Source organism: Melanerpes formicivorus, unplaced genomic scaffold (assembly GCF_026170545.1).
Source record: "Melanerpes formicivorus ecotype bairdi unplaced genomic scaffold, bMelFor1.0.p_v2 SCAF_12, whole genome shotgun sequence".
NCBI lineage: Eukaryota > Metazoa > Chordata > Aves > Piciformes > Picidae > Melanerpes > Melanerpes formicivorus.
Window position 1 is genome coordinate 5,463,752 of NW_027142364.1, and position 113,475 is coordinate 5,577,226.

Consider the following 113,475-nt stretch of genomic DNA (forward strand, 5'->3'; position numbering starts at 1 on the left):
ACTGGCCAGCAGCATACATTCTGGGCAGTCCCATCATGGGCTGGCAAACTTAGGACACAAAAATTGAAGGTTCAGTGACACTGAGCACCAAGCACATGTAGGACAACTGGAACAAACATACTTAGTGATCCCTGCCTGGCTGACAGCGCCCACATTGATGAATAATGCTCATCTGTTACTTCTTAGAAATCATCCAACTATAAAACTGAAAACATGAGGATTCTCAGAGGCATTAAATTTGCAGTAGCATGAGAGGAAATGTGGACAGCCTGAAATCTTGAAGGAATATACATGCATATAAACACAGGCACATATATATGTGTGAGAGAGAGCACAGCAGCCTACACTACTAACCATGTTCTATTTCCAAGCCTAACCATGCATCAAGAAAGAAAGAAATTCTGTGGTCTACTTTTTAATGTTTTTAAGCATTAAAAATCAGGAGGTGGAAAATAACCATAAGCCGGTTCTTTGCACAATATAAGTGAGGTCTGCAGGACTGACCTCCCCCTTTCCCTTGAGACTGTATTTTCAGTAGCTGTGCTTAAAATATTTTCCTTTAAGAAAAGGAGGAGTCAATATGGGGAGACAAGGATCAAACAATATTTTAAAGGTTTAATGAAACATAGATCGTTGCTGACTGCCCATCTTCTTATGCCACATTTTTGAGAACTGGGAGTTTACTATTAAGCACTTCATATTTTCTTCAGCGTATGTGGATGGGAAGACAAAGATTCAAGCCTTTACACTGGAAAAAAAAGAACAAGAAAAAAAAAAGAAGACATTTTAATGCAGTCTTTAGGACAGATAAGTTAGAGGTACTTTCAAGAAATGCAGAAAAATGTGTCTTCATAGAATTGGCTGTACTATCTAACGAGACCTATATAGCAGGATTATACTCTATGGCTTACAAGAGTATTGATCTGTGTGTACTCTACAGTGGTGTTACATTCATTTTAACATTGATCTCTGTTTCATTATGCCACTGAATCATGTACTCTCAGTGACATCTCAGTGCCCCTCAAAAACACTGAATGTCTTCTGTTACTGGCAAGATGTACAAATGCATTGTGCAGCTTCCAATTCAAAACATCAATTTGAAAGCCTACTTATTCAGACATATATCCCTCCCCCCCTCTTGTAAAGTAACACTAAGGACCTACCATGCCTTATCCTTCCAAAGCAAGGCAAATATAGAGTGAAGGCATTGGTAAGTGCTTTTTCTTTAGAGATTGCTTTTTTTACTCTGCACATTGTTTGTGTTACCTTGCAAAGAGGCTTGAAAATACCATTTCTTTTCCTCATGTCTTCTTTCTCTTCCATTTGGAAAACATTGATTTTGCTTCCCCCAGTGGTTCTTACGCAGCTCAAGTAGATGTGGCTCTGTTTAATAGATGTCCAGGTCTGTGCAATGCCATCAAATTCACCGTAGCCCTGAGAGAGAAACCAGTCCTGTTGGCTTCTAGCATTGCTACAACACAATGTACAGTATCAGGGTTCTTGCATGTCCAGAGAGGTTACTGGTTTGGTTAATTTGCTTATGCATACATTATTCTTCAAAGCATAATAGTAGGCACCAAGGCCTCATAAATTCCAATGTTAGCTTTAACAGCATACTGTTGCTCAGTTGGAATACAGTTAGAGAAATACAAGGATACATGGATCAAAAGCTGAACACACAAAATGTTGTGCATATATATGAGCAAAAGGCACATAATCTTGGGCTTATCACCTATAACTCTGCTCCTTGTTTTGCTTACTCTTCTACTGGTGTAAATTAGAGGTGTTGTCTTCAAGTTGGTAATCATGAGACCAAAAACTCTTGAAAACCTACTACAGCAGTCTGCAGGGATTATCTCCTTCTCTGCTGTTTTGCTAGGTCACACCATATTCTGTAATTCTGGGCAAAAGGTATCTGCTCTTTGAAGCCATCTAATTATGTCAGCTTGGGCAGATTGTGCAGTACATATCAACATTTGTGCCTTGGGTATTGAACAAAATTACCCTCAGCTTCACTGTATGATGCACTTCTCTGTCCTATCCTTCACATCTCTGAAATAGGTATAGTATTTATCCACCTGAGAGGAGAAAAATGCTTTGGTTTTCCCTTGATTGTATGTTGTTACAAGTGTGAATAAACTGGAAAGAACACCCATTATTTTAATCTTCGTGATTCCCTGATTTTTTCACTGTAAAATCCCTTTTTCTACCTTCACACAGCTCTTTTTTTGTTTGTTTTCTTTTCTTTTTGTCACTATTTCACTGTCAACCTATATTTTTAATAGCTTTTTCCCTACTTTAAAAGAGTAATTGCCATATTTTATCACTGCAAATCCAAGCCTCATCACTTCAGCTACTGCACCATGGACCTGGAGAAGAGGAGGCTCAGGGGTGACCTCATTGCCCTCTACAACTACCTGAAAGTGTTCAAGGCCATGGGACCTGACGGGATACACCCACGGGTGCTGAGAGAACTGGCAGATGAGGTTGCTAAACCCCTCTCTATTATATTTCAAAAGTCATGGCAGTCTGGTGAAGTCCCCACAGACTGGAAAAGGGGAAACATTGTCCCCATCTTCAAAAAGTGTAAGAAGGAGGAACCAGGGAACTACAGGCCAGTCAGTCTCACCTCTGTGCCTGGAAAGATCATGGAGCAGATCCTCCTGGAGTCACTACTCGCTCAAAAGAATAGTGAAGAGGTGATTGGGAACAGTCAGCATGGCTTTGCCAAGGGCAAATCCTGCCTGACCAACCTGGTGGCCTTCTATGAGCAGGTGACAAAATTAATAGATGAGGGGCGAGCAACTGATGTCGTTTACCTGGACCTGAGCAAAGCCTTCGACACTGTCCCACACCACATCCTGGTCTCCAAACTGGGGACACATGGGTTTGATGGGTGGACCACTAGATGGATAAGGAACTGGCTTGATGGCCGCACCCAAAGAGTGGCTGTCAATGGCTCCATGTCCCAGTGGAGGCCAGTGACAAGCGGAGTCCCTCAGGGATCAGTCCTGGGACCTGTCTTATTCAACATCTTTGTCAGTGACATGGACAGTGGCATTGAGTGCACCCTCAGCAAGTTTGCTGATGACACCAAGCTGTGTGGTGCAGCAGACACGCTGGAGGGAAGGGAGGCCATCCAGAGGGACCTTGACAGGCTGGAGAGGTGGGCACAAGCCAACCTCATGAAGTTCAAGAAGAGCAAGTGCAGGGTCCTGCATCTGGGTCGAGGCAATCCCAGGCACAAATACAGGCTGGGCAGTGACTGGCTGGAAAGCAGCCCTGAGGAGAGAGACTTGGGGGTGCTGGTAGACAAAAAGCTCAACATGAGCTCTCAATGTGCTCTTGCAGCCCGCAAAGCCAATCAGATCCTGGGCTGCATCAGGAGAAGTGTGGCTAGCAGGTCGAGGGAGGTGATCCTCCCCCTCTACTCAGCCCTGGTGAGACCCCACCTGGAGTACTGTGTCCAGTTCTGGAGCCCCTATTACAAGAGGGATGTAGAGGTGCTGGAGCATGTCCAGAGAAGGGCCACAAGGATGATCAGAGGGCTGGAGCACCTCTCCTATGAGGACAGACTGAAGGAGTTGGGGCTGTTCAGTCTGGAGAAGAGAAGGCTCCGAGGTGACCTAATTGTGGCCTTGCAGTATCTGAAGGGGGCCTACAGGAAGGCTGGGGAAGGACTTCTCAGGATCTCAGGTAGTGATAGGACTAGGGGGAATGGAATGAAGCTGGAGGTGGGGAGATTCAGGCTAGATGTGAGGAGGAGGTTCTTCACCATGAGAGTGGTGAAACCCTGGAATGTGTTGTCCAGGGAGGTGGTCGAGGCCCCGTCCCTGGAGGTGTTTAAGAGCAGGCTGGATGAGGCTCTGTCTAGCCTGATCTAGTGTGGGGTGTCCCTGCCCATGGCAGGGGGGTTGGAACTAGATGATCCGTGTGGTCCCTTCCAACCCTGAATGAAACTATGAAACTATGAAAGGTGGTTGTAGCCAGGAAGGGGTTGGCCTCTTCTCCCAGGCAACCAGCACCAGAACAAGGGGACACAGTCTGCACCAGGGGAGATTTAGACTTGAGGTGAGGAGGAAGTTCTTCACCGAGCGAGTCATTTGTCATTGGAACGGGTTGCCCAGGGATGTGGTTGAGTCACCGTCCCTGGAGGTGTTCAAGAGGAGATTGGACGTGGCACTTGGTGCCATGGTCTAGTCATGCGGTCTGTGTTGATAGGTTGGACTCGATGATCCTCAAGGTAATTTCCAACCTTAGTTATACTGTGATACTGAGATACTGTGATCCTGACCCAGTGTTTAAAGATGGGAATCTTTCCAAGGACATCCTTAGGCACTGGCACTGGATCAGACATGGTATGCAAGGACAGTTTTCTCATATCTGTAGGTTAAGTTTGAAGGAAAAAGGTTCTATCCAGCGAGAGAGTTACTTACCAAGCTAATATTTTATGCATTGAGCTCTAGTGTGTTGCAAGATGATTTTAAGTATTACAGTAGACAGTCATTCCACATAATGAGTTGGTTCTTTAAGCTGTTACCTCACTTAACACTGAAGCAACTAATCAGCGCAAGAACAAGAAAAGAAAAAAGTTAAAACTAAATAAAACAACCACAAAACTGCTTATGCACTGCTGTACCACAATGCATTACTGCTCACATCTTTTCTTACAAAGATTAGATCTCAAAACACAGAGTGCTTTTTACTTGCTTACGTTGTCCTTTTTTTAATTGCATACAATAGGAGCTGACAGGCTACCAGTCAGTGAGACATCACTTTCACACAAATTGCATGTAAAAGATTCAGTAGCTGTGTAAATGTAAATATGTAATTTGTGGAGAAAGGTTTATCTTTTAAAAGGGAGGACATGGAACACTGGTCTTAAATTATAACATCAACAGTAACACACACACAAAAAAAGTCATCTCAGCTTCACCAGTTACTGCTGTGAGCATGGACAGCAGAACCATGATCATAGAATCATAGAATCAACAAGGTTGGAAAAGACCTCAAAGATCATCAAGTCCAACTTGTCACCACAGACCTCATGCCTACTAGACCATGGCACCAAGAGCCACATCAAATCCCCTCTTGAACACCTCCAGGGACGGTGACTCCACTATCTCCCTGGGCAGCCCATTCCAATGGCTATCAACTCTCTCAGTGAAGAACTTTCTCCTAACCATGAGTCTAAACTTCCCCTCGTGCAGCTTGAGACTGTGTCCTCTCATTCTGGTGCTGGTTGCCTGTGAGAAGAGACCAACCTCCTCCTTGCTACAACCTCCCTTCAGGTAGTTGTAGATGGCAATAAGGTCTCGCCTGAGCCTCCTCTTCTCCAGACTAAACAATCCCAGCTCCCTCAGCCTTTCCTCACAGGGCTTGTGCTTGAGGCCTCTCCCCAGCCTCGTTGCCCTTCTATGGACATGTTCAAGAGCCAAGATCCTGAGCAAAAGAAAACATACTGGTCGGGTCCCAAACTCCTTCTTGTTGATACATGTTCAAAGGATACATTCAATATTTTCTTATTTATTTTGAAACTACTTGCAAGACCATCCCACACAGGGACTGGGGCTTGCTCTAGCTAGCATGCTCAGCGTTCAGGTACTGAAGCTGTGAACACTCACCTTATGCCAATCAACTAGCTTGTTGCTCCTGAGTAGGAGAGCATCCTCTTGTCTGTATTGTGTCATAAAGATGGTATAATTGAGGAGGAGGAGGAGAGAGGTAATGTCATTTCACCAATGATTCAGTTACAGTAATTCTTCCTACTTCTTTCACTGTATAACTGACAGTCAAGAAAGGTGCAATTATCCAAACTGAAGAAACTGCAATATTAACAGAAATACAATTTTACCACAGAGATGAAACATGGAATTTCAAGAGCTCATTCATCAATGTGTTGCTTCCATGTTACACGTAACTTCTGAAAATCAGTAGGAAAAAAATCAAGGAAAGACAATGATTAATGAGATCCTGCCTCTGAAGGACATATATCAGGTGAAAAGAAAGAGAAGCAGAACAGACGTGTGGCAAAGGTCAATGAAAGATACTCTTGCTTCTAACCATCATGAACTAATTCACAGATGGGTCATAGGGCTACACATGACACAGAGAAATGTTCTGGGATTTTCCGCTCTTTTATTTTGTGAGTAAAGAAATGGCCAGCCTGCATGGTTGCCATAGTAATGTAAACTGGTATGTAAATTACATTTCTAATGCTGGGAGAAACTGCAGAGGCAAGGCTCTAAGCAGCAGCACAGTGTGCAAACAGATCCTTCCACTCCTGCCACGCTTTTAAAGTTTCAGGAAGTTTTGCTGAAGAAATGTCTAATTCCTTCCCTTTCCTCGACATACAGTTTGCCTGCCTTTTTGCATGAAGTTTTCAGCTCTCCTTTCAGTTCCTTCGTTTTATTACTACCACTTCCCTTCCAGCTTAAGCCAGGGGTATTTAATTTCCCCTGACTCCACTTTTCCAGGTTTATTATGGTAAACTTGGCCTTTGCTTTCATAGCCCCCAGCACTGTGTCACTAGAATGACCATCAGAAAGTAATTCATTAGCAGCTATCATAAAAATACATTTCAGTCAAGAATGACTAATTGTAGAGGATTGCCTTGATGAATGTAGTGATATGCTGCACCTTCAGAATCAATGGTTAGTTCAATGAAATCTCACTTCTGTGGCTGGAGTTGTGACACTCAATTATAACAGATATTCCAATCATAGATTCATAGAATCAATAAGGTTGGAAGAGACCTCAAAGATCATCAAGTCCAACCTGTTACCCAACACCTCATGACTATTAAACCATGGCACCAAGTGCCATGTCCAATCCCTTCTTGAACACCTCCAGGGATGGCGACTCCACCACCTCCTTGGGCAGAACATTCCAGTGGCTAACAACTCTCTCTGTGAAGAACTTTCTCCTTACCTCAAGCCTAAACTTCCCCTGGCACAGCTTGAGACTGTGTCCTCTTGTTCTGGTGCTGGTTTCCTAATCCTCCACTCCAGCATTCAGTCAGATAAGCTCCTGAAAGAAGGAAGGGATATGTAGATGAAAGGAAGAGAGAAATGGGAAGTGCAAAGGGAGAGGCAGAATAAATTAGGAAGCTGGCATTTCCAAAGTGCCTTTCCTCAAAGGCACTGTTACTAGCAGCTGCTTTGTCCTTCATGCTCTCCCAGCTTGTTAAGCTTCAGCTAGATGCCACTGTTGTAAGTCCAAACATTTTAGCTGATTGGAAGCATTACAAGTTGTGGGAGACTATAGTATGTTGACTGTGTTTGAAAAGGTTCTCCAACAGATGGAAGCTGAGACATACTCAGATTACCTCAAGGAGCAAACAGGGCTACAGAAGACTATAGAATAAACCCAGGACTGCTGGCACAAGATAAAGGAAGAGCTCTTTCTCCTTTCAGAGAAAACAGAACCCTGACCTTCCTTTTCTTGGGTGGATATATGGGTGAAAACAAGAAGTCAAGTCAAATTGTTGGAATTTCCTAAGATCAATTACAGAAAGCAAGCATTTAATCCTGTGATAACTGTATCACATCCCTTTGTTTATTGTCTCTACCTCCCTCTTTGAATGGTGCACCGCTGCTGAAGATTCAGCTCTGTGCTGAGGCACCACATCTTGAAGCCTGCACACCCACACATGATGCACTTAGAGTATCAGGTGCTGAGAATATATCTTAATTCCAGCGCTGCAGGAAGCAGAGCTTGTTTGGAGAAGGGATTAAAACCAAAAGAGCATCATTAGAACAGTGCCCACTACTCTGGCTATTTTTAATGTGGTGCTGGCATTTTCATTATAAGCTCATATTTCCAGGTTTTATAGCTCAATCACAAAAATTGCTGAGGGCTAACTAAATATTGGCAAGCAGATCTGCATGCCAAAAAATTAAGGATTTCCAGAGACCAGGGAGAGGGAGTGAGTCTCAGACTCTGCTTATTCCAGCAAGAAACATTCCAACATAAACAGGGCTATACTAACAAGCAGCCTCTGCCAGAAACTTTGCATAATACGCCAAAAGAACCATAGCTGCACACTAAAGCCACAGGCAGAGCACATAACTCCTCAGTCCAGAGGCACTTCACAGGAGTCCATGAGACAAAACCACCACCCCAGACTTCTCCCCAGATTTCATATATAATAGCTGCTTTTTGCCTTAGACCTATTCTGAACCACAAAAATAATTTTATTATCCACTGATGTCACCCAATATAGACCTCCAGCTGTTTGAGACTGCTGTATAAGCAGGCATGAATATTCAGCTCCAACATTCTGGTGCTGTTTAACAGCTCTGGTAGGAATTGGAGCCCAAAGCAGCAAACAGGCAACCCAAAAATGGCTCTGCCTGGAAGGTTTCCTGTGTCAGGACTCTGCAATGCAGCCTATCTCTGTGGATCACAGTTCAGCTCCAAGATCTGGGGTGCTGTGTGTGAACTGAAAGATGAAAAATGAGAAGCATTATTAAAGAGCTACATGCTCTCATAGATGAATATATGGAGCTTCAGTACAAAAAAAAAGAGACAAATGAAAGGGCTTTGACCTTTCTTTTTTTCTTTTTTTTTCCTCCCTTGCACAGAATAATACCTGTAAAAATCAGTTTAAAAATGTAACCACACAGATAAGGTAGCTATATTAACATATATATCTATACACATGTATATATGTGTGTATATATGTATGTATGTGAGTGTCCATATATATGTATGTCCATATATATGTATGTATGTATGAATTTGTCCAGAGAAGGGCAACGAAGCTGGGGAGGGGTTTGGAGCACAAGCCCTATGAGAAGAAGCTGAGAGAGCTGGGGTTGCCTAGCCTGGAGAAGAGGAGTCTCAGGGACGACCTTATTGTCATCTACAACTACCTGAAGGGAGGTTGCAGCCAGGTGGGGGTTGGTCTCTTCTCCCAGGCAACCAGCACCAGAACAAGAGGACACAGTCTCAAGCTGCACCAGGGGGGTTTAGACAGGATGTTAGGAAGAAATTCTTCACAGAAAGAGAGGCTGGCCATTGGAATGGGCTGCCCAGGGAGGTGGTGGAGTCACCATCACTGGAGGTGTTTAAGAAGAGACTGGATGGGGTGGTTGGTGCCATTATTTATTTGATTAGATAGTATTGAATGATAGGTTGGATTTGATGATCTCAGGTCTTTTCCAACCTGGTTAATTCAATTCTGTTCTATTCTATTCTATTCTATTCTATTCTATATCTATATCTATATCTATATGTAAAAACAGAGATATATGTGACCATGTGTCCTGTTTTGAGGCTGGACAGATCCTCTCTTGCTCCTCGAAGGGGCAAAAGAATGACACTCCGTGTGGTGGAAAGTTTAAATGGAAAAGCAATTAGTGTTTTACCCAAACTACAAAGCATAGTGGTAAAGAATCCCAAAGCACAGAGTCCCTTACAGGACACCCAAAGGCCTCCCATCACCTCCCTTCTCCCCACCTGAGGTTATACCCAAAATCCCCAGGGCTCGTTCTTCCCACACACACACTGCCAGGTTAGTCTCAGGCTGGCCAGGTCTGAGACTGACCCTCCCCCTTTTTCTCCTGGCATTGGGGCTAGCCAGGCCTAAGAGGCTTTGAGATACTGCCCCACTGTTACCTGATAGGGAGCATCTCCCATGGGAGCAGAGAGGGAAGAAAGAGGAAGAGAATGACTTTGCAGATGGGTTTATAGGGTGCAGGATTTATGGGTAGAAATAGGCTGTTTCCTCTGTCCACCTCCTGGGTTGGACACTCAGGACACAGGAGGTGTAACTTATGTGGCAGTAACAGGAGGCACCCAGCCTGAACTGCCACACCACTGTGACCTTATCATTGTACTGTGACAAAAACTGAAAAAAAACAGAAAAAGAATGCCCAGAAAAAAATAACAGAAAAAGAGAACTCAAGAACACCACCATCTCACAGCCATTCCCTCTCTCTTCCCTTAGAGTCCAGTGATCTCATCTGCAGGAATAGCTCTCCTGAAGTTAGCAGCTTTATGACACAGCCATGCACCATTTTATATGCTGCTTTTAAAATGTTATATTAGAATTTATTGGAAAAATAACAAAACATGTTGTTTGGGATTTTTAATATATTAATATATATTAATATGTAAAATATATTAATGCATAATATCATTTTGCAAGCTATAATTTCATTTCAGATTCTGCCTCTTTAAAGATCCAAGTGGTGCATATATGTCTTTGTTGTATGATGCAATGGTTACCATGGAAATTATTTTTTTTTTTTTGCCTTTTTGTAAGTTTAGTGAAGACGATGCAGTAAAAAAAAACATAAATAGCCTCAGCCCCTGGCAGGGTAAATTTTGCAATGGCATTCTAGAATAAATTTACATGCTTTCTTAATTTTTTTTTCCCCCTTTTCTGTAAGTAGATATTAGACAATAAAAATTCTTTGTGAACAAAAGACTTCGCTTTTCTTAAAATGGCAGTTGCAAATTTTAACTGCACTTGCTCCTGGATGATATTAAATTATATAGCCCTTCATGTGCCCATAATCTGTGGTTCCTCAAAGAGAGTGATCCAAGCTAACAGGGGTGGGAAAATTTCCTGTAGTACTGGCCAGTTAAAAGCAGAGGGTTTAAGTTTTGCAGGAATAGAATAGAATAGAATAGAATAGAATAGAATAGAATAGAATAGAATAGAATAGAATAGAATAGAATAGAATAGAATAGAATAGAATAGAATAGAATAGAATAGAATAGAATAGAATAGATCAGACCTGACCTGACCTGACCTGACCTGACCTGACCTGGTTGGAAGAGACAGAATTAACCAGGTTGGAAGAGACCTTTGAGATCTCTGAGTCCAATCGATCATCCAACACTATCTAATCAACTAACCATGGTACCAAGCACCCCATCAAGTCTCTTCCTAAACACCTCCAGGGATGGTGACTCCACCACCTCCCTGGACAGCACATTCCAATGGCCAATTACTCTTTTTATGAAGAATTTCTTCCTAACATCCAGCCTAAACATCCCCTGGCACAGCTTGAGACTGTGTCCATTACCAAAGAGATTTATACCATGAAGTTTCTAAACAGCTTAGCTAAAACCATCAGAAATGTAACCTGAGATAACTAACCATGTTAGAGACCTGTAGAGATCTCACACATATATGCTGTCCTGGAAGCTAGGAAATTCATTGGTATCTTGATTAGAAAAAGAAAGACAATATTTTGTTTGCCAGAATTCTTTGGCAACACGAGTGATGTACAGCACCTGACCTCCAGGTAATATAATGTCCTGTCTCAACAGGCAAAACAAAATACCAGGAAAGAGCCTTAAAAAAGGGAAAACTTTGATGAAATACCTTAGCTCTGTGCTCCCCCATCCTTCATCCATTTGCAGTTCACAGACATCATGAGCTGGGCAGAGGTTCAGCAACCTCAGTAGATTTATTTCCATGAACTTGTCCTTGAAGCCCAGTAACCTTTCAGTTTCCACAGCTTCCTGGGCAAGATGTCACAGTTAAGCTATCAGACTGAGTTGTAACAACAGTGGTGGTGGCAATATTGCAGTAACTGTTGCTTTGATAAAAGGTTAAATGTATAATTTTACTAATAGTTTTGTGCACAGAAGTACTGTGCAATATATGGGCAAACATATGTGTTGTTTTTCACAATGATTCTAAACTCATCAGGATGACTCCGGCAAAGCTACAAATGTTTAACCAACAAATATGATAAAAAGCTCATTCCTACATATCTTTTCACTAGGTGCAAACCTGTGTAGCACTGTTGGTAAAAGGAAATGATGCCAGTTATTACCACTTGAAGATCTGACCCCTTCCAAAATCACAATATTTATGAATGAATTTGAACATTCATCTTTCAATATTAAATAGCTGAAGTTTTATGTAAGCCACATGAAATATTGGAATATAGACACTTTTTTTGTTGTTGTTTTGGTCTTCCTAATGCCTTTTCCCCTGATGGATATGTGAGAACCTTTGGAGGAAACAGACCAGCAAAGAAAATCTTTACTACCATGTGTTTTAGGAGCAGAATAACACATTCCTTCCAACTGTTCTTATCAATTTATAAACAGCTATGGTCCTAGGTTTTTCTGGTCATTCAAATTTATGATCAGAATAAAATTACTCTCAATTTTGGAACAAAAAAAAAAAAAACAACAAACATCTCTTCCCCAAAGCCTCTTGATGAGTGACAAGTATTCACAGACCATAATTAAGTCTATTTTTCCTATGATGTTTCAGGGCTTTTGTTTTGTTTTGTTTTAAATATCAACATTTTAATTAAGCATTAATTTTCATAGCACTAAACTAAATTAAAAGGATCTCTATAGTGTTGCTTTGGTAACCAGCAAAAGGGGTAAAATTACCTTATCTGGTTGCTCATGATGTTGCAACAGTACACATCTCAGTTATGGTCTTTAATGTGATCATTTTCACTTAAAAGAAAAGGGGGGGGGGGGGGGGAAGGGGAGGGGGAGGAGAAGAAATAAAACCAACATGTGGCACCAAAACCAGTTATCACTGTTGGAACTGCAAAGTACTCACAGTCTTGTAGAGGGATCTCACTGTGCTAGTCATGGACAAATATGTAATAGAGAAGCCTTTGCTCCAAGAGATTAAATACAAACTAATTAGGCAAAGATACAAAGCAGGCAGAGTCAGCTAAAGCCGCAGGAACCATCACAGAAAGTTTCCAATTTCTCACACTTCTGCCTAGTCCCCTCTAATTCCTTCAGCAATCTGCAACAAAGTAAAAAATAAACTTCATATGAGGTTCCCAAAACTTCTTGCAGATACTTAGCAACCAATATTCAAAATTGTCTTATTTTATATCTAGGTAAAATACTAAGCAATGGATTAAGTTGTCCATGATTACCATCTAAACACAATCAGAATAGAATACAGAATACAGAGTAAACCAGGTTGGAAAAGACCTTTGAGATCATCAAGTCTAACCTATCACCCAATACCATCTAATCAACTAAACCATGGCACCAAGTGCCTCATCCAGTCTCTTTTTAAACACGTCCAGTGACGGTGACTCCACCACCTCCCTGGGCAGCACATTCCAGTGGCAAGTCACCATGGACCAGTACATAAATGATGGCTACTGTGAGAATAGAATAGAATAGAATAGAGTAGAATAGAATAGAATAGAATAGACCAGACCAGACCAGACCAGGTTGGAAGAGACCTTCGAGATCATCGCATCCAACCTATCATCCAACAACATCTAATCCTACATTTTAATGTCAACAGAAACTTACTGAGGAACCTGAAAGCACCCTGGACACTGTACAACTTCAACCACGATTTGTGGAGTAGGTGAGAGGAAGAGGGGCACAGGGTTTTTTTAATGGTGATCAAAACAACAGTAAGTTCTCATCACCTTCAAACAGAAAAAAAAAAAAAAAAAAAGGTACTCCATAGATCAATTTGAAAAAATAAAAAAGTATACTTTTATATGATTCCAGAAATCTACATGCCTCTCTTTCTTGAACCTCTCTCTGATTGATGGAGTTCACCCTCACCAAGTAACTGACACTTTCATTAAAGAGCTAGCCCACAGATAAAAGCTACAGTAGCCTGAAAGTGTGGTTTAACCTAAGCTTCTACTAGCTCTTTAGGAACTGCCCTATAGACTGAGAGTAACTGCAGAGCCATGATATTCCACTGAAAGGCAGAAGTGATGTGTCTATCAGCATCACCCAAAGACACAGTAGGAATGTTCACATCTGTACAGATAAGCTTTTCTAGCTGTAGGACATAAACAAGAACACAGCCCTTCTCCCTCTCTCTGCTGCTGGTGCAAAATCTTGCTAGGTAAAATCCTTACCTGCAGCATTGATTGCTGTGAGTCAGCCTTCTTGAACACAAGAGTGTTTCAGAAGGAATGGATTCTACACCAAGAGATACGGAAAACCATTACACCTGCACAGCTGATTTCCAGTAGCTTCTGCTGCCAGCCTCTGGCTCAGTGGCACAGCTCACCTCATTGCCTTACTTCTCAGAGAGGTAACCCCCGTGCAAAGAACAGGACTGGGAAGATATCTTTGAGCACAGTCAGATACTCACATTCCACAGCAAAATCCCATAGACAGGATGATTTCAGACCCAAATTGCCATTCATTTTGACTCTCCATGTGTTTCTTACCCAGTGTTCTCAGGGAAGGATTCATATCCATCACTGTAATTATCCACAAGGTCAAATGTTCAAAGCTATTTTCTTTAAAACAAAAAATAAAAAATTAAAAAGAAAGGTTAATTTAGCAAAAAGGTTTTAAAATGTGCAGCAGCCCACAACAAAGCTGTCCTACAACTCTGATTGCAACTTGTTTCAGGAATTTCAACTTATTTTCAATTTTGAGCCAAATAACAAGGAAACATCAGAACTCATAAAACTAAGGCATATAATAAAGTGCTGTCAAGCTGTGACAAAGTCAGTCTTCAACAAAGATTCATCTTCTCCCACTGAGGGATCCTAAATTTGAAGCTGAGCTAAGAATGACAGAACAGGCAGCACTGAAAATCAAAAGTTTTCAAACGGTGGAATCTCTCTGTTTTCTGATTTTGATGGACAACAAAATAGCTGAAAGTTACAACTCATTTAGAGACATGAGAAAAATGACGGAAAATAGATACAGAATAAGAAACCTAGGAACTGCCAGCCACTGAATATAAAAGGAGGCGGGGGGGGAAACAGACGCTTCATTTTGTATCACCATATTTATTATGTAGTGGAAAAGCCTTTTTGCTCAAGTCAGGTGCACTTAATGCTTTTAGTCTTTCCTCAGTAATCCAGCACAAAATAAATTCTGAAGATTAAATGTAGACCTCATGACAGAGTAGTTAAATGTGAACTAATTATGAAAAAGAATTCTTATCATTTGATAGCCTAGCCGCTAAGAGAACTAAAGTATTTTACCCAACATATCCTACTTAGAATCATGTAAACAGATGAGCTGCATTGATTTCACTAAGAACAGACTGAGTCTTTTTCTTAGAGAATGATTTTTTTTTTTCCCTCCCCCTGTAGAAATATTTGAATGTAGGGAATGTTTAAAGAGCACTTAAGAAAAATAAAATTACCCTGTGCTACAGAGAAAACACCTTTTTTTAAAACTGCCTCTGCCTGTAATCATGCCACAGGCTTTTTGCTGATTGCTACCATAATTTTTTGTCACATAGAGAAAAGATATACCCCTGTAAATATCCTGTAGGCACTCTGACAACGATCACAGCGCATCAAGGTAAAGCAACTTCCAGGAGTCAGTCAGATCAGTGGCGAAGGTGCAGTCAAGCTTGTTGTGTATCCTTCACAAATATCATTATTTAGAACCTAAGGATGCTCCCTCATTTCCTTGTTATTCTTCCACTGTGTAAACAGAAAATGAACCCCTCACCAAGCAAGGACGCAGGTTACAGACTGAGGGCACTGCATTAACCTACAACTAAAGTGCTTTTCACAGGGAATTTAAGGAGCATCTTGTGGGATTTAGTATAATCCATGAAGTGCAAGAGCAAATGTGGTCACAGCTGGATTCCACCTGTTCGCCCCCTGCCAGATGTTCAGGGCCCTTGAGCCCCTCGGTAAAATACTGTACCTTAGTAAGTGAACAGAGCACATTACCACAGAAGTGCTTTCCTGAGGATATTGCCAGGTTGCTGGAATTGCAAACCTGTCAGCCTGCTTGTAGGAATAATCTAACCCAGAGAACCACCTTGACGTCTCAACCACTTCCCATGAAGGTCTCCTGTCAGTGCAATTGTGTATCTATTGGTCTCACACAGAGATTTCCTTCACAGAGACCAGTTCTCCCCAAGTCCTGAGAAGGGAAATAGATTTGTTCATGCCAGCCATATCTTGATGTTCATTTACTCCGTCACAGAACTAGATTACAGTCTGTGCTCATTAGGACTTACTACAACCCCATGCAGCAGCAGCCTCTTCATCAGATCCATGCAATGGATCAGGAAGCTAATTTAGCTGAAAAATGACCAGAAGACTAAGTCTGCAGCATACTGATTTTAAGCAGGATCCTCTCCCCACCATATTCACCAGATGAACAGAAGGGACAGCAGAGGCTGGAACAGCTGAAAAGCCAAAGGCACAGCAACTAAATGTTTAAGCACTGCCTCAGCTAAAGCAGCTCCCCAAATAGTTCTTCTGTAGCAGAGAATTCTAATCTCAGTGATTAGAACAGCCTGCAAAAGACAGAAAACTGACTTTTGAGATCGGTCTTATATGCAGGAGAGTCTCTTTTCTGTAATACATCCTAGTGTCCTGGAGAATTTCCTTAGGTTTTTACTTTAAAAAATAAAAATAAAAAATCAGATTTCACACTACTTTTTGACAGTCTGTGCAGGAGAAAGTCTTCTTCTTAGTGAATGCCACTTATCCACTTTTTTATATTACTCTTAAAACTTGCAAAACAGTATTTCAATAATTGAAGAAAATTACCTTGTCTGTTATGTTGCTTTTCCTGTGCTGAAATATTATACAACTAAAAGGCAAATTCAGGAGAATCCCATTCCAAAAATGCAGTGGATACTGGATTCTAGCAAGCACTCCTAGACCATGACCCTTAAAAAACACTCTCTAAAAGAAAATGGGTAGCAGCCTGGACAGGTTTTGGCTATTGGAAATTTGAAATCTCTTCTGCTTTTGCTGCATATTTCTAATCACTTCATTTGTGCTTCTCTGCGCTTAGTTCCCATTTTCTTCTTCTCTGATTTATTTTTAGCTTCAGTAAAAAAAAAAAAAAAAAAAAGTCTCTGAACATCATATTTTCATAATCTCTCTCTTACCAGCTGCTGTATTGCTGGGGAAGTCCTATTAGAAACTCATGCATAACAGTTTAGGCTCCTCTCAACCTCAGACAACTGTTCCATGGATGCAATACTTTGTTTAGTAAATTATAATGTGATTTCCTTTAGAAATATCTTTCTTCCTTGAGGTAATTGTCAGGAATGTAAGATGGTCATTGAGCTCTCCCTTGTATTTAAAGAATTTCCAAGCAGGATCACAGATTATTTTGTTGTTGCTGCAGTTATTGTTTTTGCAGTAAAGAGGGAACCATCTGTTCCTTTGAAGATGTGCCAAATCAGTTGAAAATAATTCATTCAGGTAGTCACTGAACCACAAAAACTAATGGTTTGGGGATTCTCGGAGGTGCACGAAGTGCACTTTGCCCAGTTTGGAGTAGATTTTATTTAAACAGTGGACTCCAAGGAGTCCAGGGAAGTCACAGTTGGACAAAAGAGATCTCTCTCTACCTCATTCCCATGTAAACCTACCGTTGTAAAAGTCAACAGTTACACATCATGTGAGCATGACTAGCTCACACTATTCAATGAATAATCATAAATTACAGCAATGAGTTTGGTGTAGTCCTGCACGTCAGAAATACACCACCAAATCATAGAATCATAGAACTGGTTAGGCTAGAAAAAACTTTTAAGATCATTGAGTACAAACATTAATCCAACACTGCCAGGTCCACTACTCAACCATGACCTTCAGCATCACATCTATACAGCTTTTAAACCCCTCCAGGGGCAGTGACTTCACCACTACTCTGGGCAGCCTGTTTCAGGCTTTGACAACCCTTTCAGGGAAGAAATTTCTCCTGGTGTCCAGCCTAAACTTCCCCCAAGGATGTTTCCTTTTGTCCTATCACTTGTTACCTAGGAGAAGTATGCCAAGTTACCTCTTTTGCCCAAGATCTACACAGACGACCATACCTAATCTGAGTATCAATAGCAATTATCTCACTGATGGGGACATTTGAGCAGAATAAGTGCAAGGCATCATGTGCAGAATGAGAAAAGAAGGGTAAGGAAGGGTTTGTAGTAGAGATGAGACTTGAGCACTAATATCCATCTAGAACTAATCTATAAGTTTGGACAACTTGCTTGATAACACAGACCAGCAGCAAATGAACATAAGAAAACTTCAAAGGCTATGTGATCCCTTAGCCATCTCTATTAGCAACGGTTTTATGATTAAGCAATTGGTAAATTAATATTAGCTAGTGTCTGAGAAAGGAAATTTTCTGAGGCATTTTCTACTGTGGGTTTTATTATGATTTAAAAAAAAAAAGTCTACATGAATTTATAACTGAGTGGGTTAATTAAATATTACCCCTGGGCATCTGCACATTGCAGAATGTGTCTCTATTCTGAAAAGAGCACAGTCTAATGCATATACTTTATTATTTACTAGCAAACTTTAGTTTATTTATTGCAAGAATTATTTATTATAAGTATTGAGAGGGAGGGAGAAGGGGAGAAGAAAAAACCCCAGTGGCTTAATAAGGTTTATTTTATTCACTTTTTAAACTGATAAGAATGGTAAATTTTACCTAATGAAAACCTACCTACATTTCTTTTTTTTTGCTGCAAAAGATTGGAAGCAACTGAACCTAAATATGACTAATATTAAGGAGCGTTTAAAAACAAAAAGATGAGAAAAGCAATAACACATTAAAATCATGGGATAGCAGCTTCCAAAGCTCTGACAAGTGAGCATTCATTACAGTGTAGTTAATAGCTGTTCTATCAATAGTGCTGGCATTGCAACACAGTAGCGTAATTAGATGAAGTTTCTTTCATCTTTTATTTATTAGCAGTTTAAGCCACAATAATAATAATCAAAAACCTTAAAAAAAAAAAAAATTGTGGCTCCAATAAAGTACCACAAGTGTCATATTTCTTTCATAAATTAGTAACCTGTTAGTTAACATGCATTTGCATTTTCTACATTTGGGGCATGATACATTGGTACATCATTACCAAACACAAAACCAGAGAGCAAATCAAAATATTTATGGCATACTGTAATTTCCTTTGCAACTCAATGTCATAATTAAGTAAAAACTGAGCTTATGAATTAATTCTGCAGGTCATGGTGATGTGTGGATTACATAAACTATAGTCTTCATTAAGAGCTATTATCAGTCGTGCTGGTACAAATCCTATGCCCTTAAAAATGAGTTCAAATAATTTTGTTATCTACCAGAGTGAATCTGACGGTTTCCTTGTTTCCTGCCTTTAAGTAAAATGATATTTTGTCCTCGACAGAAAACACCTTAGGTCTGCATCAAAAAATCAAATTCTCACTTCAGACACTGTGATTCACCAGATATTGGAGCTAAGGCTGGTCACTGGTAAGGACGACACTGTTATCCTCTTTGCATTATCTCCTCTGCACTTTAAACAGGTCTTTTTAATGTATATATATACATAGAGAGAGCTCTCTCTATATATACTTTTACTTTATCTGGTTCTTTTTTAAATAGAAACTTTTGGATTAGTGTTGTGTGAAGTAATCCTGCCTGATATAGATTAGAAGAAGGCATCAGAAAGGCAAGATTAATTCAGCTGATCTCAGTGTACTGTAGGAGGGCATGGCCATGTGCTATGCGCTCCCCATGGAGGCCGGTTCTAGCAATGCTTTCCCGGGGCCAGGGTGTCTTGCACCTCTTTCCTTTATACTAAAGCTCTCTCTACACCAGATCTCCTGTCCATCCAAGAAGATACTCATCACCCAACAATGGATGCTTATCGTGCTAATCTTGAAAGGACTGAAGACGCCCAGCCATTAGTAGCAAGGGCACTGCACACATATTGTCCTGTAGTTATACAACAAAGAGAGCTATTCTAAGATTGGCTAGCAGAAAAGTTTAGGACATTCTGAACAGGACTCTGTACCAATGTTGTATTTGGTACTATTTTAGGACTGCTCTTTTTAGAAAACACTGATTGGGCAGCAGCAAATTTCTGCAACCTTTCAAGGTACTTGTGAGTGGAAACTATCTACAATATGCAATTTTCCTGCTTGACATCAAAAGCATAAGTAACAGGTATATTCCACTGTTTAATGAGAGCCAGCCCACAGATAAGGAGTTCCTCTCTGGCCTAATATCAGGGGAGAAGAATGGGTGTCACCACAACTAAGATAATGATCCCTGGGTAACCCTACAGAAAAGATAGACTTGAAGGTGTTTGTTTACACAACTCTTACTGACCTTTATTCAAATAATTTTTTGATGGCACAGGGCTTATCTGTGAACAGTCCAAACCTTCTACAAGGTAACTATTACTGAAGTATGATGCTTTAACTAACATGTCTTTAAGTCATTATGAGCCTCTTAATAGTAGATGTTTGCAGCACTGACCCACAACAAATTCCAGTTAACCAAGATAGTCAGCATAATAATTTTCTGGTTGAATGTAGAGTAGAATTGGAAAGCATTAGTAGCTTGATAGGCATCTAATTTCAGTTCAAGTACCTAGTATGGTAAATGCCTTAATCAGAGAGCTCTTGTTAATAAAAATCAACAGCTACCCCTCCTAAGCTGCAGTATTTACCTTGCATTCCAGTGCTCTGGAAGGGAGCACTGAATGCCTACATCTGTCTGTATATGAACTGGACATCTCTGTTCATAGTTATTCAGTGAAATACTTATTCACTGAATGGATTATTATGCCACAGAGGAAAAGCTGAGTTCATCTACTAATTTGTGACAGTTGCACTTAAACAAAACTCAGGCAACGCTGGAGAGGCAATGAGACCAATCATGATGGATAAATTAATTTAGAGTGCAAGAAAATACTTAAAGCAAAAACTTGACCAGCCTCTCTCAGAGGATAGATTCCTTTCATATGCCTTGGGAAACCTTTAAAAAGGTCATTGGAAATTCATGCCCTTGGAGAAGAGGTTCACAGGAAAAAACTTTCCAGCAAATGAGACTACTGAAAAAGGTGCAGCCAGACTCAGTAAGATGTTCTCCAGCAATACGCGAAGCAGTACCATGGTACAGACCCCACATGGATTTAAGAGGATGTTGCACAGCCATATGCTAAGCAAATGTTCAAAAAAAGACATTCATCCGCCCCCAGCACAGAAGGGAGTGAGTTAGCAAAGCAGCTTCTCCCACATATGCGAGGAGGCAAGTGGGCATGTACAGCAGGAACAATGTTGTACTTTCCAGAGAACATTGAGGTTGATTAAGCCGTGTTGGAAACGCGGAGATAAAACAGAAGGAGAAAATAATCGCATGTGCTTTAGTTTCTTACCATTTTTTCTTTTTTTGCCAGAAGCTGGAGCAGTGTAAATAGCAAGCTTTGTCTTTCTGCTTCTAGAACAAAACACCGACTGCCAAAACATACTTTTTTTAACCTTCACCACGTCGCTGTCCTGCATTCAAAAACATTTCCAAAACCCTTCCTTTTGGTACCGGTTATCTCTTTTGAATCAACATCTCCGTATCATAATTGGGGTTTAAGTATATTATTTAATTAATGTCGTTCATTTGTATGCATACTAGCTCCCATTTGTATGCATACAACTCACTCAGCCTGTGGTCTATAGCTGGCAAATAACACCACTTAACAGCTGTTAAATAGGGTAATCACCTGTTGTTATCCACAGGTAGCTTTAATTCAAATGCTAATTGCTCTCACTGCTCTACTTACAAACCTGCCCCAATGTCAGATACTCTGTGTGCCACACCAGATGGATATGAGCCTCAAATGGTTTGCACTGTCCCTCTGCAGGAAAAAAAAAACCCTTGAATTATAAAGACCCTTGCTACCCTACAGTGGCGTGGAAAAAAAAAGAGAAGAAATAGCACAAAAATGAAACAATGATGGTCTGACAGGGAGCAAGAATTGCAGGGAAAAATAAGGAATTAGGAAGATGAAGAAAAGGACTGTGGACAGAATGTTAAATATTGTATGAACTACTGCTTCAGCCTGTTTACAACCGAAATGAGTTAACATTCACCATTAGTAAAGTCAGCTTGAGGAAATTCAGAAAGAGTTGTTGCTGATGTATGTCAGGGTCAGGCTAAACTGATAGGAAATGAAAGCTGTCTACAACTACCTGAAGAGAGGTTGTAGCCAGGTGGGGGTTGGTCTCTTCTCCCGGGCGGCCAGCTCCAGAACAAGAGGACACAGTCTCAAGCTGCACCAGGGGAAGTTTAGGCTGGATGTTAGGAAGAAGTTATTCACGGAGTGATTGGCCATTGGAATGGGCTGCCCCGGGAGGAGGTGGAGTCACCGGAGATGTTTAGGAAGAGACTGGATGAGGCACTTTGTGCCATGGTTTAGTTGATTAGATGGTGTTGGGTGATAGGTTGGACTCGATGATCTCAAAGGTCTTTTCCAACCTGGTCTGGTCTATTCTATTCTATTCTATTCTATTCTATTCTATTCTATTCTATTCTATTCTAAACTGTTTGAACAGGAAAGATTTGAACTACAATGACTGGAAAAATAAAAGTTCTGGGGAAAAAAGAAAAAAAAAAAAAAAAAAAGTTCTGGAAAAATGAGAATTTTTCCAGAAAACTTATTCTTCATAAAATCATCACAAAATGTTTCTCTCCTTGGTAGAACTACATCACAATCCCAACTTACTCCTCATAGCAAGAGGCTTCAAATAATTTATTAATTTTTTCTAAACCACCTCCAATTCACCCAAGCTCTCTGGAGGCACAGCTTCACGTTGTGCTTAATTTCATCAAACTGTGTGTCGCTGCCAAAAGTGATGGTTTAATTCTGTCCTTTTCCCCTTTTAACTCCATTGACGTGTTCCTCACCCTTTCCTCATATTAGATTTAGTAATTCACTCTGTGCCTGGAATATGACTCACTGATCCGATGGGAAAGTAATTTATTTGGAGGAGAGAGATACGGGTGAGAGTCTGCAGTCAGACTGGATTAAGCCTGGTGTGGAACAGTGCCCTGGATTGTCCTGTGTTTCTTGCTGCTATACAGTGAAGTTCCTGGCTGCACAGCTGTAGGTTTTATTTTAGATCCCACGACTGTAAAAGGGCCATTCATGCCATAATGCTGTCGGATTTTCACACTGTACTGGAATGAATTCCCTGCCGTGCTCTCTGAAGGGCTGCTTTTTTGTAGGGGACCAAAGCCATCCATCAGTTGCTCAACAGCAGAATCTCTTAGCTCCATTTCTACCCTTTGATCTGTTCAGCTTAGAGAATTCTGCTGGGAGCCAAGAAAACCCAACCAACCTTCATCTCTGGAGGACACACCCTCCCTTTGGGAGAACGTGCTGACCTCTGGAAATGACTGTTTAGCACAAGGCTACATTTTCCTGGCCCCAATATATTTTTCAATTAAATAGGAGATAAACATTATTACAGGCAAACCCTTGCTCTGAGAAAGGAATAAAAACATATAAAAATCACGTATTAGATAGTTCTGCAACAGTGATAGGCACAGGTCTTAGTTTTGGTCTGAACTCGTTATGAAGTGCAGAACCCTGGCTTGGGAAAGAGGAGCTGCACAAAATTTCCAAACATAAACCTTAATTAGCAAAAAACAAACAAACAAACAAACAAACCCCCACACCTATGTTAGCTAGTGCCCTCCTTCTCATATCTTTTGCCCTGTTAAACCCAGTTTTGTCTCTTGGTGTCCTGTTTAAGGGCCATAATTGAACCGAACATCCACCAGCAGCTATCACTTACCTGTGAATATTCATTTTAGCACAGTCAATTATTTCAATCATCAAGAGGAAACATTTGTTTTTCTGATAGATATGACTCAAATTAACACACATTTCATTCTGGTGATAGTTTTATGCTTTGTTTTGCATAGGAATAACAACACACAGAGGAGTACAAAATCAGTGTCTTACAACCTAATGAAAGAAAAGCTGATTTGGAGGTGAACAATATGCAACTATTTCATTAAATGTCAGAAGATTTCATGTTTCTGAATAAATTCATATCTCCTGGATTGCAATTCTATATAATTATGTTTAATAATCTACTCCTGTCAATGAAAATGGAGTCAATTCATCTTTTGAGCCAATTTCAGTTAACAGACAGAGGTGAGTTTAGCTCTTTCTACTAGTTCAGGAAATCTGACAGAAGATGGGAGCTGCAGTTGGTAAAAGAGACATGACAGCAGTTTTGAAGACTAAGACAGCAGGGAGAGATTAAAAGAGCCAGAGCAGAAATGAAACAGAAAGAACAGGATTTAAGGTGTAGAAATCAGGAGATGGACACTTAGAAAGGACGTGAATCTGTTGAGCCATCTCATCTTACAGCAAAGTGGGCGAGGAGGCAAATGACATTAAAAATGCAGTGAAAAAGTTTTGAAGAGGATTACGTGCCTGGTTGAAAGAATCTAGCTACTTTTCATTCATATCAAACACTTGCTTAAACTCACTGATCCTCTATTTGAATATGGACTGCATACAGGGAGCAAGAAGTTTTTACCTAATTTCCAGAGCTGCTCCATCTTATCTGCTCAGAGATATCCGAAGGGGAACCACTCTCAGTCCCCAATTCTGAAGATATGTAGAAATGGGTTGATCTGCTAGCAGAATATAAGATCTGTTCCTGGGCAACATTACACTTGACAATTATTTTATATCATATCAACCACATCTTGTTCTCAAATCTCCAATGGTCACAGATATTTTTAAGAATTTTTCTTTTTTAATGCTTATTGTTTATGAAAATGAAATACAGAAATGGATGCAGGGAGACCAGATGCATGATCCAACAGACATCAGAAGGAGACTCATGTCTCATCACCCTCATTTAACACTGCCATTTTAAAATGTAATGCATCATCTTAAATCAGGCTGATAAACCACAATCTTATCAACCACCATTTTCACAAATATACATCAATTAACCTTTTCATTGCTGTTCTCAAAGATGCCCTCCCTACCTTCTCTATGTAACTCCTTACCCTGCCTGACCAAGTTCAGTCTATTTCTCAAAATTTCACCTCATTCTGTAGCAAAAAAGAGTAGATAATTTATTTGCTATGACAAATTGGCAGAAGGAAGGTGTAAACCTCTGTAGATCTACCACTAACAGGTAGTACTTGTCTTTGCTTTAGATCATTCCTCAGCCCTCCTCGTCACAACTTTTTGCTGAAAATACAATGAGTTGTAAAAAGTCTTGTCTTTTTTTAAAACAAAAGTCTAGTGAGAACTTATCTTTGTACAACAGCTCCTGGCGCCAAGGTAAGCTCCTCTTGCTCAAGGCAGTACCTAATTTTTTGAGTAGCATTTAATATTGATGTTCTCAAGTTGTGAGTCTCCTTTAACAGGCATTAATGAATTGTAACAACATCACAGGTCTCCAGCTCTGTGCCACAAGGGAAGCAGGCATGTGTGCATAAACCATCTCAGGGATTACTCAAAGGAGAGAACAGTGCCCTTGTACCCTTGCTCCTCAGCCTCAGACCATGACTTGGTCATACAGACAATATGTGGCAGCTGGGAACACCACAGTTTATGACCCAGGTCTAAGGCCAGGGGGATAAAACAAAATGTCTTGCTGCAGCCAAGCAGTGTCTATGGGCATTGTAGCTGTCTGCAGCCTTGCTCCCGTACCACAAGGTCATCAGCCACTGCACCAAGGATGTTTGCAGAGATCAGTTCACCCTGTGTAAAGCTTTGTGCCACTTCCTGAGGGCATTGTTGTAGATTAATATCTTAGGCATAGTTTTGATTTAGCAACAGTTTGAAATGTATTCATAGTATGAGGTAAATCAAAGGTTGCATTTTAGGAGTACTTAATGATTAACCAATTTAAAGACTGGCAAGTGATTTAGTAAATTATTGTGTCAATATAACAGCAACTTGATTATAGATTCAGGAATGGCAAAATTCACACTACCTTATTACTAGGTACTCTGAATCAAAGTATATGTGTATGTATAAACAGAATACATACAGACAAAAATACTTGGATCCAGTGAAATGTATAGGTGCCCACATTCATAAAAGTAAATGGATAAAATCAAACACCTAGATAGGTAGAGAGGTGAGTAAAGCAGACTTGCCTGTAGATAGCATTTCCCCCATTTTGTTTAGAGCGCATCAGCATTCATTCCTCCCTGGCAGCAGCTGAGTCTCCAATGGCTTGGTGTGTGACCTAGTGAGGGGAGACACTCCCTGTACCAAGTAGCCCGAGAGCAGCAGGGAATTGTATCACCATGGGCACATCACCTCTCCAAATGTGCTGCAACAAGGTGCACATTTACCATCTAAAAAACAATCAGCTGCTAAACTGAGGTTAAATTTATTCAGTTACTAAACCTTTGCAGCAATTTCCAAAATCTTGTTTTGCGAGTCTAAGAACTCTTTAAAATCATATTTTGAAGCAAAACTTTACAACTATCACACATCAAGGAGTGAATTATGTTTAGAAATAGGAATAAACTGGGGAGAGAAAGATTCCTTTTTCTTTTAAAAGACAAACTTGACCTATTATTAATCTTCAAACATGAACAAATACTTCTGGTTCCTGAACCAACTGAGAACTTATTAGCTGTCAGAGTATTAACAGACATACCTAATACATTTTACAGACAGAAATTGCTGATAAGTTCTCATGGAATAAAACATTCAAGGAGACATGATGTGAATCTGGGCATGTCTGTCAAACATCTTGGCAAATGAAATATTAAGAAATCAATCACCTTATAATCTACAGGCACAGAATATTTGGAGTATAAGAGTAAAATTGGTTCCCTTCCTAAGAGTAAAATTGGTTCTCTTCCCTCATTCTTTTAGAAAGCCACTTAGTGTCTGGACTACAAGAGCAGAGATTTTGTACAGTTTTCACAAAGCAAGAGAGGGTAGGGTTTTTTCCCTTCTTTTGACATTATGTAGCTTCTCAAATTCAGATTTCCCCTAAGTTTATCTCTGAAGCTCCACAGACTGAGATGGCATGATGATTCACCTGGCAGGATGTGACACTTTTTTTTGTAGTATTGATTACAGTTTTCGTTCATGACTCTAAAGGAAAACAAACGTCAAACAGGTTGATTTAAATTTAGAAAGATTTGATTAATAGGGAATATTCTTCCCAGGATAAGACTGCTGGGGTAGAAAGAATCTTCTTTGTGCAACAGAAAGGAAGGAAAAAACTCAAAACCTATATGGTCAAAGATTTTAGGAATGTAGCAAAGCTGACCTGTAAAAATTACTTACTTAGGAAGAATTATACCTAAAAGGAAATCTTTTAATTCAGAGCTGTGCTTCAGCACTGCAAGTCTGTCATGCCCTGTGCCTCCTTTCCTGTGGAGAATACTCCTAGATGGTCAAAATTACTCAGGCGTCATTGACTATCATGCAATATCTCATCACAGTATCACAGTATAACTAAGGTTGGAAGAGACCTTGGGGATCATCGAGTCCAACCTATCAACATAGATCCCATGACTAGACCTTGGCACCAAGTGCCACGTCCAATCTCCTCCTGAATGCCTCCGGGGACGGTGACTTAACTACCTCCCTGGGTAGCCCATTCCAATGTTGAATGACTGGCTCGCTGAAGAACTTCCTCCTCACCTTGAGTCTAAATCTCCCCTGGCGCAGCTTGAGACCGTGTCCCCTTGTTCTGGTGCTGGTTGCCTGGGAGAAGAGACCAACCCCTTCCCGGCTACAACCACCTTTCAGGTAGTTGTAGAGGGCAATGAGGTCACCCCTGAGCCTCCTCTTCTCCAGGCTAAACAATCCCAGCTCCCTCAGCCTCTCCTCATAGGGCTTGTGTTCAAGGCCTCTCACCAGCCTTGTTGCCCTTCTCTGGACACGTTCAAGTGTTTCAATGTCCTTCTTAAACTGAGGGGCCCAGAACTGGACACAGTACTCAAGGTGTGGCCTAACCAAAGCAGAGTACTGGGGCACAATGACCTCCCTGCTCCTGCTGGCCACACTATTCCTAATGCAGGCCAGGATGCCATTGGCCCTCTTGGCCACCTGGGCACACTGCTGGCTCGTGTTTGGGCAGCTGTCGTTCAGCACCCCCAGGTCCCTCTCTGTTTGGGAGCTCTCCAGCCACTCCGACCCCAGCCTGTAGCTGTGCATGGGATTGCCGTAGCCAAAGTGCAGCACTCGGCACTTGGACTTGTTGAATGCCATCCCATTGGACTCTGCCCATCTGTCCAGTCTGTCAAGGTCCCTCTGCAGAGCCTTTCTACCCTCTAACTGACTAACATCGGCTCCTAAGTGTCATCTGCAAACTTGCTGATGACTGACTCGACCCCCTCATCCAGATCACCAATGAAGATGTTAGAGAGGATGGGGCCCAGCACTGATCCCTGGGGGACGCCACTGGTGACTGGCCGCCAGCTGGATGTGGCACCATTCACCACCACTCTCTGGGCTGGGCCCTCCAGCCAGTTCCTAACCCAGCACAGAATGTAGTGGTCCAAGCTACTAAAGAGATGCAGGCTTGTAAGGCTACATCACCAGTCCAAACTTGAAACTGTCAATTATCTCACCTATGTTATGCTTACCTATATTTGTATCATCCTGCTAATGAAGTATTGACTGCAATCCATGTCAAATTCATCTTCAGAAAGAAATAATTGCCAATGAAGATTTCAGTAGCACATACTTAAGAATTTAAACAATTAGATGCTCTTTACAGCAGAGAGTAACTGAAGAGCTTAACACATTATTTTTCTACAATCTATATGCTGTTTCTTACATCTTCAGATTAGCTGAAGCATTTTACCACTCATCTGGAAAAAACACAATGCTTAAAAGACGTCTAATTGTCATACATTAACTATCATACCTTCTTATAAATTCTGGCATAAATTTAAAGTCTGGTCCATAGTAATTGTGATACTGCAGTCAATTCTGCTATGAAAGTGAAATATGTAGTACTTCCTGATTCAGTAGGAACAAAGCTTTGTTTCTTTTAAGTAGCATTTCTTTCTGTTACTTAGGAAAAATTCTGAATCTATTGAAGTTAAAATATTGATGGAAATCAAATTATTCTGTGAATGAAATCAATATTGCTTTTCTCTAAGGAGGAGTAAGCTGCATATTTAGCATTAATCACGTGATAAAGACATAAGAGATAAAGAAAAGTGCAAATGAAAAAAAATGAAATCTTTTCCCTAATGGTAGCAAGTTGATTAAATAGGCCAAGAAGTCCTGGAAAAATAATTATTACTTCTCTATTTACAATTGCAACCACTTTAAAATGGGAATGTATTGCCTGGATTCCTTTCAGTTACAAAATTTAATCACAAATAATCTTTTGATTCTTAATTTTTTGCATTGCCAGAAGAAAATCACAGATCAAGAAGGTTGTTAATACTATTGAAATCAAATCAATGTTCTATGGCTACTCTTGTCTTTCTCTTACAGAACATAATTCTTCCAAACTTTCATTAGAATTCAGCAAAAAACTGTTTGTGTCAGAAGTAAAAGGAAAAACTATAACCCCACTCTAAACACTGTCATAAGAATATGGTACACCTGTGTCATTGCCTGGCTTCATTAAACTCTTTACCACAGGTTCAGAGAATTAGCAGATTTCATATGCTTTCCTCTACAAAACTACCTAATGAAGTCAAGCAAGAGATTAACTCACAATAATAATTTATTTCAATGATTTTCTCTTTTTCCTAGGCACCATCTGGCTTGTGTGTGAAAGGCAAATTGCACATGCCTCAATCTTGCCACTAGAATTTAATCTAAAGCAAAGGGCTAAAATGAGTTTCTTTTTTAAGTGAATGCATATTTATGAAATAAAGTTATAAAGCTGCATGTCTCTCACACCAGGAGATGAAAGAAAGCTCTACCTCAGTGTCTACCTGCACTTGTCTCTTTATATGCCTAAATTTATACACATCCAGATACTCTAGGCTCTGTGCCCAGACTCCTGGAACCTGGGCTCATATCCTGTTGCTTTTTGGTCTCTGGTAAAGCATCTTGAAATGCTTCATGTGAAAATCTTACACACATGCCAAAAAAGCCACAAAAATCACCAACCAACCAACCAACCAACCCCCAACCAAAAAAAAAAACAACCCCACAACAAAATGAAATTGTAAGCCACAATGTAAACAATGCTGCAAATTTTTTTTATAAGAAAGATTGAAATAAAAGTCATTGTTTCAAAATGCTAATACAAAGTAGTTTTGTTAGCTTTAAATAAGAGGTTTGCTCCCATTGACATTTTGTTCTGATGTTCTTAAAGATGTTCTGATATTCCTAAAGATGTTCTTCTCCGTGTTTTTAATATTTAAAAACTTCTCATTTGCTTTCAAAGGACACTAATTTCAAGATGTCAGCAATTCCTACATAGAAAGCACTACTGTTTCTAAAAAAGGTGAAGTCTCAGTGTTTTCTTGCACAGAAACTGGCAGAATTCTGGCTTATATTTTACAAACACATAGAAAGCCCAGTCATTATAAGTAGAACAGATCAAAATGCAGGAACAAGGGGATGTACCTGTGTTCAAAGGGAACAAGTTAGTATGAAACTGACTACATTTCCACTTAATTCCTCACAAAACCTTACAGAGCAAGGTTTGAATCATCTGCAGAAATGTTAGTTGGTTTGGGGGTTTTTTGTGTGTGTGTGGTTTGGTTTGGTTGGTTAAAACCAGCAAAGGGCTTTAAATTTAAGTCTGTAATGTCATGTTCTAATTTAATCAAAGGCCACCTTTTTCCTCAGTGTTTAAGTCTTTAAGAACACCAACTGCTAACTTTCCCCACCCTCCCAGAATCCAAAAGGCTTGATTTTACCCTTCTCTAGGGAAAACTCAAGGACAGACAACAGAGCAAAGAATAAGTAATTACTGAATTTGATTGTGCTTTGAGTTCATCCCTCTCTAAGTGGTACAAGTTCCAGGCTCAGATGAAAAATGCTTCTCTGAAATGGTCTTACTGTGCCAAAAATGACTAGACAGATATTTAGCTGGGACAATTTCAGAAGAATTATGTCAGTTCACCACTGTGAAGTCCCATCACTATCGTGCAACTCCTTGACTGATCACCCTCAGCAGTGCTTCATAAGGAAGCAGTCAGAAATCTCTGATAGCACACAAAAAAATGTTGAGGCAATTTATACGGTAATAGCAAGGAATGCCATATAATTTATGTAAGGGTTATCAGTCATAATTTATTAAATATAATGAAAGAGACACTGAGTGCAGTTATTTTCATATACAGAATCCATAAAGAAATAGAGGCAGCCAGTTGGAGTATAAAAAGCTAAGGTCACTTGCCTTTTTTTTTCTTCTCTTTTTTTTTTTCCAGTAGTAATCTTCTGTTAAGTCTAAATGAGGATTTGTAATTGTAAGCTTGGATAAAGAAAACATTCACCATTAGAGAAATACTGCTGTATTTTGGATTAGGCTGTCATGCAAGTGATGGCAAAGCAGGTTTTTTTAAACTAGGATTATCACCTAGATTTATCACCTCTGCACAATTACAATTTAAAAGCCAAATCTCAAAAGCCAGGCCAAAGGAGTCAAAGACAGCCCCAGAGGTTTCTGATAGCTAATCCTTTGTATTGCTCTCACTCAAATGCCTGGTAACCCTTTATACTTTTCCACATCTGAATGCAGTCAGGAAACTTAAGTCAATGACATATACAGTGAGAATCTACACTACAGAGAGTGCAGCCAGCCTGAATACCATTCCTTTTGTCCCATCTTTTGTCTGAAGAGTCAGCTCCCTCGTCTGGCAGAAAGAGCTCCAGAGAGCACATGAGATTTCATTCAGCTCCAGAGTAAAGAGAGGCCAGGAGGTCAGGAGGTTAACATCTGCTATAAATACCCACAGGACTTCCCTGCCCTGAATTGCAGGATGTGATTGCTTTACGTTCCTACACTGCACTGGGCTGTTTCACACTATGCCTTACTGCATGACATAATGCAGAGCTGAGAGTCAAATGCATAAAAGGAATAATGCACCTGGATTTCTCACTACAGAAACATGCTATGGAAACCTGCACATATGAGAAATGAGTATTTCAACCCACCAGAATCTTAAAGCAATTGAATTTCAGTTCTTATTCAGCTGTTCAGCCAGGTCTGGATTCTAACCTAGGGTAGTGAATTTATTAAGGGATATATATATAGATAGATAGGATCTAAAGCAACAGACTGCAAAAAAAATGCACTGAAAGATCAATTTTTGATTTGAGTATTGAGGTCATAGCCTGTTTCTATTCCATTAAAGAATGGTTGGTTTTTTTTTTCACTGAGTTCAGTGGAGCAAAAGTAAGACGAACATTTACTGCTAAATGGACGCTCAACTAGCAGCCTTTGCAGCAGTTTGAACAGTGATTGGAGAGCGGCAGACCGCTGAAAGGCTCTGACCTCCACTGCAAGCAACTGTCAGCCCAGCACAAGCTGAAAACTTTCTCAGATGTTGCTCTCACATATTTGGTAAATGCAATATAGGGAACCAACTTCAATGTTTTCTATCCACAGATTTTTGTTTGAGGGTTTCATCGAAACAGAATGTGAGAGGTGCTTACAAAAGTAGCTGAAGGCTGATTTCCACTAATCACTAAAATTGTCTATCAACTCTGGAAAAAACAAACCAAAACCCCAAACTTGAATTTGCAACAATTAAGTTGGAGGCACAAGGAACAGTGGATAGGACAGATAATCCTGAAGAGATCAGACCAGGGTGAGACCATCTACAGCAGTGAAAAGACAGAGCATAGAATACTTTAAGAGTATAGACAACTTAAGGTCAGAGATTGGTCTTGCACCAACACATTATTTTAATAACTTCAATTACTGCACATATTATAACCTCAGAATTTGCAGCTATACACTTTGAATATACATATATATAACTATCTATGTTGGAAAAACTGAGGTGGTTTTTGTTAAAAATTAGAGATTATCCACTTTGCTCTAAAGATGGGTTCCTTCCTAAATCTTATTTTGTTCTGATTTATAATACCCAACCACATGATTTCAAAAGGAGACTGTTTCTCAAATGCATTATTCCTGCCCTTTCCTATAATACCTTAGCAGAATCCATGGTAGGCTTTAACAATTACTTTACCCGTGGCTCTAAACTAGATTGAAGCTTTCCAGGATGTCCTACCATTGCTATCTAGGAAAGGGAGAGGAACAAGGAGCCTGGTATTCACACAATGTGAAAATGGGATTCAAAATGATGACATAAAAAGCTAACATTCTCCAAGATATAAAAAAAAAAAAAAGAATGTCTTTTGCTGCTTGTAGAGGGATAAACCAACATTCTTCATAAAACAAATGGCTCATGTTTTAATGAAAAGGGGAGGGTTGTATGGATAAGGGGAAATACTTACAAAAATACTTGAATTCTGCATATTTCTGAAACTGGTTACTACCTACAGCAAAGTAACAAGCTTGTTTATTGCAGCACCTTTTGAACCTTACTAGCTAATGCATTACAACCACAGCCGTATTATTTAAGAAGACACAGGTTCACAGATTGCACTGGGTTGGAAGGGACCCTCAAAGGTCATCTTGTCTAACCCCCCTGCAGTCAGCAGGCACACCTCCAAGTAGATCAGGCTGCCCAGGGCCACATTGAGTTTGATTTTGAATGTCTCCAGGGACAGGGTCTCAACCACATCCCTGGGCAACTTGTGCCAATATTTTACCACTCTTGTAAAGAATTTCTTCCTAAAGCTGCCATGCCCTATAGTTTCAAACCATTGCCCCTCATCCCAACACTACAAACCCTTCTAAACTGTTCTTCCCCGACATCCAATAGGTCCCCTTCAGATTTTGAAATGTAGTTACAAGGTCTCCCCAGAACCTTCTCTTCCCCAAGAGGAGCAGCCCCAATTCTTTCAGCCTGTATATACATGAGAGGTGCTCCAGCCCTCTGGACATCTTTGTGGCCCTCCCCTGGACCAGATCCATCAGGTTCATGTCTCTCTTGTCCCCAGAACTGGACACAGTACTGCAAGTGAGGTCTTAACAAAGCAGAGTGGCAGAATCATCTCTCCTGACCTTGATTAAAGATCTGGTCCTTTTACAGACCATTGCTTGTAAAGAAAATGCTCAGTGTTATGACTACCAGATGATATATTTCGGACTTACCTTTCATCAGCCACAGAAGTTCAACCTTTGTAGTTCCAACAATAAGAAGTTCTCATTCATTGCTTCAATTCATGTAATTGCATGGGTTATAGAGGCATTAAAGGGCTGCACTTTAAGAAAAATAGAAATAAAAAGCTCACATATCCTCCATAGAGCTTCAGATTGGAAATAATTTCTCTGTCCTTAGTTTAACTGTCATGGGAATCAGGCTTAAGGTAAATACATGTATGAGATAATGTAAATAATGCTGGACTAATGAAGATACTGTCTAAAAGTCATTATGGTTATACAGAGCTAATGAAAAATGGGGAAAAATTGTCATTGCTAAAGGAGAAGTTAAAGTATGCCTAAAGACTATTAATAACATATCACATAAGCAGTGTCTACGTTACTTGACTTATATAAGCATCCTCCTCCACCTAAGGCATTACTCTTTATGATATAATGCTACTTCTTTTCTGTCAGCATGGTGAGTTTTTAAAAAGAGTACATCTAATGGGTGGAACAGAGTAACATATAGCAAAACCATGACATATGTCAACTGTGCCACCCACTCACTTTGTGAGCTCTTACCACCCCTTTGTAGCAGCTTAGCTCCACTGTCCGGAAAAGGAGATAAAACTACATGTGTAAATCAGTTGTAGAGACCTGGATTTAAGGAGAGACAACATGATGAACAAGTGCTATTGTCATGTAGAATTAAAGTCAGGGATCACTTTGAAAGAGTCTACCAGTTCCACAGAATGTCACCATTAAGACAGTGAGAGGATAAATCCCAATACTGCAACAGCCTTTCAGCCTTCCATATAACTGTATAAGCATGGGTGTGCATACATATGCTAATTTACACATCATAATGAGAATTTCCCCAAGTATAAGATTTACATTATTTATGAGTTATTGCTGCTCTCCGAAGCTAGCCAGTTTTATGACATGCCAACCCACCAAAACATGTTATATATGACACCAAAAGAACCCTATTTCAGAAATATTCTAGACTTTAAATTTTTAATTGCATGAAGTTTAAATTGTTTTTAAAATGCAGTCTAAATCCTCTCTTTGGAACCAATGACATTAGCTGCTATTAAAATATTTAATTCCCACATGCTAAAAGGGCAGAAAGGAAGATCTGTGAGAAGATAAGCATCTATCAAACTGATCTTTGAATTCTACTAAGAATTTCTTGGATTACTGTTGTTATGATAAGATACCAAGAGCACTAGATGGACCTCTTAAAAATTATGTAGAGAGAAAAAAATTATGTACAATCATGTAAGAACCAACAACTGAAAAGTTTGGTCCAATATCTAAAAAGGAAGATTTCTTAAACCAGTTTTCTTTCTTTAACAGTGTCATCCATCTTATTTTCACCAGACCCCTATCTTCTTCTACTTTTACAGGAAAAAAAAAATGGGCCACTTTCTGCAATTCATCAGATAGAGGAAGACTCTACTTTCGCTGTTAAGACCCTTGAGAGACGCACTGAAAAGCATTTCATCATAATTTCCAAGAAAAAGCTTCTCTGAAATACAGTGAGTAAATATTTAGGCAGCTCAGTAAACAGGACTTCAGTTTTATTCCGCCACATTTCCTAACATGACTTTGTACTGATTTTTCACTTCAAACTGGACTTGCAAAATCTACAAATGCTTTATGTTAGTTCATTTATAAAGATACATTGCTTTCCTAACTAACCAAATACTTATTGTTGTATTGGAGCAAAGTCAAGAACTTCCTTCCATATTTTCAGAGGGGAGACAGATAACTTGTTAAAGATCTCTGAAAAAAAATGCAGATTCTGCTTTAATAAAGGTCTCAAGTTGGCTGTAGTGTTTTAATAATGCCTAGCACAGTAGCAACTAAGGGAGAAAATCATTGAGCTGTGACTGTCTCTATGCAGAACTCCTTTTGCAGAAGAGTTAAAAAGCAAACAAAGAAACATACAAACAAACAAAATCGTAAAAAACCAACCCCCAAGTCCAAGCAAAGTAAATGTTTCATTATTTGGTTCCATTACACTGTTATAACTGTGATGTGGCTTAATTGTCTGATTCACACACTACTGCCCACTTGGTCTTTATGCATTTTTCCACAGTGGTCACTGCAAGTACTCAACACTGTTGTGTCTATGTTGGGATCTCACCTGCCAAATGTGTTGTGACAAAGAGCACCAGTCTAATTTATTACTCTGTAACCAAGAGACATATGAAGTCAAGGCTGCTACAGAATACTAGCATGAGGATACTATAATTTAATCTAACCTTACTTTCAATATTTTCACCTGTTACAGAACTTAAATATAGGAAAAAGAAAGAATTAAAATAAATATTGATCAAAAAAAATCATAGGAGACTATTTTCCACTAGGGAAAAATCAAAGAAAAAGTAATGGTATTTGAAGATAATAAAAAGGATGCAGATACAAACTGGGAGGAAAAAAAACTGATTTCTTTCTTCACTATCTGTACAAGACCAAAAAAAGCCCAGAAAAATTATTCCAATGACAGTTCAACTGCTATGAGATGCAACCCTGCAGCTGAAAACAGAGTTTGAATTTTTTATGTTTTTTGCTTTTTAGTCACAATGAATTAATGGAACAAGTAATGATCTTAAGCTACACAGGAAACTGAATATACTCATAAAAATTAGAAGCAAGCTTGTAGCATCCTCTTTGCCTGAGGCAACAGAAATGATGGATGATAGTCTGAGGAACACTCTTTGCATTTTGGACTACTAAATAAAGTAATCTCATTAATCTTCTTGCAGCTTTTACCTTTTACTTCTTTTGCTACATAAAACCTGAGAATTTTGGATGTTTTCCACTTGAGCCTTTGATATTGCATAGCACCAGTTCGGTGTTATGGGAGTTAAGACAATTACAAAGGGACTGTGCAATGTTAGGTCTCCTATTTCAACAGGCAGGTTTAGTGCCCAAGTAAGAGGATAAAAATAAAGTATTTAATTCAAACAAAACCTAAACAATAGAAAATATCCTTGAGGTGAAACATTTCCAGTTCTGTGCTGTGCTTTATAATAAAATTCTGAAGTCAGAGAACCAAGAGAAAAAAGTTTGTATGACAGAATAAAGCAGGATGCAGGGCAGTGCAAGGATGGAGTTCAGCTTTCAATCACATTCTCTGGAACCAGCTGGGCAAGCTGAGGTATAAGCCCTTTGATTCTGAAATTCAATATTTCTATAAATTAAAAGCTCCAACTCAAAGACTCCCAACAGGAAAAAAAATTGGTTGAACCAGAAAACAAAATTGTCATCAGCTAAAATCCCCTCCTAATCCTGAAATCCAGATACAGTTCTCCTGCATAAATAAGCTCACAAGCTACAGATCTTCATGATAATTTATATTCCAAAGCAGATAGCAAATTTGATAAACACAAGAGACTTTATCAAACAGGTTCAAGCCAAGATGTCAAATGGTTCCTTTTAATTAGGAAGGAGGGAAAAGCCAATGAGACCTTGAAGTACAGTAGAAACCTCACTGTGAAGATATATTATTGAGAGTTTTTGGAGGCAGCAGTGATGGGCTGCAACAGAAGCCCACAGATTTTCAGATTCAAAGTCCCAACTGCCTACCTATACAGTAATCACAGCAGATGGATAATGTGCTGTGTTCAGTTTTTTTAATAAACATGTCAAGCATTAAACATCCTGTTCACAGATGTACTGTAATAAAATGTCTTCTGACTTGAAGTTATGCTGCCTCAAAAGAAAAAAACAACCTACAGTTTTTACTTCAGAGAAAGAATCCAACTGCTACACACACCTTAGCCATGACTCATTTTGCACCTTACCTACTTAGCTCTAGAGGAACAATTTCAACCCCAGCTATGCTGGCCAAGATTTTAGCTGTCGTGCATAGGCCATAATATGATGATAACATCTATGAGATGCTGTGTGATTGCAGGTATTGTGCCTTAGTATACACATTTTGCACATCTTCTATTTGCAGTCTTGGGAGAACTTACAGAACTTTTCAGTAGATTCTTTATGTTTCTAATCTACATGTGGAAAAGTGTGTTGGAACTCACTGTGCTCCAACAGCATTTTTCACGTTTATGCACTTAAACATTGCAAGCAACAATCTCAACATGAAAAAAAACAAAACACCAAGAGCTGAGTGAAACATTCTAAGAAAAAAAAAAAAAAAAAAAAAAATCGAATAGAATAGAATTAACCAGGTTGGAAAAGACCTTCAAGATTATCGAGTCCAACCTATCATCTAACACTACCTAATCAACTAAACCATGGAACCAAGAACCCCATCCAGTCTCTTTGCCTCTTCCTAAACACTTCCAGTGATAGTGATTCCACCACCTCCCTGGGCAGCACATTCCAATGGCCAATCACTCTTTCTGTGAAGAGCTTCTTCCTAACATCCAGCCTAAACCTCCCCTGTGCAGCCTGAGACTGTGTCCTCTTGTTCTGGTGCTAGTTGCCTGGGAGAACAGACCAACCCCCACCTGACTACAACCTCCCTTCAGGTAGTTGTAGACAGCAATAAGGTCTCCTCTGAGCCTGCTCTTCTCCAGGCTATGCAACCCCAGCTCCCTCAGCCTTTCCTCTCCAGAACTGGACACAGTACTCAAGCTGTGGCCTAACCAGTGGTGAGTATAGGGGCAGAATGACTTCCCTGCTCCTTCATTCACCTTGAGACAAGCAGAAGGTCAGATGAAATCATACAAGTATTTTAATCTCAAAATTATACATTTCCTTCTATTGTTTCTTAATTTAGAAGAGATTTTGCATAGATGTAGTGAGGAGTGGCCACCAAAAGAGGACAAATCCCCACCCCACCCCACCCACCCCCAAACCTGCATAACTGGTCCTTCAGGCACCACAGGTCCCTGACAAACACATAGTCCCCTCAAAACTGAAGCATTCCTCATTTTTCTTTCAGTTCTTCCAAAAGAAGCTTTCAATTTTCTTCATTTGTATTAGAAAGAAATATGTTTTTAAACAGCTATTTAGGGTTTCTCCTCCCCTTTTGGTGGTGCTGTCAAAGATAAGACAAAATTTCTGAAGCTAGCCATTCCCAGAACATCTTGTCAAAAGCAGAGATTCCTTTAGCAATGTGCCCCAAAACATCTGAGTCCTTCACTTGGTAGCGCATCTTGCTAATGTGGAAAGGCCATCAGACACCCGTGGCCTTTCCACATAAAGATACCTTATGGGTTGGATTTTTTTAAAATGCAAAGTAATTGGTTTATAAGCTACATGTACAACATCTGGTCAAAGAGACAATCAGCCCAGTATTTCAGGTTTCTGATGTCTTTCTGGTACATGCAAGTTATGTTCCCAGGTCCCAGAAAATTTTGCAGTGTTAAGTACAGTTCAGAAAGCAAAAGTTATTGAGGCCATTTGTGTGATGAGGAAATACAATCACAATAAAATAATGATACCTCAGTTCAAAGAAAGGCAGGGCCATGGCAGACTCCTTAAAATCAGTGACAAGTGACTCACTGAATATAACAGGCACTTTTGCCTCAGTGCTGCCTGTGATAAACGGATATTCCTGCCTTTTCTGATGCCTGATATATGCCTGCATTTGGGCTGAAATGTGCAATATGTATGAATGCAGAAAATTAAATAGAATTTAATATCTTCTGCTGCTCATACTCCCAGGCAAGGCAACAATAATATGCAATTTCAAAACTAAGTCTGACAGGTTGAGGAATACGTACTTATTTGCCCAAAAGGTAGAAATACCTGTTCAGGAAATTATTTGAGTTATAACTGAATGTCAGAACACAATGAAAAAGCTATGGGTACCAATCCAATTGCACGCTCTTTTCTTCAAACACAGTCATTGGGGTGGTGACCAATCTTACTTATTGTAATGACTTAAGGCTTCTCTTCAAGTGCAGTGCATTTTTCTGCACTTACATACAAGATTGCTGCATTGAACCAGCTACAATGTCAACCTTTAAAATACTACAGCATTTGGGAGGACAATAGGGCATGTGTCAGACATTAGGGAAAAAAATATAAAGGAATTATTCAGAAAAGAGAAGAATTTTCCTGTTACCTTCTGTTCCACAATTCCTTTGGGTCCTGATGCATTACATTTTAAGATGTAATATTGGTGGTTTTGTACTGCAGACCAGCATCTGTGGGTAGCCCTGCATCCACCAGCACTGAAAACACAGGCAGTTGGAGACTCAGAACATGTTTTCCTCACCAAAGACCACAAGGAAGAATAGAAGGAAGGCCATCCACAATTCTCCCCCTATGTTTGCATGCACATGAATCCTAATGTGATTCATGTCTGGTAGCTGGCCATAGCAGTATCTGGTAATAGAAGAAAGGGGTGAGGGAAGAAATAAAGGTTTTCTAGAGGGCATCTCATTCCTTTTTTTTTTTTCCTTCTTCCTTCTCTCACAAGGACTTTCATTCCTTTACATGTGAGCTAAAAGCAAAGTTACCTTACACTTTAAATAGATCCTCTGAAACAGGTGTTGATTCTGTGGGGGCAAGAAGAGCTGCACAGAGCTGAAATCTTCATCATCAGCCTACTGATACTACTATTTCTTTTAAGGGTTCATCTGCTAAGTAGATTTGCAGCAGAGAGTCTCAACATTCATTAGGAGAACAAATATATATATATTTAAAAAAAAAGATTTCTACACTCCTTAAGGAGAATGAATGCTTGAAAATTACCTCACCACAACCGAGAGATTCAGAACTCAGAAGATAAATTAAAATAACACACTTTTAGGTATACATATAACAACTTTGAAAGCCATTTTCACAATTTTATCACAATGAGAGGCAGAATGGCTTCATACCATTTGAGGGAGTGCTCTTAAGCCATCAGTTCTGCAAGTATAAAAGCCTTATTTGTTCCCCTTTCTGATAGAAATATTTCCTTGTGGTCAGGCAACTCAGGCAGCATCAACAACTTTTCCCCAGAACTCCAGTAACACTGTATTTATATGCAATTTAATTTCTATGCTGGACAAGACTTCTGCAAAGGTTTTTTTCTCCTACTTGACATGACTTATTCCTGACTTCACAAGCAAATCTGGTGCAAAGAAAGTATGCTATTTATTCTTAGCATGACCTTTACCACTGCAGCAGATAGCCCCTCAGTTTAGGAAAGATGTTGAGTTGCTGGAACGCATCCAGAGAAGGGCAACAAAGCTGGTGAAGGGTTTGGTGCACAAGCCCTATGAGGAGAGGTTGAAGGAGCTGGGGTTGCATAGCCTGGAGAAGATGAGGCTCAGAGAAGACCTTATTGCTCTCTACAACTGCCCAAAGGGAGGTTGTAGCCAGGTGGGGGTTGGTCTCTTCTCCCATGCAACCAGCACCAGAACAAGAGGGCACAGTCTCATGCTGCACCAGGGGAGGTTTAGGCTGGATGTTTGGAAGAAGTTCTACACAGAAAGAGTGATTGGTCATTGGAATGTGCTGCCCAGGGAGGTGGTGGAGTCACCATCACTGGAAGTGTTTAAGAAGAGACTGGATGAGGCATTTGGTGCCATGGTTTTGTTGATTAGATGGTATTGGGTGATACGTTGGACTTGATGATATGGAAGGTCTTTTCAAATCTGGTTTATTCTATTCTATTTTAGTCTAGTCTAAAATGTAATATTGTAGGGAGAAAAATGGAGCAGAAACATTCTGAAATTAACATCTGAGTACAGCTTAATCTCTATATAAAAGTACAGATCTTTGCAATTTGCTTGTTTGTTTGCTTCAGCTGAGTTCTATCTCACCCTTATCCACTTGCCATGTGTATTGAGTAGCCAACATGAAACTAATGGAACTATTTTAACTCATTCCATATAGAGCATGGTAGTATTTAAACTAAAAGAGGTGAAGGAAGAAATGCCAGGAACTATTAAAAGAGTTAAAGCTTCACTCTATTAAAGGTAAGAGCAGAAGGAAATGTCTGGTGATTAAAATTAAAATTCTCCATCCATCTTCAGTTTTCTAATCTCCATCAATGCTACATCACTACCCATTAAGAGTTTAGCTTCAAGCCAAGGACCAATACACATAGTGCTTTAGTTGACACTGTCATGTGCTGGACATCATTCAAATAGAAATCAAGCTTATTTGATTTCAAGTAACCTTCTATCAACCATTTTCATAGGCCAGTTCAACTAGATTTCTTCTTTCATGCTCTCTAGAAAATGCAATAGTGTCACACCAATAGAGCTAATTTCACACTCACTAGGTAGAATGGCTTTAATTCTACTCTCATTAACAGTAAGTCAAAGCTATTCTATTCCACAGTGGGAGTCTGGGCTTTATCCTGCTATACTTTCTGTCCCTGAAGAAAGAATGACAAAGTATTTCAGAGACCACTGGATATACTTCAGGTTAGACTAAGAGATATGTGCAAGCCATCAAATCATTGTCTCCATTTTCACTACTGGAGGATAGCCACTGGTGTCATATTGTCATTGCAAGATGAAGATCCAAAACAGTCCCATCTGGCTCAGTCAAATTTTCAGTTGCATGCAGGACTAGAAGTCCTCTGAAAAGTTGCATGTGTCTTGATTTCTAAGCCTTTCTGCCAGATTTCAGACAGCAATTCCTGTTTAGCTTTTCTCTCCATGCAGCTTCACTGCAGATTGCACCTGACAGGTAGAACTTAGATAAATCTCAAGCAAGCCTTGAATGTGTAGTGGTATGAAAGGCTATTTATCAACAGTTTTCCAGACTTGTACACAGCTGGAAATTTAGTAATTTCCTTATCTAGATCTTCATCATGAAGGTGCGAAGAAGAGCAGAGTGACAAGCTTCCACCTCATTGACTAGGCTTTTGGGCAAACATCAGCCTTAACATACAGGACAGGAAGTGTGGCCAAGAAGATGGATAAAGGTGGAAAGTTCTAGAGAAAACCACAGCAGTCACTACTTCTCTAGCAAATTAGAGACAATGTAGTGGCCAATGAGATTTAACAGGCTTGATTCTATCCCATCAAACAAGAAATGGACTAAATGTGGAATTAAGGCAAGCCAAGAGTAAAGTTGTCAGAGATGAGCAGGAGGAAAACAAAAACTGAAAGACCAAAGAAAAGAATGGGAAATAATGAGAATGAGGGAAAACAGCTGTGAAGAATGAGGTACAGAAAGCAGACAAGAAGGGTTAATATGTCAGGCATAGTGTGGGAAGTACAAGATGGGAAAAATGACAGCAGAGGGGAGAGGAGGTCTAGTCACTGATCCAAAGCCAATTTCTCCAAAGCTGAAAAAGAACATTTCATTTATATGTCTTTCAGAAGACAAAATAAGTGAAGTGTCAAGTAAAGAACAGAGGCACTGGAGAAGGAAAGCAATGTTACATGGAGTCTGGAATTAAAAATGGAGAAGAAAATGGGAATAACTTTTAAATGGTAAAGTGACCAGGAGTTAGTAATGGTTAGAAGGTGAAAATTACTAGAAGAACAAAAAAGAAATACTGCAAATTAGGGAGGACAGAGATATTCATCATCAATTTGCTGTTGCTGCCCTTAGCTCAGATAATCTGTGAAGTAGAATGGTCAGAAGTCAAAAAGGCTATATCCTGGCAAAACATTGCTCTGTATATTCTCTGAACATTATATAGTGCTGAGCACAATGTACAGCATCATATTCTCTATAATGCTCTGTATCAGCAACTAACATGAAGTCTCCAGGTAGCTTGTGTTATTCTAGTTACTAGGAGCTCTCCACTAAATCAGAAATGAAAGTCCAGATTTTACTACATCAGAGTCAGATTTGCCTCCACTAACTTTTTTGGAACTTGAGTTGATTTTTTGTGTATGCTACCTCTCTTCTCTCCAGAATGTATAGATTTAAAAACGTGCAAGACACATAAAACTACTGTAATAATGTTAACCTAGTTCTTCCCACTGTAATCTCAGTTATTTCTACCCCAAACTTTAATAAAATGGCTTAACAATGTATTAAAATTTTGTAGTAGCTTAATTTTAGAATCCAAACTTACAACTCATGCACCGAGCACATAGTAGACTTTATGAAGGACACAAATTCCCCTCAGTTCCTAAAGCTTCCCATCATACTCACACTCTTTTAAATTTTGTGCCCTCACAATATAGGAAGATACATCTTCCTCCCTCTAATGTTCCCCCATACTAAAGGTCAGTATTAACATTGTGGAATTTTAAGCGCTGTGGAAATAAGTTTGAAATATGTAGGTGGAAGCTCAGTTACTTGTACTGCACCATGGCTCTGAATCACAAATTCTGCTCTGCCTTCTCATCTGTAATTCCCACTGAAACTTCATCTGCCACTATCAAAGCTGCTGGCTGCCTCAGGTTTTCACTGTTGTTCTTTACCCTTTCTTTCCTTACCCTTGTTTATTAAGTTGTCGGCAACCAAATGGAATCAGTTGGAGAAAACAGAGAGGTCAGCAGAGTGTATCACCTCTTTGGTCATCAAAATGGGGCCAGAAAAAAAAAAAAAACAAAAAAAAAGACTGAAGTAACAATTCTTATGAAGGCACAATGCACTGGGTCAGCTATCTGTGTGCATTTTGCAGAAGCAAAAAAAAACCCTGCAGTCTAGTAACCATAAATGTTGAAAGATACTGAATTTGAAATAAAATTTATTTCAAGCAGGAACAATTTATACCCATTAGAGAGATCAGCCAGTTTGCACTGAAAGCATTACTTGCAGAAGAGCTATGAGGAGCTCTGGGTGCCTTTTATCTTGTGGAAAATATTTGCATTTCCAACATTTTTCTTTTTGAGCAAGAATGGGCAATTTGCTGCAGCAAAGATAGTTGTGGTTTTTTTCCTCAATCCTAGGACAAGAAATAATCATAAATCACTGTAAAATATACGGGCACAGACAACAATTATAATCAGGAGAAGGCGATCCGGGCAGACCTATTTTTGCTCACACAGTTCTGGTACGGCACAAGTTGTTACTGAAGCACTAAGTTTTGTCAGCCGGCGCAGGGCCGGCTCTTCACAAATTAGTTTGTGCGCGAGCTCTAGATGTGGCAGGCACAAATTATGCAAACGAGTTTGCCGTGATGAGAAAAGGATTTGATTACTAATGTTTAAATAAGGATCCCTTGAGCTGTTTCTCTTCTGCAGGAATGGTGTTAAATATTTGGCAACGGGATGACATGTCCTGCATAATTTAAAGCGTTCCATTTTACTGGGCGCACCACATACATATGCCTGCAATTCATTAGTTCCCATGCACACTTTCAACTAGCATTAAATATACATGTAAGATGAGCTACTGCTGGGTCCATCAATCTTTCCCCCCCCCCCCCCTTTATTACTTACTTTATTCTTTTATTGTTGAGTTGTCTTTTACTCCAGGTTACATATCAGCGCTTTTGTTTTGTGTATTTGTGAAGCTTGAGGTCTCAAAAGCCCAGTATTTGATCTCTCCCTATGTCTGACTGTCTTCAGCTCTGTCACATCAGTGGCAAGCCCAGTTCATGACTCCAAAGACAGCTTCCATCCCTCCCTGCCTGGCTGCAACTTATCAGCTTTGTCTGATCTGAGCTTATTTTATTTATTGAGAGTCAGGAGGGAGCAAGAAGATGATCGGATGTAAAAGGAGACAGCAAACACCAAAGTTTAGTATCTATTTAATGAAGACATAGAGTGCCACAGCACTTCAACAGACACCCTCTCCTTGCCTCAAATACGAGCAAGCACTAAAACACTGAGAATATTGAGCTGATTAAGTCATTTTAGGCCTTGTATGGAAGAGTGATGAATATTACTTTTGATGCGTGCTGAAGGGGATTAGATATAACTAGATGTGTGGAATGCCTGCTTCCAAAACATAAACAACTGTTTCTGCTAGATGCTTTCCACTGCTATGATCATTTGCTTTGACACTAACACCACTCCAAAAAAATTATTGCATAGGCAATAGTCCATGGTTTCCAATTATCACCAAGAAAGTTTTAGGATAGGATGGGATAGGATAGGATAGGATAGGATAGGATAGGATAGGATAGGATAGGATAGGATAGGATAGGATAGGATAGGATAGGATGGGATAGATCAGACCAGGTTGGTAGACACCTTCAAGATCATCATGTCCAACCCATCATCCAACACCATCTAATCAACTAAACCATGGCACCAAGCACCCCATCAAGTCTCCTCCTAAACACTTTCAGTGATGGCGACTTCACCACCTCCTCAGGCAGCCCATTCCAATAGGCAATCACTCTCTCTATGAAGAATTTCTTCCTAACATCCAGTCTAAACCTCCCCTGGCACAGCTTGAGAATCTGTCCTCTTGTTCTGGTGCTGGTTACCTGGCAGAAGAGACCAACCCCTGCCTGTCTACAACCTCCCTTCAGGTAGTTGTATAGAGTTTGCTTGGGTTTTGTTTGGTTGGGGTTTGTTTGATTGGTTTGGTTTTGGTTTGGGTGTTTTTTCTGTCATGTCAAACTTCCTGGGGTTTTAAACACAGAGTCATTTCCACTGCAAACTTGGCATTACTGTATTTGTCCATAGGGGTGCCTCACAAACATCACGTGCACACCAAATACGTGCTAACATCACCATTAATATTAAAACAAAACAAAACAGCTGAAAGAGTTCTGTCTGTTCTTCTGTCTGTTAGTATAATATGTCCAAAACCTATTATATTAACAGGGCACAACCCTGTAATATGGCAGCAAATGTCAAAGTGCATAAAGTACATTCCCCCACAGGTGATAATCCACCTCTGCACTGCTCAGCAGAGAGAGCCAGAAAATATGTTCTGCAAGAATTAGAATCCAGAGGGTGAAAATAAGTACATCTATCTATCTTCTCTTTTAAAGTTATAATTATTAAGGAATATTTGCACCACTGGAGTAACAAATCCAGTGAGAAAATGAGTGGAAAATGTCATAGGAGGATGTGAAAACTGAAGACCAGTCACTCTTGTAAAGACACAAAGTATTTGGGCCACCATGCTCAGGTGCTGGAAAACCTTTTAGTTCAAGCCACCTATTAAAACAGCAATGTTCTTACACGACAGGCCCCAAAGATTTCTGGAGAATTACAACTTTGTCATAAAAATGAAACATAAAAGATAGCTCATCTCCTAACTGTGAGCTTGAAAATATCACTTCTCTATATTTTATCATCATCTTCAAAGAAACTTAGCTTAAGTTAGTTGAACTGGAAAATTAGGTTCACATGTCTAGGACAAGATGCTGAAAAGAAGAATCCCTAAAAGGTGCCAGGGTATGTACAAGCAGATTTTGTTGTGCAAAAAGGTTTTGACAAGTTTGTTAAAGTAACAGCAGAAAGAGATAATAGGTTTCCTTTTATCCTTTCCCTGGAGCTGCTGCTGTGCAAGGGGGAAAACATCTGGAGCCCACCATCATGTTAACAAGCAAAACAACTGGCTTCCAAAACCTGTCTTTAGCAGCAGGACTGGGAAAAGTCACATGCCCAAGAACAGCACACTGGTGTCAAGAAACTAGAAACCACTGCTAAAGCATATCAATCCAGGCATTAATAAATAAGAATAAATTATTTCATCTACGCTGTTCTAAATGAACTGTACAGAATCACCTTCCCAGGGATGACAGCAGGAGTCTATGTGTGCATGCTTGCAGGACAGGTTTCAAGTTGTCTAAGGGTAAGAATCCAGTGTGAATTTAGGTGCAGTGGAGTATCTGAGACATCTTCACATAGCCAACAGTTGGGATGCAAGATCTACAAACAGATCTCTGCCTTTCTGGATCCTATGGGATGAAGTGTAGTGAAAATAAGGCTTTAGATGTCTGTCTTTAAGCGATCAAATCACACAAGAGTGTCACTATCTTTAGTACTGAAAAAAGTAGGGCAGTAAAAGTTCAAAGAATTATCATGGAGAAAATTTTAATCCCACACCTACACAACACAAACATATGTTGCTCTGCTTTAACTGAAGCATGGACATGCACTAAGTGATGTGAAAATTAAATGCTGTATTCCAGATAGGTGAATTCTCTGTTTAAGATGAACACAAAGGATAAAAATATTTGCATTAAATGAAACAGAGAAGATTGGGTCTTCTTAGGATACACAAGAGTGATTCAATTTGTAAACAAGAGCTCAAACCCACATTTTCTTCTTGGATCCATCCACTATTCTAAATTCACACTACTAATTGTAGCAGTTGATCGACACACTGATAATTGCTTTTGGTTAACGAATAGAATAGAATAGAATAGAATAGAATAGAATAGAATAGAATAGAATAGAATAGAATAGAATAGAATAGAGATCATCGAGTCCAACCTATCATCCAACACTACCTAATCAACTAAACCATGGCACCAAGTGGCCCATCAAGTCTCTTCCTAAACACCTCCAGTGATGGTGACTCCACCTCCTCCCTGGGCAGCACATTCCAATGGCAAATCACTCTTTCTATGAAGAACTTCTTCCTAACATCCAGCATAAAACTCCCCTGGCACAGCCTGAGACTGTGTCCTCTTGTTCTGGTGCTGGTTGCCTGGGAGAAGAGACCAACCCCCACCTGACTACAACCTCCCTTCGGGTAGTTGTAGAGAGCAATAAGGTCTTCTCTGAGCCTCCTCTTCTCCAGGCTAAGCAACCCCAGCTCCCTCAGCCTCTCCTCACAGGGCTTGTGCTCCAAAACCCTCCCCAGCTTCGTCGCCCTTCTCTGGATGTGTTCCAGCAACTCAACATCTTTCCTAAACTGAGGGGCCCAGAATTGGACACAGGACTCAAGGTGTGGCCTAACCAGTGCTGAGTACAGAGGCAGAATGACTTCCCTGCTCCTGCTGGCCGCACTGTTCCTGATACAGACCAGGCTGCCATTGGCCTTCTTGGCCACCTGGGCACACTGCTGGCTACTGTTCAGCCTACTATCGACCCCCAGGTCCCTTTCTGCTTGGTTGCTCTCCAGCCACTCTGCCCCCAGCCTGTAGCACTGCATGGCGTTGTTGTGGCCAACGTGTAGAACCCAGCACTTAGATGGGCTCTGTCCATTTGTCCAGCCTGTCAAGGTCCCTCTTCAGAATGGGATGGAAGAAAGAATTATTTGTTACTATCATCATACTTCTAATGTGTATTGTTATTTTTAACTCAGAAACTGAAAAAGTAACGTATTGGAGTTCTGGGTTATTGCATAGGGCTTTAAAAAACAGTGAGACTTCACATAAGCTGTATCTTCACGTGCTATATCTCGACTCTAAAGATTTAGCCTAAGTTGAAGTGCTTATTTTTATTTTCTTGCTTTTCTTTTCTCATTTATTTGTATGTACTGAATGTGTCTGGATGTTTGGTGGGGCTACAAACATTTTACAATAGTTTCACACAGCACATACCTTATGAGACCAAAGACTAAAGAGAAATTCTTTGAAATAGATGTCTAATTCCTGCTTTGGATCAGCATGGCAAAAGCAGAATATGGACTCCTCAGGGAGGCCCAAGTTAATATTCTTTGGACAGTGGTTTTTTTAAGAGTTTTTTTTTAGTATTGTGCCCCATTTAGAAAAACGAGTTACAGCCTTTGCAAATGTGAATTAATTTCACATCAGTCAGTACCATGGGATCTGCAGATTTGGCATAAGATATCCAAACCAGCCTCTATTTGATGAATAATCAGAGTAATTTCCTCCAGGGTTTTTGAAGGAGTTTCTTTCTTTTCAATTTATACTTGCTACTAAAAGCTGCAAATAGATGTGTGAGGAAAATTTCTCATCCCGTAACACTTTTGCCTTGCCTTTGCTTTTGACAATATTCCCCACAATTTAACCAACTTCTGCGTTCTGCAAAAAATTACCTTCATTTTGGAAAAAACACTAAACTATGACTGAATGTCTAGAAAAACAAGGTCTAAATCACAAAACCAGGAAGGTATAACTTCTTCAGTAAATTATTCTCTGTGTATCTTTTTGGCAAAGGATTCCATTCCCATCAGAACATCAAAGGTACCCAATTCCCAAAGGTGTCTGAAGATATTAGTTAGTTGTCTAAAAAGCTATCTTATGGTTGGAGGAACTGGAATAGGAAATCCTCAGTGAGGCGGGGTGGGTATTTTTTTCATCCTTGAGACTTGTCTTCCACTCATACTGCCTTTACTGCTTCTGCTCAGATGTTCACCCTGTGCTGCATCTGAGATAAAGAATCACAGAATTGTCAGGGTTGGAAGGGACCCCAAGCATCATCTAGTTCCAACCCCCTGCCATGATCAGGGACACCATTTACAAGATCAGGTTGCCCAGAGCCACATCCAGCCTGGCCTTATAAAATCTCCAGGAATGGGGCCTCCACCACCTCCCTGGGCAACCTGTTCCAGTGTCTCACCACCCTTATGATGAACTTCTTCCTGACATCTAATCTAAGAAGAAACTGACTCCAGTATTTTCAGGGTGCTGCAATATGAAGGTTGAATGCTTATTGATAGCTCGCAGGTCCAGAGCCTTCCAAAGTCCTCATGCCGTGTGAAACACATGATATTTTGAACAGGTGAGAAAAGAGTTGGAAGTGGGATGGAGTCATCAGATGGAGACCTCTTAGCTTTGCTATAGGGGAAGCTGCTTTATGTGACCCTGAGAAAATAGACGTCCTGAAAAGGTTTGAGAAACTGTACCTTTTTTGACCTCAGATACTGATACATACTCAAAAGGAGAAAGACTTCCATAACTTAGCTAGAGAGAGCACTACTAAACCCATACATGAGGCTATTATGGAAATAAAGAGAAGAATTCTATTGATATTTCCCTTAAACAGATGAAAAGCTGAAGACTCCTCTACAGAGCTAAGCTGCCAAATTGGGAAATTGAATTTGAACACTACCTGAGCTTCAAGTCTGTGGAATGGGCTGTCCCTCATTACTAATTTTTCTTTGACCTGAAAAACATCCATCATTCTTTTGGGCGATACGGTAACTGCTGGAGATGGGTGAAAAAAAAAATAAGACCTTTTCCCACACAATCAGATCTAATCTAAATTCTGCATCCTGTGCTTACAGTCCTAAAATCTGGCATCTCTGCAGTTGCAGAGAGGATGCTGATAATAGTAATAACCTTTCAGGAGCTGCACTGAGTAAGTTGTTTTGTCCAGACTTGTCTATTGCATGTAATAAGCTCAGTTCTACAAAAATAAAGTCATTACTGGAACTCCAGGATTTAGAAGTGCTGTGGCAGACTGCTAATTAATTTTGCCTCTGAAAGTTGCAGAAATAATTGGATCAGGGAGTGACACAGGCATCAAAAAGCAAATATATCCCCATGAAGCTGCTTGGCCTAAGAATTTTCTTAATATATGAATAGGAATTGATTTTGCTTTGGGAAGTCAGGATAACTCAAGTCCTTTTTTTAGGCAAAGTATTTCTAACAACTTGTTATTTTCACTTCTTCTTAAGAAACAGCTTTTACTTTTGATGGCCTATCTGAACTGTATCAAAAGGTGGTATTCATGATTATAAGAGCCTTTTGGAAAAAACATACTAACACTCCAAGCATCAAAATGAAGGTAACAGAAGGGAAAAAAATAAGAAAACTGTGGGGAGAAAAAGATAGGAAATGGAAAATAAATCACTCAAAAGAAGCACTGGAATTTGCTTTCTGTACAACAAAGTACAACAAAGCCTGTTCAATTATTGGGCCTTCTTTGGAAACAAACTGAAAAACTTAAAGTACCATCTCTTTATTGCCTATTACAAACGAGACTACACAGTTTATTTTCATCGTGATTGCACCCACAAGTTTCAGTGAATACAAGGTCTCATTGCTTAGGTATAACACATATAACAAAAAGCATCCTCAGATCCCCTTTTTCTTCCTCTAACCTAGTCAAAAAGGGGAAAAAAACAAAAAAAAAAAAAAAAGAAGTAAAACTAGTTATGGAAGAACACTCTCTCAGGGAAATGAAGAAAATCTCACAAGGTAAGTTTGCAGCTGAAAGCAAAGCCTTGTGCTTCCCAAATACAACCAATAGAATAGAATAGACCAGACCAGACCAGACCAGATTGGAAGAGACCTTTGACATCATTGTGTGCAACCTATCATCCAACACCATCTAATCAACTAAACCATGGCACCAAGCATCCCATCAAGTCTCTTCCTAAACACCTCCAGTGATGGTGACTCTACCACCTCCCTGGGCAGCACATTCCAATGGGCAATCACTTTCCCTATGAAGAATTTCTTCCTAACATCCAGTCTAAATCTCCCCTGGTGCAGCTTGAGACTGTGTCCTCTTGTTCTGGTACTGGTTGCCTGGGAGAAGAGACCAGCCCCCTTTATTAACTCAATTACACAAAAAGCCTTCACATAAACAGTTAGTATATCTTCAGGCCACTTTGTTGTAGAATAAACCCTATATTATTCATGACCATGCATATAGGATGCCCACCTCTGGTTACCTCCCACACATCCCCTTCCTATTTCTGTATTTCACTCAGCAGCGTCCTGCAGGACTCTCCCACCACTGCACAGCTCTCAAGGAGAGTTAAGACACCTTGCAGAGAATATGATAAATTTAACAGCTCCAAGAATCCTAGAAGTTTCAGCAAGCTAACTGTATTGCAGAAGAGCTCTATTTCATTTTATCTCTAATGCACATAGCTCAGCACTGCTCTTTTGTACTACTGACCTAGCAAAGCCTGATACGAACTTTGCTTTACGGAGACTCTGCAACTGTCAGCCAGGGTCCTCAATGTGAAGTCTTCGCTTTTAACCTCTCCTGACCGACAGGATTGGCTTCTCTAACAGAAATCTGTTTGAAATCTATGCCCACTATAGCCTTAATTCCCTAGCAGACATTTGGAACAGTTATCAGGAAAGCACAGATTTCAAAAGTTACTAGGAACTCACTTATTAGCTACCAGTTCTTGTGTGGGTAATGGACACATACACACACACACAAAAAAACCACCAAACCCAGATGGGAAAAAAAGTTAACTCTCTGATATGACTCAACAGCACAGGACACACTGGAACCTGAGGCCATCTGACATTTCATCCTACGCCAGCCTCATGGCCTCCAGGCCAGGACAAAAAGGCACATCCAGTAAAAGCACCAAACAGGCAGCATGACACTTTCTAAGGCTTCAATAATGCAGAACACAGACCTTTTAGGGAACTCCTCTGTGCTCAGCACTGCAGTTCTGAGCCCCACAATTCTGTTGATTTGCCATATGCAAAAATGCTTTAGTCTCCAAGGGCAGGAGAAAAGAAAGATCAAAGCCAAGCCCCACTGCAAAGATCCCAGAAGAGAATTTGTCATAATTCCATGTTCCATCTTTTACCTTGAAGCATAAAGCGAATGAGAAGGGAAAGAACAAGATGTCTTAATAGTGTATGCAATTAGCAATCAGAAGGAATTCAGCCAATAAGTTTTTCCAGATATTGTACAAATTCTGTGGAAGACACGGTTAACCCTCTCTGCTATGATTTGCTCATTTGTGATACAACATTTAATTACTTCTTGAAGTCTTGATGGCAATCCATTTTGACACCTTTGGGCCCAGAAGGAGAGTTTCCCTCCTGTTCATCCATAAAGTCACCACACAGTTCTGAAACCTCTCACTGGCATACACAAAAGCAGAAGAAATATTTGAGGAGCAAAACAACCAGCATGCCTTACACTTCACTATTCTTTCCCAGATGTCTACACTATGTTTTGTTGAGAAAAAGAGGGTTCTATTTAATCTTGGTACATCTGAACTCCAGTCCAAGAAGAAAGCTTGCTGCAGCACATGATCAATCACCATTATGGTGCCCATACAGTCCAACTTATGGTCGAAACTTCAATGTCAAGGAAGTATTGCTGACTTGCATTGTATTTTAGAAGAAAGAGAATGTAATAAGAGAGGCAATGCAATACTTGAATTTGAAGAGCCTAGGTATTTTTGTGCATGTTTCATTCCTCTTAAAGCACCTCTGCCAATACAAAAAAATCTCTGAACAGCTGTATTTTTATCATAAAGATTTTTAAATTAAGAAAGAAAAAGGAGGGGGAGGGGGAATAGAATAGAATAGAATAGAATAGAATAGAATAGAATAGAATAGAATAGAATAGAATAGACCAGACCAGACCAGACCAGATTGGAAAAGACCTTTGAGATCGTAGAGTCCAACCTATTATCCAACACTATCTAAACTAAACCATGGCACCAAGCACCCCATCAAGTCTCTTCCTAAACACGTCCCGTGATGGAGACTCCTGGGCAGCACATTCCAATGGGCAATCACTTTCTCTATGAAGAATTTCTTCCTAACAACCAGTCTAAACCACCCCCAGTGTAGCTTGAGACTGTGTCCTCTTGTTCTGGTGCTGGTTGCCTGAGAGAAGAGACCAACCCCCACCTCCCTTCAGGTAGTTGTAGAGAGCAATAAGGTCTGCCCTGAGCCTCCTCCTCTGCAGGCTAAGCAACCCCAGCTCCCTCAGCCTCTCCTCATAGGGCTTCTTCTCCAAACCCCTCCCCAGCTTTGTTGCCCTTCTCTGGACACCTTCCAGCAAGTCAACATCTTTCCTAAACTGCAGGGGCCCAGAACTGGACACAGGACTCAAGGTGTGGCTTAACCAGTGTTGAATACAGGGGCACAATGACCTTCCTGCTCCTGCTGGCTGCACTGTTCCTGATACAGGCCAGGCTGCCATTGGCTTTCTTGGCCACCTGGGCACAGTGCTGGCTCATGTTCAGTGGGAAGGTACAAAATACAGGATTGCTAGTTATGGAAGTAAAAAGAAATCTAGTCTGGAACTGCCAAATTATTACATCTTGTTTGCTGGCTTAGCTGCTAAATCAACAAACCTAAGAAAGCTTTCAAGTCAGGTAGAAAAGCTCTATTTAGTTTCTCTGTTGTCAATTACTTAAGCTTCTACTGGGTTTGTACTTATAAGGATGGTGAAAAGAGATGTCAGAATTTCATTCTACATTTTAACTATGAGCGTTTTCCACCCAGGCAAAAAACTACTGGTTTAAACTTATTAAAATGGCAAGTTAAAAGTAGAGAATTCTTCCCACAACAGGTCAACCACAAAAGAGAAAAGATGTGAAAGCAAGCTATTACAATGTCTAGTACCATGTTATCAGAGAGAAATATGAAGAAAATGCTGAAATCAGGTTATTCATTTAAATAACAAAAGAAGAAAAAGTTGCAAATGTGACACCAAGTATGCTTGTAGCGGTCTAGGGTTAATTAGGCTGAAGGAAACAGCTTGAGCTCCTGGTTGTGCTTGAGCTGATGAAGACCACAGGCAGCAAAGAGCACTGTAAAAAGAGCTAGGCATACTGGCAGGACAAAAAGGTCTTACATAATGTTTAGGCTGCTGGCAACTTTAAGACAGAAGAGTTTAGGGGGAAAAAAGAATTGGTTATGGAAATTTTAAGGCCAGAAGATATTTGCTATTTTAATACATGGCACTTTTATTCCTCCAAGAGTAAGTTGATTTGCTGTGCGTGTATTGACCACTTGTATCTTCCCCAGTACTAATACAATTCCAAACTGATATATTTAAAATAAAGTACCATTTTAGATCAATATGACTTGATGATAAAAGTGAGAATGAGAGAAAAATGTACATTTATCTACTGCATTTGCATATTTCAGCAAAAGTACTGTTTCTAATACCACAATTTCACAGCACATTTCCATACATCAAGCTCTAGTCAAAAAAAAAAGTCAGTAACCTTTCAGCTATAACAAAACTGGCTGAAAGGTCACCCTTTCCCCAAACTATGGCTAAATAGATTTAATCTTCTCAGTCTGGTATTATAGCCAGAGCAATGTGTTTATGATCAATCCAATTAAAATGGTAATTTCAGGGGGACTGGCAGCTCTCCTAAACTGTAAAGAGTTCCAGTTTACTTGAAATCCCATGGCACAAGGTAGCAATAAGGGATGTTTGCTGTTTTGTCACCATGCTAATTTCCCATGTTACTACACTGGAACACTTGCACAAATATAACTGCAGATAACAGACCAAAAGAGGAGTTAAAATATTAAATTGCAATTTGCATTATCACATCCCACTGAAGATACATGACTGGGACAAAAAAAATCACTGCAGCACAGGCCAGTGGCAACCCTTTATCAGTCACAAGGAGCTCTGATTCAAAGCTCTTCTGCTTGCCAAAGTGAGTGTCTTGCTGGGTCAACCAAGATCACCCAGCCCCCTAGAACAAGTCATGGGAATTACATCATTATATTTTCACTTCTGCAGAGTTTGATGGTGTAGCAGACCCTGAAGAAAAGCTTGGCCTCTAGCTGCAATTATACAAACTTCACCATTTTTACCACAAGTCCTCCTCAATGGTTTTGTGATAAGCCATAAGCATAAACCAGTAAGCAATTGTTGTTACAGAGACCTATTAGTAGATATTGCTATTGCTATTCGTATTCAGCACTGGTGCACAGGGCATTTAAGGCATTTTAAAGGGAAACTGTCAACTTGAAATTTAATTTCCTTTTGATTACTCCAGACATGCCTAGAAGCCAACAAAAAGGATGAATATCTGGGGGGTGGGGGGTGGTTACCGTTCTTTCCTCTGCTCAAACTTTCTTTCATTGGCTGGTGAACCTGCTTTGCAAATATGACTGTCTCTGCTGAGTTCCACATTTTGTTGATGCCAAACACCTTGTCATTGCTCATTCTGAGGCTGGACACTCACCAGATACGTTCTCTGGACATGTGGAAAGCAGCAGAGTAATGTGGGATTCCAAAGTGACAACAGTTAAGAAACAAATAGGCATGTACTTCAGGAATAGTTAAGATGGTAAGTGTCATCTTGTTTGTCATTGTTGTTCAAGGTCTACTAACAAGCCCTTTCAAAAGGGTATTGCTAAATGAGTGGAAAAACTTCCCAAACAACACTGAGAATTTTTCAACTCTATCTTCTAAGTAATTTAGAGGTTGCTGAACTTGGACTTCAGCAAAATAAAGAAGTAACTGGGTTTGCATTTAATCCTGAGGGTGGTCAGATGTCATAACTGCAAATCCATGAGCACCGTTTTGAGAGTCAAATCTCTGTCTTGCTTACACAGCACTTTTTGCTGAGACTAAAGCCTGGCTAGTTGTACCTGTCTCAGCCTTCAGCTAAGTAGCTGAGAGCAGTATAGTCACAGGGAAAAAAAAATGCTTAGTCTGGACTTCAAAACGCTTATGAAAAGCAGGGCAAACATTTAGATTTCTGGCTTGCACTGAAATCAGCACTGCTATGGCTAATAGTGCCCAAGCCAACTCAGTTGATTACACAGGAAAAGCTCTTAGCACTATAGTGTTCACATTCCACTGGTCTTGATATGCCTAGAAATGTAGTGACTGCAGAGCTCACCCAGCTGGGGAAGAGGGCAAGGTGGGGAGTGGGTCGTAAGAAAAAGGTAAAGAAATATGTGACAATTTACCAAATCAAGACCTATGAAGCCAGCTAGCAAGAAAATCACAGAACCTTACCCTTTTAAAAGCACCAGAAATAGAGGTAGTCAAAAAAGGCTTTGATTTTCTGGTAGAACTCTTTGAAATCTAACCAAGCAGTCAGTGATATAAAAGTAGAAGGCCCAAAACTAATGGAAGTTACTGTCTAAATCCTCTGTTAAAATCAGTAAGTCTTAAAGTAGGCTGTCTGAAGTGATATATTTCATAAACCCTTGTGACACTTTATTTAGTGATAGCCTGCTTCAACATTCAAGAATTGCCTGGGACTTTGGCTATGTTTTTGAGTTAAAGACGTACAGATGAGACCCTGGCTGATACACAAGGTAGAACAAAGGAAAGATTTAATGTCCTGGTGATACAGAAATCCTTAGTTTAGGAGAGACACATCAGGAATATGTCTCCTAAACCCACTACTCCCAGCTTCCAGTAGTCACTTGGCTCAAAAGATATCCAAAAGGAGTCCAGTGTAAAAAAACCAACTTGCTTCTTAGTACCTTTTAAGATGCAAGTCTGGGGAAACTGGAAAAAAACCACTATGTTGACAAAATTATGCACTAAGGAATGGGCAATTGCAAAGGAAAAATGAACTCACTGCATCTTCAGAAAGCCTGAAATAATCTGAAAGTAACAGTGGAGCTATAATTGTTATTTAAGCATTTCCAAAAGTAGCATGTCTACATTCAGCATCTGTTCAAGCCATGAAAAGAATGGAGCACTAGAGATGAGGCTGTCCAGGGGACAGAAACCAGAAGACAAGGGTTGGTTTGGCTTGGCATTGAAATTTTGGTCATTATGTAGCTAAAGAAAATCAACCTATTGATGTGGCATTTTATTGGCTGCACTAGTTTTGTGGTGATTTGCCTTGGCTTTAGTTTTTGCATATACATATAGTAATAACCCCCACCTCCAGCTCTCAAAGCAATTAAAAGGCCTCAAAAAGATGTCTGCACCTCTGTGTTCCTTCATTACAACAGGATCTGCTGCTGTTTCTATTAATACAAATCCTGTCTGCTGGTGAGGACACATGGGCTAGCTTCTAATCAGCTGAAAAATTATAGGAGGAAGCAAGATATTCTGAGGCAGATTATAAAATTAAAAAGCTTGTGTGGGAGATCTTTTTAAACTATTTTTTTTTTCTTCCAAAAGAAAAAATTACCCTCTCTTCTGTGTAGCAGGAAGATACAGCTGCAGTTCAAAGCAGGAAGTTAAGAATATCTCAGGGTTTAGACAGGATTTATTTTGGGCATTTAAAGAATTTTCTCTTTCCTTCTTTCTTTCTCACAGTAGGTTTCTCTGCCAATTTTATTCTTCTAGAGTTTACAATTCCCCGAGTTACCATACTTTCAAGTGCTGTGCTGGGTACATGGATAATTATTCCTGTAGCTATTTGGACTCAGGTATTGATAAAGCTTTGACTGTTTCAAAACACCTTCCATTTCTTATACTAATACCTCCTTGCAGATCTTTGCTGAAGTGTAGCATTTTCCACACAGAAGCAGAGAGCTTGAAATGTAATTTCTGAGATTATTCTGTGTTTGAAAAATCACATAAACACAATCATGCCTGTCTTCAGTATTCACCCAGGACTAGAATGTTTGCCAGCTGGAAAACAGGAAAAGACAGAACTGGAAATGGATTGAAAAAAAACCCAACCAAAAACAAAACCAAAGACACTTAGCAAGAGATTTGCCAGCATTATCCAGACAGCATGCTGAAATCCCAGGGAGCCAAGGCAAAAAGAAATAAATTAAAATCCAAGCAAAAATGTAAGACTGGTGTGAACCATGTGAATTTAGCATGTAAAACCTAACTAGTCAATTTGGATTCAAACCAGAATTATCAGGAAAAAATAAAACAAACATTGAGTTAAGGACCAAAGATTATGGTTGCTTTTGCTGCAGGGGATACAAAGAAGATTCTGAGAAATGAGGAGCCAAGGAAGACAGGCAGAAGGATACACTGCCAGTACCAAAACCAATGGAAAGCAGCTGCCATTCACCATGCTGGTGTGGAGCTGACATAATAATCTGAGGGCCAAGAGACTAAAGAGATATTAAATGACTTTTTATCTAGTAGGAAGATTTCTACCAAAGGTATTCAAAGTTATCTATAGGAATCAGTGCTTACCTTTTCCTAATAGCAGGCTCAAACCATCTGCAGACGAAACATCTGAGTGAAACAGCAAATAAAAGGTTTTCAGAGCTACATTTCTGAACCACATGTCATTTTTCCTCACCCAGCAACATTCTTGTTTCAAAGCAAGCAAAAGGGCATCTTTATAAAATATATGGCCAAATATCCAAAAGCTCCTCCAGTTTTACTTCCTACATATGGCCCTTCAGCACTATGATTTATATTTGTGCTGCTCTCTTGCCCAGATGGGCTCTTACAATGTCCTTCTCACAGCTCTCCAGGTGTTGCAAATGAAAGAAACCACTTTAATTCAGGGAGATGAGAATAGAGTGGGTACCAGTGCAAGTTGCCAATACATGTATTTTAGCAATAGTCATTACATAAATGTATTGCAGTATTATTATTAAGCCTGCCATATGTTGTGCGTGGCAAGTAAATCACAAAACCTGCTTTCAGTAATCTACTAAAATCAACAGTTGACTTCAGATAGCAATTCTGTCATTGTGTCAAACTCAGTAAGGAAACTTATGGAGTATTAGCAACAGAGTGACAATTTGCCCACCTTGCCTTATAAGATATACAATGCCAATAACAGTAACAAACACCCACCCCAAAAAGATAAAAGTGTAAAAGATTCAGTGAATTGCTATATGAGGAAGCGGCTATCCCTTTGCAGAGACTCAGGAATCAGAAGATACTATGTTTGTTGCAAGAATTATTTGATGTAAGCCATCTATGACCTCCAGTCTACAATATATTAATTATTCACACCATTTGTTCAGAAAGAAAAAGGATGAAGCATGTGAGAATTGATCCTGAATCCTCAGCAGTCTCACACAGAGCAGGCTCTGCCCACAATCACAAATTCTCCAGGATTACTAGGAGAATATTAAAACACTTTCATCTTACTGAGACAAAACACACTTTTACTGCAAGGTCTGTTCTAATTACTTGAATGCACTCCTTCAGGCACGGCATTGTTTTGCTCACAAAGGCGCAGGTGCACAGAAATGATTTCAGGGTTGCCTAAATCTTGTACATATGCCCCAAGTTGCTAAAGGGGTTGGTGCTCTTCACGTTCTTTAGTCCATGCTGTAGCTGTTAAAATAAATCCAGTAGTATTATTCAAATCCCCATGTCCACATAAAAAAAAAAAACAAAATCCATTACTACTTTTTAACTGAGAAAGCCTGGTGGTGCATTAGCAGGCAGAGATGCCGATCGGAGAAGCAGCAAAAACATCAAATGTTTCACATAAAGCCTACCACACATAAAGCCGTCTGTGGTACTTGTAGTCTGAGATCTCAAATGACTGTAATTCTACAAATTCAATTAGCTGTTGATAAAAGTGTGGACTTGGATTAAAAAACAAACTTTGGAAAGGTTTAGGTAAAAGTAATACATTACACAGAACTGTAAACTTGATCAAAAAAGTTCAGCTGTTCAAAACAAACTGCTCAGTCATTCAAAAGACTTTTCAGAATTACAGGAAGAAAGCACAAAGATGAGATTCAGTCTTCAAATATATGACCCAAGATAATTTGCAAAAATTAATCTAGGAGATACACATACTTCCTTTAGAGACCATAACCACTGCTAACTGTCTTCAAATTCTCTCCCCCCATCCTTTGGAAAAGCAAAGCCAGACACCTAAATCTAAAATTAATTTAGGCATATTCTTTCCTGAAAAGGCAGTCAAAAGAAAAAACAAAAAGCCAAAGCTGTGAAATAAGGTTTTCAAAGGCTGAAACATTAATAAAGCCAAGGTCATCTGAGAAGTGTTTATCCTACACACTGTTCAGGTGTTATTCGTGATGTTGCATACCCCTGTCATTTCTAAAATGATACATATTAATACATACTTGTAGCCATTTGCATACACATAGAGCAACTTAAGCCCTTGGGTTTTAGGACTAGATCAGATCAAGCCTCAGATTTGCAAAAGTTCAGTAGTTCAGTCTTCATAGACTCAATCATAGAATGGTCTGGGTCACAACGGACCTCCAAAGGTCATCTAGTCCAACCCCCTCTGCAGTCAGCAGGGGCATCCTCAACTAGATCAGAATCTCAGAATCACCAAGGTTGGAAGAGACCTCAAAGATCAGCAAGTCCAACCCATCACCACAGACCTCACAACTAAACCATGGCACCAAGTGCCACGTCCAATCCCTTTTTGAACACCTTCAGGGATGGTGACTCTACCACCTCCCTGGACAGCCCATTCCAATGGCTAATGACTCTCTCAGTGAAGAACTTTTTCCTCACCTCGAGCCTAAACTTCCCCTGGCACAGCTTGAGACTGTGTCAGGTTGCCCAGAGCCCTGTCAAGCCTCACTTTAAATCTCTCCAGGGATGGGGCTCCAACCACCTCCCTTGGTAACCTGTTCCAGTGTTCCATCACCCTCACCTGCTCCTAACATCCAATCTAAATCTGCCCTTCTCTAGTTTGAAGCCATTACCCTTCATTCTATCACTGCAGGTCTTTGTAAACAGTCTCTCTCCATCCTTCCTGTAGGCCCCCTTCAGGTACTGGAAGGTTGTTATTAGGTCTCCCCAGAGCCTCCTCTTCTTTAGGCTGACCAACCCCAGCTCCCCTAGTCTGTCCTTATAGCAGAGGTGCTCCAACTCCTGTATCATTTTTGTGGACCCTCTCCATCAGGTCCATGTCCTTCCTGTACTGAGGGCTCCAGACCTGGTCACAGTACTCACAGCAGGAGCAGGGAGGTCATTCTGCCCCTGTACACTGCACTGGTTAGGCCACACCTCGAGTACTGTGTCCAGTTCTGGGCCCCTCAGTTTAGGAAGGATGTTGACTTGCTGGAACGAGTCCAGAGAAGAGCAACAAAGTTGGTGAGGGGTTTGGAACACAAGCCCTATGAGGAGAGGCTGAGGGAGCTGGGGCTGCTTAGCCTGGAGAAGAGGAGACTTAGGGGTGACCTTATCACTCTCTACAACTACCTGAAGGGAGGTTGTAGACAGGCTGATGATGGTCTCTTCTCCCAGGCACCCAGTACCAGAACAAGAGGACACAGTCTCAAGCTGCGCCAGGGGAGGTTCAGGTTGGATGTTAGGAAGAAGTTCTATACAGAAAGAGTGATTGCGCTATGGAACGGGTTGCCCGGGGAGGTGGTGGAGTCGCCGTCATTGAAGGTGTTCAGAAGGAGACTTGACGGGGTGCTTGGTGCCATGGATTAGCTGTTTGGGTGGGTTGGATTGGTTGATGGGTTGGACACGATGATCTTGAAGGTCTCTTCCAACCTGGTTTGGTTTATTCTAATAATAATAAAGGTTTATTCTACTCCAGGTGAGACCTCACCACAGCAGAGTAAAGAGGCAGAATCACCTCTCTGCATCTGCTGGCGACGATGCTTTGGATGCAGCCAAGGATGTGATTGGCTGCAAGCTCACATTGCCTGCTCATGTCCAGCTTCTTGTCCATCATTATGTCCTAAATCTGTGAGAGGAAGTAGAAAGAGAGCCTTTAGCATACAATTGTGTAACTGAGGTGTCTTCTGAAGAGAAGCACCATTTTGGTTCATATTTCTGCAGTGTGAGCAGTGTGTACGTAAGGAATGTTTGGGGGCTTTTTGTTTTTTACACAGAAGGTAAAAATAAGCCCTTGGAGACATCACAATCGGAATAAACAAAGGGAAGAAGATGTTGCACAAACCACAGAGCAGTGAAAAGTACAAACAAGACTAGCATTTAGAATTTTATGGAATTGTGTTTTTATGATAGTAGGAGAGAATTAATGTCTTCTTTAAGACAAATGATGCTTCTTTTTAAGCAATGCTAATGCTTAGCACCAGGCCAAATGAACATGTGCTTGAATATAATGAGTATTCAGTCAGTTGTACCATACAGGGAAGTGGAGTCTTCCACACTATTATTATCACATTTGCCATTGTACTTTTACATAGCATGTAAACACAAAGACTTGGCTTGAAAGAAACATATTTTTGATCCATTTAACTAAGTGTATTTGCCAAGATAATTGTTTTCTTTTTTACCAAATTAAAAACTATCATCATTATAATTCCTCTAGTTCAGTGCTCAAAATCACATCACATGATGGGTGGCATGGCAATGTGTTTTAAAATATTACCTGTTTTGTCTTTTTCTTTTTCTTTATTCTATTCAGCATTTCTGAGAAGGAGTCTGCCCCTGTAGAGCACTGCTGTGTTTGCCAATTCAGGAAGACTGGAAATGAGTAGATGATTCAGTGAAGGTACTTCCACACCTCCATCCCTGTGGCAGTTTTAGGCTATGCCTTTAAAATTTAGCTGCAGACCTCAAGCAGAAAAGTAGGAAAATATAAGTAAGTCACCACAATCACTATATTACACACTTAGTATTCCTGAGAGAGGAAAAAATTGTCCTGTGCTTACAGATGTAACACTTCTACCACAGTGGGCCTTTGCCCATGCTAACAATGACACCAAAATTAAGCTGCAGCTTTTTCTTAAACAAGGTTGTAATTAAATGCTCCTTTTAACATATACTTGGATGCTGCCTCTGATGACAAGCAGAGGTCTGGCATTTCTCTACAAAGGGCACATGATAAAATTATGTCTTAATATAATTAATTTTATCATATCAATTTTCTGCTTTCAAGTCACCTTGTGGTCTGAAATGATTTCTATGGCTTGGCAAGGAGTCTTAATGAACTCAGCACCTACAGCCTGGTCCATTGCTGCAAATATCCTCAGTGATTCAAGGGTCATTTCCTAATTTCTGGGGAGGATGAGAATCGAGAATAAAATACCTTTGTGCTTTCAGAACAGGCATACTTCAATCATCTCTAGCAAATTAGGAATGACGTATTTAATTTTTATGACACCATACTGCTCTCATTGAAAGGATGATAGCAATATTCAAGCCATCCTAGCTTTGCAAAGCTTAAAATAGTCTAATGGTTGCCATTTGGCAACAACAGTATTCACTTACACAGGAAAGGCAAATTTTTCCAGAACTATTTAGGAACATGACTGGGCACTGGGCTTCATACAGTCAACTATATGTAAACAGCACGTTCTGCAGAGCTTCAGGAAAGGTCGTGGATACCCTGTTCCAAACAGCTTGATGCAGAACCATTCCAGAAATTAAATGGTCCAGGTTAAGACCCAACAGACGGACATGCACGAGTACTTCACAAGGTACAATACTTCAGGCAAGGCCTATGTGGTGAAACCAAGACAATAGATTCAATGTTTTCTAAATGCTCCTTTCTCTTTTCTAAGTTCCTGTTTCTCCTTGAGACTTCCACAGTCCCTGGGACAGATTCAGACTCTTCTCCTGTGTTATGTTTATTAAATACAGAGACAGTCGCAGCATTGTGTGACTTATCACAATGGAACTACAAGACTTGCATGTTAAATATTGACTATGAAATAATCACAACAAGCCATTCACCAGGAAAGGAGTGAAATAAGTGGGGGAAAAAAAAAACAAACACTCAGAAAACAACTGATAAGCTGTGTGAAAGCATTATCTCATCTCAAAGGACCATCCATAAATAGAAAACTAAATTCATCACTTGCTCCCTGGATTGGTGGCTCAGCTCCAGGAGATAAATAAATAAAATTATTCTAAAAAGAAAATAAGAAATTTATTTCAAAATTCACAGAGGGGTTCAAGAGGCTGATAGTTTCTCATTTTCACCTGGTTTTACAGTAATCTCCTGAGTTAAAACTCACTGAAGATGAAGGAAAGACTTCCTGTTATTTCAATTAGCCTTGAGACATATTATAAATACATAATATCGATTCTTATGACCAATTAGCTTCTCACTTCCTTTATATTTTTGTACATCACTAAGACTAATGGATTTTGAGTGGTATAAAATATAAGTGTTCAGTAAAATAAGGCTGTGGCTTGGAAACAAGGCTTGGAAAGCCATTGCGGTGTTGGTTGTTGGGTGCTCACTGCTAAGCCAGGTAGCTAAAGCTGAAGGGAAGACACGCATTTTCTGGCTAGGCCCAAAATGTATTTATAGTCTCAGAAGTGCTATGAGAACCACAGAAAATGGAAAAGTTTTAGTAGATAAACAAAACACAATAATAGTTTCAAATCATTAATAACAAACCCACTCAAACTCAGTTTTAGATCTTCTATCAGAAAAACTTCAAGTTTAGTTGAGCTTGAAATAAAAACATCTAAAGCCATCCCTTTGCTCAGGAACAGCCCCTTTCCCCACGAGTTATGTTCAACCTTCTGATTTCCCTGTGGTGGGGTCTGCCTTCAGCAGAGCAGTACTCCTACATACAGCCAAATCACAGGGTAGAAACTGTTTCACAGAAAAATGTTGTTTGGCAGGGAGCTTCATTTTTTAATGAGTTACTCTGTTGGAGGTTAGGAAGCTACAGAATATAGTCAAAAAGGGGAAGAAAACTAGAATTACCCTGAGCAGAAATGTCCTGTGTTTCCAACAGCAATATATTTCCATGAGCACAAGAAATCATCCAGACTACAACAAACTGAAGTGTCTGATTTTCCTCCAGTTGCTACTCATGTAAAGTCATCAATGTGACTGGAGAAATAAAAATGTAAAACTTGACACTGTCATAGGAGAATAGGTCTGGAAGCTGGCAAAGTGAAGGAACCTCTGAATGTTTGGTGCATGCTCCAAGGAAATGCACAGTGCCAAAAAAGAAGTGTGGTTGTGCCAGGTATGTCATTTGTAGTGACGAAAGTACCAGCCTTGCCAGAAAGCCTAGGGTTGTGTTTGTTATTACCATTAGAAGGGAATTAGGTCTGAAGATTAAAAAAACAACAAAACACAAAACAAAACCCAGCAACAACAAAACTTCTAGAAAATACCAGTTTCCAAAGCAAGCCTGAGCAGTTTTACAAACGTCGTTCTCCCAAATGCACATGCACATGCAATTTCCCTCTGTATACATGTCATGCCAGCCAACAACCCAGAAGACAGCAAAAGATGGAGTTCTTCCTTCTCTTTACAAGCTGACCTCTTCAATAAACTGTCATTTTCTCCAGCAGAATGTTCCATCCACATAACCCTGAAGGAAAACATGGTCTACACCTGCATTTCAGGTATACTTGCAGAGTTTCTTAGCTCAGACTGAACAGCACAGCTCAGAATGTGCAACTCTTTAATCCACCTACTTTAGATGGTGGCTACATTTCTCTTCCTGAGCCTTAAACGGACTGAATTTGGTCTGTCAAGAAAAAAAAAACAAAAAAACCAAACAACAATGAGTAATGTACAGCTTGTATTGAGTCACAACATAAACCAGCTCTGTGTGCTACTGTTGGTTATCAAGCACCTTGCTCCTGCTGGTGCCTTAGAAAAATCTTTTCCAATGAATCCCCTCTTTAAGAAATTACTCTGCCAAATATCAGTTGTCTAGAAGAGCTTGGTTTTTAACAAAAGGTCAAACAAAATTGCAGTGGAACCCCTAGGGATACTTGCAAAGGTCACTTAAGACAAGGGATTCCCAGCTGCAGTAGAAGTTTCACCACAGTGTATATATTCTGTGGGCTAGATTTTCACAGAAAAACTTTAATTCACAGTCAGAATTAATGCTTAGCATTTTCTGTGCACAGTCATACACACAGAGTACAAGAAAGTCACATCCTTCTATGTGATTTGCAGACTGTTACTCAGACCTCCAAATAAACCCCTGTATTCTACAACTGTGTTACTTAGGATGGTAAATGAAGTTGTGATGTGATGATACTTACAGAAACATAGTGGCTTGTTTATATGAAGCATTTTGAGAGCTGGCCTCAAGAACTGTATTTTCAGTTCTCTGCTTGCTGAGCTGGATAAGCATTTCAAAGAGAATAATTTATTTTATTAATTTAGGGCCAGTTTTTGTCAAGCAATTAATTGGTTTACAACATTTCTTTGTGTTGACTTCTCTGGCCACTCTGTTCAATATTTGAAGGTACAGAACAGACGGCTTGTTCACGTATATTTCTGTCTAATGATTGACCATGAAGTTTTTGTCCTGATCAGTGCTTTGAATATTTGCAGTGTATGCTCTGCCACTGGATTTTTAACTCACATGGTGCACAAATTGGATTCTCAACTCATTCATTTCTCTCTGTAACCTAGCTAAATATTTTCCTAAACCACAGAATGCTTAAAAGGTATGCTCTGCTTTCAGTTTCTGAAAAGTTTAACTGAAAATTCAGACATTTATGTACAGATACTTGAATACTTTTTAGTCTGGAGAAGAGAAGACGGAGAGGGAATTTAATAAATGTTTATAAATATCTGTGGGATGGGTGTCAAGAGGGAAGGGACATGCTCTGCTCAGTTGCACCCTGTGATAGGACAAGGGGTAATGGATGTAAACTACAACACAGGAGATTCTACCTCAACATGAGGAGGAACTTCTTCACTGTGATGGTCACAGAGCACTGGAATAAGCTCCCTAATGGGGTTGTGGAGTCTGCTTCTCTGGAGACTTTCAAGAGCCATCTGGATGGGTTCCTGTGCAACCTGCACTAGATTTCATACTCCTGCTCTGGCAGAGGGGTTGGACTTGATGATCTTCGGAGGTCTCTTTCAACCCCTAACATTGTCTGATCATGTGACTAGCTTGAAATGTGTACAAAGGGGCTTATGAAACTCTCTACCAAGCAAAATGAAATTCAACAAGACATTTAGAAAAAGCAAATGAATGGAATAAATTATGTCTATGAAGTAAGATAACACTGGGAAAAAGGCTCACTATTATTGCCAGCAGGTGATCAGAACTGGTCTGTCAGGATGCCATGGTTTTAACTGGAACAGTGACAGCTCTCCTAGATGATGATGAAACCCTTCATATGAATGGCACCTGTTTAAACCAGGTAAGAACTGGAGAAAATTGACTTTTGTTGACCCATATACAAAATTGCTGTAAAAACACCTAGCAAGCAGTAAGTCTATGTAAGAACAAAACATACTGATCCAATCAGGCTCACATTTTACTACTAATGATGTGTTTAACAGATATTTACCTCTGCAGCAGTTTCAGAGACTATATCTTGAGTTAACATCTTTCTTACTTGTTTTTATACCAGTGTAACATTGCCATCTACAGGACTTGCAGCACAGAAACTCTCCATTACTTGCAAGACTAGTTTCACAATCAAAGAACAGAAATCACTGAAGTTGAAAGTGCAAGTGTCCAAAATTAGCCCTGTTTGATCAGCCCAACAAACTCCTTTTTTCACAAGTTATCCACTAATAGTGTCTCTCACCAGTGAAAGCAATAGGTTCATCTACTGTCTAGCAAGTTATAATGCTGAGGGTTTTCCTTTAATCTAGCTGAATTATGCATCAGGTAGAAAAGAAACAATTCAGATTTAGTTTCTCATCAGAAATAGACAGAAGTTACATTTTCATACTGTCATATAACAAGTTTATAATTTTCTATTTTATAGATGATTCAGAGAAGTCTTTCTCAGCATCTGTCCATATTGTCAGCTTTAAAAAAAGGATTTATGCAACACAAATCTTTATTCATGACATAGACTATGGACGTCCCTTCCCAAGTGCTAAAAATACTGTCCAGAGAGCCAAAAATGCACACATGCAGAGGCTAACATTTAGGCAGCTGCTTAATTTTAACCTCATTGTTTCATCTCTGTCCTAAAGACATTTGTGATTTTCAGCAATTCACTTAGAGAGCTTAGTCTTCCAGACTTAACTCACAGCATTTAGCATTCTTCTAATGAAAGAAAATGCTGTATTAGCTGATCAAGAACCCCAAGAAACACCAGAAACAGGGGGATATGTTATAGAGGGACACTGAATTAGGGCTGCTTCACTGAACTCTCTTTTAGTGCGACATGAAAAAAAAACCCAACAGAATTAAACAGTGATCAATAAGCACAGGGGAAAAGCTGGAGCGGTCAGAGGAGGCAGCTTGAATGAAATAATCTGATGGAAAGTGTGATCTTTGATGTCAGAAAAAGTGGCTATTGACTTTAATTCAAGGAAGACAGGATGCTGCAAGACATTTTCATTTTTGAGAATCGACGAAAAAAAAGTAAGTCAGAGGGGAGAAGGATCCACAGCAATAAACCAGACAAGAGATCTCAAATTTGAAACAGGCATTTTAACACTAGGTGTGCAGAAGAGTCATAAACTAGAACGTTACTGCACTAAGATGGCTTCTTATGGGGTAGGTAACCACTAGATAGATTTTGCTTCCTTAACTTATACAGAGGGAGAAAAACACCACAGCCAGCTGGGGAGAGAAAAAAATAAAGAAGGGGGAAAAAAAAGTCATATTGAACCAAGCTGAACAAATTTTCATTTTTCAGTTCAGTGGCCAAACCAGAAAATCAATTATGTTCACATTTCTACCTAGACATTCTTAGTCCAGGAGACACACCTCTGGAGCAGAATGGGGAAGAAGGGGAAATTTCACTGCAAACATTCTGGTTTCGGGTTTCTCTTTCAGCAGCTTCACATTGGTCTACTTGAGACGAACAGATAACCAAAAAAAAAGAGTCCACTTTATTTCTGTTAGAAAACTAGCAGTTTCCCATACTTAAGGATAGTAATAAGGCTGCTAGCAGAGGGTTATCAGCATTATGATATTAAGACCACTGAGAGACTTTCCAGATTGAGCTGATGTCAGTCAATACTTGAAACCAGCAGCTGAGCTGTGGGGAAAAAAACAACCAGCATCTGTAAAAACACTAAAGATGTTGAGAAGAGCACAAATTCATGTTAACCTGCTGTTTAGTTTGCCCCATCTGATACTCTATTGCTGCAAGCAGCTGATACAACACTATAGCTTTCAGAGAATGATGCTGAAGAAACTCTTCTCTCTGCTACAACCAAGAATGGAGTGACAGGCCTGGGCTCCTCAGTTTAGGAAAGATGTTGAGTTGCTGGAACATGTCCAGAAAAGGGCAGCAAAGCTGGGGAGGGTTTTGGAGCACAAGCCCTATGAGGAGAGGCTGAGGGAGCTGGAGTTGCTTAGCCTGGAGAAGAGGAGGCTCAGGGGAGACCTTATTGCTCTCTACAACTACCTGAAGGGAGGCTGTAGACAGGTGGGGGTTGGTCTTCTCCCAGGCGGCCAGCACCAGAACAAGTGGACATAGTCTCAACTGCGCCATGGGAGGTTTAGGCTGGATGTTAGGAAGAAATTCTTCATAGAGAGAGTGATTGGCCGTTAGAATGTGTTGCCCAGGGAAGTGGTGGAGTCACCATCACTGGAGGTGTTTAAGAAGAGGCTGGATGGGGTGCTTGGTGCCATGGTTTAGTTGATTAGATAGCGTTGGATGATAGGTTGGACTCAACCTCAAAGATCTTTTCCAACCTGGTTAATTCTATTCTATTATATTCTATATCCCTCCATAGAATCATAGAATCAATGAAGTTAGAAGACAGCTCAAAGATCATCAAGTCCAACCTGTCACCCAACACCTCATGACTACTAGACCATGACACCAAGTGCCACATCCAATCTCCTCTTGAACACCTCCTGGGATGGTGACTCCACCACCTCCCTGGGCAGCCCATTCCAATGCCTAACATAGTGTGGCATCCTGGAAGCTACAACAATGAGATTTGTCAATGCAGCACCTTTAACTGGAATACTGTCAGTACACAAAAAGCAGCAAATGGCTATCTAAACTTAATCCTTATAAAACAATGTTACTAACCTCATGGTATCTGATGATAAGGCGGTGATAGTACTGTTCTCCAGTGGTGAGGCTCTACTGTTCCTAAATTACTAGTTGAAAAATAATAATACAGTGGTGTCTAGAGATTGTTCATTGAATCTTTTCAGGACCATTTCATTGCCCTGTGTAAAAACTTGAGTCTTTATTACTAGGAATGTTGACTGAAAACAGATTTTAATGTCAGATTTGCATTGATTATAGTGTTTGTAATTTAGATGCTTCCTAGGAATCATCTGTTGCCTAAAAATTTTTGGTAAGTGAACTAACATCTCAGATTATATTTCTTGCAGATGATAGATCTCAGAACTTTGAAGTGATTTACAGAAGAAAGACTAAAAATTATTACACTTACCATTGCATGGCATTGTTTCATTTTTGCAACACATTCCATTATGCTATAGAAGCAGTAATTACATATTAAAGAGGGGGAGAAAAGCCTCCAGGCTTCAGTTTGCACTGTTGTAAGCACTTAAAAATACAAACTCAGACAGCTGCCTCCTCTGCCTCATCAAAATCTCCCACTTGGAAGAGATAACTCTCATTGTGCCCTTACATGGGATGGGCATTGATGCTCAATGGATGCTCAGAGAAACATTCTCAACATCACACCAGTGCCTACAGCAACCCCAGGAGAGTGTTCGGAAGTCTACCCTTACACCTTCCCCACCTACCTTCCCTCTTTTGTGATCTTCAGAAATCGTTCCAATTGTAATTCCAATGTTACTGAAAGACCATACATTCACACATTCTAGATGCCAAAATGCTTTGCAGAAGTTAGGGCACTCATAAAGTTAACAGATATAATACAGAGGAGGGAAAAATTAGAGCTATAAAAAATAATGCAACAAAGATATTTACACCTTCAATATATTGAGGGAGTTCGTAAGGTGGAAAGATGGACAGAGGTCATGGACAGTGATTGGCACTGGAGTGGTAAGGACTTGCACATGAGAAGTGGCAGGTCTGTGAGGTTAGAAAGGGCTGCTGACATGAGCCAAGGAAAAGAGATGTGAGGTCAGCAAGGGATTGCTGACATGAGCCAGGAAAAGAGATGAGGTAGAGACTGCTGGAAGCAACATTTAGGGGGTGAGGCAGGAGCTCACATCTGTTACATATTTCATAATGGCATACACCAGGAAGGCAGGGTACCTACAACGCCAACATGGCAGATGTCTTGAAAAATGAGGCTGATCCTTGTCTACCACTCACTGCACCAACCAGCTTTCTACACTGTCTTCCCCAGCCCCCTGTCAGCTTTCAGCAGCTCAGCCAACAGCAAAAGCAGCTCCAGCCTCCTGCTGCACCTGTTTGTATGGTGTGTTTATTTTACAGTCTTTCTGATATGGAACATCATAAGCACTGAGTGCCCATTGCTGACTCAGTTCAGTATGTAAAGAGGTGCAACTTTTTACCACAATCTGGCTTCTCTGTCTATTAATTATCTACCAAGCAGATATGTTAAGCTTGCCATGAAAAGTTTGTGTCCTACTGAGGCTGACTGCCATGATTTGGTATAGTCTGGGTCTTGTGCAGTCCACGAAGCTCACACAACTCCAGTGAATTAGAGGCAGAGACATCCTTGCCAATCTATTGCTGCCTCTGCCCTGATCCCAATTCAGTTGTGTTTAACTCACAATAAGGAAGAAGAATAATGATGCCCTACCACTGTAAGCTTGGGCAGTTAGACTGGCAAAATTACAGCACTCAAGGCTGTGACAAATGCCTGTTCTTGAATAGGCAATGAATAACTCTGCATTGCTGTTGGAAAATATATGATATTTCACCATTTTTATTTTATATAAAATATGAACTGGTCCTTTAGGAAAAACTTGCTAAAGCCTGGTTAGCATTCATGCTGCTGTTCCCAGAGATGGATTGGACACCATTAAATGGGACAAAAATGTTACTGAATAAATAGTTAAGGCTAATGGCTTTCTATGCCAGAGAGGAAATAAATTATCCAACAGGAGATGTTGTATTAGTTGTATCACATAAATGTTAAACAAAATAAGAGACTCCAAAAACTGGTCTAGGAAAATGATGTAGTATCTAACTTCATTCCTGAAAAGAGAGAGAAGCTAATTAAAGAGAGAATATATATATATATCTAACACGATTACTCTTACTGGAATCAAAGACACTCTCAGAAGATGAACAAAAGGGCAGCCCTAAACAGAAACCCTGGGGAGCCTAAAAGCAGTGAGCCAAAGGAAACCTTTATTTTAGTGCCTATGGGGAGCAGAACCTGCTTTGTAACAGATGGTTTCTGTCTGTCTTCTGACATCTTTAGCAGAAGTAATTTGAGGCTCAACTTTCCTTTATTCTCTGCCTGAGGAGCAAAACACAATCACATGTAAACAGCTGCCATTGGAATAAAGGTTCATCCATACAGATATCTAGGTGTACTTGTATAGCCAGCACATGAGAACCTGCCCTGGCATGGTTGAAACATTTGATTTACATTTGATTTGATTCAGAGACATCAGAGTTTGATAAAAATAATGACAGCTAATTCTCATTCTCTAAGGCTCTATGAGAATATGAGAATACATTCATGTTCACAGCTACTACATGGTCCAGCTTTATAATGAATGAACAAGTCCTATCATAGAATAAAACAGCAGCAGAAGTGAGGGCAAGGGAGCATGTACAGCTACAGGTGGAAGGAGGAGGCTACAGCAGACCCTATATACTACAGCCTAAAAATGCACATTCTTCATTTTGGAAGATTTATCAGTTTTCCTCTAATAGCGATACACTAAACAACTGCGCAGTTTTGTGCCTGATCTGTGTCAGTTCTCCACAAATGTTAATCCCCTCAGCAGCCTTTGAGGTGGATGATTTTGCCATTTTAGGTGTAGGAAGTGTGATTTTAGAGACTAAAAAAAGCCATTTTCTCTCTGTACCAGACAAGAAGAGCTATACTCAGCCTTAAGCTGGACTTGAAAGGAAAATGTCCAAAGTTCTCACACTAATCCATCTCCTTGATGACAGAAACATCCACATTTACAGAACTAATAATCTAAGTGACTTATCAGGGTACCTGGAACTGTGATTTGGATTCATTCTGTGGAACAAAGAGCCCTGAGTCAGTGCTACAAGTCTCTATGCCAGATGTTAGACCCCACCTGTATTCCCCTGCTCTGCTGCAAATTGCAATCAATTAGAAATTATTCTGATGTCATAATTCATATTTATGATTTCCTGTCCTGCCTCTGAGCTATTTAATATGAAGTTTACTTGATCAGCTCCTACCTCCCTTCTGCCTGGTGAGGGTTTCAAATCTAAGCCCTGTGAGGAGAGGCTGAGGGAGCTGGGGTTGCTGTCTGCAACTACCTGAAGGGAGGTTGTAGACAGGTGGGGTTGGTCTCTTCTCTCAGGCAACCTGTAACAGAACAAGAGGACACAGTCTCAAGCTGCAGCAGGGGAGATTTAGACTGGATGTTAGGAAGAAGTTCTTCACAGAAAGAGTGATTTGCCATTGGAATGTGCTGCCCAGGGAGGTGGTGGAGTCACCATCACTGGAGGTGTTTAGGAAGAGACTGGATGAGTCATTTGGTGCCATGGTTTAGTTGATTAGATAGTGTTGGATGATAGGTTGGACTTGGTGATCTCCAAACTGGTTTATGAAAGCTCTTAATACAGCTAACTCATATCCCAAAACAGCTGCACATAGTAGATATCTCAATTAATGGATCTCATATTTCTATCTCTGAAAACTAGCAACTAACTCCCTTTTTGAATAAAAGAGTCCATGAAAAACTGAGCTCTTAGAGGGCCTCATTAATCCCTGATCCCTGCTGTAACTCGATGCACTTCACATTGCATCAGGAAATACATCTGACCTCCTATGACATTATCCAGTACCCAAGTGACTATAAAGGATCAGCCTTGTTGTGCCAGCTATTTATGTGATGCTTTGAAAAGCCCTTCAATTTCCATGTGTTCTCATCTCAGTACAGGTACAATGTCAAGGGCTAAATTTCCAATATGCCAGAGCTCTAAGTTGACCGGCTCTATAATATAATATGCATGAAGGTCAGAAGCAGCTGTCACCTCAGATGTGTGTTTTGCACAGCTATTTCCTTAGCCAAGGAAAAATTCACTGAAGTATGCTACTAAACTGAGAAAAATAACATGAAATAATGGGAAGAGGTCACATTAAAAAAATGAGATATTCAGGCCAGAAAACCCAGACTGAGTGCATTGGCATGCTCGATCCAATTTCTTAAACAGCCTTAACACAGAAGCATTCTCCTGTCTGAATTACATTAAAACCTGAAATCAGCTTTATAAATATAAACCAGTTAATCAGATACTGTGGCATAAATATTGCATTATACTTCCCCCCCCCCCCCCCATTTCCATTTAGAAGGGAAATAACAAGGAATCAGCACTCTCAAAAAAGAAAGTGGGTTTACAATTTATGGTAATTAATTTTCATATTGACACAAAATTAAACTCTGCTTTTTATTTGATTGCAGCAAGGGAAAACAAATAATAGAAAACTCCAGATTTAATCAAATAGTGCTTTTTTTTCCCCTAAAGTAGATAATGCTGTTGGGGGGGGGGGGGGGAATCTATCTTTTTACCCAACAGGCTAATTCTCATTCACTCCTCCTTCTACTGCCCAGCATGCAGACCACTGTGCCCAAACCTGACACAAGGGCAAAGGTATAAGCAAGAAAAATAGTTCAATTTATATGAAGTCATGAAAGGCTCCAATCAAGATCAAGAACCCATTGATTCTAGGCACTGTATAAAAAAACAGCCCATTCCTGATGTGAAAGGAAGTTTAACATTTTCCATTAAGTCAAATAACATCAGTCACAGTTGAAAGAAAAAAAAATTATTCTATTACTAGCAAAGGTAGGAGGGAAAAAAAGCCAAAACACCAACACCACCATGGTGTTAATGAAAAGGCTACTTGGAATTTGTAAAACTAGCCACCAGTTGGCTAATTCCGTATATATTTATTGGAGAATCTGTGCCAAGCTCACTACTGTTCTAACTTGCTGGGCTTCACTGGTGCTACATCAGAAAGAAAATTGTGTCCACTGAGGTCTCTTTTCTACTACAATTATTCATCAAAGATCTTCAAGCCTGACCTGAAACTTTCTTCGAACTTCAGCTGACTAAAATTCTTTATGGTGTTCAAACAGCTTCATTTTTCTTCTCCAATTTCCTGCACATATATCCCATCTCATTTGGGCAATAGCGAAAGGTTCTGTACCACTAGAAGTGATGCGCAGTTTTACATCTTTGCTTAGGGCCATGAGGATGATCAGAGGGCTGGAGCACCTCGCCTATGAGGGCAGACTGAAAGAGTTGGGGCTGTTCAGTCTGGAGAAAAAAAGGCTCTGAAGTGACCTCATTGTGGCCTTCCAGTATCTGAAGGGGGCTTACAAGAAGGCTGGGGAGGGACTTCTTAGGATATCAGGTAGTGATAGGACTAGGGGGAACGGAATGAAGCTGGAGGTGGGGAGACTCAGACTGGACGTGAGGAAGAAGTTCTTCACCATAAGTGTGGTGAAGCCCTGGAATGGGTTGTCCAGGGAGGTGGTTGAGGCCCCAGCCCTGGAGGTGTTTAAGATCAGGCTGGATGAGGCTCTGGCCAGCCTGTTCTAGTGTGAGGTGTCCCTGCCTATGGGAGGGGGGTTGGAATTAGATGATCCTTGTGGTCCCTTCCAACCCTGACTGATTCTATGATTATTTTAGAGAGACAGAAAAAAGCTAAACAGTAACTCCACTTAACTGACCAGCTCAGGCTCTGCCATCTTTGTCTCCTTCCTCGAAATATTTACTGTTCCTTGCTATACTTTAATTATTCAATCAGGGTTTTTTGGGGTTTTTGTTTTGTTAATAGAATTTACCCATCATATTGATTATCTTAGTTCAGCCAGATTCACGGTGCAAATAAGATTTCTTTGCAATTTAAAGATCCCTTTGCTCCAATGACTACGTTCTGGGTTCTTTCCCACTAGTTTTAATAGAAGCAGCAGTACTAATTACCTGCCCTTATGTCAATGCTTCCTCAGCAGCATCCTCTGGTATTGAATTGCTGGTTTCCTTATTGTTATTGTCATTAGCACTGAAGTACTCTTATAAGGAAAATTTCATTCAGTCAGCCTGAGGTTCTTCCTTCTGCAACAGAAAAAGAATAATTTCTCACTTAGAAGCAGGATGTTGTCTCTCCTTAATGAGACAGCAGCAGGATTAGAAATGAAGATATTTTCCATGTCCTATTCACATTCATTTTAATCCACATTTCACTGAAGTAAATGCAGGCTTGTCCCAAGATGCATCTTGTGCTTATTCACAGAGATGGAAAAAAAAGTGAATGCTTTGTCTCAGGTCTCCAGCTTTCTCAAACATCATAAAATCCTAATTCAGTTTTTCCTGTTTCAATGGATTTTCCCAGTACAGTGTCCAGGTGAACAGGGAAGCTGGCTTTATTCATGGTTGGCAATAGTGGGATTCTATAGTCTTCAACTAAAGAGATGAAAAGATACCTACAATATTAACAAAAAGAAGAGAGTTATAGTTTAAAGTACAACCACCTCTCATCTTAAAATCTGTCTCCCATATTTTATCTCAGCATAAGAATAAATATGGGGTCTTTCAATTTACCAGCATAACTGTTTAAGAATTTTTATCTGATCCATAAAGAAACCAGCTCTACTCCACTCCTTTTCCATTTTAAGTATTTGCTTGAGTCACTGTATTGCCTTACATCTGCCCCATTAGTTAAGTCATCTCGATTATTTACAGATAGTTGACTTTGTTAATCCTTATACAATCTTATTTCAAAAACAGCTGCCAAATTACTTGGGAGTGGAATTTTATGAGATATAATTGGCACCAGTTTATTACTGAGGAGGGCAATTTTAGAAAGTTTAGTAGAAAAAGGAAAGTGTAAGTCTTCCTTGAGGGAAAGGTGGCACAATGAAGAAGGCGACACAAAGGATAGAAACATGAGAGGAGGTGAGAAGCAAGGTAATCATACCTGTTGATGAGGATGACAAACTCAGATGACATAAAAAACCCACAGGAATCCTGTTTTCTCCTATATAAAACGTTACTGGAGACAATAAACTCAGGATGATGTACTGCAGAGCCCTTAATAGGAAACACAGCCTAAATAGAAAAATTGAAGTAACTGTGCTTCGGGGGAGAACTGAAAACTGATTTAAACCCAGGCAGATGTGTGCTACAGGTTGCCAAGTGCTGCTGAGCACAGCAGTTTGCTCAGGGCCAGCACTGGCTTAGGCTGGTCCTGTGTGGGTGAGCGAAAATAGGACTTTCTTCCAGCTGCCTTAAAAAGCCCATTGTAGGAGGTTAGCTTCATGCTCTTCTCTGGTCTACCAAATTAAGTCTTGCATGGTTGGAAATCTTAACACAGAGGTATAGAGAGACTTTTGTCAAAGAGCTGCATGCCATCCCCACTGCAGTTTAGTGCATTGCAGCTGAATGCATTGAAACAGAGGTAAATGCAACTGCTGAACTCCAGTGAAGATTCATTAGCACGCAGGCAAATATTTTCATCTGTGTTTGTACACAAAATTCAGGATCAGTGCCAAAATTCTTCAGAATTTTTGGTAACTAACCCGTTAATAATGCCATATAATGTGCAAGGAGTGCTCTCAAAGTTTGTCAGTATGGGAGGGAAAGGATTAATGTGAATGAATTTCTGAAGTGGTTTTACTAAATTCCACTAAATCAGTATTCAGACATGTGTATTAAGAATTACAAATGCCCCAATCAAAATTTTCTTCACCTGACTTCCAAAGTGATTTAACTTAAAATCAAATTAATTTAATCAAATTAAAGACATTTTCCTTCTGAATATGAACACTGAATCTCAACTAAAATTCCTTACAAGTAACTGTAGCCACAGCTTTCAAAAGAAATCAAGACAACTCTCTAACAACACTAGGTGTTTTCAGGTAGTTAAAGTCTATCTTGTACATTTAAGGAGGGATAGGAGACAAGCAGAAATGTATATGCCTCATGCAATAACATTATATAATGCCATCTCATATCAGAGGCAGACATTGGACTATTTAGTCTCATCCCATATGGCAAGACAAATGTTCTCTCAGTTTATTATTAATAGTGCTGTGACAACACTGTGACTCAGCATCAGAAATCATTACTTTAAATATATTCCTCCAGAACTGCCTTGGCATGAGCCTTTTCTCCATAGAAGGTCAGTCCTGACTAAACCCCCCCCACCCAGTGCTGAGATTATCGAGGTGAGGCCATGGTCTAGTCATGAGGTCTATGGTGACAGGTTGGACTCGATGATCTTTGAGGTCTCTTCCAACCTCGGTGATACTGTGGTACTGTGTGATACCTGGTGATCCACATTAAAATAAATGTGAGTCCTAACCTTCCCAGAGCTGATATAGTACATTGAATTATAGATCAAGGAGAAAAATTTAATGGATAAATGTTAAAATCATTTAAGAAGCTTTTCACTGCAAATAAAGAGTGAATGACTCATCCCAACTCAGCTCTTGGGTATATCAGTTTAGGCTTTTCCTCCCTAAGTATGCATAAGTCTCTTCAGTCGTGTCTTTTATCATCTTCTTGTCAAAAGAAATTTCACATTGCTTCCCCCCATCATTACCGCCCCTGGCTTCTGAAAACATTTCACTTTAAAATTTTATCATGGAGTGTTGGGGTTTTTTTTCCTCCCCTTCTAGGCTTCATGGAAGGTTATGCTATGAAATTCACAGTAGAAAATGCCTTAAAAAAAAAACCCAAAACCAAATAAAAAACCTAAAACAAAACCCCAAACCTAATATAATTAGCAAAACAAAAAACAACAACAAATCCCAAACCCATGAAGGCCTAAACAAGCTTGATATTTTCCTTCCCTGAATCTACCTTCATTTCCAAGGTCCAACTGAAGCTGCAGAGTTTTATGAGCATTTTCCCTCATTAGAGTGTATATCATGATCACAGAGGAGAAAATAGATGGATCTGTCACCCAGGCAGACTCTCAGTGACTGCTTCCTTGTGACATCCCTTCCTCAGTCACAAACGCCTCCTTCATTAGTTGACAACAACTACAGCTAATATCTAAAGGCTATAAAAACCCCAAACACCACCAAATGACAGGTATCCATTTTTAAAGCTTTGATAGTTTCCATTACATTCTATGTGCTCCTCCACTTAATTTTTTTTTTTTTGCATAAGGTAGCACACACATTTCTGCAGTAAGCAGGTTGGTGAGGAGATCAATAGTAGCAGTTTTATAAATACACATAAGTAGGAACTGGCAGCATAGGAAATATCCTCTGTGTTTATTAGAGCAGGCATATAACACACACATAAGACATATAAATGCAACTAACAAAATGCCTGTGTTTGTTAAATCTGATTGCAAGGTCATTTCCTGCTGCAGGTACAGCCCTATGAACTCCAGCAGATGAGACGTGTTCTCCTCACAACTGCATCTGTATGTAAGGAGCCAGCACTTTAAATGGGCTTTAAAGGATATCCTCTGTAGGAAATACTCTCCCAACAATCTTGCAGGTCTTTATGAACTGGCAAACAGAACTTTTCACAGAATGCTGCAGGCTGGAAGGGACCTTAAAAGATCGTTGAGTCCAAACTCCCCACCCCCTGCCAGAGCAGGATCACCTAGAGCAGGTCACACAGGAATGCATCCAGGCAGGTTCTGAATGTCTCTAGAGGAGACCACAGCCTCTCTGGGCAGCCTGTTCTAGTGGTCTGTCACCTTCACAGTGAAAAGATTTTCTTTATGTGGAACCTCCTGTGATCCCCCTGGAAGAAGGAATTCTACTTTATTTTAGAGGAAATAGAGTTTTATGGGATGATACCTTTGATAAAATATTGCATGGCATCTGTAATTTTACAGACTGTTAGAAAAAGGGGAGGGGGAAGGGGGTTAAGGAGGAGATCGATCTGCTCATAAGATATCCTAATATCCATATAAAGGTGGACATTATTTTGGCATTCTGTATCAATTTTCATGCTTCACTCTGCAACTTCAGGGATCATCTTAACACTGTTTTCTAGGATGGTGGGTTTTTTTTAGATATTTGGAAGTAACTCTTAAAAGGAGGTGAGACACAAACTTTGCTTTTAGATTTCAGATACTTAGAGAAAATAGAAACATCAAACTTGGATCCCTTGGTTTGTGCTCCCCTTTGCCGCTCAGTCCCTGTCCCATCCCTTTTAGTTTCACTGAGATAATTCACAGAATCACCAAGATTGGAAGAGATCTGAAGGATCATCAAGTCCAACCTGTCACCACAGACCTCATGACCGGTAGACCATGGCACCAAATGCCACGTCTAGTCCCCTCTTGAACACCTCCAGGGATGGTGACTCCACCACCTCCCTGGGCAGCACATTCCAATGGCTAATGACTCTCTCAGAGAAGAACTTTCTTTTCAACTTGAGCCTAAACTTCCCCTGGTGCAGCTTGAGACTGTGTCCTCTTGTTCTGGTGCTGGTTGCCTGGGAGAAAAGACCAACCCCTTCCTGGCTGCAAACACCCTTCAGGTAGTTGTAGACAGCAATAAGGTCTCCCCTGAGCCTCCTCTTCTCCAGGCTAAAAACCCCAGCTCCCTCAGCCTTTCCTCGTAGGGCTTGCACTCAAGGTCTCTCATTACTTCCCATCCTGCCTGTTCTCTGGGGTGGAAGGAGAGGAATCCCATTCCAACTGCATTTTGTCACTGGGCAAATGCAGGCCAAGAGACTCCATTGCTTTTCTGTTTTCCTTGAAATTTCAGTGATACTAATTTTGAGAATTTTGAGACAGTTTTGAAAGTAGGTGTATTGTACATCATAAGCACACAAGAGCTTCTGGCCGTAATCCAGCAGAAACCTCCTACGTTACACAGGTGGTTTGTGAGCTGCAGATGGAGAACTTCTGTGTAAAAAACTAAAAAATCATTCAGCCTTGTTAGTCCTTTAATCACACTTGGTTTTCATCACTTTGAATAATAGAATGATTAGGGTTGGAAGGGACCTCAAGGATCATCTAGTTCCAGCTCCCCCTGCCATGGGCAGGGGCACCTCACACTTGATCAGGTTGTTCACAGCCACATCCAGCCTGGCCTTAAAAACCTCCAGGGATGAAGCTTCTACCACCTCCCTGGGCAACCTGTTCCAGTGTCTCACCACCCTCATAGTGAAGAATTTCTTCCTAACATCGTATCTGAATCTACCCATTTCTATTTTTGTTCCATTCCTCCTAGTCTTATCACTACCTGACACCCTAACAAGTCCCTCACCAGCTTTCTTGTAGCCCCCTTAAGATACTGGAAGGCCACAATTAGGTCTCCTCAGACCATTCTCTTCTCTAGACTGAATAGCCAAAACTCCTTCAATCTGTCCTCATAGGAGAGGAGCTCCAGCCCACTAATCATCCTCGTGGCCCTCCTCTGGACAAGTTCCAGCACACCCAGATCCTTCTTTTAATAGGAGCTCCAGAATTGGACACAGTAATCCAGGTGGGGTCTCACCAGAGCAGAATAGAGGGGCAGAATACAGAATTAACCAGGTAGGAAAAGACCTTCGAGATCATCAAGTCTAACCTATCACCCAACACCATCTAATCAACTAAACCATGGCACTAAGTGCCTCATCCAGTCTCTTCTTAAACACCTCCAGTGTTGGTGACTCCACCACCTCCCTGGGCAGCACATCCCAATGGCTAATCTCTCTTTCTGTGAAGAATTTCTTCCTAATGTCCAGCCTAAACCTTCCCTGGTGCATCTCGAGACTGTGTCCTCTTGTTCTGGTGTTGGTTGCCTGGGAGAAGAGACCAATCCCCACTTGGCTATGACCTCCTTTCAGGTAGTTGTAGGCAGCAATGAGGTCTGCCCTGAGCCTCCTCTTCTCCAGGCTAAGCAACCCCAGCTCCTTCAGCCTCTCCTCATAGGCAGAATCACCTCCCTAGACCTGCTGGCAATGCTTCCATTGATGCAGCCCAGGAAGTAAATGGCTTTCTGGGTTGCAAGTGCACACTGCTGGCTCATGTCAAACTTCTCATCCAACATTCCTCACTCCTCTGCCATTCTGAACAATACAGAATCACATTCAACTGAAAAGAAAGGTTTTGAAAAATAATAAGCTCTCCTTATTTTTGTAACAATATTCTCACTGCTACCAAACTATTTATTTCATTAACTTTCATCTTTCCTATTCTCCTTAATGCTGCTGCAGAGAAACTTGGTCTTTGGAGGCAATAGGCATGGACACCAAATGTCATCCCCAGAGGTGCTTCTGCGAAGAGAAATTTAGTTTGCTGGTGACAGATCAGAAGAGTGAGGGAAAAGGTGTGAATGCAGAAGCATATCTTCAACAGCTTAATCAGACACCATGTTGAACATCAGCAATTTTCACAACATAATTTTGCAGTGATTTTCACCAGCCAATAACCTGTCAGTTTCCCCTACCCCAGCTGAATGTTCCCTGTGCATGGCTCTTCCTCAAGGAACAGTTCTCTGTCAGTGTCCCCTTGCAATACCAGTTTTAAGCTTTTGATCCTGCTGCCCTGTGGGCTGCTCTGCCAGATTCTTACTCCCAGAGAGTGCATTAAAGCAAGAGCTGTCGAAAAGTACAAAATCTATCATCTAGTGAACCATGATAACACTGTCTGCAACACCAATTAAATAAATAAAATGTACTCCTACTTCTGACTGTAGTGGGGAAATACATGACTGAGGAGTACAAAGTTCTGAATACCATCAATAACTTGAATGCAGAACCTTTATTCACCAAAGCTCCCCAAAGCAGAATAAGAACCACCCACACTAGCATGAGATATTCAGATAAAAGCAGAGCTTTTCTACACAGCTGGTGGTGAACTACTGGAATCTGTTGACACAAGCTTATCAAAGTAGACAGTAACAGCAACTTTAAAAATTGATTAGGCGACTTCATGGACAATAACTACAAAACCAAGTAGTAAAAAATATTATCCTGGACCTAATGGTTGTGGATGTTGAAGACATACAAAGGAAACAGACTGTACAAAGTAGCCAGTCTCACATGGTAACTTTAAACAGTAGCTTTTGTTGTTTCCACTGAAGCAGGAGCTACATCAAGCCCCAGGATGCACGACCCAGCAGGCGCTGAGATTCTTACTGGGTAGTTCAATAACAAAATCAAAGACATAAGAAGAGTCTGGAAGGAGGCAGCAGACAATGTTATCTGTCCAAGTAAAGCTGGAATAACAGTCTAAATGCTCTAAGAATAGCCACTGCCCCTCCTTCACAGCCAGCCTGCAACTCAGTAATGAGAGAAATATTACAAAGAACTTTGTTCTGACATAGTACACCACACAGTTCAGCAATCACAATGCTCAGAGTTGAGGTGAGTGTGACCGTTTGAGGCTGTGCCTTTAAGAAAGGGACAGCACTATGGCTGAATGCTTTGTAAACAAAGGACAGGTCTAAACTAATTTAATTGGTGGATTGGTAGAGCGCAGCTTTAAGTTTGAATGCAACTGAGACTTTCCTCAGTTTCGATTCTGCCCTCCTCCCTTTCCAGCTGATCTGCTCTTGGGCCCTCTGCCAGACTGACCTTGGACAGATAAGGCTTCTACTAACATATTCTGCTTTAATTAACAATTGCTCTTTTTCTCTCTTTCTAACCCTCTTTGGGGAAAAAGGGGGAGAAAAGGGGGGTATGGGAAGGAGAGGGAGCCCTCCTCAGCAGAGGAGGGAATTTCATTCCTGTATTACTTAGTTGTATATATTTCTGTGTATATATTGTAAATATTGTAAATTGTATATATATATATATATATATATATATATATATATATATCCTGCAGCCCCGCTTGTAAATATAGCACATTCTTTTCCTTATCCGGCTGTGGGTTTTCTTTCAATTTTTTTTAATTCCCCTTCACTTACAGGGGGGGGAGAAGGCTGAGGCCTTCCCCTCAACCCTCGACAGCGAGCATGCAGGGTTTGAGCTGTGACCCTGTAAGCTTTCTGCACGTCACTTACCACCACACAGTAGGCAACAGCAATACCACTGCTGCGCTCAGGAGTTATGAGCCCTGGTCTGCTTCACATGCTGATGTAAACCAAAGATATTTTCCATGATAGACAATGGACTTAAGCTGCTCTAAAGACTGATGAGACTAGAATTAGGTCCTTAACATTTATTTGCAAAAGTTGGTGGAAGTTCCTCATGAATAGCTGTTGTTTCCTGGACAACCTCTGCTGAAGCTGGAGGTGATTTATTCTTTCCCACTAGGAATATTTCTCAGATGCACTACTTACCGTGACACATTCTGGTTATTAAGTTACAGAATGCCTAGAAGACAATGTCTCAAGACTTACCTGACCATTTCTTAACATCCACTTTTCCTAGTAAAAAAAAAAAAAAATACAATAAGTATTTTATTTGAAATAAATAAATAAAGTTTAGTGTTTTTCCAGCCGGCCCTTCTGCAACAAGCCAAAATAAAAGGCATGAAGAAAAAGCTAATTGCCCTTAAACTGACTTTCCAAATTTGCTTCTAATTAATTGGAAACTTTCTCTGTTACCTTAAAAAAAAAAAAAAAAAAAAAAAAAAGGCTAAATTGAAAGAAGAATAAAATAGTATTTCAAGTCCTATTGCATTTGTTTGTTTTCAGACTCATGTACCTAAACTCTCAAAAGAACACAAAAGAGTGAAAATGGTATCCATGATGGATCAAAAAAAAAATGCGCCCACTGCAATTATTTTATTGTTAAGCTCTGACGGTGTAGCATTTAGAAAGAGTCAGTCTAGCAGGTTGAAATTCAACTCCATAAACAGTCAGATTTGCAAGTGTTCAGCTTTTACTGTAAATGAAGGAGAAATCATTTAAGACTAGGATGCAGAAATTTATATATATCTGTCTTTGGTTATTTCTCTTTGGTAATAGCATATGCCTCAGCTGGAGAGACAGCTTAGAGAACAACATGCAACTAATGGATAGAAAACAGCACAGAGATGCTTGTTTCTTAGATTTCAGGGTCCAGAAGTGTTCCAAGTCTACTAACCAATGTTCCAATTACTACTACCCATTGGACCAGTATTTACACCCATAGCATCCCATATTGCCTAGACACCAAGTAAACCATGGGTTATGCTCCATGCAGCTCACAAGGAAATCAAAAGAATAACACAGTCATCTAACCTGACCCCTTCCCATGCAGCTGTTACACCTCATTAAACAGCAACCTCAAACAGATTAGTTGGGTTTTGAATTGTGGCTGTGTTCCTGTTACTGGAGAGGTTGTAAATTTGCTGCCTGATCCCAGCATTTCTTACTCAATAAATCGAGATTTCAACAAAAGCAAGTCCAGTTCCCACTAAAAAGAAAGGAAAAACACCCATCTAGAAGTTGTTATCAGCTATTGTTTAGAGGTGACTCAAAAAAGGTGCCAAATGAAGTTTAAAACAAAAGACATGGTAGCGAGAGTAGAGGGCATATTGTCAAAGGATCTCCAGGACTGGTGCTCTTAAGTGCAGAATTTAAAGCACTCACTTTCACATATTTTGTTTACATCATCTTGAAAAAAAATTGATAGGTAATCATCTGAGATACTGATTGATTTCTTTTTTGCTTATATTAGTGGAAAGAAATTTAAAGCTGTAAGAGAGGAGATGTGAACTTCAGACTCCCCAGATTCTCCACTCTGAGGCCATGGAGTTAAATAATCTAATACAGAAACAGAGAGCAAGTTAATTTTGGATCCTTCTCATATACAAGTAATAATTAATACAATGAGAACCTCAGGAAACCAACCTAGTTTTGAAGAGTTTAGTTATCACTTTGACAACATGCAGAGCTCATCTGGGCCCTCTATACAGGGAAAATTCCCTTATAAAGGAAAAACATGCCTAAAAAGGTTTCAACCTAATTCTAATTTGTCTTGCCACACAAAAAATAGCATGCAGCACAATTAATATGCATTAAATATAAACCTGTTAATGGACTGCATTTAGGTGAGCTAAAGGAAGTGAAGCAAGATCATCTTAAATCTTCTTCTATGCTTTCTGCTGATACCATGACAGCTAAGAATTAAACATGCAAGGAACTTGGATTGAACTGTCCAGATCCTGTTTATATTCAATCAAAGTAGACCACTTTATCATGTCACTCTTGACATTGCTGCAAAATAGATAACAGCTAAATCAGAGATTGTCAAAATGAAGTAAATGACAGGAATTAAATAGTGTTGCTGAATAAAAGCCATAATTTAAATGCACACAAAAAAAAAAAAAACCTCTAAAACATTGTGGGAAACTTTAGATGACATTGCAGAGATGTCAAAAGTCCCTGATATAGCCACAGAAGTGAGCAGATTGTTTGGGTAAAATGCCATCGTTTGAGCTTTCTTGTGCCTTATTGCACACAGACATCATCAGGGACTTTGCAGAGTACTGAATTACTATTTGCAGCATTTTGACCTTGAACATCACAGTTGCACTAATGCAGTCCAGTCAGTGGAACAGACAGATAGTCATGAGGTCAGTGAAAATGCAGAACAGATTTTCACATTCAAAGATTGTGACTTGTGTAGATCCTAGATGAAAGCATCTGTTCATAAAACACCTGGACCAGCAAAGGGCAATCTATTCTACACAACAGTTAAAATGCAATATATTACTGATCAAGCATTGTAAGAGTTTTAGCAGCCTTTTGGAGCTCTCATAATACTCTAATTATGTGATGTAAATTAGAATCTCTAAAACCTGTAAGTTTCTTGAGGATGAAATTTAGTCACCCTCAAGCAGCCCTTATTAACTAAGTGACAGAGACTTGCAAGTGGGAGTTTAAAATTCAGTGTTCATTCAAAAGAAACCAATTTGAGAATCCCAAATACTCCACAACAGCAAGAAACTAGCAGTACATAGCCTGATTATTTTGCATCCTAAAGCTTTTTTCACCCCTACATTTATAGTGACATCTGCAAGTGCTAATCGAGTTCTCTCTAGGATGGGGATCATTAAGTCAAAGTGCTCCAGCACAATGGGCAATGAAAGATTGAATTTGTTCATGCTCATAACAATTGACAATGATGCTAATATACAAGAGTACTTCACTGAATTTGTGCTACAGATTCAACATCTGGAGACTCTTCCCTGGATTTCTATGCAATCAGTATAAAACTTTAAATAAATACACATTTCAAATATACATCTGCAACATGCTTCTCATTAGCTGGAATTGCCCATAAAGAATTTGGGGGATCAATGGGAGAAGAGAATACTGAGCATTTTCCTTACAGCAGGCAGTCAAAAACTCAGTATAGTGAATTCTGCTGCTTCTACATAGAATACCACCACCATGAGCAGTTGAGACTTGATTCAACACTGTTACCAGCAGTGGGAGCTTGCCACTGATTTCTAATGAGTTCATGAGCTCACTCCTTGAAATATTTTCACTAAGGAGGAACCAATGAAACCAATGAATAGAAACTAGAACCAATATACAGAAAACATACCTTACTCTTTTGGTGCTTAGTCACACTCAAAAAGGGGAAAAAAAAAAAGGCATCAAAGGATTTCATGTGGAGAATAAGAGCAAAGGTTCATCTAGTACCTTAGGTGTGAGAGGAGCCTGCAGTAGATACTTGAGGAACCAGCTAGGTCCAGGTGGGAAATAGCACCCTGGTTGAAGAGAATATATAGGAGTTTGAAAGTGCAGAATGCATTGTACATTAATTATATTCACAAAATAAAGTAACACTGCATAAGAACTACCCAAAGCCTTCCTTTTAGAACAAAGTTCTTCCACCTATTTTGAGATCCAGAAGGCACAGATCACTCAGTTTTCCCCCACACTGAGGAAAAAATATCCTTGACTATAAATACAAATACTATTATGAATGTTCCTCATAGCTATTTGCCTTCAAAAGGCAAAACTAAAACCCAAACCAGATTGAGCTGAAGGAATTGTATGTCAAATTCTCTTTTGAGCTAGAGGCCATCATTTGTTTTTTTATATCTACCCACATGATAATTGCCTTGAACAATCATATTTCAGAAAAAAAAAGGAGCTTTTTCATGAATCTGGGTCTTGAATAGATTACTGTGTGTGAATGCATATGCTCACTCACAGACACACAAGAAATTTTGGGATACACAGAGTTATGTATAAAGAGGTGACATCGTGGCTCTGCTTCCTTGCAACACCTATTTGTGTTGCTTGTAGTAAGCAATGGAAGTATAATCTAAAATATTTATTGAAGAAAAGTTCTGACCTACACCTCTGATGATAATTTCCTTGGTTTAAATTCTAAATATCATTTGCACTGATTTATACTGAGGAGAATTGAGGAGAAAGTTCTTCACAGAGAGAGTTGTTAGCCATTGGAATGTGCTGCCCAGGGAGGTGGTGGAGTCACCATCCCTGGAGGTGTCCAAGAGGGGATTGGACGTGGCACTTGGTGTCATGGTCTAGCAGTCATGAAGTCTTGGGTGACAGGTTGGACTTGCTGATCTTTGAGGTCTTTTCCAACCTTATTGATTCTATGATTCTAAACTATTTTAAAAACATTTAATCAATGCAAAAAGCATCAAGCATTATGGTTTACCATACTATAAAAGTTTTTGATTTTCAAATATTATAAAGGGTTTTGCTTTTCAATATTATAAAGGGTTTTGCTTTTCAAATTACAGAATATAGAAGTAATTTATTTTTAAATAAAGAATTTCTTTATCAACCTTTCATACCATCTTACATCATTTATCAAGAAACAACTGCAGTAGAATTAGACAAGTCCAAAATTATAGGACAGGTTTTACAGCATATGGCAACAGACCCTTGTGCTGGTTAAGAACAAATAAAATTATAACCTACTTCATCATGATTCTTCACAGTTTGTGAAGTTACACATTTCTTTTCAAACCAGTGAAAATTTGGTCCTTTTCTGCTCCTTATGTTCTTGTCTTTCAAGACCAGCAGTTATTCTTTGCACAATATGATGGATGTGGCATTGGATTATACAACCTATCTACAACTGTGCTCTTGTTTTCTAGATATTATGTTCATTGTACTTCACAGCATGAACTCACAACCAAGATCCTGAATGTTGCTCCATGATAAATATCACAGATGAAAAAAATGGTCCAGTGCCAATATTATTTTTGTGGTGCTGGCATGTCTCCTGAGCAATGTCTCTTATTGCTCATCATTACATTTTGATAGTAAACACTATTTCAGTTTCAACAAAGTTTCAGGCACTACTGTGGCATTCAGTTGGAAAGTAATTTTTACAAGTATGTTAATATGCTTCATGATTTTTTTCCTTCAGCAGCTCTTTCTATAAATCAACACTACTCCTTCCTTCCTTGAACATTTGTAGAAGCAGGAGTTGATCCTGTCAATAAATATACCAGTGAGCAAGTTTAGCTACATTGCTGCCCTGTTATGTTCAGAAGGACTACACATACAGTGAGATTCTGGCAAGGCTCATAGCCTTGATATATCAAGTCAGCTCTTCACTGAAATACAACCATCTCTGGGGTAAAGTATGATAAATATTCAACAGAACAGGGAAATACTACATTGCAGATTTAAGGCTCAATCTGGCAAATACTCACACAAGAGTATATTTTCTTCACACTGCTGAAGAAAAACACTTATATACATAAACGTATTCATAGGCACAAGATTGGAGAGTACAGATCCCAAGAGAGGAAGAAGAATATGGAGGAGGAGGAGAGAGCCTTTTCAGTACACCCCAGAGTTTTCAGCATATATTGAGCCTCTTACCAAAACAGAGGCCACAAAGATGATCAGCATGTCAACGGCTGGAACCAAAAGTATTCATAAATGTCCCCTAGCAGGAACAGGGATGTCAGACCAGCACTGGCAATACCCAGTAAACTACAGAATCTGATGGCAACTGCCAATGGCAAGTCAGGCTGCTAAAATGTCTGTACATGGAGATGGAAGATGACAGTCAGGAATAAAAGCCCTTTTCTGAGACACAGGTGCAGAATCTACCTCAATTCCATGCTCTTTCAGTTTTACATCTCTCCAAAGGTTGGTAAAATATTCAAAATAATCCAAAATGCCTGATACTCTTCAGAAAGCTCTGCTCATACACATGCTCACAGATTAGATAATATTATATGTGTGTAATGGCTGCTCTTTGGACATCCAACCAAGTATATTTCTTGTTTTCTCTTGTAAACCATAATTTCTTCTCCCATACAGCTTCACTTCAGCCCTTTAAAAATGAGGCAGGAGAAACACCTACCTGGCACAGCTTCCAGGAGAAAAACTGCCTGCAATAAAAAGATACCTATAAGCCATCCTTTCTAAACCTGTGTTTTCCATTTAATAACTCATACAGAACAAGAATGACAGGAAATGGCTTAATGGATTCCTTTTTTTAAATGTCTAGACTTAATTCAGCCTCTTCAGTGCATGGAAATGGAGAATTTTTCATTCACTTCCATTTCTGTATGTTGCTTACAGAAGTGTCTTCAATCAGGAGAAATTTACTGACAAGAAAAGATAGATGTGTAATATTTGAAGACCATCTATTAGATATTCATCACAGCACTTGCACAGGCTTCAGTCATCACAGCAGTAACAGCCCAAAGTCATTTGAACCAGCCTGAAAAGGGTTGCTTATGTTTTATACCTAAGAGCAGTGATGCCCTTTACTATACTACTAACAGCAGGTTTGTCTAAAATCATAATGGCTCAGCTGCAGTAGTTCAAATTTACTCTCTAGAGGGTTTTTTGTTGGTTGGCCAAGGGTTTTCTGTGTTTTGGATTTGTTTTGTTGTGGTTGCTTTGGGTTTTGGTTTGGGGATGGTGGGGGGTGGTATTTGTTTGTTTTGATTTTGGCGTTGCTCAAAAAGGGATTGGATGTGGCACATGAAGCCATGGTTTAGTAGTCATGAGGTGTTGGGTGACAGGTTGGACTTGATGATCTTTGAGGTCTTTTCCAACCTTATTGATTCTATGATTCAAGCTGTTGTCGTAGTTTGGTTGGAACCCAAAGGGCAGCAGCACAAAAATCAATGTATGACCTAAAGGCCAGTTGATGATTTTTAATGTCACTCATTTCCAGTAATAACATGCAGGCCTCATCACAACTAACTGTTAAATGGTAAGATGGAGAACCCACTGGCAAGAGAGTACCTCAGAGACAAATTGACACTAGACTGGGCATGGCTGACACAACCCACACTACACTTTCACAAGACTACAAACAGTACTTTTGCATTAGTTAAATTCTTAACAAATTAAATTTCTCCCTTTATATCCAAGAAATGTTTCTGTACTTGTGAAATTGGCTTCAGGAATGGTTGATAAACCACCTCAGAGATTTACTGAAAAGCTAGAAACCTTACTTACAGAAATGCCTCACTCCTTGCCTTTTAGTGTCTTTACTGCTCTTTCCCCCTCTGATGTTTTTGATCTTCTGCACTTATCCTGTCCTGTTATTTTTATTTGTTTCATTTCTCATTTCTGAAATTCTTCTCCTGAATGCCAGCTAATCATTTCTATTGCTAGAGAGGGTTTCTAGACAGCTCTCACCCCTGTCTTTTTGGTTGCATAAAGAAAATGGAACAATGAAACCGCAAGAGGAGAGGAGACCTCAAAAGATCATCTGAACTTTTTATTCAGAACTTAATATATCTGGACAAGTCCAGATTGAATAAAACCTCTGAACTTTTACCCATGCATTGAATGTATTCAATAGGTCCTTGTCATATTTTTCAAGACCTAACAGCATTCACCATTTTAAAAATGAATGTGCACTTCAGCTTGGTTTTTATAATACTAACAAATTGAGCTGATGAGCTTTTCCTCTAAAACTGTCTAATGTGTTTCTTTGGCCAACATTCAGCAGATATAATCACCTATCTTTACAGTGACAGCAGTTGCATTATGCAGTAAAATAATGGAGAAATAGGAAACTCAAGCTCCTAAAAATGCTTGAAAGTAGCTCAATAACTCTTAGGTCTCTTGGGGCTCAACTTACCTTTACTTCTGTGCATAATTACCTAAGTTATTTGGGCTATTTATCTGGGACTTCCTTTTGAGAAGAATTAATACTAAAAATTAATTGTGCCTCCTTAGGACATAAATATTCACTTTTGGAAGTAAAAAATGTAAAAGGCAAAACCCAAATTGTTTAAGTTATGTTCTCTGCAGTGCAACCCATTCAAGAGCAGGAATATCATTTGCTTCTAACAGATTTTGCCAAATAAAAGACTTGGTTGGGTAGAATAGTCACTTGTCAGCACATTTTTAGGAGAACAGTACTTCAGACTTTTATTGTCCCTTTGGTTCCAGTTGAAACAACGGCTTCACAGGATTAAATTAAATGCAAACTCTCAAATCACAAACCATAGGTCCAAGGTAGTCCAAATTAATCACTGTATAAAGATCTATCTCACTGCACTTGGGGAATCTAACATTCCTGAGCTGTTAAATTTCAGGACAGTTTCATGGGTAAGGTTGTAGCTTCTGTCAGGTTGCTTGAAACACTGGAGATACACATTTTCAGCCACCCACATGTCAGAGGTATGAGAAAGCTCTCTCATGGCCTGTCACTGCCACCAAAGCTTTCAGCAGAGTTACGGTACCTCCACAGCTTCTGCCAAGATGGGATGATGAAGAGGAGCTTGGGGAAAGGTATTGTGTACCAGTGTAGGAAAAAAAATAAAGAGAAAGACACACTTAGCATTCCTACACATTGAAAGATCACAGAATCACAGAAACAGGTTGGAAAAGACCCTCAGGATCACCAAGTCCAGCTGATAACCCTGCTCTACAAAGTTCACCCTTAAACCATATCTCCAAGCACCACATCCGAATGGCCTTTAAACACATCCAGGGTTGGTGACTCAACCACCTCCCTGGGCAGCACATTGCAGTGCCTGACCACTCTTTCTGTGAAAATTTTTTTCCTAATGTCCAGTCTAAACCTACCCAGACATAGCTTGAAGCCATTCCCGCTTGTTCTATCACTAATTAGCTGTGAGAAGAGACCAGCAGCAGCCTCTCTACGATGTCCCTTCAGGTAGTTGCAGAGAGCAATGGGGTCTCCCCTCAGCCTTCTCTTTTCTAAACTAAACACAAGTCACTAAATTAATTGCTATCCTGAAACATAAGGAAAAGAGGCTACAGATTATGTAAATACTTGCATCTCTAAATGCAAATTCTAGACAAGGTTCAGCAGTGAGCAGTTCCCCCATATGCACTCCATGCCTGGCCCTACACTCTCAAAAAGCAAACTGTAAGTTTATGATCTTATTGAACACTGCTGATAGTCTATATTGGTGAGGCAGTGTCATCTCTGCTGCACATGTAAACACAAGGGTAGCAACAAACTGTAACTAAAAACGTTTGTCTCCTTTCATTCAGAGTCTGAAAGATATGTTACAGTGGGGTGCGTTGTTTCTGTGCCAGCAGGGCATTGCTGGTTTGATACCCTCACATATGTGTTTTGCTTGTAAAGTGTTCCCTCTTAGACTAGTATTTAAAAAAGAATAGTGCTGAACAACGAGGTAGATTTGAGGCAACCATAACTCCCAAACTAATGATGGGATTTATCTAGGTATTTTCTGGGTAAATAATTTTCCTCACACTAGAAAGGAGTTAAACACAAGCCCTATGAGGGGAGGCTGAGGGAGCTGAGGTTGCTTAGCCTAGAGAAGTGGAGGCTCAGGGGAGACCTTATTGCTCTCTACAACTACCTGAAGGGAAGTTGTAGACAGGTGGGGGCTGGTCTCTTCTCCCAGGCAACCAGCACAAGAACAAGAGGACACAGTCTCAAGCTGCGCCAGGAGAGGTTCAGACTGGATGTTAGGAAGAAATTCTTCATAGAGAGAAAGTGATTGCCCATTGGAACGGGCTGCCCAGGGAGGTGGTGGAGATGCCATCATTGGAGGTGTTTAGGAGGAGACTTGATGGGGTGCTTGGTGCCATGGTTTAGTTGACTAGGTGGTGTTGGATGATGAGTTGGATGCGATGATCTTGAAGGCCTCTTCCAACCTGGTTTATTCTATTCTAATCTGCCCGTGTAGAATAGGAACACTTGGACATTGTTTGTTCTTTTTCTTTCTTTCTTTCTTTCTTTCTTTTTTTTAATAACCCTTTGTTTTTCAGGTGTTGCTTTTATATATTAAAGATTGCTCTTCCAAGATGAAACTTCATATGCTTCCAACCCACTCCAAGACCCTATAGCTCCTTCTGCTGTTCTGCATAAGAATTTAAATAATTCTTTCTGCTTTCACCTAGTAAATTTTTTGCTAGCTGAAGAAGCAGAAAGTATTTTTAGCCACCAAGTTCAACTTAGGTAGGTTAAACTCCTACTCTTAGGATAAACTATGTAAGGGTTTGCCATATGGCATAAACAGAAGGGTACCATATCTTCCTGTTTCACATGATTGTACCCTTTCATTTTTTGATGGAAATTTTTCCCATGTAACATTTCAGGACTACTTTCCATGTGTAGCTCATGTCTGCAAGTACTCTGAACTGTGTTCTCTCTGTTCATATATGATATTTCCATCCAACAAAATCCCAAACAAAAATATTAGTTACATCTCTGGGGGGCAAGTTCACTTGCCACATAAAGTCTCAGCATTAAAATTCAGCTTCTTACCTGAACTTCAAATCATTTTCAGTCTATGTAGCAAAATGCAAAAGTTTGTAACTGTAGTCTAATTGTATTTCTTAGCAAAGATTTTGCACCTTTCCTGTTCATTTCCAAAAATGATTCCAAAAGAAGATTTTTATTCATCTATTTTTCAGACACGTGAGAGGGTAAAATGCAGGAGTGGAGCAGACTGCTCTCTGCAGGTGCCTTGTTTCAAGGAAGGAAGGGTAGGCAAACTCATCAATGGTAACTGCTTTCCAGTGATGGAAAATAATATTGGCATTCAATGGTGATACAAGAACAGTAATCTCATAAACAGCTGATGCTGCAACTTTTTGGCCTCATAAGGATGTGACTGAGTCTGTGGTACTAGTGCACAGTTCTAGGCTCCTCAATTTAAGAAGGACATTGGGACACTTGAATGTGTCCAGAGAAGGGCAACGAGGCTGGTGAGAGGTCTCAAGCACAAGCCCTATGAGGAGAGGCTGAGGGAGCTGGGATTGTTTAGCCTGGAGAAGAGGAGGGCCAGGGAAGACTTTTTGCTCTCTACAACTACCTGAAAGGAGGTTGTAGAGAGGTGGGGGTTGGTCTCTTCTCCCAGGCAACCAGCAACAGAAGAAGAGGACGCAGTCTCAAGCTGCACCAGGAGAAGTTTAGGCTCAAGGTGAGGAGTAAGTTCTTCACAGAAAGAGTTATTTGCCATTGGAATGTGCTGCCCAGGGAGGTGGTGGAGTGGCTGTCCCTAGAGGTGTTCAAAAAGGATTGGATGTGGCACTTGAAGCCATGGTTTAGTTAGTCATGTGGTGTTAGGTATTATGTAATAGGTTGGACTTGAGGATCTCTGAGATCTTTTCCAACCTGGTTGATTTTATGACGGAATGCAAAGCCCCACCAAATCCATAGCTCTTACAGAAAAATTTCCTCAGAAGTCTCCAAACAGGTATGAAAATTAAAAAGACACAAGTCCAAATTTACTAATTCTCCATCTCAGGTCTTAAGGCTTTCCATACAGCAGACTTCCAAAATTAATGAACTATAAATACCTGTTCTGGAACTTAGTATGGTGATTCAGTTTAAGCTGGTCCTGTGTAAAACCTGTGGGATTGATGCATAGCTGCATCATTTTTCTCCGCATATTTATTCTCAAAAATTCATTTACACATTCAAGAGGCTCTTTCTTTGTGTCCTTGCTATTTCTGTGCCATGCTATAATAGCCTATTTCTTGAGCTGCAATTGATTACACTATATAGAGTAAGGAGAGAAAGTTGAAAGCCTCTGATAATGGGAATACTTGTCTAAAAACATGCTCATAGGAAGTCCATCATCTAAACATCAGATATTCTCATCTTCCAGCAAAAGCTGCATTTGTCCTTATATTATAGTGAGAGGAAAAAATATCATGTGAATGGGACCTGTAGTCTAATTAGATATTGCTCTCTACAACTACCTGAAGGGAGGTTGTAGACAGGTGGGGGCTGGTCTCTTCTCCCAGGCAACCAGCACCAGAAGAGAACACAGTCTCTAGCTGCACCAGGGGAGGTTTAGGCTGGACATTAGGAAGAAATTCTTCATAGAGAAAAGTGATTGGCCATTGGAATGTGCTGCCCAGGGAGGTGGTGGAGTTGCCATTACTGGAGGTGTTTAGGAAGAGACTGGATGGGATGCTCGGTGCCATGGTTTAGTTGATTAGATGGTGTTGGATGATAGGTAGGACATGATGATCTCGAAGGTCTTTTCCAATCTGGTCAATTCTATTCTAAAATATATTAAAAGTTTGTGGTTTTGACAGGTAAGAAGCAGCTGTCATTCTTTTCAGCACTTTGTGGATTAAGCTGCTCTCCATTATCTCAAAAGATTATTATTGCTCTGTTTCTTGTGAGTGCAGCAAGCTAGAACTGCAGAGATAATAGGTTATTATAGGAAAATTTGGCTTTGACATTTATATGATAAATTTGAAGCCAATTACAGGGAAAAATACTGCATTAGATAAAGTGAGTGTATCAATTACTGCACTGAAGACCTCTTGCTAACAGTATAATTGAAATTTATAAACTGGTGGTCCCAGCACTGTAGAGTTAGATTGTATAAGTAATAGCAATAATAGGCATGTAAACATTTTAGTTCTAGCCATTTTCAGGCAGAGGATGGAGGGATTTTCTTAATTAGGCATCTATTTCCATCCTGATGTTAAAAATCCTCTCCAGAAATGCCAGGAAAGGGCTTATAAGACACACCTAACTCCACGAGTTCTAGCAAGAGATAAGAAAGAACCATTTTCAGTAAAAACTATGTGCATTTTCATGGAAATTAAGTATCTGTGTAAGCAATGACTAGGAGAAAGAAAAAATAAAATTTTACCCAGTAGGGGAAATTATTGTTTAATTTTTTTTTAGTGCTGAGAGTATTGAACAAATGTAGAATTTAATAAGGACACAGAGTTACAGGAAAAACTCAGAAAAATATTTGGGTCAAATTTAGGTAGAAAGGTGGCAAAAGAGGAAAGGTTACTGTCTCAGATACTGGACTGCTAAATATCCTTGTGAAGGAACTACATAAAATTCCATTGATGTCAGTTCAAAACTAGATGGGCAGACATGTTGGGAGATAAATGCTACAGAAAATTATTAGAATAGAATAAACCAGGTTGGAAGAGACCTTCGAGATCATCACATCCAACCCATCATCCAACACCACCTAATCAACTAACCATGGTACCAAGCACTCCAAGTCTCCTCCTAAACACCTCCAGTGATGGTGACTCCACTGCCTCCCTGGGCAGCACATTCCAATGGGCAATCACTCTCTCTGTGAAGAATTTCTTCCTAACATCCAGTCTAAACCTCCCCTGGCACAGCTTGAGACTGTGTCTTCTCACTGTGGACTGTGTCCTTATGTTAGACTAGATCAAAAGGACAGCTTGGTAGGAGTTTGATTTGAGGTTTGCCTTTTTTTTTTTAGAAAGTCTATATTTTGGAAAGCTTTGAGACAAACACAATGATCAGGAAAACAGTACAAATAGGGAATGTACTGCAATCACTATTTGTAATGTGCTGTTTTGCTCTTTATTTCCTTGTGCTTGTATTCAACTGCTGTATCTTACCTCCTTTCAGTCCTTCCGTCCTCACTGGTGGATGATCCAGCACACCCAGTTGAGAGGCTGCAGTTCTTGCTGGATACATGTCAAAGGGTGATGAAGAGGCCAGTGCTCTGCTGGGGACCCAGAGGACTATCAGACACTGTATTGGGAAGAAACAAAATGTCATGCTTCTCCTGGTATTTACTGGGAACATTAAAGACAGATATGGGGTTTTGTGGCAGCACCCACAAAATGTTATTGTGTGAAGGCCAAGAGGAACTCTGCACTCACCACCCCTTACCTCTGCAGATTCAGCCCTTATTCAGCTGCCAAGCAAAAGCTAAAATAGGAAACAGCTCCATAGCAAGGCACAGCTATGCAAAATGAGAAATAAGCAGTATGAGGCCTGAAAAGAAGTGCACACAGTGCCTATTTGTAAATTCTGTTGTCATCAAGCTAGAGTAGAAAAGCTGTATTTCAACACAAATGGAACCCAGGTCTCAAATAATGTTGATCTCCACTCACTTGGGTGGAATGTGGATGTTCACATCCCTAAAAAGTCATTCCTCTATGTGCCAAAATAGGACATAAGACTTAAATTGAGGCTATCTCAAGGCCTTAGCTTTGATCATTTTGTCTGTAGAGTATTAACCTGAAATAATTTTGGTGTACATGCAGAGTTGGATCAGCAACACAATGCTGGGCTCTGGTGAAAGAGTCCACCCTATTTTCACTCATTCCATAGGAGAAGCAAACAGCCACAGGCTTACCCTGGAAAGTTATTCCACAAGAAGAAGCAGCAGCAAGAGCCCACTTCCCCATAGATTTGTGTCTTTGACCCTTGGCCTCACTCCTTCCCCTTCATTCCTAGGTATGAACTCTGCAGGTAAGGAACAAGCTCTGCTGAAACCAGACTGGAGGCAAACACATTTCCCGGCAAACAACTCCCACAGAGCAAGCAGACAGTGCTGGAGTTCAGCCTGCCTTTTCCTCACTGACTATTCTGGGTCTCTCCTTCTCAGTCTGATGCCAAGTTTTACAATTAGCTTGTGGGAGTGTAATTTACTTCCTTTATCTATTTCAAAAGTTGCCAGCTGGTAACTGGTGAGGAAAAAGACACAGTAATCACATCTGGGTTTTTTTTTTTTCCTTTCAGGGACTGTTTTAAAAAGAAATTTAAGAGACACTATTTTTCACTAATGTAGATGAAATAAAATAGCAGATATATATTATATAGGAGCACAAATATGTGCTGAACATAAAGTTGCTTCATTGCTTCTGTTATGAACTCTATTCCCTGAGCTGTCATCACTTCTTCACCAAAATTTGCTGCCTACTGAGATTTCTGCAGTTAGAAATAAGGGAAGCAATGCTCCCCGCATGACTTGCTGCAGAGAAAGGGATGAGACAGCCACCTGAATAATTTCTGGCTGGCCTGCTAATTCCTTCTTCACATACCCCATTTATGGAGCCCCATCTCACCCTCGTAGCCTCAACAGCCACTTTGACTTCATTGACATTTCTTCTCTATTTTCAGAAGCCAACTGTACGCGCTTTCAGACACACAATACCACCAGGTATGCAGCTCTACACACAAACCCCGTCACTTCCACAATGCTCTCTCAGAAATTCAGCTGTTATACTTTCTCAATCAAGTTTCTGCTCCATTCAGCCTGTCAAAATAAATTTTCCAATTTCTCTTCTGTGAGCACCACTTCCTGACTCCCATTCCACCAAGTGCAATCAGACATTTATGGCATGCTCCCCTCCTTACCCTACCAGTCTTAATGATCAATTCACATCTTCCAGAAAAACAGCCATAGAATTATAGAATCAATAAGGTTGGAAAAGACCTCAAAGATCATCAAGTCCAACCTGTTACCCAACACCTCATGACTACTAAACCATGGCACCAAGTGCCAAGTGCAATCCCTTTTTGAACACCTCCAGGGACAGTGACTCCACCATCTCCCTGGGCAGCACATTCCAATGGCCTAACAACTCTCTCTGGGAATAACTTTCTCCTCACCTCAAGCCTAAACCTCCCCTGGTGCAGTTTGAGACCATGTCCTCTTTTTCTGGTGCTGAATGCCTGGGAGAAGAGACCAACCCCCTCCTGGCCATCCCTTCTCACTAGCAATCCTTGACTTTTCACCCTTTGTGAGGGAGACAACTTTTAGAGAACAAAATTAAAAACATCATCCAGGTGATCTGGAGTTTTATTACCCAGTACCAATGGCTGTTTCATTTTGAAGCTGCAAAGAAGCTGCTTTGAAATGCCTGTGCTGCGCTACCTGGTATGTCAGCTGGCAGGTTCCTGAGAGACATTTTTTGCCTGCTTTCTTCGATAGCACTCTGCAGTCATTAATGCATTAGTCCAAAGCATGCACGTATGCACGTGGAGCTACGCTTCCATTTCTGGTTTATGTATAATGAATGAAGCATGCTGAAGTGGCACTGGGATTCAGCCTATCCAAACAGCGTGTTCTAAGAATGCTAGTTTGAGCTTCAGCCCTTCCTGCTTAAAGTTATACAAGGGACTACTTGTAGAACTACAATGAAGGTTGCCTCTTAGTTGTGACTTATTTTCCTTCCACGTACAACATCGCTATGCAAGAATGCTAGTGTGGTTTCTTCCTTTATTTCCCTTCACTTAACACTAAATATGCAATGGAAATTTCAGCAGGTTAAAGGGCTTTTAATGCCCTGGGTTTTTATTTGCCTTTTTGCTCTTTGTTTTAAAAGCTCAGTGTTTCTCGATGAAATTCATCATGTGAGCGGAAAGATGCTTAAAGGACAGGCAGAGTTTTAAAGGCTCCAGGGCTGCAACTGGAACTGTGGCAGGGAATTTTATTTATGCTAAATATTGCTGACTCCATTTCGTCTTTTAGCCAAGGCTGATCACTATTTCTAGGACTCCTGCCAAAGCAGAGCTTGCTTTTGTTTAACATGCTTAGTGTATTTTTATTATCACATTGGAACTGTATCCTTAGCCCTACTGAGGATCTTTATTTCAGTATCAGCTTGTTATTTCCTGTGATCTGCTGAGTGGAAAACAGTTATTTTTTGCTTAACCATATGAGGTAGCAAAATGAAAGGACATCTTGCTCTTTCAAAGCTCCATAGCTCTTGCTACAGTAGTTGAATAATTAGCTTAATGGTTAAAAGAACTGGGCATGTGATAATTGATTATTGGCAAACGCTTTAGCTGACTAGCTCACGAGCCTTTGTTACCAGCTGACACAAACATTTTATATATATATAACCCCAACTCTCTTTCCTTTGTTGCAAACAAAGTACAACAAAAGCAAAAGGAAGCAGATTAGCATGGAAAATGACATTTGAATCAAGGTCTATTTTCATCACAGTAAAATGAGAATAAACCTATCTGTCTCACTTTATCTCAGCCCAAATGGACTAAGTTAAAAAGCAACCAATTCTTTAAAAATCACATAGGTCTTCCAGGCAGTATCCTCTCCATTTCACTTTTCCTTCCCCAAACAGCAGTTCTGAACAGCTACCTACGCATTGAATAAGACAATTACATTCTATTCAGAGCTACTCCCTGTATGCAAGCACCCTCGACATCCCTGGACTGAAATTATAAACTAGTATTGATGAAACAATTTACTTCAGCTTTTATGTTCGCACTCAAGGACGGATCAAAACAATCTCTAATGGTCAGATTTCAAAGCAAGCTGGTGTGAGAGCTCCTGCTGGGAACAATGACAGCAGCTACACATGCAGCTCTTTCCAAAACAGAATGATGATATCTAGCATTGTGTAGCATTCAAGAACAGTATATTTTCTTCTCTTTCTGCCACCTTTAAAACTACGCAAGCCTGTGTTTACTTGCTGCTTTACAGCTTCATCTACAATGTAGTGTGTTGTCTTCCGGCCAAGATCCATGTAATCATTAGATCAATTACCCAAGCATAGAAATTACTATAGAACAGATGCTCCTGCTTAAAAAGACACCAAAAAAAAATCCCCCCAAACAAACCCAACACTCCTACAATAATGTGATGCACTTTCTTTGTACTTCTGTTTTCTCTGGAAATAGCACTGGAACAATGAACTCACATTTGCAGTGCACCTCCTCTTCAAAAGAAGGGAACTAAACTCTTTGAAAAGGTATTGCAGCCTATTTCTCTTCTGGCTAATATCTAGTATAGAAAAGATAAAAATAATATGGAACATTCAGATTATAAATAAATGATGTATGAAGGGTAAAATTTTAGAAGTGTCCGAGGGCCACAGGAGCTTACAGCTCCATTTTCAATGTTCCTTTGGCTGAATGACTGCAAAGGGACCGGTGAATGACAGGAACCTACATCCTGCTCATCCTCCGTGAGAATTGGACCTTTACAGTTATTATTTCTTTTATGATTTACATTTCCATGCCAAGGCCAGCTTGCAGTAATTATTGCTGATGAGAAAGCTGTGGTTAATTTGCTTTGACGACGACGATGACAACAGTACAGGGATCAATAAAAAGGTCATTGTGGAGCCCTTACCAACCAAAACAAACACATCCCCAGACATTTCTCCCAGGCAACCAGCACCAGAACAAGAGGACACGGTCTCAAGCTGCACCAGGGGAGGTTTAGGCTCGAGGTGAGGAGAAAATTCTTCACAGACAGAGTTGTTAGCCATTGGAATGTGCTGCCCAGGGAGATGGTGGAGTCACCATCCCTGGAGGTGTTCAAGAGGGGATTGGACGTGGCACTTGGTGCCATGGTTTAGTAGTTATGAGGTGTTGGGTGACAAGTTGGACTTGATGATCTTTGAGGTCGTTTCCAACCTTATTGATTCTATGATTTCCATTCCCTGAACCTCCTTTTGGTCACTTCTGAGACATCTTCCCACTTGCTGTTCCTGAAATATTTTGATCAAAACATGTAGTGTCTAACAGCTGGGGACTTCATGCCTGTCTCTCCCTGTTCTGTGTGATCCATGTAAAGCAGCTTATCACCAAAAATCAAAGAAATCCTCCCTCTCTTCTTGTTTCTTTTTCCATCTCTTCTCAGTGGGTAACACTATTGTAAACAGCAAATGGTGATATTAGCTGTTAAATCTTGCTGAAATTATCTCAATGGCATGTAGTTCACAGCTCACATTTTCAGAGGTTTCATACTTGCTCAGACAAAATACTCCCTGAAGCTGGTTGGGTTTTACCCCAAAAGACAACCAGGATCTAGCTGCAAGTGGCTTCCAACAACGTTGTGCAAATCTGTTTAATTTTCACTTTTTTTCTTTTCCTTTTTTTTTTCCAAAGTGATATTTTTTTAAAATTAAAAAAAAAAAAAAGTAAGTTTAACAAGAAATTTCATTGTCTAATGGGCCATGACTGCTCATGATAGGATTTCATTTTAAATTCAGTTCATTATGCTGTCATTAGGAAAGATAGGACTTGTCTTACTGAATCTTATCATTTGCTATGATTTTTACATCCATTATTAGTTTGGCTTTTGGAAGTAAGATATTCACTCAGCACCTGATTAAATGCACAGCATCAGTCAGAGAGGAAGATGGATTACCTTGTGGCAAAAGAGTAATGAACTGAATCTCCACCAGCCTGGCCATTTTCCAGCTCTGCCCCATTCTCACTGTGGACATGTTGGTTTACCCTTTGTAGTAAAGCTCTTTGTCAAGTACAAAGACAGTCATTTGAGACTGCAAATTCTTCAGGGAAGTATCTTATTCTACATCATCTGCAACACACAGCATGGCAGAAACACAGCCTTGTTGAGCCTCTTGAGGATGTTCTAACTCAGAAAGGTCAACTGCAGTCACCAGGTTTGTATTCATTTACAGCTCAGTCATGCTTGCTCTTTACCTGCTCTTCACGTATCATTCACTTAGGCATTGCTCCTTTACTTCTATCAGAATGCTAAAAGAGATGACATTTTTGCTTTATGGCCTGCCTTTGCCCCACATGTCAGCCATCACTTTAGCCTCTGACCATCCTTTTCTACTGAGACCACCACAGGATCAAGGTCAACTGCACTACTTCTGAGCAAGCAAATACTGTTTTAAAATAACTGGCTGCTGTCACAGTGTCAAGGCAGCCAATTGTGTTTCAAAAATACATTAAGTCTCAAGAGATCTTAAGGAGAAATTAAACTTATTTTTTTCCATTGCAATATATTTAGAACAGAGATGCAGCTAGATACAGTTTGCTTATATTTATAGTTGTGCTCAAAACCACAGCTACTAAATAATATGAGTGAACAATTTAGGAAAGGTGTTTCATAAGTCCTCCACATCTCATTCTGTTAGCAGTGTCTTCTTAAAACTGACCAATCTATATTTTGTTGTGCCTGGAAGTGCAGCTCATTCACTCGTCCTTTGGATAAGATTTAAAAAACCACAAGACATTAAAGGCAGAATAGAATAGAATAGAATAGAATAGAATAGAATAGAATAGAATAGAATAGAATAGAATAGAATAGAATAGAATAGAATAGAATAGAATAGAATAGAATAGACCAGAGCAGACCAGACCAGACCAGACCAGACCAGACCAGACCAGCTTGGAAGAGACCTTTGAGATCATCATGTCCAACCCATCATCCAACACTGTCTAATCAACTAAACCATGGCACCAAGCACCCCATCAAGTCTCCATCTAAACACCTCCAATGGTGGTGACTCCACCACCTCCCCGGGCAGCACATTCCAATGGGCAATCACTCTCTCTGTGAAGAATTTCTTCCTAACATCCAGTCTGAACCTCTCCTGGTGCAGCTTGAGACTGTGTCCTCTTGTTCTTGTGCTGGTTGCCTTATGACCTCTCTTAACAAGACAGTAACACTTACCCATCTCCCACCAGCTCTGCCAGTACTCTTCAAGGTGAAGGTGTGAAATGCCTTGAGAAAAAGTGAATCCATCCCCAGATGGTGATTCAGTAGTTAGTCAAAACTGCTTGGAAAATCTGGTCAAAATGAAAGACAGTTTCAGACAGAAAAAAGAAATTAAAAGTGGATTATTTTCCAAAATACATTAGAATTAGATCTTTCTTTCTTTCTTTTCCCCCTTTTTTTTTAGTTTTAAATGGCATTTTTCTTTCTTTCCTTCTTTTCCTTTTTTTTTATTTTAATAGAGCTTCAGCAGAACCAAACCAAACATCCATGAAGTATTTTAAATTGCATTGAACATATTGTTTCAGGTAAACCACAGCCAAGTTTTATCCCAAGCCTGGTCACTACTTATACATTCACTGAAAAAAAATACTGTTGCAAAACTAAAAAATATCAATGATGGCTGCCTTGCTTGGATTGCAATTGATATTTTTCTCCCTTAGCTTTTACTTTGGCCAAGTCAAACGAATAAATCCTGACCCAAGACAACATTTGCCAAGCTCTGTTCAAACATGAAGGATATGGCTGAGTGCTGTGGAAACCTCTTTAGGACTGAAAGATGACAAGTGCTCCAGTAGATTCGTTTGTACATGTTGTAACAGAGTTGGTGCACACCACATTTCAGTACCATGTATGTCAGGGATGCTCTCCAGGCAGATGCTTAAGCTTGCTGTGGCAAATAGAATAGAATAGACCAAAGCAGGTTGGAAAAGACCTTTGAGATCATCGAGTGCAACCTATCATCCAACACTATCTAATCAACTAAACCATGACACCAAGTGACTCATCCAGTCTCTTCCCAAACACTTCCAGTGATGGTGACTCCACCACCTCCCTGGGCTGCGTATTCCAATGGCAAATCACTCTTTCTGTGAAGAACTTCTTCCTAACATCCAGCCTAAACCTCCCCTGGTGCAGCTTGGGGCTGTGTCCTCTTGTTCTGTTGGTGGTTGCCTGGGAGAAGAGACCAACCCTCACCTGTCTACAACCTCCCTTCAGGTAGTTGTAGATGGCAAAGAGGTCTCCCCCGAGCCTCCCCGTCTCCAGGCTAAGCAAATCCAGGATTATATTGTAGTAGGATTCAAATATCAGAAGTAGACAAGATGGAGATTTGTTCATTGCTGAATGCTTTAAAAAAAAAGATAAAAAAAAAAGCAAACAAAGATCAGCTCCACATTTCTTAGATGAGAAGCTGATGCAGCAGAAATCTTCAGTCTACTAGCAGCTTCAAATGCCACCTTGCAGGCAACGGCAGATCACATCAGTATGCACCTTCAGATCTATTCCAGCAATATCATCAGTCCTTGATTTCTCAAAATGGTGTTATTTGTGCAGGTAGAGCAAGCTGTCACAATCTGACAGGTTTAGATTATTTCGCGGGGGACAGCCCACTGCAAGGCACAGACAGTAATTGATTTATCTCTCCCCACACACAAGGCTCACCAAGCTGCCACCACGTGAGCTCAGTACCTCACTTGCTGCAGAAGGAAACCGAGTTAATGCAAAATTCAAAGTTACCGTCTTTGTTCCATTTTTATTCACTCCTTACTTATTGTTACAGTTTGCATTTAAGTGCCTTGCTACCTACCAATTAAAAAAAAAAAAAATAAAATAAAAGAGGAAAAAAATTGGAGAGGTTTAACATCTAAAAAAGCCTCTGATCCTCTATCCTATAACAATCCTGCATATCTTAATCATGCCAAACATTGAGCTGACTCTTCACTTGGAGAATCAGTGGGTCAAGGCCAAGCACAAGCAAGTACTCAATACAGTTTTGACCCTCAGTGATTAATTAGCCCTTGAACCTCTGCTCCCATCTGAGAGAAGAATATTTCAAGATCTTGGCTGCTAACAATAATGGTAACATTTCAAGCACAGTTTAACAGTTTAATAATTATTTTTGTACACATTTTTGCCGCATTCATATATTGCTAAATCATCAAAGAAAGAAAGAAACAAACAAAATAAAGTGAATAATGGCAAATACCTGTGTGTGCTCATGCACACATACCAACCCCAGGTGTGTGCATAGGCCAGTGTGTATCACTAGATTTACTCAGAACATCTATTATAATTTACATGAGGAGATATAAGTAAGTAATGTTCAGAGATGCTTCTAGTCCTACTCTCAGTATCTTCATCTATCTAGGAAAAAAAGGCTTTATGCATGGTCTTGATCTTAACTAAACCCTCAAATGAGTTTTGATAATTGCATCTAGAACTAATGGATCACAGGCTTTTAAAAGAACCTTTGAGAAACACAACTTAAAGGTTTGCCTTAAGTGATTTTTCTAGTTTGTAGAAAGTGTTTTTTCTGCATGGCTGTGTTTATCTCCTTCACCATCTGCAATGAGCTTGGGTTTAATGGCTGCTGTTGGCCCTGTGACTGCAGTTTCTCTCTTGCTTTGGTGGCTGCCTTTGATTCTTAGTGCGATTTGTGTCAAGCAGCACAGAGGTAAAAAGAGGAAATCTCCAGGTAAACTGGAAGTATTACACCTACCAGTTCCTACATCTCCAGTTCTGGGCCCCTCAGTTTAGGAAAGATGTTGACTTGTTGGAATGTGTCCAGAGAAGGGCAACAAAGCTGGGGAGGGCTTTGGAGCACGAGCCCTATGAGGAGGCTGAGTGAACTGGGGTTATTTAGCCTGGAGGAGAGGAGGCTCAGGGGAGACCTTCTTGCTCTCTATAACTACCTGAAGGGAGGTTGTAGCCAGGAGGGGGTTGGTCTCTTCTCCCAGGCAACCAGCGCCAGAACAAGAGGACACAGTCTCAAGGGGAGGTTTAGACAGGATGAAGTTCTTCATAGAAAAAGTGATTGGCCATTGTAATATCCTGCCCAGGGAAGTGGTGGAGTCACCATCACTGGAGGTGTTTAGGAGGAGACTTGATGGGGTGCTTGGTTGCATGGTTTAGTTGATTAGACGGTGTTGGATGATAGGTTGGACATGATGATCTCAAAGGTCTCTTCCAACCTGGTTTGTTCTATTCTATTCTACCTGCAACAACTTTGTTTGATTTTATGAAAAACTTTTATGGACTTTTATGAAGAAAATTAATAGACTGGTACTGCTAAAGATGCTTTTACTCCAGCATATAATTCAGTAATCAAATGTAATTTCATTTGCCTGGAAAATCAGATTTGCACCTACGTTTGCAAATCCCTTATATTAAAGAAAAAAACAAACAAGCCAACACAAACAAAAAAGTATTTGAAGCTAAATAAGAAAACCCTTCATAGAATCTTTTTGTTTGGGCTTCTTTTTAACAGCGTCCAAAATCAGTAGTTTCTAAATGTAAGTAAATAAATATGACAAAAGCTTTCACCCACAGGAAAAACCTGCATTGTGCCTAACCACAGGACATATTGTATGAGAAGGAGGACAGCAGAAGGAAAAATTAGTATCTCATCCATCAGCCCTGAAGTGCTGCCCCTGAGAATGGAAATCTGCTCATTTTCTGACCCAAAACTCCTCTGCAATATTTGGCAAGCACTCACCTCACATGGGACTACTCCTGGTTTCCAGCTGCCTGGGCTTGGGTGCTTTCAGTCAGATTGGCAGGACTTGCTGAGTGCCATCAGCTGCAGCTGAGATCAATGACAGCTGGGGTTTAAATGCTAAGATGTCTTTTTTAAAATGAAAAGAATAACAAACAACAACAAAACCCCACTACATTTCAAGCTCAAAAGCCCAGACTGGGTAACATTTCCTACAGTTTTAGACTTGACCTTTCTGGGCTTCAATTCCCTCGATATAAGACAGGAACGTTGCCTGCTATTCTGAAAAGTGTTACAGGAAAGCAAGTTCATTTATATCCATAAAAGCTTTAGGAATAATATTGAAAGACTAGAGAAATGCAAAGAGCAAGAGAAGTTTTATTCACTGCAATATTTGGGTAGTTAGTAAAAAGTTACTGTTCAAGGCCACACAGTGAATGTGAGGAGTGGAAAGAAACACTCCGTAAATCTCTGTAGACTGACACAAGATCAAGTAGAGAAGGCAGGAAGTGGAGAATTTATCACAGACCAGAGGCAGTGCAAGCAAGGAGCTGACCTGAAGGTTCAGGTGGATCCTTAATTCTGAGCTTTGTTATATATTTGAACGTTTGATTTTTCATAAAATGTTCTTTAAAATGCCTTTTTTGTTTCTTTTAGCATTAAAAAAGTTGGTTCAGTCAAGATAACTGAAACAAAACCACTTGAGAGTAAAAGCTCTACATTTTGCATATCAGGGAAATCCAGCTACTGTGGAGATGATTTATCAACAATTACTATGGAGATGATGCGTCTGAACTCGAGCTCTCACTTTGGGAAACAGTGCTTGTGCCATTAGCAACAGTAAACAGAGGACCAATACACCAATGGCCATTTTGAGGCACTTCCAACAGCACACAGGAGTTCAAAACTTTGATACCAATTGTTCAACCTGTGATGTTGCTTCAGAAAAAAAAAAAAAACAAAACAAACTTCTTTGGCTATGGCCTATAATTCTTTAAGTGAGCATAAAAGAAACTCTGCAGCTGATTCTTTGTTATGTTAGCAGGGCAGGAAGATGATTGACAGTGAAATACTGGATGTGTCCTGCTCCTTCCTGCCTTTCACCCAGGGGAACACTCAGAACATTGTGAGACATGGTTTCCTCTGTGGGTCAGACTACTTGCAGTCCAAGTATATTTCCAGCTCTGGTGCTGAATAACAATTGCAGAGGTGACTCTTGCCAGGCATATGGCAAGCACATATCCCAAAACAGTCACACAATAGTACTTGGTGCCCTTGTTGCTTGCATGCTTTCAACATTTGATTTCTGCCAGCAAAAGTTTACTGAAGATGTGTTTGTAACTCCGAACTGTTTACAAATATCTTGATCTCTTTCTCTTCTGATCTCTCACCTAACATTATGGACTATGCATCAGACACAACCTTTTCTTTTAGACAGACCGTCTAGAAAAGAATGACAAGTCCCATCACACAGCTGACATTTAACTAAACACAAAAGGCAGCAGGAATACTGCTGCCTTTCTGTTGCTGCAGGGTGATGTTGCCTTGCTCCCATCACCAAAGCTCTGCACAGCTCCTCTTCCACTTCAGGTCGATGCCACTCCAGAGCCAGTGGAACCCCATCTGAACATGAGAATGTCATTGCATGCTGGGCCAAAAATAGCAAAATCAGAAACTCTTCTACCATGATCCCATTGGATCTAACCCTTCATAGGATGCTTAGGCATCCTTCAGAAATAGAGTGGGAGTTGCAAGTGGATAACGAGGGTAAAAAAAAAACATTGTAAAACACTGAAAAGAGAAAAGTGGATCTGAAGAAAGTAAAATACCACAGATGAAGCATACAGATAAAAACTAAAGACAGTTGCTTTGTAGCCTAGATACATTTAATCTGCCTACCACCAGATACAATAAACGCTGCATTGCTTTGTGCCTCATTTGCAGACCTACTCTCCCTAATGTAAAAGCACTTCAAAAGCAACTCCTACATCCTGAAAGCTCAAAGTCTTGATGGCTTCTTACCAAGATAAAGGTAGCTAAATACCATACTATATGTTACTTTGAAGGAGTGGCTTTTGCCTGCCACACTCATCACATCAAATCATGTTTAGCATTGTTGATTCTGGTAGACATTTTCACAGTGCATGAGACAATTACACGATTTCCAGCTATGACAGCAACTGGGACTTAATTATTTCATGAGATCCACCAAATTAACATCATTGTCTTGTTTTAAGACCAGAGGTTTGTCTGAAACTACTCCTGACTAACATGCACACAACAGATTTCCTTCCCACCAGGTCTGCCCAGCAAATGTAACCAGACAGGAATTAGTGAGCACAGCTGAAGCTTAAAACCAACTTTTCCCTCCCTCTCTCCCACCACCCTACACTCTGCATTGTGCTTTGGACTGCTTACCAAAGCTATACAGTCCCCATGATCACCATTTCATTCCAGCCAACTGGCACCAGAGTAAATTACCAGAATTGGTACCATATGGGCCATATAATATGTGGGCCATGAAGTAGTCTTTTCTTCCTCCAACATTTTATCACTTTAAAATTAGTGTTGAGATTTGGCCCAAGTTCCAGACTGATGGAATTTTATTTTCCTCTGGGAGAAAATGATATCATATTGGAGTTTTATTTTCTTCATGGTATGGAATAATTTACACCAGGACTTTGAAAAAAGAAGTGCAAGAATGGCATCTGACCAAAGACTATGAAGAGACAGGTCAAGGTTGCTGGCCTATAATGGCAAGTCCTATTTCTAGCTCTTCTGAAAACACACAAATTGATCTGTAATGTTTTACTTCACAGGATTACAGGATGTCAGGGGTTGGAAGGGACCCAAAGAGATCATAGAGTCCAACCCCCCTGCCAGAGCAGGACCATACAATCGAGCTCAGGTCACAGAGGAACACATCCAGATGGGCCTTGAAAGTCCCCAGAGAAGGAGACTCCACAACCTCCTGGGAGCCTCTTCCAGTGCTTTGTGACCCTTACAGTAAAAAGTTCCCCCTTGTGCTGAGGTGCAACCTCCTGTGCTCCAGCTTGCATCCATTGCTCCTTGTCCTATCACAGGGAGCAAGTGAGAAGAGCCTGTCCCCTCCCTCCTGACACCCAGCCCTCAGATATTTATGAACATTTATTAAATCCCCTCTAAGTCTTCTCTTTTCCAGACTAGAAAGGCCCAGGTCCCTCAGCCTCTCCTCATAAGGCAGTGCTCCAGCCAAAAGTCACTTCAGCCAAAGGTCGCTTGCATCCCCTGCCCTGATAGCCATTTTAAGAGCAGCTTTGCTGTAATAGCATCAGATTTCCACCGCCCATGCCTGCCACACCCACATTTCAATTATCACATTCTGCAGGATGTGAGCAGTGAACAAGTTTAAGCAGCTTTGCCAGCACAGTTTGGTGGGTGCACAAAGGCACAAACAGCAATGACATCTAATTAATTCACACCACTGTCGAGTGTCAAGAGAAACAAAACTCAAGGGGACTCAAGAATGGGAAGTGAGCTCTTTAATTGCAATCTATACCCCTCCAAAGAACTGAACCTTCTTAATACAAAACCAGCTCTGACAGAGAAGAGGCATATTGCCTTTTTAGTCAGTGTCAAAACCTGACTGCTACTGGCACATTATGGTTTACTATTTAAATCCACTATGCTTAGAACTTTCTTCCCTTCTCATCAGTCTCACTTTTTCACTGCATTTCTCTCCTTTCCATTGCCAAAAATGCCTTTTTGAGGATGCCCCTTCCAAACAGCAGGACAGGGGAACATCCAAACAAAATCTGATAACAAATTCTTTCCTGCACTAATTGTACACATATTAACTTGTTCTTATTTGCAAGGTGTATCATATGATGAATTTCTGATCCAACATTATGTCTTAATAATAACCTGTCTGGGTTGTTTTTTTTAATGACCTTTTTTATCACAAAACACTTTGTGCATGGCACATGTAGTATGCCCTTTTCAATTAAATATAAATAAATAAATAAATAAATGTCTAAAAACCTGACAATAGTTTTCCATTGCAACTCTTTTTGGTCATAGGACCACAGATGGGCAGCAGTGATGTGAAGAAACCCTTCTTTCCAGCAATCATTCCCTTAAGCAGTGTCCTGCAATTTTACTGCTCCCTCTGACAATCTCTGGAAGCACCAGACTTGATTAGTAAGAACTGAATCAACAATGCCTTGAGGAACATGGCTCATGTCCAAATCTGTTTGTGATTTACTGAGTCATTAAAAGAATCACCTACCCTTTCCCCTGCATTGAATCCCCACACATGCTGCTCCATCAACTTCAGGTAGTTGTAGACAGCAGGTCTAGACCAGGTGGGGCTTGGTCTCTTCTCCCGCGTAACCAGCACCAGAACAAGAGGACACAGTCTCAAGCTGCACCAGGGGAGGTTTAGGCTGG

At 40.1% G+C, this 113,475-nt stretch overlaps 2 long non-coding RNA genes across 7 annotated transcripts; both read right to left on the reverse strand.

The window, feature by feature from the left end:
- Nucleotides 1-397: 397 nt before the first annotated feature.
- LOC137444403 (uncharacterized) lies at nt 398-78,515 on the reverse strand. Of its 6 annotated transcripts, XR_010988144.1 has the most exons (8): nt 13,273-14,049; nt 12,373-12,745; nt 11,342-11,481; nt 6,931-7,029; nt 5,625-5,825; nt 4,437-4,560; nt 1,267-1,434; nt 398-748 (listed from the first exon to the last, which is right to left on the reverse strand). It is a non-coding gene; the product is annotated as an uncharacterized lncRNA (long non-coding RNA). The 6 variants fall into 6 exon arrangements; XR_010988146.1 differs by lacking the exons at nt 11,342-11,481; nt 12,373-12,745; nt 13,273-14,049 and adding exons at nt 14,081-14,231; nt 77,015-78,515; XR_010988148.1 differs by lacking the exons at nt 11,342-11,481; nt 12,373-12,745; nt 13,273-14,049 and adding exons at nt 14,081-14,231; nt 59,339-59,766.
- Nucleotides 62,715-66,385, reverse strand: LOC137444405 (uncharacterized). The gene is made up of 3 exons (XR_010988151.1): nt 66,313-66,385; nt 63,450-63,627; nt 62,715-62,798 (listed from the first exon to the last, which is right to left on the reverse strand). It is a non-coding gene; the product is annotated as an uncharacterized lncRNA (long non-coding RNA).
- Nucleotides 78,516-113,475: the final 34,960 nt, after the last annotated feature.